The 144,179-nt window shown below is 39.5% G+C and overlaps 4 protein-coding genes and 1 pseudogene across 7 annotated transcripts; 2 read left to right on the top strand and 3 right to left on the bottom strand.

The window, feature by feature from the left end:
- Positions 1–20,011: 20,011 nt before the first annotated feature.
- Dctn6 (dynactin subunit 6) lies at positions 20,012–40,196 on the bottom strand. Of its 4 annotated transcripts, XM_074054693.1 has the most exons (9): positions 40,066–40,159; positions 35,183–35,290; positions 32,470–32,534; positions 29,692–29,737; positions 26,350–26,455; positions 24,989–25,077; positions 23,493–23,540; positions 22,300–22,442; positions 20,012–20,812 (listed from the first exon to the last, which is right to left on the bottom strand). In XM_074054693.1, exons 6-9 carry the CDS (start codon positions 25,026–25,028, stop codon positions 20,714–20,716), a joined length of 330 nt encoding a protein of 109 aa, XP_073910794.1. In that variant the 5' UTR covers positions 25,029–25,077; positions 26,350–26,455; positions 29,692–29,737; positions 32,470–32,534; positions 35,183–35,290; positions 40,066–40,159; the 3' UTR covers positions 20,012–20,713. The 4 variants fall into 4 exon arrangements, with proteins under 4 accessions (XP_073910794.1, XP_073910795.1, XP_020032510.1 ...); XM_074054694.1 differs by lacking the exon at positions 29,692–29,737; XM_020176921.2 differs by lacking the exon at positions 35,183–35,290 and having other exon boundaries at positions 40,066–40,138.
- Positions 40,197–43,139: 2,943 nt separating this feature from the next.
- Positions 43,140–54,777, top strand: Mboat4 (membrane bound ghrelin O-acyltransferase MBOAT4). Its single transcript, XM_020176923.2, has 3 exons — positions 43,140–47,328; positions 50,506–50,730; positions 53,689–54,777. The coding sequence occupies exons 1-3, from the start codon at positions 47,210–47,212 to the stop codon at positions 54,650–54,652; spliced, it is 1,308 nt and encodes a 435-aa protein (XP_020032512.1). The 5' UTR covers positions 43,140–47,209; the 3' UTR covers positions 54,653–54,777.
- Positions 54,778–63,648: 8,871 nt separating this feature from the next.
- On the bottom strand, positions 63,649–75,527 carry Leprotl1 (leptin receptor overlapping transcript like 1). Its single transcript, XM_020176922.2, has 4 exons — positions 75,371–75,527; positions 68,926–69,001; positions 66,703–66,889; positions 63,649–65,942 (listed from the first exon to the last, which is right to left on the bottom strand). The coding sequence occupies exons 1-4, from the start codon at positions 75,384–75,386 to the stop codon at positions 65,826–65,828; spliced, it is 396 nt and encodes a 131-aa protein (XP_020032511.1). The 5' UTR covers positions 75,387–75,527; the 3' UTR covers positions 63,649–65,825.
- Positions 75,528–79,669: 4,142 nt separating this feature from the next.
- On the top strand, positions 79,670–100,393 carry Saraf (store-operated calcium entry associated regulatory factor). Its single transcript, XM_020176916.2, has 6 exons — positions 79,670–79,916; positions 91,735–91,913; positions 95,653–96,067; positions 97,824–97,965; positions 98,617–98,771; positions 99,595–100,393. Exons 1-6 carry the CDS (start codon positions 79,814–79,816, stop codon positions 99,618–99,620), a joined length of 1,020 nt encoding a protein of 339 aa, XP_020032505.2. The 5' UTR covers positions 79,670–79,813; the 3' UTR covers positions 99,621–100,393.
- An 18,591-nt stretch (positions 100,394–118,984) lies between these two features.
- Positions 118,985–120,328, bottom strand: LOC109674356 (presenilin-associated rhomboid-like protein, mitochondrial pseudogene; annotated as a pseudogene).
- Between the last annotated feature and the right edge of the window lie 23,851 nt (positions 120,329–144,179).

A 144,179-nucleotide genomic window follows, 5' to 3' on the forward strand; every position in this document is an offset into this window, starting at 1 on the left:
CTGTATTACTCTCTATCCCCTAACAGTGTGTTGAAGAATACATGACCAAAGAGGAGCAGAGCAAACAGCGAAAGGAGATCTCTGCCCTTTCCTGTCATTGATCAGATGTTGATCATGGAAAATGTGGAACAGTTAGTATGAGAATTAAAAGAATCCCATAAACTTAGGGGAAGAATCATTGTTCTACAGCCATGGTCTAAGTTGTCACCAGAAATCTGTTCAACTACTGACAAGTAATCTCAAAGAACATACTTTTGCCAACTAAGCAACCAGCATTGTAACCAGAGTTCTAAGCCAGAGATCCAACTCTGAGGGTTCCACATGTCAGGTCTGGCCCCTTGCCCCAATATGCCAAAGAAGAGTGGAGCAGTAGTGAAAGGCAGAGAAAGGAGATGTACTAACGTAGCATGAGCACACTGCAGAAAGAGGCAAAGGAAGCCCTTCCATCCATCCAAAGGGTACAGACACAGCTTTGGGTTTCAACAGAGGAGGAATTAGGGTGGGGGGGGGAGGGGAGGTATGCATAATTATCAAACAGTCCCAGTCATGGGTGTGGTCCGGTGGTCAGAGGTGAGGCATCATTTCAGGATTGGTTGGGCGGGTCTGGTCAGGATAAGAAAGGCATTGTTGTCTAGGGGCTGTTTCAACTCTTGTCACAAGAGTTGATTGATACCACAAGATGTTAACAATCGGTCATATTCCTCCTGGATTCCAAGGTGGCTGCAGAGAGAACCTCTCAGAGCAAAGACAGGTACAAAATGGAGGCAAGGATGCCAAGCTTTTGTTTTGCAGTTAGTTCCCCTTTGGACAATTGCAGGCCCAAGTGAGGAGTCAGTCAGTGCTTTTCAGCAAAAGCAGTTTCTAAGTGCCTGTGATAGCATAAGCCTTTGCTTTGGAAGTTGGCCAAGATATGAACTTGCTTCAATAAAATCTAGCCTCCAAGTGCCAAGTCAATATCTCACTCAGGCAACCTCACTTCTACAAACAATGTCATCCTGCTTACTTCTCTGAAAGTCCATCCATCCATGAATTCCATACTTTTCAAATCTCATTATCTGTAGGAGAGCAGTCGCTCTGCTTGTGGAGACCATGAAGAGCACGCTAGTTCTCCCTTACTACAACAAGCAGTGAATTCACTCTCACTCCTTTACTTCAGATGCTGTGTGGTAATCTCTTTTGTGACAATTCTGATATAGAGTTTTTTTTGTATTGTGATAAAATTCTCACAATAAGCATCTTAGCCCATTTTGGGCACTGTAACACAATACCTCAGACTAGGTAACTCACAAACAATAGAAATTTATTTCTTCCAGTTCTAGAGGCTATGAAGTCCAAGTTAAGGCACCAGCAAATTCAATGTTTGCTGAGGGCTCCCTCTCTGCCCCTTGTATGATACAAAAGAGACACACATAGGCTCCCCCAGGCCCATTTGTAAGGACGCTAATCCCATTGATGAGGGTGGAGCATACCAAAGGCCTCACCTCAGGATGTTACTGCTTTGGGGATTAAGTTTCAACATGTGAGGGGGCACCCATTCAGATCATAGCACAAAATTCACTGCTTTGAACATGTCAGGATGTATGACTCAGTGATGTTTTAATATTTTCACAATGCTGTACCGCCATCACTTCTGTCTAATGGCAGAACATTTTCTCCACCCCAAAAGGAAGTCCAGCACCTTGCAATACCCTGTGTCCTTTATTCCCTGTCACTCACCAATGTACTTTCTGTCTCTATGGATTCGCCTTTTCTGAACAGCTCATATAAATGGAATCCTAGTGTACGCACCCTTTTTGCGTGTGGCTTCTTTCAGTTAGCATGATTTCAAGGTTCATCATGTCATCGCATTCATCACTACTTCATTTTTTTCTTGTGAAAGGTAAAAACAGCCCAGTGCTCATTAGTGGATAAATGGATTAAAAAGTACATGATATGTTCATGTAATGGAAGAAAGGTTGTCAGTTTTTTCCCATTTTGTATGTGGTTACTTGTGGATTTTTCATATATGGCCTTCATTATGTTGAGGAAAATGGTTTTTTCTGTTTTTGGTTTATTTGCAGTGCTGGGGATTGAACCCAGGGCCCCAGGCATGCTAGGTAAGCACTCTGCCACTGAAACACACTGTCAGCCATGGGAGTTGTTTTCTATCCTGGTTTATTGGGTAGTGTTATCATAAAGGGTGTTGTATTTTGCCAAATACCGATGATCATGTGGGTTTTTTTTCTCTTCATTGTACTAGTGTGGTATGTATTACACTGGTTGATTTTTTTTTTTTTGATGGTTGAAGCATGATTGGTTTTTGTATGTTGAACTATTCTTACATTCTTAGGATAAATCTCCATTGGTCATGATATATAATCCTTTTAATATGCTACTGAATTTGGTTTGCTGGTTTTTTATTGAGGAATTTTGAATAAATATTCATAAGCGATATTGGCACTTAGTTTTCTTAATAGTGTCTGTCTGGTTTTGGTGTCAGGATAATGTTGGCCTTAAGGAATGTGTTAGGAATGATTTCTTCATCTTGAACTCTTTGGAAGAATTTTATAAGGACTGTTGTTAATTTTTTTTTTTTTTTGTGGTACTGGGGTTTGAACTCAGGGCACACTTGATTAGCAGGTGCTCTACCACTTGAACTACTCCATCAGCCCTGTTTTTCTGTGATGGGTTTTTTCGAGACAGGGGCTCATGAACAATTTGCCTGGGCTGGAACCCAGTTCCAACTGTGATCCTTCTGATCTCTGCCTCCTGAGCTAGTATTACAGGGTGACCACCAGGGCCTGGTCTTTGTTAATTCTTTTTCTAAATTAAAATTCACCAGTAAAGCCATCTGGTTCTGGACTTTTCTTTGTAAGGAGGTTTTAAATTACTGATTAAATCCTCTTTGTTGTTATAACACTATTCAGATTTGCTATTTCTTAAGTCAAATTTGATAGACTGTGTGTTTCTTGGAATTTGTCCATTTCATTAAGATCATCCAATTTGTTGATATAAAATTATTTGTCCTAGTGGGCCACTGGTGGCTCACACCTATAATCCAGGTTTTCATTTACCTCAGTATATTTCCTAATTTCCCTTGTGATTTCTTCTTTGACCCATTTGATTTCATATATTTGTCAGATTTCTAGTTTTTATTCTGCTATTGATTTCTAGTTTCACACAACTGTGATTGGCAAAGATACTTCGAGTTTTCATACTTTTAAAATTTGTTAAAATTTGTGGCCTAATATGATCTACCCTGGAAAATGTTTCTGCTACTGCTGAGTAATGTCCTCTATACACCTGCTAGGTTTGGTTGATAGTATTATTCAAACCTTCTGTTTTCTCATGGACTTTCTGTTTGGTTGTTCTATTCACTGACGAATGTGGCTACTGAAGTCTCCAGTGATTATTTTAGAAATTTCTATATCTTCCTTCAGTTCTGTCAGTTTCCTTCATATATTTCGGGGCTTTGTTGTTAGGTATCTATACCTTTATAATTGTTATATCTTTTTGGTGCAATGAACTTTTTTTTGGTGGTACTCAAGTTTGAACTCAGGACTTTGTGCTTGCTAGGCTGATGGTCTACCACGTCAGCCACACCTCTAGGCCTGAACTTATTATTAATATACAACGGGGTTTTCCCCCACCTTGTAACCATTTCTAATTTAAAGTCCATTCTGGCTGATAATCATGTAACCATCTCAGCTCTCTCTTGATTACTAATATTTGCACAGCAGAATATCCTTGTCCATCTTTTTACTTTCAACCCTCTCTGTGTATTCTTTTAAATCTAAAATGAATCTCTTGCAGAAAGTATATAATAAACCTTTGTTTTGGGCATGAAAGTATGGAATTTATTAAAGCAAGTGAGAAGAAAAGAAACAGAGCTCTCACTGGGTGAATGGGGTCCAGATAGAAGGTTGCCAACATAAACCATTTTTAAAAATGTATTCTGCCACTGCCTGCCTTTTATTTGGAAAGCTTAATCCATTCACATCTAAAGTAATTACTGGTAAGGAAGGACTTACTTCTGCATTTAGATATTTGTTTCTTGTATGTCTTATACACTTTTTGTTCTTCTATCACTTCCTTTTTTATTTAGTTTTTTTTATTGTACCATTTCAATTACATTTTACTTTCCATATGTATATAAATATATAAAAAAGATTTATTTATGTATTTATTTATTGGCTACCTTGGGTCCTATAATTAACATTTTACAACCATCACTGGGCACAGTGATTCAGGACTCTAATCCAACACTCCAGAGACTGAAATGGAAGGATCATAAGTTCAAGGCCAGCCAGGTCCACATTGCAAGTTCCAGGCCAGCCTGGGCTACATGGTGAGACCTTGTCCCAAAAAGCAAACAACAAAAAGCAGACAAACAAAAATTTACAACAATCTAGAGTGCCAGCACTAACTGAATTTTAATAATATCCAAGCACTCTGCTTCTATACATCTGTATCCTTTTCCCTTCTATTGTTATTGCAATGGGTTACATCTTTATACATTGGGTGCCCATTATTATAGATTCAATTACAGTTTTATTCACTTATATTTTTAAATCATGTAGAAGAAAAGAGAAGCTACAAGCTGTCTGAAATACATTAATTTCTCCTTCAGTCTCAAAGGATGGTTTTGTCAAATTAGAATTCTCGACAGGCTTGACAAGACCTTAAACTGTCATTTATTGTCAAGCATTGGACGTTTTTAGTGCTGTAAAGTGGTAACTCTAGAATCCAGTTTCTCTTCCTCCCTGGCTATTGCTGAGTTTTGCTTGTTGAGGGTTTCTGCCATCTACTTGTTCAGTGGCTTTTCCAAATTATTTTTGCAAACTGTGTATTCATAGTTGTAAAGTCACTGAAGTTTCTGTCTGTGGTTGATGTTGTCAGCCAGTAATCTGACAAAGATTTCCTTAAATGTCTGGCTTTAAAATGGAAAAAAAAATGTTTTTCACTTTAAATTTTCTATAGATACCACCAGGGGAAGCCATTGTGGCCCAGGAAGGCTGAAGCCAAGGCAAGCAATTGCTGGATCCATCAGGGAATTTCCAGGTCAACCAAAATGCACAGTCCAAAATTTTGGCTAAGGTGCTTTCTGCCTGCCCTGGTACCAACCACTTTCTCCAATTATGTGGTCCTCCTATTCTCACAGGTGCAACAGTGCTGAGGAATGGAAGATGGTAGGTAGTTCGTGCACAGAACAAACAGGAGTCTCTAATAAAGATTGGCAGCCTCTCCATTAGTTGAGCACTCCCATGGTTTTAAGTGCTCATTGGACTCCACAGTTCTTATTCCCCCAGTGTTTATTCCCCCAGTATAATGGTTGTTTCTGTAGTGGGTCTGAGCCCTGGGGTTTCCTACTCTGCCATTGTGCATGAAGCCTCTCTTCTTTAACCTATTTGAGTTAATTTCTACATATCACACTTGGGCTTTTAGATTTATAAGTTCAAGATGATTTGGGCAAATATTCTTCCAGCAATTTTTTTCTGCTTTGATGATAACCAGCATAGCAATTTTTAATTTGCAGAAATATATTAATAAAGAAGGGTAAGGTGAACTGAGCTCATAACTGAGTACAAAGCCAGAACCCCAGTACGTTTTGATACACTTTTCAGAGTTGGAGTTAGTGTTAACAGACAATCCTCAGAAACCAAGTTCAGTACTATTTAGTCCATCCTTGAATCATCTTCATCTCCTAAATTTTAACACTTGACAATATCTTTATTGCCAAGTCCCAAAGTCACCATCATCTCCTGTCAAATACTGCTGCTTTACCTTATACACACACACACACACACACACACACACACACACACACACACACAAAGATATATATATATATATCCCCTCTTCAATTTACCACCTCTGCAATAGCTGCCAGTGTTGGACCAGAAAGTGGTTTCTGTATCAGCAAAGCAGGGCACCAAAACATTAAGGGAAATTTTTGGTATTTTCTATCAGAACACAAAATTTCTGCAAGTAATAAGCAACACAGCTCATATTTGCTTAAACAATGAAAAAATATATTATTACATCTATAAAAGTCCAGATATAGACTCTAAAGTTAGGCTCAGCCATGCCTTGAAGTGTCTACATTTTTTTTGTTTTATTTGCAGCCAGCAGCAAATAGCCTATTATCCTGGTTGGTGGGGGGAATCTCCTGCCCCAGCTATGAAATATGAGTTTTCCCCTTTGCTCATATTAGGAGTATTTAAGTTACATGTGCACCTGTGGACCAGGGAAAGGCCAAATCTCATTGGAATGGACGGATTAAGGTTAATCTGTGGATCAGGTGGCTAGTTGATCAAAATTGAGGGTTTATTAGGAACTAGGAAGTTGGGTGCTATGATCTGAATGTTTGTGGTCTCTCCCAAATTCATATGCTGAAATCCTGCCCCTGAAAGAGATGGTGTAGGAAATGCAGTCTTTAAGATGATTAGGTTCTGAGGATGGAGCCCTCATGAATGGGTGTAGTGCCTTTTTACAACAGGCCTAAGGACTTTGTTTGCCCCTCCCGCTATGTGAGGACACAGTGAGAAGGTGCTCTTACCAGACTACTTAATTTCTGGTGTCTTGGTCTTGGACTTCCAGTCTTCAGAACTGTGAACATTTTTTTTCTGATGTTTCTAAAGCATCAATTTATGGTATTTTATCATAGCAGGGTGGATGCTTGACTTTTTTTTTTGTGCAAAGCTGAAAGGAGTGTCCTATATTGCAGAAAGAGGAAGAAAACTTTAGTAAAAAATATCATTTACAGCATGAGTTTCCTCTCATATTTCAATATTCAAAACTCAAATACACTTGATTTTCTGTCATGAGGTATAGCAAAATTTAAAACTTTTTTTTGCAGTGCTGGGGATTGAACTAAGGGTGTTGTACATGTAGGCAAGCCTTCTACCACGGAGCCTTATTTCCAGCCAAAAATCTAGTAATTTATTTATAATTTAGTAAAGAGCTTTCCAATTTTTTTATTGCATTATGATAACGTTTAAATATAAAGAATGGCTTCTGGGAACCAGGTGTGGGTAATTCTTCTGATTACAAAGCTTATCAAACATAATGGCAAAGGTTCATTGGCCACAGGGAGAACCATAAGTCACAGTCTTCTCTTCTGCACTGCGTTAGTTACAATTGTGTCATTGTGTGATCAAATACTACAGAGCAGCTTTTTTTTTAGTGGTACTGGGGTTTGAACTCAGGGCTTTGCAATTGCCAGGCAGGCACTCTACCACTTGAGCGGTGCCCCCAGCCATTTTATGGCCAGGCCAGCCTAGACCACGATCCTCCTACTTATGCTTCCTGCATAGCTGGGATGACAAATGTGTGCCACCATACACAGCTTTTTACTGACTGAGATGGGGTCTTGCTAACCCCTCCTCCCCTTATCCACCTCGGGCTGGCCTCAAAAGATGATCCTTTTGATCTTGGCCTCCCGAGTAGCTAGGATTATGGACATGAGCAACTATACCCAGCAAAGAAACAATTTACCAGAGGAAGGATTTATTTTGGCTCATGGTTTCAGAGAGTTCAGTCTATGATCAATTGGATTCATTGCTTTGGGCCTGAGGCAAGGCTGACTATGATGGCAATGGGAGTGGGTGGAGGTGCAGACTATTTACCTAGTGGCAGACAGTAAGTAGAGAGACAGGAAGGGACTGGGGACAAGGTCTAACCTTCAAAGGCACGCCCCTTGTGACCTCCTTGCTCCAACTGAGTCCCACATCACAAAATTTCCCAAACTTCCCAACATAGTGCCACCAGCTGGGGACCAAGCACAACACAGGAGCCTGTGGGGAACATATCATATGCAAATCATAAAATTCTGCCCCTAGCCCCCAAAGGCTCATGCCATCTCATAATGCAAAATGAATTTAGTCTATTCCAGGAGTCTCAAAAGTCTTAACAGTTTCAACATTGCTCAAAAGTCTAAGACTGAGATTGGAAAGATCATGGTTGGAGGCCAGCTTGGGCAAATATTTTTGCAAGACCCTCATCTCCAAAATAACCAAAAATGGACTGGAGGTGTGGCTCAAGTGGTAGAGTGCCTGCTTTCCAAGTGCAAAGACCTGAGTTCAAACCTGATCCCACCGAAAAAAAAAAAAAAAAAAAGGTCTAAATCCAATGTAAGAGCTTTTTAAATCTGCGTTCTTGCCTTCAGCTCTACTCCAGATGATTTGGCTACTACCCTTGTGTTGTATAGTCTTTCTGAAGTGCAGATGTAACATGTTATTCCTATAAATGAAATCATTCATGGTCTTTTTACTTATTTGTGGTACTGGGGCTTGAACTCAGGGCCTACACTTTGAGCCATTCCACCATTCCTTTTTTGTGATAGGTTTTTTCGAGATAGGGTCTCACAAACTATTTGCCTGGGCTGGCTTAGAACCATGATCCTCCTGATCTCTGCCTCCTGAGTAGCCAGGATTACAAGTGTGAGCCACCAGTGCCTGGCTATTAAAAAAATAAAATAAAATAAGTATAAGTCCTAAGTCTCTACTGAGACTCAAGGTAATCTCTTAGCTGTGAGCCACTGCGAAATCAAAAAGAAAGTTACATATTCCCAATATAAAATGGCAAAGAGTAAACACTCCCATTTCAAAGGGCAAATGGGACGTAGAAAGGGGGGAATGGGACCAAAGCAATATCTAAACCCAGGCAATCCTATAGCTGCATGTCTAGCTGTAGTGTGAGCACCAACCAGCTTGGGGAGCCCCTCCCCTGTGGCCTTGTAGTTTGCAGCCCACATGGTTCTCTCTTGGGGTGGCTCTACTTGTTGCCGGTGACTTTCTTCAGTATGCATTCCACATTCCTGACATTTCCAACATCCTGGGTGTCTCTATTGCCACTTAGGCTTCACCCTCACAGCTTTTTGCATTGCTCTCAGGGGCTACCTGGAGGAATATGATCCTGTCAAAGACTACCTAGCCTCAAAGGCCTTCCTTTGAAATCTGGGTGGAAACCTCCATGACTCTGTAACTCTTGCATTCTGCATGCCCACAAAAACCAGCAGCACATGGATGATGTCAAGGTGTGCCACTAGCTTGAGCAGTAGCCAGGTTCCCATGGACCATGGCTGTGTGGTCTCTGAGTGCCTGGGTGGCTGGGCACTGTGAAACAAATCCTGGGGGAACAACTTTCTAGGCAGTCCCATGCTAACAGAGTGCCCAGTGACTCTCAAGGGAATGTCTTTCAGATGAGTTTACACATTCACACCCTTGAGCCTGCAATGGGTGGGGTCTGCCAATTCCTGAGATACCGTTGAGGCATCTTTCCTATTTTCCTGATGCAGTGTACTTGACTTCTTGGTTCAGCCTAAAGTTGCTTGGCTCCATGCACTTGGGCAGATTATCACGGTGATGGAAGCATGTGGCAGAGAGGCTTCTTTACCTCCCTGTGGACAGGAAACAGAGACGGGACAGAGAGGAACCCAGGACTTGATATAACTTCCAATGATGCCCTCAGTTTTCAGAACCTCCTCAAATAATGCCACCTTCTGGGAACCATGCATTCAACACGAGTCTGTGGGGACATTTCATATCAAAACTATTGACACACTCCAAGTATTTTAACAATGTATATCACACATCCACAACCCTGCCAACCAGTCTTGAGAGCTTGTTTGGAGGTTCTAGCAGGGAAGCGCAGCTACTTGTATCCCTTGACTGAAGAATGGTCCTCTACCGGGGATGGTCGTCCTCTTCAACCCAGCACGCAGCCTCGGGAGGGACGCACGTGGAGCGGTGAGGGAGGAAGGGGACACCCGCCTAGCCAGCCAGATCAGTCAAATCAACCCTGACGATCGATGAGGTGGCAGATGTTGCAGCCAGATCGCCCTCACATCCTGCTAGTCTTAAAAAGGGGACATATCTTAGGTAGTTACTTGAAACCACTGTGTCAGCTAATGGCCTAGACATAATAAATGTGATTATAAAATCTATTCTACTAAAATCAAGTACACACAGTTTGGAGATAAGGGACCATAAACTGTAATCTTCCTGAAAATGCAGCTATTCTTTTGAAAGTATCCACAAGTCACTGAGGAAACACTGTGGCCCAGGCAATTCATTGCTGTGTTCCTGTGTTTGACAGTTTCTGGAACTGCTCTGTAGAAACCCTGCTTCCCTATTCAGCCAGAATCTGTAGCTGGTCAGGTAAGGGAAAAGTCAGCTTTGTAAGACAGGAATTAAAAAATGATAACATATCTCATCAAAATTTTATTTTTATACTGGGTGCTGGTGCTTACACCTGTAATCCTAGGTATTTTTGGAGGTTGAGATCTAGAGGATCCAGGTTTGAGGCCAGCCCTGGCAAATAGTAGGAGGCCCTATCTTCAAAACAACCAGAGAAAAATGGATTGGAGGCAGTAGAGCACCTGCTTTGCAAGTGCAAAGCCCTGATTCAAACCCCAGTTCCACAAAAAAAAAAAAAAAAAAAAAGTGTTTTTTAGTTTAAGACATAAATAAGTCCATTCAATTCATCCATCATTCCTTTGACACGAGACTAAAACTTTTTGAGTGTGGGCTGCTGCCTGGAACTGCACATAAGACATCTATTAACATAGCAAGGAGCATTATCAATTTCAGTTTCACAGGGCGAGGACTCGAGACACTAGTGAAGCAAAAAAAGAGCTAAATTCTTGTATATTTTAGTATCCCCTCCTCCACCCAAATGTTCCTAGTTGCTTTGCCCACACCCAATTCCATAGCAGTAATAATTAAAAAAAAAAAATAGCATGTCTTTATCAGGTTTTTCCCAACCTACTTTCATAGAGATTACAACTCTCTTCACACTCATAATTTGTTTGATTTTGGTAAGGTTGAATTAAATTATGTAATTACAAAGTACAACTTGCATCAACAAGGTTGAGAACAAATACGATTAACTTTTGGAAAGTGTGTAACTCAGTTAGGGAGGGGTGTGCTTAACCTACCAGGGAGCAGCCAGCACGCTGGCTGGAACAGTGTGGGCCCCAAGCACCGCATTTACAGTGTTATTTTCCACAGACAGCAGAGACTGGTTCAAAAGTCTGAGCTACACAAGGAGCGAGGAAAAGCTGAGTTGGTTTTCCGAGTGGAAAATCTAAGCCTGGCCATAGTGGTGCACATGCACACGTGTAACTGCAGCACTTGAGAGGCTGAGGAAGGAGATTGAGGATTCAAGACTAGCTTGGTCTACAAAACTAAACTCTGTTTCAAAAACAAACAAGACTGAACAACGACCACCCAACAATTTTAAGAAGTGAAAAATCTAAATTCATTCAAACTCATATGAAAGTTAAGAAATGCTGAAACCCTTTGAAGAGGAATGTTGAAAGATTTGGCCAAACCATTCTTGGCTAGGTTTCTAGTGGGGTTAATGTCTCTCTGTGGGAGGCCAACATATTTGTGCCTCCCTTTGAATGTGTTTGGTGTCATAAGCCTTGTCTCAGATAATGCTCTAAAATATTTAAATATATCACCCTTTGGGGGAGGCAGTAAAGAAGCTGTTCCTAGTTTATGTTTGATAAAATATTAAAGCCTAAAGTGTCCTTAAAATGGGACAGACTACTAAGGGTAAGAAAAGCCTCTGAAAGCACCATCTGCAATCCATTTGAGAACTAGCCTGTCCACTGGTGCCCTCTTGTGACAAAGCAGCAAGTCTACAGTAGGAATTATAAAGCTTTAAGATCAAAGTATCTGAAAGAGATCCTCCCCACCTCCACATCCCCTCAGGGCCTCCCAGTTGCTAGGCAAGCACTCTATCACTTGAGGCACATCCCCAGTTCTTTCGCTTTTAGTTGGTTTTTCAGGTAGTGTCTCCCACTAACTGCCTAGGTGGTCCTTAGACCACTAACCTCCTACATTTGCCTCCCGAGTAGCTGGTATTACAGGCATGTACCATCACACACAGCTTGTTTTTGAGATAGAGTTTCACTAATATTTGCCAGACTGGCCTTTATTCTTTGTCATGCCAAGTCAAAAACTATTTTATCAGAAACTTGAATACTAAATTGACAGGCCTGAGAGGAAAACCACACAAACAAAATTCACGTGAAACAGATGTGTAAACCAGAGTTCCTCTAAATTTACTATGTCCAGAATGGAATTCTGATACCTTCATACAGAGTTTCTGAGTGATAATAACTTGAAAGCTATATTCATAATTGGAAAGTTCTCCAGCTAAGCTTGCAATTAGTGCCAAAAGTAAATGGCAAGTCTTGAGGTATGTTATTCCCAAGCCACAATGGATGTTGATAAACTGGTCCTACTTGAAACAGAGAGAACCTCTGGTCACTGAATCAGTCATATCTCCTGGATTTGGGACCTCCTTTCATGGATAACCCCAGATATTTATGTAGTATTTTGTGTCTTTAAAACTTGTTTTGAAAGCAGACGCTGGAGAAGGGGCCCCCTGCATTGCCTAGCTTGTTCGCTGGTGCTGTGGAGGGGAGTCATCTTGGGAGAGGTCTCACAGTCAGACTTTTTGGCCAGGGAGAGCAGAGGACCCTGCCTTTTTGTGTCTCCAAACTACAAAGGCCTCCCCACTCCACCAGCTAAGTGAGTGTGGAACCAGCAAACCGGCTGTGTCTTGGTCTCAGGTTCAGTGACAGAGGTCTACTTGGATGGGAAGTGCAAACCATGGGCCACACAGTGGAGGGAAACAGAGGGTGAAAACAGTGGATCTGCAGCCCAAACTTCAGTAAGCTGTGTGTGTGAACAGGAGTGGAGGTGCTAGGATAGAGAACTGCATGGCCAGGGCACACAGGATCAGAGCCCCGTGCCTCACTCATGTTAGAAATAAGACCCCTGAAGACCACTGGGGTCATAATTGAAGACATATAGAGAATTGTCTCAGTAAGGCAAAACTTACTTCTGTAGAAGGGTACGCAGGCACATGGGCACAGTACACACACACACAAACACACACACAGAGCAGACCATAGGCCTGCATTTTTATTCTTGCATGGTGGGGCCCTGCCCCTTTTATTCGGATTGGTCAAGTTCGGGTGCACAATCTGCTTGCAACTGGCTAACACTGCAGAATTGGGGGTGGGGTAGGGGTAATTTCTGCATGAAAACAGAGTCCAGTGAACAAGAACCTGGAAATGTAAGCAGCTAAGATGGTGGCACACTTTGACAGAAAAGACTGTTTTCCTCACTCAGCCAGTGCCAACTGCTTTGTACACTCTTAGAAGGTTGGAGAAATTGATGGAAAGCAGCCACTGCTTGGAGTTTCATGAGGTCAAACCTGCATAGGCAGAGAAGGCATTCAGGGCTGGGGTGGGGAGAAGGAGGGGTTGCTAGGGCTCAGCAAGTGGGAACAGTTTGAGGGTGGCTCCTGCATAAGAATTTAACCCAGCAGGGAAGACAGGATGGGCTCAGCCTGCAAACAGCCCTTTCTGGTCTAACTTGTTTGGACTTTATCATAGAGACAAACAGCTTGTTCCCCCTCCCTGAAAGTAAAATGAAAGTGAAGCCTAGGGATGGGGATCCATCTTCTTCACAGCAAGGAAGAAATACTGACTGGTGGTTTTGATTGTTCTTTCTCTGTACTTATTTTTGTTGTGTTCTCCCCTTCACTATTATTTTGTATACATTCACTTCACATGTTACCTGTCTTTCCTAGCTTGCTTCTTCTGTTTTTCCCTTTCCCCATTCCCCTTATTACTAATACTTTTAGCTTTAATCATTTTTTAAACTACTAGTTCATCCTATTAAGTATCCTAGTTCCTTTCTTTTCTTCTAACTTTATTGAGGCTTAGCTAATGTTTCCAATTTTTTCTATATTTAAGTATCTGGTTTGTTTCTCAATTGCTTTTATTATTACTGCTGTTTTCACTCCTCTGAGTGGTACTGGAGATGGTAACCTGAGAGAAGGCTGCCCATTAAGAAGACTCCCATAAAGGAAAAAAAACAAAAACCAAAAGCTGAGATATACATGCAGAAACACAAGAATTATGAAAAAGCAAGGCAAGATGACTCCCCCTAAAGCTCATAACTCCTCAATAACCAAATATGAAAATACTGAAATGGATGTAAATGCCAAATAATTCAAGTCTAGTTGTGAAAATGCTCAATGATCTCAAAGATGATTCAAAGGAACAGCTGAAGGAAGTCAATTCAAGACCTGAATGACAAAATCAGCAACAGGAATGAGAAATTCTAAGGCAATTAAGATTTTGAAAAACAAACAATAAAAAACCCCACCAAAGTTGGAAAGGAAAAACAGTAAATTAAATTAAAACGCAGTTGAAAGCATCACAGTAGACTAAATCAAGCAGAAGAAAAAATATCAGGAACTAAACACAAAGTCAAGGAAATTTTATATTTAGACAGCAATAAAGAAAAAGATAAAATAAATGAGCATGGCCACAACTTTCAAGAACTCTGGAACATAAGTGAGAGACCAAACCCAAGAATCCATGAGGTAGAAGAAACTAAGATACACACTAAAGGCAGAGCAAACCTATTGAATAAAAAAAATAGAAAAAAAAAATCCCCAAATCTAGGGAAAGATAAGGACATCCAAGCATAGGAAGCATTTAGAAACCCAAATACACATGACCAGAAAAGAACCTCTTCACGTCACATTACAGTTACAATGCCAAGACTACAGAACAAAGAAAGACTATTGAAAGCCGCAAGAGAAAAACCCCAACTTACAAAGGCAAACTCATCAAAATTACATCAGACCACTCAACAGAAACCTAAAAGCCAGGAAACTATGGAATGATATATTTCAAGCCTTGAGAGTAAATCGTGGCCAAACAAGATTACTAGATTCAGCAAAGTTAACCTTTAAAATCAATAGAGAAATAAAGACCTTCCAAGATAAGCACAAACTAAAGCAATTCATGACTACTAAGCCAGACTTGCAGAAGATATTTAAAAGGAATCCTACACACAGATGAGGAAGAAAGTTATAACATGAGAGCTCAGCAAAGAATAAATTTCATGACAGAAATAGATGAGAAAATGAGAATTACGAAAATAATCAAACACGTTCAACTCAGTAAACCAGCAAATTCCTAAGATAAATAAGGGAGAAAGAACAGATTGTACTCAAATCAATCAAAAAAAAAAAAAACTCAACAAAATTACAGGAATCAGCAAATACCTCTCAATAATAACCCTAAGTGTAAATAGTCTTAACTATCCAATTAGAAAATGCACACTAGCTAAGTGGATTAAAACAACAACAAAAAACTCCACCAAGATACAACTGTTTCTTGTTTGCAAGAAACATGCTGTACTGACAAAGACACACACACACTGAAAGTGAAAAGGAAGGAAAACAATATATCAACCAAGTGGAAGGTGAAAGCAAGCAGGAGTAGCTATGCTCATCTGACAACATATACTTCAAGCCAAAATTAGTCAGAAGGGATAAAGAAGGTCACTGCATATTAGTAGAGGGAACAATCCATCAAAAAGATATGATTGTAAATATATATGCAGCAAATGCTGGAACATTCAATTTCATTAAACAAACAATACTAGACATAAAGGGACAGATAGGTCCAGATAAAATAATAGTGGGTGACTTCAATACCTCACTGTCATGAACAGGTAGATCATCTAGACCCCACCCCCCCAAAAAAAATAACAAAGAAATTTCAGAGTTAAAATGTACCATAGGTCAAATGGACATAACACAATATTCTCTTCAAGAGCAGTCCATGTAACTTTCTTCAAAGTGGATCACATTCTAGTTCATAAAGCAAATCTTAACAAATTTTAAAAAACTGAAATAATTTCTTGCATTTTTAACAGATCACATACAATTAGAAGTCAATAAGAGAAACCACAGAACTATACAAACACATGGAGGTTGAAGTATACATTTCTGAATGATCAGTGGGTCACTGAAGAAATCAGGGAGGAAATGAAAAAATTCCTAGAATCAAATGAAAATGAAAACATAACTTGCCAGAACCTTTTGGATCCATACAGCAAAGGAAGCTGTAAGAGACAGTTGATACCTATGAGTGCCTACATTAAAAGAAAACCACAGGCCTGGTGGAGTGGCTCAAGTGATAGAATACTTGCCTTAGTAAGTATGAGGTCCTGAGTTCAAACTCTGTACTGCAAAAAAAAAAAAAAAAAAAAAAAAAAGAAAGCAAAGAAAAAAAATTGCACCCTGAGCTCTTAGGGACAAAAAAGGACCTAGCCAAACACTAAATTAATGTACAGAAAGAAATAACAAAGATCAGGGAAGAAATTAATGAAATGGAGACTAAAAGCACAATAAAAAGAACCAATTAACGAGTTGGTTTTTTGAAGAACCAGTCTTTCTCAAGATTGACAAGCCATTAGCCAAAACTAACCAAAAGAAAGACACAAAAGAGGGATATTATAACAGATACCAATGAAATCAGAATATCATTAGAGATTATTATAAAACTCATATTCCAATAAACTAGAAAATCTAGAAAAATGGAATGAATTTCTAGATATACATGAGCTACCAAAACTGAACCAAGATGATATAACCACTTAAACAGTTTCGTAATAAGTAATAAGATTGAAGCAGTTGCTGTCTCCCAAGAAAGAAAAGTGCAGGACTGGATGGAGTCACTGCTGAATTCTACTAGACCTTTTAAGAGGTAATGCCAATGCTCCTTGAGAAGGAAGACTACCAAACTCATTTTACCTTAACACCAAAAGTGGATAAGGATATGCAAAAAACAAACAAACGAAAAGCTATAGACCAAGTTCCTTGGTAAACACAGATGCAACAAATTTTTATAAAATACTAACAATCTGAATTCAACAATATATTAAAAAGATCATACACCATGATCAAGTTGGTTTTCTTCTAGGGATGTAAGGATGGTTCAACATATACAAATCAATAAATGTAATACAGCACATAAACAGAATCAGGGACAAAAATCACATGATCATCTCAACAGATGCCATACACCACAAACCTGTAGCCAACATTATGCCAAATCGGGAAAAACTGAAAGCATTTCTTTAAAAATCAGGGACAAGTGTGCCCACTCTTATTTAATATATATTTGAATTATCAGCCACAGTAATAAGGTAAGACAGAAATAAAAAAGGAGACAAAAATAGGAAAGGAAGAAGTCAAATTATCCCTATTTTCAGATAATAATGAACATGCTGAGAAAGAAATTAGGAAAACAATCTCATTCACCATAGCCTAAATAACCTAGGAATAAACCTAACCAAGGAGTTGAAAGACCTCCACAATGAAAACTATAAAACACTGAAGAAAGAAACTGAAGAAGGAATCAGAAGATGGAAAGACCTTCTATGTTCATGGATCAGAAGAATTAATGTGGTATAAAATGGTCATAGTACCAAAAGTGACCTGTAGAGTCAATGCAATCTCCATCATTTTAAATCCCCAAAATTCCAATGATATTCTTTACAGAAATAGAAAAAATAATCTTAATATTCATATGGAGGCACAAAGACCTCAAATAGCCAAAGCAATTTTGAGTAAAAAGAGGAATGTTGTAGATACCACAATACCTGATTTCAAATTATATTAGAGCCATATTAGCCGAAATAGCATGGCACTGGCACAAAAACAGAAAGGTAGACCAATGGAATAGAGGACCCAAAACCAAACACACAGCTACAGCTATCTGATTCTCAACAAAGGCTCCAAAAATGTATGTTGGAGAACAGGGAAACATATGTTAGGAAAACTGGATAATCATGTTGTAGTTGAAACTAGATCTCTGTCTCTTACCTTGTATAAAAATCAAATCAAAATCGATAAAAGACCAAAATAAAAGTAAGACCTGAAATTTGAGAACACTAGAGGAAAATCTAGGGAAAACATTTCAAAATATAGGCACAGACAATGGTTTTCTTAATAGAAATAAGAGCAAGAATGGACAAATGGGATTGTATCCAATTAAAAAGCTTCTGCATATCAAGGAAACAATTACCAGAGAGAAGAGACAGCCTACAGAACGGAAGAAAACTTCTGAGAAGGCATAAATATCTAGAATATACAAAGAACTAAAAAAAAATTAAACTCCAAGGCTGGTGGAGTGGCTTAAATGGTAGAGAACCTGCCTAACAAGCAGGAGACACTGAGTTCACAGCCCAGTACTACCAAAAACAAAAACAAAAAAAAAAAAAAAAAAAAAAAAACTCCAAAAGAACAGGAAATCTCAAGGAAAAAAAAAAAAAGAACAGGTAATCTAATCAATAAATGAGTAAATGAACTAGACAGTTCTCAAAAGTACAAATGGCCAATAAATACATGAAATGTTTAATAACTTTAATTAAGGAAATGCAAATCAAACCTACACTGAGATTCCATCTTGCCTCAGTCACAATGGCTATCATCCAGAATGCCAATGACAAATAATGAAGGTGAGAATGTGGCTAGGGAAAAGGAACCCTTATACACTGTTGGTAGGAATGTAAATTAGTGCAGCTACTATGGATATCAGTATGGAAATCAGTGCAGCTACCATGGATATCAATTTTTGTCATATTGATAGAACTACCAAATGATCCTGCTACACTGCTCCTGAGTATATACCTAAAGGAATCAAAGTCAGCAGATAACGGAGAGACCTGCACATCCATGTTTATTGCAGCACTATTCACAATGCAATCAGCATAGGTGCCTATCAAAACATGGGCAGGGCTCAGGGTGTAGCTCAAGTGGTGGGTGCCTGCTTAGCAAGCATGAGACACTCAGTTCAAATACCAGTATTGCAATAAAATAAAGTCATAATGAAACCCATTATTTTGTGTGACTAATACATGCTAATTTAAAAAGTTATGCGAAGAACTTCTTCAGTAGAAGACTGTGGTAGAGTTTAGAGTCCACTCCTAGCGTGTTCCTGGATTGGCAATGTAGCCTTGGCCAAAGCCCTTTAGCCCAAGGCCCTTTAGGTCATAATTTCAGAACTCAAATTAGAAAAACAAGTTTCTCAGCCCTAAAAATCCATGATGTTTTTATTTTTCCTAGTTTTTTTGTAGGTTATGTATCCTTTCTAGAAAAAGGATCCTGTATTTTTAATATTTGCACTTAACCATTTTAATAAAAGTTCTGTTTCATGGGGAAAAAACCCAAAACTTGTTTTGGTTAACTATTTCTATTCATATTTTCTTACCTCAAATAAGTTAAAATTCCTTCATATCCTACAGAGTACCTGAGAAATACAGGCTCTTCTCACTACATTTTTTTTTTTTTCTTCTTGCAGTGCTGGGGATCAAATCCATGGCCTCTTGCATACTAGGCAAGTGCCCTACTACTGAGCTACATCCCCAGCCCTATGTGCTGACTTGGTACGTTTAACTGTCTGAGAGCTTTTGTTACCAAGTCCTTAGAAGTTGTCTCACTGTTGCCCTCACATGCTAACTGAAGTGTTGAAAGGCCCTTTACATAGCACTCCAGAGCTTGTCCACAGAACATTTTAGAACCAACATAGAATTCAAAAACAGTTTTATAATTTCTGATTTTTCTTTTACTTAGAAAATCTCCATAATCCACAAAATTCTGAATTGATCTTCAAGAGTTGAAAAGTGAATAGCAGTTACCAAAAACAGGGTATTTGTGCAATTAGTCTCCTTTGTCAAAGCTCTATGTTCAGTCCACCATAGTACAGTACTCCAACCAAGTCATGAATATTCTTACAAAATCAAGTCATTCCAGTTTGTACCATCAGATTCAGAAATTTAAAAATCGTTTTCTCTGTTTATAATTAAAAATTCTGAGACAATATCTTAGCATTTTAGTATTTTGGTATTAATCTTATTACTTAGTATTTTAGTATTAATCAGTATCTATTGATTCAGAAGTTGAAAAGTATGTTTCATTAATTGTATATACTTGAATTATTAAAAAAAATTTGAGGTGCTAAAGGTCTGGCTCAGTGGTAGGTGTGTTTATCTTGTATAAAGTCTTGGGTTCAATCCTCAGCACCCATCCCCGCCCAAAACAGAATACAATAAAATCCTCGGTATCTTGCCAACATGCAGTGAGATAAAATTATCAAAAGCTTAATAATTAGTGACTGTAAAATTTCATAAACGTCCAAGAATTTCAAAATCTCTTAGTTTTATTGTCCTCAAAAACTCAGGAAGACACTCAACAAAAGGGTTATTTACTTGTCATTTTAGTCAGACATTTTTTGAACTGTTTTTCTCTGAAGACATCCTGATTACTTTCTCTGGAAAAAAACAGATATATATGTTCTCAAAAACAAGGTGAAATCTAAACTAATTCAATATCTGTAGAAATTTTAAATAGCTCCAAGTCTACAACAGGAAAAGGTAAACACATCAGCTTTAATACAACATAAAAATTAGTAATAAAAATTAAGACAGCTAAGCAAGCTTAATGTAAACAGCCAAACTGATTAAAGTATGCTCACTAAAAGTCCTGTCACCAGCAATTCATGTAATTTAGTGTAAGCCAGACTATAAATACATAATAATATGCCCTTTCTTATCACAGATAGTCTGCTGTATATCAAACTTGTGGCTAACCTTTTATATACAACACAAGAAAAACTGAAATTATAAATTATCAGGAACAGGAGCAAGGATACAGGATAATAACACATTTTATATAAATTACAAAGGACAGGAACAATAAAAATCCATTACTTTCTTCTTTAACTCAGTTTTGCAAAGTAAAGTCAACATGTATTATTTTTGCAAACTGCTAAAAACACACAACATGGTGGCCCTTTCAAAAGACTGCAGTCAAGATGAGATGTTATCTTGACATACTACAGTTCTTAGTTCTTAACTGGAGTTGAGCTTCCTTTCATTGTCTTCTTTAGGTGGTGGTAATTTGGCAAGATTTTCATTAAGAAATCAAGCTGTAGTGTCTGGGGCTGAAAAGACAAGATAATTAAGCCTGGCAGAAAGTGAAGTCAAGAATACCAGATAGAAATGAGTGTCATTAGGTCATAGAATTACAGATGATTTTCATTGACTTTATTTTTGCTCACCCTGCTTGCTTTTTTAACATTTATAATGAAAACTCATTAAGTCTGGCAATAAGGAAAAGCCAAACAATTTTATAAATAAAAACACACAGAAATAGGTTTTCAAACTTTCATCTGTAGATTTAGGCTTGGCTTCTAAAAAGTAAAAACAGAGTGCCAAATACAGAAAGTCACCTATATGGAATACTCAGAGGGACACTGCTGTCCACATGCCCTACAGAGCTGCATGCTCAAAAAACCCTCATCTGGTCTCTACTCTACGTGCCAGCATCGCCCAAACTTTCTGACCATAAACTCACTTGTGGTACTTGTGAAAAATACAGATTTTTAGGTCCCTGTCCTAGACACTGTGATTCAAGTCTGGGGAACCTGTTTTAAATGAAGATCTCTTTCAGTGGACTCTGAAACATAATGTTGCTTACATACCCACTAAAAAGTAAACCAGATATTCTTGCTCATTTAATTCTAAACTCCTTTCCCCAACGCCAGCTTTATTTCTCCCTCTTCAACCATTTTTGCTGTTATGCAGAAAGATAGTAAAAAAAGAAAATACTCGAGTTTCCCTTTTAGAGTCTATCGAAGTAATGCTTGATGATAATAATATTAATGCCAAACATTACAAAAACAATTACCCAGAAGGAATTGGAGTTTTAATTTCAGACAAAACATGGCCAAGAATCAAAGACAAAGTGGTAAATGTGTCGAAAGTATTTCGTTTGGGAGAGGGAAAGGAGGCTAAGGAAGTATCTGTTGAATGTGCAGAGCAATGAGGCTGAAAACTTCAGTCTAATTGTCTTATCTTTTTCATCTCCTACTCCAACACTGAATTCCAAATGTGTACTCTTTATTATTCTTGATTCAGGTTATTAGGAAGGGATAATTTCTGTAAGCCAAGAAAATATCCAAACACACTTGCTGATTTATAAGTTGTGTTTATCATCAAACTGTGTTATATTAGTAAACTAATAAGCAGACCCAAGTTAGAGGCCAAGTAAAAATTTGGTAGGGTCATTCCTTAGCCTTGAAGATTGATATTTTAGGAGTGAATAGTATGATTTGTAACTCATGGTAATAGCCAGGAACAGGAACAGGAACTCTGGATTTTCTTTTCTAAAGACTCAATGAATGAACTACAAATAAATCCAAGTTTTAGAAATGTTCTTCTGATATTTTAATTTATTCATTTGCCTTTTTTTTTTTCTGATACAGAGGATAAAACCCCAGGGCCTCATACATGCTAAGCTACCTCCCTCACCCCTAATCATTTGCTTTTTAAATAGTGAACTCGATCCCTACTAAGACAATTAGATGGTATTTTGGGACAGTTAGCAGCCAGCCTTAGTCAGAACTTTTTTAAAGAGAGGTTCTAGTACCTGTGGTCTTTCAGTCTGCACCCGACGAAGGCAGTCTGCACCATAGATCACTGTATTCTCAGGGATGACTTCAAAAGTATTTAGGTTGCAACAAGCCCCAATAATGCAACCACTCGTCAGTATTACATTCCTGCCTACATATGCTGCAGTGAAAACAGAAATAATTGTAACTTAAGACAGCACATAATTATAACACTTTTTATTTTTATAATACTTTTTTCCCTGTGGTTTAGGTAGAAAAACACAAATGAGCCTTAAAAAAAAAGTTAAAAGAAAATGCTTCAGTTCTGAGTTTGTGTAGGTAGTACAGAGGAAGCAATGCACTGTCAGCTGAAGTCAAAACAGAGCACCCTGCTAATTTGTTGTGTGGCCTTGGGCAAGTCACTGTAAAGGTTCTGAGCTAGAGTTTATCTATAAAATGGATACCCTACTTGACAACTTACATTAAGGATGAATGAGGTAATGAATGTGAAGCACTGAGCACAGGTGTGATACACAGTAAACACACAATAAATGGAAAATGCCAATGATGATAACAGTAATAACTGGTAATTCAAAGTAAAATAAAAATCATTAAGTAGATTAACAAAAAGCATAATTTTGTTATTTAAAAAACAACAACAAAAAGCATGTTCTTTTAGGCCAATCAGGACCAATACAGACAAACCAGTATTCTGAAGACATGTCATCTTCAGGTTCTTTTGTACAAGCTCATGGAGCTGGTTCACAGTAGTGCTGGTAACCTGATATAATGCCCTGCCTGGCCTCAGTTTTGGTAAGCAGATGATATTTGGATATTTGTTTCTGATTGGTTAAGGTAAAGTAGTCTTGAAATTAAAGAAAGCAAATACTGGAGAAACTGTAATTTAAAAAAAAAAATTATAGTAGTACTATCAACTAAAATGTCACTGATAGTAGTAGTTAGCAGAAAAATCTTTTTCAAACCTTACAATGGAACTTTACAGTTAATCCAACCCCAACTTAATTATTCACAGCTAAATTTTTAATTTAATGTATTTAACCACATTCTCAGATAACCACATAACTAGATTAGAATCTTTTGAGGCAAACAATTAGTCTGAGAAAGATTTTAGTCCACTTAGAAGCATAGTTTGTACTTAGGCTGTTTCCTAGGAGACAACAAAGAAAAAGAAGGTAATCACTTTGATGAGAAAACTCTGAATACAGCTTACCTTTTGATTCAATGACATTGTTATCTCCCATTTTCATGGCTTGGGAATCTGTAAGCCAGACTTAAGTAAATACTGTAAATATGACCACCCTATTTTCCCCAGAATACAATATTGTCCTTACACTGTACCAGGGCACGGAAGCACGGGAAGGGGTATGCAGTCTCATCTCTGTCAGAATTGTTTGTTCAGGGTAATTTGTAGTAAACTTTTTAATCCTTAAACATAAATATATCTAGCTATAAACAAATGACTCCTATGCTTTTTTAAAGAAATGGTATCTTATTCCCTGATTTTTTGAGTGTATTTTTACAAGTTCTTTTTTTTTTTTATTCATATGTTCATACATTGTTTGGGTCATTTCTCCCGCCTGCCCTCGCCCCCTCCGTCTTTCTCCCACCCCCCTTTTACAAGGTCTTAAAATCAAAATTATCATTCCCAATCACTTAAACATTGTTAACATTACATATGTTTTGTTGATCCTGTGAAAAGGTTTTAGTATCTTATTTAATTAAATTAATTAAATTTTCTTTTTTTTATTATATTCATATGTGCTTAATATCTTTTCAGAGTACAAAACTGAGCAAAAGAACTGGTAAAACCATGGGAGTCAAAATAAAACAAAGCACAAAGAATGAATTATTTCCATCCCTGTTCATAATTTTCATGAATGAGAAAATGATCCAGGAGTCAAACTAAGGAAGGCATGGTTCTTAAATCAGGACAGAAGCCAGAATTATAGATTCTGTCTCTTGCTGCCACTGCTACCTGTGAACAGCTGTAGTTCCAGCTAAAGGATTTTCAAAATGCTGAGCTAAAGCTGTGTGTGTGTGTGTTAGAAAATGGCATACAGTAGATGTTTTATTCTGTTGAGTTTTAACAGAACAAGAAGGATTTTCTTTTTCTTTTTTGTGGTGTTGGGGACCAAATATGCTAAGCATGTGCTCTACCACTAAGCTACAGCCTCAGCCCCAGAAAGGACGTTTTTAATACTTCAAATAAGTCTACTCAGAGTTCTAAGGCCTTGTATTAACAATGTAATCATGATATATATATTATAATTAGTTTGACTTTTTGTCTATGTGACCAACATAAACAATTTAAGGGAGGAAACACTTATTTCTGGCTCACTTTCAGAGGTCTCGGCACATGGTTGCTTGGGTGGAAGATCATGGCAGTAAAGCATGTGGAGAAGGAGCTTCTGCACTAGCAATACAGGGACTAGGGTAAGGTATAACTTCAAAGACACGTTCCCAGTGACCTATTTCCTCCAGCTAGGCCCCCACCTCCTCAAGTTTCCAGAATCTCCCAAAATAGTGCCACCAGCTGGGGACCAAACATTGAACACATGGACTTTTTCTGGAGGAAACTGCATATTGAAACCATAACATAGCATAAATATATTTGATAGACAAATTATGACAATTTCTATGGGGGGTGAGATTTAGGTGCCAAAGGACACCTGGCAATTAGCTAGGGTAGATTACTGTAAAGGATACAACAGCCAACTTCAAACACATTATTGGTGCCAATGATCATAGGTTTGGGATCTGGATCTTCAGTGTCAGGGGTGATATTATCCGGGTAACTACAGAGAGACAAATTATCAAAAGCCAGTAACACAATAAGCAATTATCTCCCGATTTTAGAATTTGGGTTAATTTTCTTACTTTTACCTGCATCAAGCTTAAAATACGTAACTATATCACTTATTTCTCCATTCAAGTGAATCATTTCTCCTCCATGCTGGAGAAAGCTAGATTCAGAAATGAACAGAACTACTGAACACGATGCAGAGGGCCTTCTCTAGCACAAGGTAAGAAAAAGATGCTGACTATACTTTTAGCCTGTTAAATTAGAACCAAAATCTGTCTAACTTGAAAGTTTTCCATCCTTAATAACCATTCAAGATTGTGAAATGCAAACAGATAACTCACATAAAATAATCATTTTACAGTATTAGGTAGTTAGCTGAAACATGTGGAAGATAACACGTTTGTGCTCCAAGAGGAAAAAAGTGTTTTATCTCTGACAGTTGAGTTGCTGCAGAATATTGCTGTTGTTAATTGACTTATAGTGAAGGTGCCAAATGTCTTTTTAAAGAGAAACTGCTTAATATAGTAAGAAACTCCCAAATCATAAGCAAGCATTCAGACACATCAGTCTTTTTATCACAGTCAAATATTTTCCTAAGTCTTTATACAAATTCCACATATTGTTGACATAAATTAGGTGTAAGTTTGACTTTCTTGCCAAAGTTTTATCTTGAAAGACTTACAAATGCTTATGAAAATTTCATGGCTATTACATTCTAGTTCACAAAGATCACATACGTGGTCTAATATTTTATTATCTTTTTATCTTTAAAGTTTAAAACTTACTTCTAGGACCTCAAATTTTTCAACTATAATTCTGGGTATTGCCTATGTAGAACATGTGAAAACATATTAAGAGTTAAGCTCCCATGTTTGGGCCTAAATAGTAACATTTCAACCAGAACTAAGAAATTCAACCAAAAAACTCTTTGGGGTGGTTGGCTAAGCACTTTGAGACTGGAAGTGCTTGTGTGCTGAAGGGATGGATGAGAAAGTGGTACATAAGTGGAAGATTATCAGACACAGAGCTATAGATTCCGGTCAGCAACCAATGAACTCCCACCTTGGACAAGTCATTCCACCCTTTGGTTTTTGGGTTCCTCATGCATGTACACATGAATAAATGAATTTAAAAAATCCTTAATGTTTCTCTAGCTCTAAAATAGTAGACCTTCCACATGTCAGTTGTAAAAGCTGACAGCTGAAACTGATGAGAACATTACCTGCGGTGCTTAGTTCAAAGTATCTGTAAGAGTCTTACTCACGCATTTATGATAAGGGCCTGCTCTTCTATTAGGTTACCTTCACCAATAATTATTGGTCCAGCCTCTGCAATAATTCGTGCTTTCGGGTGGATCACCGTCCTAGGTCCTGTTAAAAAATCATATGAGAAGAAATGAGTGGTGGAGGCTATTTTTCCAACAGGAGGCTGGGAGGTGACCAAGGTGGACGAGGCTATTGGGAGGAACATCTTCCAAGTATGTGCCAGGCACCAGGCTAGCTACATAGTTTACAAATGCTATCTTGCTGGCTGTTATCATCCGTAGTTCGTGCCAAACCTGGAGCCAAGATAAATGAAAAGGCACAGGCAGTAGAGCCAGACAGCTTACTCTCCATCTCAAGCAGGAACACCACAGGTAATGAAAGTACCAGACTTACATGGCTGTGGAAAGGATTAGATGAGATGATACTGGAGACAGACTATGTGGCACATAGTTGGCAATAAAAATTAATTCCCAAAAGAAGTATACCCAGAAAACCTGGCATACAAAGCTTATAGAAAAAATTCCCTTCTTTCTTTTTTCTCAGAAAGGCAAGGTGCTCTGCTTACAATGTGGTGCTTCCTTATGCTACTATTCCACAAGAGTCATCTTTTTACTACACAAGTAAGAGGAAATATGAGTGAACAGAAGTCAGAAAATGTGGGATACAATCTTAGCTTTGCTCCTTCTTCACTATCTGAGTATAAGCACACCTATTGCAAGGAGGCGAGCTTCTGTTGTTTGGCAGTCCAGGACGTGATGTTGACCAAAGTAGAAAAGGTAAAAGGGAGGCAGAAGGAGCCAAAGGTGAACACTGGGCTCCTCAGACACTGGTGTTTGGAAACATGAGGAGCAGGATGGTGGAGGCTCTGTACTGCTGAAGCAGAGACCCTGATTCTGGAGTACTAGCACACCTGCTCCCTGGCTTATTCTGCCCACAGGCCTAATGTTTTGGTGGGAGTGAAGTTTGAGAAAACACATCCTCTTAGCCTGGTATTAAGGCAATTTCTGTTTTCTTTTTTGCTGTTGTTGTTGGTTTTGTTTAGTTTTGTTTTTGATACTGGATAGACCAGGTCACCTCAAACTTGCAGTCCTCTTGTCTCAGCCTCCCTAGTGCTGGGATTAGCTAAGGTCGTATCTATTGGTAAGTAGTAACAAGCAGTAGCTGACTCTGAAAGTAAAGAAGGGTAGACAGAAGGATCAACAGAAGATGGGGAGGTGTTGGGAAGGTGACATTATCTATGAAATTCAGTATTCTTTTCTATAAATTGTTAATGCATTAAAAAATTAATCTGCTTGTGACAGGCAAAATGCAGCATTTCATGTCATGAATACATGCTAGGTTGGGGGGTGTAGCTCAGTGGTAGAGTATGTGCTTAGCATGTATAAGGGTCTGGGTTTGATCCCCCAGCACAAAAAGAAAGAAAGAAAAGAAACGAAAGAAAGAAAAACAAACATCTGCTATTTTTGCTTCTTTGAGCTTGTTATCTTAAAAACTGGGAATGGTTAACACTCATTAGCAAACATACTAAAATAAATAAGGTGTTCCTGGTGTCCAGAGAACTAGAGGAATTTCAGTGTAATTTATTCTTTTTCCTGACAACGAAGAGCTGGAGGGGATTGATAAGGTGGGTGGGGGGTCCCAAACAGAATGCACAGTTCAAAACCACAGTCTGCTAAGAAATAGCATGACAGTGGCCTTGAGATTTCTCGGCCACCTCTGGCTCCTTGAATCTTCATCTGCTAACATACAATTTCCAGGTAAATTTTCCTGTTCAGCATAGAAAATGGGTTAGCTGAGCTCCCTGGGAAACTTCTCAGTTTGAGAAGTTTCAAAACTACTGTTATTACTATTTTTAACATTAGTAAGTTATTCCATAGGTAAATGGCAAAGTCCTGATTACGAATCACAGCACAGTAGCAGTTTAGGTGAAACCTGTGATGTAGACACCACCTCCACCTGCTGGCAGCATTGCCAAACTACAAGCCCTGGTGTTCCTGGCTGAAAAAACTTGAAGAGGTGAAGCTGTGGATTTTGAGTGGTGAGGTGACAGCAAATAATTGGTGACGGGCAGAACTAACTTGAACAGTTCCCCCCTAGACCTCCTGTAGGTCTTTCTGGGGGCAGACTAGAGAGGTTCGTATACGCGTACTTCCTTACTCGTGAGGGCCGTTGTGACTTCAGTGAATGATGAGGACAGCTCAGCTTTGTTTCAGCATGGTTTTGTGCTAGAAGCTGGGCAGCAGACAGCTTGGCAGTTCAAGTGCTATTATTAGTGACAACATACTGAAATGTTGGCTCAGTCTGTTCCTGCGTGCCACGAGCACTTTTATCTAGAATGGGTCTGATTCAAACCAAGTTTAAGGGTCTTAAGGTTAAAATGCTTTAAAAATAAAAATCTGTCACCATGGAAAGCTGTGGTTTTTTTTTTCTTTTTTCTTTCTTCTTTCCCTTCTTTAAACTGTGTTGTGAACCTTCTTGGAACTGTTTCTGGTAGGGCAGTTGGTGTGTTTTCTTACCGAATGTGCTGAAACCCTATTTGGCTTATCTCCTTGTTTGGATAAATGTGTCTAGAGCTGGAGCTGCCTTCACTGGCAGATGAATTATTTTTCTAAATGGTTGGCTGGGTTTGAGGCAACACAGCCAGAAAGACATTCCTTGCATGACATTTTCATTTCCCTCATTTGGTAAAGGACACTTTTCCTGTCTACCTTTGCCACAAAAAGCAATCTCTGGGTACATTTTCATGTATAAATAAGTAATTCAAAAAGCCCCAGGTTCTCTATTTTGAAAATTAACCGGTTCCCTTGACCTGTAAACTGAAATACCTGTATGACTGCTTTATAGGCAACATTTCTCAAGTCAAAGGCACTGTTCTGCCTTGCTGAAAAAGACTGTCACAATAAAAGGGAGGCTTTCAATATGTAGCAAAACTCCACAGAGGAGAAAGAATTAAGTAGGACAAAATGCTTCCGGTATAAAGCTTTTCCACTGTGCAGAGCTCTGCCTTTACATCTTGATGTCCCAACTAAGCTATGGCCTAATTCCAGGAGTCTGACCCTCACCCTCTAATGGACTGACTACAGGACTGTGCTTGGGGTTACCTTCCTGAAATGTTCTTCAGCTCTCAAAATGAATTTATAGGAAATAATTCATGGCTTATAAATCACGACAGTCTAATTAAAAACCAGCTTGATGCAATGAAACATTAGTTACCCAAATCATAATTAACAAAGAGAGCTGTTAGTTTGGAGCAGCCTCTGGTGAGAGGGATAGGCTCCAACTGAACTACAAGTCAGAGGGCTAGGACAAGGACTAGACTTCCCAGCTTCTGAGGCAAATACCTGATTGTCCAGGAAGGCAATGGATTGTGTTTAAAGTTCTCTTAACCTGAAACATAGCAAAGGAAAAAATTACTTTCTTCCTGAAATATTTCAGAAAGGAATAATTTGTTCAACAAATGCATTACTGAACTCAGGGCTTCACATTTACCAGGCATTTGCTCTACCTCTTAAGCTACTCTACCAGCACAAGAATGGAGTCATTTGTAAAAGTACAAATGACTAGAGAAGAGAAAGTTATATGAAGCATCCCGAAAAATCTATCAATCAAAAAACTACCTCTGAGTTTACTACTACTTAACTCAAAGGAGTTTATTGAAATGTTCAAATCTCCAAATCCATAGCACGACAACAAAAAAAAAGATTTGAATCAATTATTCTGGTAGCCAAAAAAACCCCCAAAACCAATAAAAGCCCAAAAATAAAAAATGAGAGGTGGTGGGGAAAGTCATAATCAGATAACTTATCTCTACTCTGTGCTTTAACTTTATAACTCCCAGGAGGTTCTTAATCTGAGTGTTATTTCAGAAAAATCAATTAAAAGCAGCCAAAAGATTAGGGATATTTAATACCAAATATATGACAGAAATGATTATCTAAATACTAATTCTGGAAAATTCCCATAATTATATACACAACTAAAGAAATATGAGACTTGAGTGTAGAAAATAAAAGATAAGAAATGCGTAACAAAAATGAGAGAAGAACTACGGAAGACATAACATGGAGTAACCAAATCACTCCTCTGAATGTTTTCTTTAATTTTAAAAACTGATTTATTTCTAAAACAAATGTAACATGAGGCTAGGGGTAGAGTGCACGCTTAGCCCTAGGTCTGATCTCAAGCATCAAGAATTAAAAATTAACAGGGTGGAGACATGACCCAAACAATGTATGTATATGTGAATAAATGAACAAAAAATTTAAAAAAAAAATTAAAAATTAAAATAAAATTACATATATTTAAAAAACAAATATTAACTTGAATCCATTATGTGGTGTTAAATCACTATAGATTGTTTTTTTCTCTTTTTTAAAGTTCATTACCACGTCTTACACTATAATCCATCATTGAAAATCTGTGTTGGAATATCATTTTACATGGTAACATTAGGGCTGTACACTATGAGCTAGTGGTCAAGTACCAGATGTAAAGTAAACATAAACACTGTATTTTCTTACAGAATTTCACCTAGGGAAGATAGGAAGATAACAGGGATTTAGAAGAAGGCAAGGAGGACAATGCAGTGAAAATTAGAGGGAGGAACAGGAAAGTGGGTTCTGACTCCTGAAACCTCCAAGCCCAATCCTAGGCAACGACCTGCCAATCGCCAACAGTCATTTTTCTTTTCAGAATAAAGCATTTACTGTTCTAAAAAGCTTCTGTAAGTAATATGAGTCATTTCAAGTAACAGCCTCTCTCTCTCTCTCTCTCTCTTTACATTTCTGCCTACAGATACATCTATACTATCTATACAGTAGATATTGTGTTGTAATTGTTAAAGATGGGAAAGAAGTAGAAATGCAAGGAAAATTTTACATACTTAACTATGATTACATTATTTTAGTCTTACTTTCCTTCTAATTACAGAATACCTTGTGAGTTACTATGATGAAAGCCATAAAAACACTGTGGCAAAACGATGAGCAAAAATAATGTACGAGAGCATCTTGGGCACGTGGCTCTCATAATTTTGCCTCATAAAGTTTGCAAGTGGTTTTAAGTAACATTGAAGACAAAAAAGTTTACAGCACTGAAAAGAAATGGCCATTTTCTGAATTTCTAAATTCTGTCAATTCAAAATTATTAAATCAACCTGACAAGTTCTTAGCAAAGCTCCATAATATTGGCACAATCTTCACTGATTTTATAAGACATGATCCTTAAATGGTTTGGAGGCTTAGACTTATGACAGAAATTGCTACTATGAAGGAACAAGGCGTTATTTTCTCTGAATGCTCTACTCTGGTACACACAGGTAACGTGTAGCTGATGGTAGGCAGGCGCTCACACCAGTAAAGCTGGAAGGCCTCCACATTCAGGGAAAGCAGAGATAAAGCAATGGGTAGTAAAATGTGACTTGGGGGACTCAGTTGATGTAAGTTGCCACGTGCTGAAATGTTAGACTTGCTCTTTAGCAAGGCTGTACTGGTAAGATTTGACAGTGTTCAGAGGTAACACTTACTGAAAGTTTACTACTCACAATTTTCACATTATCTTGCAACACATCTAGGAGATAGGTACTCCTACTTTGCATATCACAGAAACTGCTAATTGCCATCCAATATCCCCTTCCTCTCTTTTTCCTTGTATAGAACCCTGAATTTATTAGGGGCAACAAAGTAGCCAGCTAAGATGGCATCTCCCATGTTCTCTTGCAGCTCAATGCCAGGAGATGGAGTCCTGGACTGGAGACAAACACAGAAGGATTGTGTGGAACTTTTAGGAAGGCTATTTAAAGGAATGTGACGGGCCAAGTCTCCAGGTTCACACTTCTGATGAACACTCAGCCCATGTAAGCTCCAAAAGTCAAGTCCTTTGTTATGCTCATTACTGAGTTCTTTATTATCCCGCTGCATTAGTATTTCAGAAAGAAGTTTAAACAGCCTCCACCATACCATATTCTTTTAGAAATATTAAATTATAGGACAAAATAAATTGGTTTTTTTCAATAAAATTAGGATGTCAGTGAAACAGACATAGAAGACATTATCTAAAGAAGCACTAAAATAGATTACAGGACACTGACTCTTGAGAAAATTAATAAACTGCTTTCTTACCTATAGTTACATCTCCTCTGATTTCACTTTCCACACATACAACTGCTCCAGGAGCAATCTTCACGCTGTAGGAGGAAAAAGATAACATTCATCATGGGTAAGATTAAAAATAATGTCATAGAAGCCATGCTGATACTGTAATTAAAAAGAAATCTAAAAAAACTGGTGAAAAAATGGAAAGTCAATTGCAAGAAGGTACAGTTTTAATATATATAATATATTAAATATATATTTAATATATATATATTTAATATATTATAAACTTCTCACATAGTATCCATCAGGCCAAAATCATATATGATGTACTATTAAAACACCTAATAGCTTTGGATCTTTTATTTGAATTTAATCAAATAGTAAAAAGCTAAAAGTGACCTAGATAGCTCTCAGTAGAGGACTGATTAACAAATTACAGTACACTATGCACTAATACACAAACATCAAAGAGTACCTCCTTACATAAAGATTTTGGAATGAATTAGGCATGGTGGCATACACTTGTAATCTCAGCACTGGAAAGGGGTAAGGGGAGGAAGACTGAGTTTGAGGTGAGCCCGGGCTATACACTGAGATCCAGTCTCAAAAAAACAAAAAAAGATTTTGGAATGATCTTCTAGCCATACTGTAAAAGTAGCAGAGTCAAAAAATGAGCAGTATGTAATGTGCCACTATTTTTGTACACTGGGAGAAAAAGAGGTTATGTTGAAACTAACAATCAAAAAGGTAATTGTACAGAAATTTAGAATTTGCAAATATTTTTTTTCTAACAATATGTATTATAAATCTGTCTACCAAGTAATATAAATTGTAGTACAAATTGCTCAAAATATTCTAACAATTTCCACATAACTTACTGGTGCTTTCTGATATTCTGCTATGATTCTTTATTTGACATAGCTATATCTAGCTAAATGGTGTCTGTAGCTGAACCACAAGCTGATAGAAGCTGAATCAAATGACTGCCTCAGTAAAGTGGTAGTTAGCTATTAGGTAATTTGTTTCCATTGGAAAAAAAATCTTGTTTGATTAAGAATAATTTTTCTATAAAATAATGATTTTTTTTGTCTTTATAATACTGTCTGGGTTTTTCACAATTTTTGTTTACAGTTGTTCATTGCTAATACTCTATGGAAACACATTAATTTTGTATATTGACCTTGTATCTTGCTAAAGCCATTCCCCTCCCCACCATGCTGGGAATCAAACCCAGGGCCTTGTCCTTGCTAGGCAAGTGCTCTACCATTGAGCTACACCTCTAGCCCATAAACCCACTTTTTTGTTAATTCTTTGAAATTTCCCACATCAACAATTATGTTATCTGATTTATTTTTCTACTGTTACTTGTATGCCTATTATTTCTTTTTCTTGACCTACTGCTCTGGCTTGTACTTCTAATATACTATTAAATAGGAGTTGTGACAGCCTCCTCTTTGTTTTGTTCCCAATGTTATAGGAAAGTGTTCTAGTAAAACCCTAAAAACTACCTTTTAAGCCATGAATTCTGCATTTTAAGTAAATTACTAAAATCTGGTAAGTGGAACAGTTAAGGTTTTCTTGATCAAAATGTTGTACTTAATATATAAATTTTCCAAAAATTGTTTTCTCGTTTTATACATATGTTCTGTAACCAGCAAGGACTGGAAATCTAGATTGCAATTATTTGTTCATATTGATTTACTTTTTCTAAAGTTATATGAAAAGTGCTTATTTTTAACTTATAGAAGATAATATAAAACTTTTGTTTTCTTGCAGTGCTGAGGATTGACCCTCTGGTCTTGCACATTTTTAAGACATTTTTGATTAAAAAAAACCTGCAACATTTATTTTTTTGAGACAGATTCATGACATTCTTTTAAATGTGTATTCCTTGATGATTACTTGAATATTTATTTGCAAGCTATTTCTGGAATGACAGATAAGAAACAAATATTTGCCTTCAGAGAGGCAATAGTGAAATACTGTTAATGACCTGTGACAGTCATAAAGTGGGGAGAGGGGAATGAAAATACAATCATCAACTTATAGGAATACTATATACTTCCTAACAAAGCAGTGTAAAACTACAGAAAGATACTACAATGCTCATGCTAAACTTCCATTTAAACATGGTGATTGCTTAAAACCTTGGATGGCCAGCCTCATTCATTAAATATTACCTATGGCTACATTAGTACTAAGAGGTGAGTAGCTGCAACAGAAATGGTGACAGACCCCTGTTCTACATGAACAGCTTATCTCCCTTTATAAAACTCCACTCCTCTAAAACTTTTTCTTCCAGTAAAGGAACAGGAGGGAAGCAACAGCAGATGGAAGACATCAACAGATTTCTAGAAGACCTAGCAAAAGGAAAAGGGGTATGGAGGGAAAGGGGTATGGAGGGAAAGGGGTGTGGAGGGTGGGGGTGGGGAGGAACAGAGGATGCCAGGGATAAATCAGGGCTGTTGGATACTAGGAACCTTCCTCATCACAGTGTACACAGCCAAACAACTGACGCTTCCCTGATGCAACCCCATCCTGAGCCGCTGTGCTCAAGATACCAGGCCCAGGGGCAGTTGGGGAAAGATGGGCAGAGCACACAGTGAGACCACTAGGACTCTACTTGTCCTGTGTGCCTCCTTGACCCTAACACAGAATTTCAGACAGCAGGGATAGGAGTTTTCTAGAGAAACTGTCAGACATTATGAACTCTTCAATGGAAAGGTTGGCTTCCTGCCTGTCTTGTCCTGCCCTGAGGCCTGATGCACATCCCCAGAGCTTCCAGGCTTTCAGTCTTCATTCTTGATTACGGACAGTGAGCCAGGTATTTGAGGAACACTTCCAACTAAGAAGAAAAAGACCAAAATAAGAGAAATACAGGGAAAAGTCTGAGGGAACAGACAATTCAAAAAAAAAAAAAAAAGGCAAGAGGGAGGGATGGTAGAGCATTTGCCTAACATGTGAAAGGCCATGGGCTGGATACCCAGAACCATAAAAGCACCTTATAAAGAACTCAGAGAAACGAGATTCAAACATGGCGGGAGTTAAGAAGAGGGTAACAGGACAGAGGCCTTCAGGAGGAAGATCACCAAAGGCAGGGTGGGAAGGACAGATTATCCAATGAGAACGTGGCACTTGACACATCTGTTGGGAGATGTGGAAATCATCAGCACACAGGAAAATAAGTAAATAGAAAAATGAAGCAATGATTTTTTTTTTTTTTGGAGTGGTACTGGGGTTTGCACTCAGGGTCTTGTACTTGCTAGGCAGGTGCTCTTCCACATGAACCATGTTTTTTCTCTGGTTATTTTTGAAATCAGGTCTCACTTTTTGCCCAGGTGGACCTGGACTGAAACCCTCCCAATCTCTGCCTCCCAAGTGGCTGGCATGACAGGAGCACACTACAGGAGCAGTTATTGGTTGAGATGGGGGGTCTCACGAACTTTTACGCCACAGCTGGCTTGAATTACCATCCTTCCAATTTCAGTCTCCCAGCTAGGTAGGATTACATGTGTGACTCACCAGTGCCTGCAGTATTTACATATATTTATGAACTAAAATTAAAAATGACTCCTTAAACTAAAAATTCAGATATAACTCTACTGTGGAGTAGGGTGTGTGTGTGTGTGTGTGTGTGTGTTTTGGAGAGGGAGTACTGATAAAAAATTGCTAACTCCTCAATAAGAAATCAATAGATTTCTTATCTGCATGAAATGATACATCAAGAAAAGCAGACTAAGGGCTGGACATGGCAGTACATACCTATAATCCCAGCTTTTGGGGAGGCAGGATCAGAAAGATCGTGGTTTGAGGCCAGTCTGGGCAAAAAATTAGCAAGATCCCATTTCAATCAATAAACCAGGAGTGGTAGTGTGTGCCTGTGGTCTCAGCTATGTGGGAAGCTGAAGGTAGGAGGATCATGATGAGGCCTGCCCAGGCAAAAACAGGAGACCCTACCCAAAAACAACTAAAGCAAAAAAGGGCAAGGAGGAGTGTGGCTTAAGTGGTAGAGCAACTTCCTACCAAGCACAAGTTCAAACCCCAGTAGCACAAAAAAAAAAAAGCAGAGTTTTTTTTGTTTTGTTTTGTTTTTTTAAGAAAAATAAGAGGCAAATAGTAAAAGAGCTGCAAGAGTTTGGAGAATCTGCTTCAAAGGTAGCAGAAATGTGGTGAAGGACAAACCAAGGGCTGCTGCTTTACAAATGAGCCTTTTATGAAGGATGTAACTGTGTGCATGTGTTACTTTGATAAAAAGTAGAACCAGGTTATTGTTTTTTTGTTTGTTTGAGACAGGGTCTCCCTTTGTAGCCCAGGTTGGCCTCTAACTCAATATCCTCCTGCTTCAGCTTCCCAAGTGCTGGGATTACAGGCATGTATATCACACCTGGTTACAGTTAGGTTCAAATAATAGAAAAGAGTAAATGTTTCTGCAACAGTGCTCATGGGAAAATATTAAAACATGATTATATTTATTTACAATAGCATATGCATACAAATAAGCAAAGTAAAAAATAAAAATGTCTTTCTTCCCAGGTTGAACATCACTGGATCGATGGAAAGATGGAAGACAAAAGGCAGACGGGGCTGAGAAGGAAAGCAGGGCCAGTCCATGAACATATTTGCACACCAGGACAAGGGATTTGAATCTGCACTTGTAGACAGGCTGTCAGTGAAGGATTCTCATTCTCAAGCCAAACTGAATGTAGATAACTGCACTCCTAAAATGAAGTGCTTGGTAGTAGTGGAAAGGCAGTGGGAGGGGAGGTTTAAGGAGGCAGTTGGCCTGATTCTGCAGAGATAATCTGGGGCTGAAAGACAGAGGTAGTGCAAAGAAGCTGCAGGTATTTGAGCTGCAGACTCAGCAACAAATACTACAACTAATAAAATCTGGCTTTTAGTGACCTAACCAATGTACAGGTAAGGCTATCCAGAATTGTCACAATGAATATATGCCAATAAAAATGACAAAAAAAAAATCTGGCTTTTAGGTAAAGTTGAAGGTGGGTAACTTCCATTCCCTATTATGGCCCAGTGGACCACAAAGTATGAGTCTGCCTTCTCCTTGGAGCAGGGGAAATAGGTTTGAATGGGGGGGAAGCATGGAATGAAATGAGGGAAATTGGTCAACCATCCTGCCCCTTTCCTGGGAAGTTGGAAGGCAGGTTCAAATCCCAGGCCAGGAAATCAGCTGCTCTAACTCATCTCCATTAGGGCCAGAAAACCTAGCAAAGGTGAGGAGACAGGGAGCAAGACCAGTGTCTAGGTTTCTGATATGAAAGACAGATGACATAATCTGAGAAACAGCCTATGGAAAGAGGGCAAATTTCAGAGGGAGACTTTATTTTGTTAAATGTTAGGTAAATTCAGTCAGAGGTATCTATGGAATATTCAGGGAATAAACTCAAAAAGCTACTAAAAATGCCCATATGTGACTCATGGGACAGGTCTAAATATATATCCCTAAGTCAGAAGGGTATAGATTTCTTTTTAACATCACTCCATCACTTATATGCCAAAATACCCCCAAATATTCTTCAATATAAATGCTCTAGTAAAAAGAGTATGCAACAGGGCTGGAGGAGTGGCTTAAGTGATAAAGCTGCCTAGCAAGCATAAGGCCCTGAGTTCAAACCCCAGTGCTGCCACAAAAAAAAAAAAAAAAAAAGAGTTTGTATCAAACAGAAAAAAATGAATAATCCCCCTGGCTCTATCTTCAAGAACTGGTTGGAAGATTAGACACAACTACATCTGTCACTGACTTTCTGCAAAGAATGAACTGATGAAATCCTACAGTTATCCTCCTGGGATACCACTGTCCCATCAAGATACCACTGTCCCATCAAGAGTCAATCTAGGGCTGGGATGTGGCTAGGTGGTACAGTGCTTGCCTAGCATGTGCAAGGCCCTGGGTTCAATCCCAGCACCAAAAAAGAAAAGACAAAAAAAAAAAAAAAAAAAAAAAGTCAATCTGTTCCCACCACAGAAAACATGAACCCTTCCTACCGAATTAGAGAAGAAAGAAAAATTTTAGCAAGGTGGAGCAGAATAACAAAGCAGAAAAACAACTCCTCCAACTCCCACACTCCCTTTTTTTGGTAGTGTTGGTGTTCAAGTTTCACTCTACCTCTTGAGCCACGCCTCCAGCCCTTTTTGCTCTGGTTATTTTGGAGATAAGGTCTCACTTTTTGCACAGGCCAGCCTGGACGATAACCTCTTTAAGCTTACCACTATTATTCGGATGACCGCCAACCCAGCTTCTTGCCATTGAGATACGGTCTTGCAAACTGTTTTGCCTGATCTCAGCCTCTCCCCCCACCCCACCCCAGCTTGAGAAGACATGTATGGCACCCATCCCTGCTACTGGTTAAAAAGGGGTCTTGTGAGCTCCCTGCCCAGGCTGACTTTGAACTGAGATCCTCCAAATCTCAAACTCCCACATAGCTAGGATTACAGGCATGTAAACCTGCACCTGGCTACAACCCTCTCATTTTATAGATAAGTGAACGGAAATGTTAAGACTAGAAATTTCTGTTAGCAAAGTTCATTCCTGGGGCATCACTGTCAGCCATCACTTTTCTGTTAGCAAAGTTCATTCCTTGGGCATCACTGTCAGCCATCTCTTTTCTGTTAGTTGAAAGTTGCCTGGAAACATTCTATTTTTCCTGCGATAACTGAATGATGCTCTCCGTTTGTAAATGCCATTTCTCTGATACTTGTAATTAAGGAGGGTTTGGTGTTAAAATATGAAATGTCATTAAGCTCTAATCCAATAAAACAGCCTATATAAAATGTCTCGTTTTAGGCCTTGCAAATTTCCATTCCCTCACACTTAGCTTGTCCCGGGCAACCGCGGGTAGGAGGGCGTCAAGTGCCCCCGTTCTGGGGAGCGATCGCAGGTAGTGTTTAGATCACAATCGGCGCTGTTCAGATTGGCAGGAAATGATTAAATTCACGACCAGACCAACTAAGCCGTGGACCCCACTGCACCGCGGAATGGAGGGGCGCAGTGGGAGAAGGCAGCTGAGGAAAGAGCGGAACCCCAAACCTAGCAAAAGAACAAGTCAAGAGCGCCTTCGCTGTATAATATTTATAGACTACAAGTTATCTGCTTACGTAGAAGAAAACCTAACATTTTAATTTATGGCGCTAGAAACAATGTCGCTTTTGTCAGGGTCAGCAGAGGATGCTCCACAGCGCTGCTTGGGGAGCAGTTTGGGGTCGGCGCGCATTTCTGCCATCACAGCGGTGTGCTTCCACCCACGGCCTGGCCCAGCGGTGCTCGGCACCGGAACACAAGTCAGGAGTCGGGAGAGCAGGAGCCGGCCAGGGTAGGACCCGGCGGCTACCGGGCGGCTCCGGCCCCTCGCGCCCGCCGGACGGCCCTCTGCGCACGCGCTACCACAAGAAGGCCGCACAATATCCGCCCCCGCCGACACCGCAGCCCTCCCCGCACCCACTCCGTCGCCTCCTCCCTCGGCAGACGCCCGGTCTGGGTTTTAGGTGCCATCAACCCGAGCACTCGGGAGGAGACGCCACCTCAGTCTCCACCAGTGACGACCAGAAACAGGTTCCACCACTGCAGAGAGATGAGAACAGGCTCTTAGCAAGCAGCAGACTCACCTCTTTTGAGTCTTCTCCGCCATCGTAAGGCCCCGGTCTCCAGTCCGAGCGGAGATCGACACCGCCGCCTGGGCGGAGCGATGATCTCTACACACCGCTGGGGAGCCTGGGAAGGTTGGGTGAAGGGCGGAGCCGCGGGGCCGAGCGCAGAGGGGCGGGGTCTGCGCTGCGGGGGCGGGGCTGGTGGGCGGGGCCCGAGGGGCGGGGCCTGGGAGGCTCGCGGTTCTCCTGTTGGCTCTGTGCTTGGGTTTGGCCAACCATTTGGGTCCGCGCTGCGTGACCACCGCCCATTTCAGTGTTGTCCATCAGCGGTTAGACTGGAATTTAAAACAGCCGTGTATTCCATCCGGCGTGCATCATTATAGCCTCATTTTACCCCCTGCCCTTTGATACTCCCCTTTGATTACACCCTGCAGTCTCCCTCCGACCTCACTGGATGCTCCTTTTCAGCCTCCTGGCTTTGCTTCCCGTGTTAGGATTCCTCCTACCAGGCCCCGGGCCATTTTCTCCTTGTGAGCGATCTCATCTTTCCCGTAGGTTATGTACTGCCCTTACCGGCTAACTTTCTCAAATTATACATCCAGTTTCACACCTGATATTCGATTGATTATTGACATCTCTATTTGCATGCCTCAAAGTCTTACCAAACTTAAAACGTCCAGAATGGGAGCTTTCAATGAACGCCCTTCCCCTCCCTCCAGCCGGTTGCTCCTTGACTACCATCTCAGTTCATCCACCTGTTCCAGCCAGACTCAGGAGTTTGTCATCCTTGGCACTCCTTACCCCTACCCATGGAATTCACCTTCGAGTTCTGCTATTCCAGCCTTTGGGCCTGGGCCTCATTCTGCCACTTTACACTGTTTACTCCACCATCTCTAACCACCTACCATGCCTCTCCCCTGTTGTCTGCTCCTTCCATCCTTGGCCTCTAGAATCATGGCCTCTACTCTCCCATCCAACCTCCATCCAAGTCATTCTCTTAATCATCCTTTGAGAACCAAATCCAGTTATTTTACTTCTCGTTTCTTAGAAAACTCAAACTACTTTCCATTGCCTATCTCTGGGCTAGCTCCAGCTCCTGCTACTTTTCTCTTCTAGAATTGTCTTTTGCTTCTGTGTTCAGTCACACCTTTCTCCAAGAAGCCAAACTGGCTCTCCATACCTAACTACTTCCACTTTCAGCCTCCACCCCACCCCAACATCTTCCAGCTCTTTAAGTCCCGGATGTCACATATACCACGTGCAACTGAATGAATAGAACCAGCAGGAGATACTATCACAAGGTTTATTGCAAGGAATTGGCTTCCATGATTGTTGGGATCTGGCTAGGTGAGTACAGAAGCTGTAGCTCAAGCTGGGGCTGTCCTGCAGAAAGAGAAGCTGCTGTCCACAGGTGATCTTTCTTCTTTGGGGTGGGGGGGAGGCCTCAGCTCTGCTGGTAGTCTTTCAACTGATTGAATCAGGCCCACCCAGATTATCTAGGAAAATCTCTCTTCTTTAAAGTTAACTGGTTATGGACTTTAACTACATCCATGAAATACCTTCCCAGCAGCACCTGGATTAGTGTTTTATTGAATGACTGGAGACAGTAGCCTCACCAAGTTAACACCAAAAAAGATGAAGCATCACATTCAAGAAAACCCTCCTTGATCATCTGTCTTAATCTGTTTTAGCTACTATAACAAAATACCTCAGGTTGGGTAATTTACAAGCAATAGAAATTTATTGCCCACAGTTCTAGAGGCTGGAAAGTTCAAGATCAAGGCAGCATAGATTCTGTGTCTGGCAAGGGCCTGTTCCTTATACATGGCACCTCTTGCTGCATCATCCTCACACAGGAATCCCTTAATACCGTCACCTGGGGAGGCGTGTTAGGTTTTAACACACAAAACATTCAGACTATAAAAAATAGGCTACCCTTGGTATTCTGATAATTTTTTCATTAAGATTAGGATAGTATTCATCAATAGCTGTACTTATTTTACTCTTTCCTCAAAGACAAGGTAGGACCTTGTGAGTTTTATTCCCAATTTTTACTTGACACCAACCAAAGTGTCTGGCACACACTGATCCTCCTCACAAAATTTTGCATACACATGAATTTAAAATATTCTTTTGTCCCAAGCATGTAAACACCTATACATTTTCAGCAGTGTCTATCTAAATTAATTTGGAAGGCTTCCACTATATGCTTACAAGAAGGACCATTCTATCAGCATTAGATACTATGAGCTTCTCAGGGCTCTATAAACTATTTTAAAATATATTGTTAGCTGACCTATAGTAATTGCATATATTTAAGGGATACCATGTGATAACTTCCTTTAATACATGTATACTATACATAATGATCAGATCAGGATAATTGGTATATCCACCACCTCAAACATTTCTTTGCGTTGGGAGCCTTTGAACTCCTTTCTACTATTTTGGAATATATGATTTGTTGTTGTCAACCATGGTTATCCCACTATGCTATTAGACATTATATTTTCTATATAACTGCACCCTTGTACCCACATCCTCTTGAGTCCCCTTTTCCACCCCTTCCCAACCTCTGGTAATCACCATTCTACTCTATACATGTTTGAGCTCAGCTTTTTTAGTTTCCAATTAAAGTGAGAATGTGTGGTATTTGTCGTTCTGTGCCTAACTTATTTTATGTAACATAATGTCCTCCAGTTCCATTCACGTTGCTACCAATGACAAGACCCATTCTTTTTCATAGCTAAATAATATTCCATCTTGTATATGTATCTTATTTTCTTTATCCATTCATCCATTGATGGACACCTAGGTTCATTCCATATCCTGACTATTGTGAATAGTGCTGCAGTAAACATGGGAGTGCAGATGTCTCTTTGACACACTGGGATAGCTGGATTCTAGGTATATATTTTTTTCTTTTATTCATATGTGCATATAATGTTTGGGCCATTTCTCCCCCCTTCCCCCCACCCCTCTTACCCCTGCCCCGCCCCCTCCCTCTCCCCGCCTCGCTATCAGGCAGAAACTATTTTGCCCTTATCTCTAATTTTGTTGGAGAGTATAAGCAATAATAGGACGGACCAAGGGTTTTTGCTAGTTGAGATAAGGATAGCTATACAGGGAGTTGACTTGCCTTGCTTTCCTGTACATATGTGTTACATTCTAAATTAATTCTTCTTGAACTAACCTTTTCTCTAGTTCCTGGTCCCCTTCTCCTATTGGCCTCAGTTGCTTTAAAGTATCTGCATTAGTTTCTCTGCATTGAGGGCAACAAATGCTGTCTAGTTTTTTGGGTGTTTTACTTATTCTCATACCTCCCTTGTGTGCTCTCGCTTTATCATGTGATCAAAGTCCAATCCTCTTGTTGTGTTTGCCCTTGATCTAATGTCCGCATATGAGGGAAAACATGATTTTTGGTCTTTTGGGCCAGGCTAACCTTGCTCAGAATGATGTTCTCCAGTTCATCCATTTATTCGTGAATTTTTTTTTTTTGAGGAAGCATTGTACTGTTTTCCATAGTGGCTATACTAATTTACATTCTCACTAATTGTCATTTGTTTTGCATTCTCACCAGCACTTGCTATTTTTTGTCTTTTCTTTTGAGACAAGGTCTTGCTATGTAGCCCAGGCTAGCTTTGAATTTGTGCTCCTCCTGCCTCAGCCTCCTGGGATTACATGCATGTACCCCCATGAGGCACTTTTAAAAAAAAATCTTTTTGATGATAGCCATTCTAACCAGGATGAAAGGACAAGATGACATCTCACTGTGTTTTTAATTTTTATTTTAATTTTTTTAGTGAGAGTGCAAAGGAGGTGCTCTACCACTTAAGCCACATCTCCAGTTCATTTTTGCTTATTTTGGAGATGGAGTCTTGCAAACTATTTGCTTAGGTTGGCCTCAAATTGTGATCCTCCCAATCTCTGTCTCCCAAGTAGCTAGGATTACAGGTGTGAGCCACCAGCACCCAACTGATTTGTATTTTCTTAATGATTAGTGATATTGAGCACTTTTTCATATACTTGTTGGGTGTTTATATATCATCTTTTGAAAACTGTCTAGTCAGGTATTTGCCCATTTTAAAAATCAGATTTTTGAGTTCCTTGTGTATTCTAGATATTAATCCTTTGTTGGATATGAATAGTATGCAAATATTATCTCCCATTCAGTAGGTTGTCTTTTCACTGTGTTGCTTGTTTCATTTTCTGTACAGAAAGTTTTTAGTTTAATGTAATCGCATTGTCAGTTTTTGCTTTTGTTGCCTGTGCTATTGGAAAGCAATTTCATTATTTGTATTATTAAAAAAACTACTGCTACTGATTTTGGGGGGTTGGGTGTGGGGTGCATACCTGTAATTTCAGTTACTCAGGACACAGAGATCAGGAGGATTACAGTTTGAGGCCAGCCTAGGAAAAAGGTTAGCAAGACACCATCTCAACTAAGAAGCCAGGTATGGTGGTATACATGTGTCATCCCGCTCCCTGGGAGGCACAGGTAGTAAGATCATGATCTAAGGCAGTCCCCAACAAAAAATGCAAGACCCTATCTAAAAACATAACTAAAGCAAAAAGCACTGGGGCGTGGCTTAAGTGGTAGAGTACCACTTAAGCCACAAGCATGAGGTGCAATTGCCTGTACCAAAAAAAAAAAAAAAAAAAAAACCAGAAAGAGAGAAGAAAAAAGAAAGAGTGGTAAAAGTGGACATCCTTGCCAAGAATCCTGGGCTGTAGTGTGCTATGTTGATAGGGTATCCCTGCACTAAGTTCAGCATCAATATGGTGGCCTCCCGGGAGTGGGGGACCACCAGGTTTCATAAGGAGGGTGAACCAGCCCAGGCTGGAAACAGAGCAGGTCAAAACTCTCGTGCTAATTAGTAGTGGGTCACACCTGTGAGTGACTCCACTCCAGCCTGGGGAACACAGCAAGACCACGTCTTTAAAAATGAAAGGAAGGAAGGAGGGAAGGAGGGTGAGAAGGAAGGAAGAAAGGAAAGAAGGAAGGAAGGGAGAGAGGAAGGAAGAAAGGAAAGAAGGAAGGGAGGAAGAAAGGAAAGAAGGAAGGGAGGAAGGAAGGAAGAAAGGAAAAAAGGAAGGGAGGAAGGAAGGAAGAAAGGAAAGAAGGAAGGAAGGGAGTGAGGGAAGGAGGGAAGAAACAAAAAAGTAAAAAGTGGACATCCTTGTCTTGTTCCCAATCTTAGAGGCAAAATTTTACCTTTTCCTCATTCAGTGTGATGTTGACTTTTGGTTTGTCACTTATAACCTGTATTGTATTGTGGTATGTTTCTCTTAAGCCTAATTTTTTGAGGGGTTTTATCACAAAGGAGTGTTGATTTTTATCAAATGATTTTTCTGTACCTATTGAGATGATCATATAGTTTTTGTTCCTCATTTTCTTGATATAAGGTATTATGTTTGCTGAGTTGTGTATGTTAACCACTTGATCATAGTGTATTATCTTTTTGATGTGTTGTTGGGTTCAGTTTACTAGTGCTTTGTTGAGAATTTTTGCATCTGTATGAAATTTTCTCCTCCTTCTCCTTGCTCTTGTTTGGTCTCAGTGTCAGCCAGCAATACTGACTGGGTAGAGTGAGTTTGGAAGGGCTCTCTTCATTCTCATATTCCCCGTGCTTAGCACAGCATCTGTTAAAATGGTGTACTCACCAGCTTTCTGTCAGCGTGACAAATACCTGACATAAGCAGTTTATAAGGAGGAAAGGCTGTTTAGCACCCAGTTTCAGAGGTTTTGTGAAGACCATGGCCCTGTTGCTTTGGGGCCTGTGTTGAGGCGGTACATCATAGCAGGAGTGTGTGGCAGAGGACACTGACTACCTAATGGTAATCAGGAAGCAAAGACAGCGGACAGGCTGGGGTCTGTTCCCTCAGTAACCTAATTTCCTCCTTCTGGGCCCCAGCTTTTGAAAGTTCGTGCACTTCCCAATAGAGCCACAGGCCACCAATCAAACCTTTAGCACGTAGGCCTTTGGGTGATACTTATTCAAACCATAGCAGATGGTAGTCCAGTAGTGCTTGTACGTTCATTATTCAGTCATTTACCGTCAAGCATATTCAACCATCCAGCGTGCTTCTTTCCAGCTTTACCTAATTTTCATAACAATTCTGTTGAGCAGGCATTATTATGTCTACTTTTAAGATGAAGGAATCTCAGAGAGGTAAAGTGACTTGCTCAAAGTTCCCCAGTCAATAAGAAGCTTTTGGGTTTGCTCTTCTGTGCAGGGCTGGCTATCATTAGGAAGTGATCCTTGCCCCCTGTGATGCTCCTGTAACATCCTCCATTTAACGCTGCTTCTTTTGCCTGTGCCTTTGGTGATGAAAGCCAGCTGGGACAGTCCTATAATGGACTCAGCAAATGGATCACCAAGGCCAAGAGATGGCCTCTCATGCTTGCCTTGCCTCTAGGAAGTCCCTTCTGCATTACTTGTCCCTCCTCCAAAGAATGCTCTTTAAATGTTTCCTCTCCACCCTTCTGCATCCTCAAAACCCTGTTAACTTTAACATATCCTCACTGAATACAAAGTAGCCTGCAACACTGCTCTGTGTGCTGGGGGAATAACAATAAACAAAATAAAACCCTTCCCTTGTAGAGCTCACATGGGCCTGCAAAAGGACAGAAAATAAACCAATCAAGAAATAAGTACAAAGGGGTGCTGACATGAAAAAAAATGGTTATGTAAAGAGATTGACAGGAATAGGGGGTCTTGATTTTTGCCTTAAGCCTCTGCCTCCCTTCTTCCTGCTCATGATCTTGTTCCCTTCCCTGGTCCAATTGTTTCTGTCCTCAACTGGAAAATGAGATTTTTCATTAACTTAGTGAAGAAAATATGACAGTGCGATGACTGGAAAGGCAAATAAAGTGCTACGTATCTGCAAACCACAACTTCTGGAAGCGATGTTTTTAGTACATATTATGAAGCAATGTAACACCGAAATGTGTTTTGGTTTCCATAGTACAGTTTCCTTTATCAGAAGGCCAATTTTTTTTATTCTGCTTATCTCCAGAGCTTTTGTTTGGTTTTTGCTCACTCGGGGTTTCCTACATCATATGAAAACTGTATAAAAAGATCAGAGAGAGCCCAGCTTCTGTTTCTCTTGCAGGAAGGCACCAGTGCAGGACTAGTAAGGATAGTGTCTTCTGTTCATAATGGATTGGTTTCGATTGTTCTTCATCCATCCTGTGTCACTTTATCAAGGGGCTGCTTTTCCATTTGCACTTCTGTTTAATTATCTCTGCATCATGGAGTCATTTTCCACTCGGGCCAGGTAGGCTGGATGGTTAACTTTGCTCTTACATCTAGTACTATTTTAATAGGGCAGAATGCAGAGCAGACTGCATGTGCAAAGATCATGTATTAATTACCTTATTCTTAGTTTACCATCCCTGCCAGTGATTCTGGTTGCTTGATAAGAAATATGCACAATGTAAAACTGACCTGGAAATTGACATCATGTCTGAAATAGACCCAAAAGTTTGATGGGTTCACATTAAGTCAGAAATGAATGAGCATAAACTGGGGAGAGATGGTTGGTGGAACAGTACAGGACATCTTCAAATGTATACATACCTCTGTACCAGTCATAGGTCCCAAATATTCTTGAGCAGTCCTGTTTTTATAGACTTTTACTATTTTCAATAAAACTAAATATTATGTAAATATTCATATGTTACATTTATAACAAAGCATGATTTTGAAAATGGCTTTGTATGATTTCTCAGAGAAATAAGTCAAAACCAATCTTGGTAGATAAGCTATGTCTCAACTTGGGTTATTGTCACTAGAGATTTGATAGCTTCATTATAATCCTTTTTTATATCAAATAATCTCAATACTTTAGAGACAGTCCCTATTTTTAAAAAGGTTTAGTGGAATGCCCTTTTGAAAAGTGAAAAACCCATTGCTCAAAGGTCACCTGCTAATAATTTTCTTATTTTGGAAACTAGGGTTAATATATAGTTTTCCTTTCTTTTTCTCTGTGTGTGTGTGTATTTTGCTTGTGAGTGAGCCCAGGGCCTTGAACGTGCTGGGTAAGCATTCTAGTGTTATTGGGTTTTCTGAAATAAAAATCTAGCTGTAGCTAGTAATCAGGATTGCTGAGTTTAACTGAACTATAGTGTGTCAGCCCATGTTCACAACTACTGCATGGCCCTTACCTTTGTTTCTGGAAGATGGGATGTGGGGACAGTTAGAAGTTTCTACTGAGAAAGAATCTCAAAACAGCAAAGCAAAATAAGCACAAATAAGTTGACCCCATGGAGTTACTGTAGGATTAAGGTTGCTCACTGTGAAGTCAGCCTGTGGAGTCCTCACTCCCTTGCTTACTGAGTGTCCTCATGTGTGTGAATAAACTCCCTGAGGTGTCCTGTCTTTATCTGTAAAATGGGAATAATAATAATGAGGTTCCTTTTTTTAGCAGTTTTGGGGTTGAATCCAGGTCTGTCTACTACTAAGCCATATCCTCAGCTCTCAAGAAGTGTTTTTTTGTTTTAAAGATAGGGTCTCACTATGTAGCCCAGGTTGAATTTGAATGCACCATGTAGGCCAGTCTGGCCTCAGACTCTCGATCCTTCTGTCCAGCCTTCTGAGTGCTGCTCATGGAGTTATCTTAAGGATTAAATGAACAAAAATACTTTTTTTTTTTTTTTTTGGTTTGAGCTCAGGGCCTGTGCTTGCTAGGCAGGTGCTGTACCACTTGAGCCACTCCCCCAGCCCTTTTAGCTTTACGTTGTTTTCGATGGGAGCTTGCACTTATTTCCAGGCTGGCCTTGGACCATAATCCTCCTGCCTCCATCTTTTGAGTAGCTGGGATTACAGATATGTGCCATCACTCCCAGCTAAGATAGTTCTTGTAAAGAATTATTAGCACAATGCCTAGACTGAAATGAAATGAAATTGAAAGCATTCAGTAAATTACACATCCTATACTGTATACATTTCAGTGTCTGCAAATTCCTAGGATACTTGCCTGACATCTAATTCTGCTACATAAGGAATAAGTCCCCTCCACTCCCTGCTTATTTTTTAATAGCAAGTAAAAGCTTAGACTACAGTGCCAATTGGGGTGCTCTGGGGAGGAGCCACTGTAAGTACAGGTTGGAAGAACAGCCCAGGAGTGGCAATAGAGCCTCTCCCAGTGAGGCACCTACTGGTGTCTCCAAGAAAGTAATTCTTGCTGATGAGTGCCCAGCAGTGTGCATGGAGCCATGATTCATCCCAGTGCTTCCTGGTTCTGAGTTGCCAGAGAAAATGTAGGCATCTTTCACTCACCTCCCCCAACCCTGACCAACCCCCTTTACACTTTTTCTTACCCTTTCATTGTACTTTATTAATTTGGCATATGTTTTTAAAACCTTGCATATAATGCAGAAGGAAGAACCAAGTTCACATAGTTTAACTCTCCCAGGCCTTGGGAGATCGTCTACTTGCTTCTGAGGGAGGTGTGGTGCACAAGCCACTTTTTTAGAACATTGGAAAAAAACAACTGGGCCTTTTCCTCTTTGGCTGCCTGAGGACAAACCACTATCTTGGAAGACTCAATAACCATTTAGCCCAGGGAGTTCATGACCAACGACCACTTCAGTGTCAATTAGTGGTCACAGGTGTAACCCTAAGAAGGCACTAGTACTAAAAGAAAGGTTTGGTGGAAAACTGGCCAAAATGTATACCAGATGTCATGTTTTTATTTGGATTCAGGCCCCATTTTGGTGGTGGCAAGGTAAGTGTCATGATTTTCAATTCCTTGGCTCACATAAAGAAAAATGAACCTGAACCTCAACTTTCAAGACACAGCCTGTTTGAGAAGAGAAAGACTTCAAGGAAACGCAGAAAGGAGCGTGAAAACAGAATGAAGAAAGTTGGGGGGACATTTAAAAAGACAAAACAGGACTAAAGATTCTTCAGCCACTTGATCTGCAGTGACTGTGGGATTTTTCCCAAGAGGACTAATAAACTGTCAAAATAAATGAAACAGTAAGTTCTGTGTTGTAAGGACTGGTAGTGAGGGTGAAGTGTAGATACAAAAGATTTTCTCACTGAGTTTTCAGACTGGTCAGAGAGGCACTGACCCTCCTTCCTCTCTGAAATGCTTCAAGGCTGTGCACACGCTGTGGAAAGGAGGCACTTGCTGTGGAGAGAGCTTGGCCAGCTCCTCCACACTTCTCAGACACACACGTCCCTACCGACAAGCCCTCCAGGACTGCTAGGGACAGTGGCGACATCCCATGGGTGGGAGCCACTCAATGGCTCCGAGAGAGAGGTTCCTAGGTGGATGTGGCTCTTTTTCTTGTGCTTCTTGCCTTCAGAAAATCAAGAGGAGGGCTGTGGTGTTCCTTTAGGAGTTATGTGGGCCTACCTCAACTACGTTCCCTGGGATCTCTTCTGAAGTGATTTAGTTGCCTCACTATTCTCAGTGAGTGCCACCATGTTGTCCCCTTTCTTTCAGGTACCTCTTTCTCCTGGCTGGAGGAGGTGCCCTGGCCTTGGCTGCCATGGGTTCCCTTGCTCTTCTTGTCTTCATCCCTGCTCTCTGCGCCGGGGTTCTGGTCTCCTCACTTGGGCCACAGGACGTCCACAGGTGCGCTTTCTTCTTTCAGATGAGCTGGCAGACGCTGTGTCACCTGAGTCTGCACTACACTGAGTACTATCTGCAAGAGCGCCCCTCTGTGAGGTAAGGCCACTCTGTGAAGTAAGGTCCCCTCCGTGAGGTAAGGTCCCCTCTGTGAGGTAAGGCCACTCTGGGAGGTAAGGTTCCCTCCGTGAGGTAAGGTCCCCTCCGCAAGGTAAGGTCCCTCTGTGAGGTAATGTCCACTCCGTGAGGTAAGGCCCCTTCGTGAGGTAAGGCCCCCCGGTGGCATTGAAAGAATGTGAGCACTGAGTTTGAACCCCAGTCTTTCCACATCTGAGCAGTGTACTCTTGAGCAAGTTGTTTAGCTTCTTTCATGTTCAATCTCTTTTCCTTTTTCTTTTTTTGATAGTACTGGCTTCGAACTTAAGGACTTATGCTTGCTAGACAGGTACTCTACCACTTGAGTCATTTCTCCAGTCCTTTTGCTTTATATATATATACATCTATCTATCTATATATCTTTATATATATATATATATATATATATATTTTTTTTTTTTTTTTTTTTTTTGCAGATAGGGTCTTGAGTTTTTGCCCAAACTGGCATTGAACTAAGATCCTCCTACCTCCCCCTTCCAAGTAGGTGGGATGACAGGTGTGTACCACCATGTCCGTTCAATCACTTTTTCTAGGGGAAAATATAAATGTATATGTATACATGATGGGTTAGCAATACCTAGCTTACAAATCTGAGAGTATTACGGATATGAATGTAAGTTCAATTCTATGACTACACATAGTCATGACATCCTTTTTATGGAGCATAGCATCTGGCACTTGGCTGTGACTGTCATTGTGCCTGGGAAGGAGGGTGAACCTGGAGTCCCACAGCCCACAGGTAAGGCCTTCCTGGAAGTGACAGCACAGTTTGCTGACCTCAGCACAGGAGGCTTAGACACACAGACAGCAGGTATAAATCACTGTGCATCCTTGCTGCCTTCCCATGACTGCAGCTGCTGCAGAAGAGTTTTATTTTACTTAGACTGTTTATTCAACTGTTTCCATCCTCCCCGCTTTCCCCCCAAGGAGGGTAGTCCCAATCTAGGAAAAATCCCAGAGCCAGGTACTGGGGACTCATAACTATAATCCTAGCTACCTAGAAGGCTGAGATTGGGAGGACTGTGATTCAGGGCCAGCCTGAGCAAATAGTCTGTGAGACCCCCATCTACAAAATAACCAGAGCAAAAGGAAGTGGAGGTGTGGCTCAAGTGGTAGAGCACCTGCTTTGCAAGCATGGAGCCCTGTGTTCAAACCTCAGCATCACCAAAAAAACAAAACAAAAAACTAGGAAAAAAACAAACAAGAACTTATTACAGCGTTGGTAAATATTTTTGTGAGTCAGCGAGATTGCCAAGAAACAAGTTTCTTGTGCTCTTGAGGCTCCCTCTGGTTATCAGCTGGCATGGGTCTGTGTCACTCAGAGTACAGAAGCTGTGATTGCTCTAGGTTGTCACCTCTCTGATTCATTCATTGGTTCACTTAATTTTCTATCCCTACTGCACTTTGAATCTGTTCCTGAAAATTAGTATAAGCTGGGTATGTTTGTGCACAGTACTCGGGGGGCTGAAGGAAGGAGGATCATGAGTTCTAGGTTAGCCTGGATTACACAGTGAGACTCTATCTCAAAAAATGAAGAACAAAACCAAAATTATTATTATGACAGTTTTCACCAAAGGCTTCAGACTTACTTCTGTGAGGGCAAGAGAAGATGGCAGGTGGGCAGGGCACAGGAAGTACTGCGTGGATGTGTGAACTGGGACTTGAGTAGTAACCAGGGACTGACAGGCCAGAAGGGCAAGTTGAACAGGATCTGGCTGGGTGGGAAGAAGGCCGAGCCACACCTGAAGTGAGAACGTGTGTTACTCTGCTACAGCCTCATGACAAAGCCCCACAGACGGTGTGGCTTCAACCACAGAACTTTATCTCATCACAGTTCTGGAGGCTGGAAGTCCAAGGTGAATTTGTGGACAGAATTGCTTTCTTCTGAGGACTCTCTCCTTGACTTGTAGATGGCTGCCTCCTCCCTGTGTCCTCACGTGTGTGTCTGTGTCCTAATCTCTTCTGCGAAGGACACCAGGCATATTGGATTAGGGCTTACCCTGTGGCCTCATTTTAATCCCCTCTAAAGGCCCTGTCTCCAAATACATTCACACTGAGGTATGAGGGGTTAGAAATCCAGCATATGAATTCAGCCCCTAAAAGAAGGTGAGTTAGCACGGGGTTGGTGGCATTTGGAGGCTACCTGCTTTCAGTGAGGATATGTCAAGTGATCGGATCTGATGTCCTGAAATCTTCAGTCATGGCTGCAGTTGGAGGCAGTGCTGTCTTCTCTCCGAGGGACAGCAATGCTGGTTATAGAAAGTGTCTCCTTAATAGTCCTGTGAGCAGGTCTTTGATGGTGAAGCAGTAAGAGTTTAGCTGATTGAAGAACAAAACTCAGATTATTAAGAACTCATCACACCCCCAGAACCAGTCTTCTGTGCAGATTATACAGTCACTCAGCATCTTGCAGTCAAGGCCTGGCTAGTATTTAAAATTGTCAGCTTCCTGTCATCGCTTCGCTACTGAGCTTTGTTTCTTTTATTTCTCACAGGTCTCTGGTCCTAATTAAAAAAATTTAAAGATACGTATTTTTGAGAAGGGTCTCACTGTGTATCGCAGGTTGATCTTGAAGTTGTGGTCGTCCTGCCTCAGCCTCTTAAGGATTGGGATTACGGTCATGTACCACCACACCTGGGACTGATCTGAATCCTTACAGGCCATTAGAAATACCAGACTCAGTATTTCCCTAAAATATTCCTTATCATTCTTTTATTTGCATCTCTGATAAATGATTAATGTCACCTTTTATCTGTGGATCCTGGAATGGTGTGTTGTTATGAATGAATCCAAGAGTCTTTGTGGGGCATGATTTGCTGTGGGGTCATGTGTGGCAGCCTGGAATAATAGGAGAGAGAGACTAAATAAAGAATGTTTTCACATTTAAAAAATCTCTTTCAGGTTCTACATCACTCTTTCTTCCCTCATGCTTTTGACCCAAAGGGTCACGTCCCTTTCACTGGACATTTGCGAGGGGAAAGTGGAGGTGGCATCAGGAAGCATCAGTAGCAGGAGTTCTTTGTCTGAGCATCTGCATAAGGCTCTGCCCTATTTTAGCTACTTGCTCTTTTTCCCTGCTCTCCTGGGAGGCCCCCTTTGTTCCTTCCAGAGATTTCAGGCATGTGTTCAAGGGTCCAGCCCTTTGGGTCGCAGGCAGTCTTTCTGGGCTTTGGCATGGAGGGTCCTTCAGATTCTTGGGCTGGAATGCTTCAAGGTGGCCCTGAGCAGGGTGGTGAGTGCAGGAGCAGGACTGGAAGGTTGCCGGCAACTTGAGTGCGTCTATGTCATGTGGTCCACTGCTGGACTCTTCAAGCTCACCTATTACTCCCACTGGATTCTGGACGACTCTCTCCTCCACGCAGCAGGCTTTGGGTCTGAGTTTGGTCAGAGCGCTGGTGAGGAAGGACACATCCCCGATGGGGACATTTGGACATTGGAGACAACTCACAGGATTTCCCTGTTCACAAGAAAGTGGAACCACAGCACAGCTCAATGGCTCAGGAGGCTCATCTTCCAGCCCAGCAGGGGCTGCCCATTGCTGCAGACCTTTGCCTTCTCTGCCTGGTGGCACGGGCTCCATCCGGGACAGGTCTTTGGTTTCCTTTGCTGGGCTGTGATGGTGGAAGCCGACTACGTGATTCACACTTTTGCCGGTGTATTTATCAGGTCTTGGCCAATGAGGCTGCTCTATAAAGCCCTCACCTGGGCCCACACTCAGCTCATCATTGCCTACATAGTGCTGGCCGTGGAGGGCAGGAGCCTCTCTTCTCTCTGGCTGCTGTGCGGTTCTTACAACAGTGTTTTCCCCATGGTGTATTGTGTTCTGCTTGTTCTGTTGGTGAAGACAAAGCACAAATGTAACTGACAGCTTTCCCTGTCATCTTGTCCACTCATGCACCTGTGAGTTTAGAAATTGCACCGATGATGTGTATGTTTGACTTCTCCATAATAAAAGTTTTTAGGTATTGGATACCTGCTGTTTGTCATAGAAATATGTGTGTCTCCTAGCAAGCTGTATGTTGCTGAGGATATAAAACAGAAAAAACACATGGCTTCTTCCCTTAAGGATTTACTTTTCTAGATGTGGAAGCCAAGTTTAAGGTAAAGCAATGTAAAAAAAACCCAAGGGAGCCAGGGGAGGGGCTCAGTGCTAGAGCAAGGCCCTGGGTTCAGTCTTCAGCATGACAATTAAAACAAAGCAGAAACACAGGTACTGTGCAGTACATGGAAAATGTTAAATTCATGAATATACAAATATTCAGTGTCTAGTTGGCCTACTTGATCCTCTAGCAATACTGTATTAGCTTTTCATCACTATAACAAAATAGCTGAGACAGGCTAACTTATGAAGAAAAGTATTATACAAGCATCTAAGCTTACTATATGTACTCAAATCGTTTTCATCCTGTTCAAAATGTAAAAGTACAAATAAGATTTTAATTTTTAAAGCCTGACAATAATAGTAATGAATAATGCTGATAGACCTGATAATACTGTTAGCATTTTTAGATCACCTGGAAAAGTTATAGGTCAGTGTGATAATTCATATTAAGGCAAACAAGCAAAGCCCAACCTTGGTACACAGAACTTCACCCAACAGACAGTGAGGGTCCTGAGTGACAGAAGTTGCAGGAATCCCTAGTATTCTTAACCAGAGTGGTTCTGTATCTCTTTTGCAATACTCAAAGCTCAGAGGAGACAAAGTGGACAGACTGGGGTTTCCCTGAGTTGAGAATAATCAAGGGAAACAGTCAATGTGGGTGTTGAAGGACTCTCAGAACATCACAAATGTCCTTAGTCTAACCCAGATTCAATGATTTTTTTAAAGATTAGAAAAATGCTCTGAGGATATACTAAAGTTGTAAAAAGATTTGTTAATGACTTTTACAATGCAATCTGGTTTGCAAATTGTCTGTCCATTGATGGCATGGATAATTTCTACTCCTCTGATGGGTTAAACAAGAGTGTCTACTTCCTTCCCTTTCTATTTGCCTCCTGTAGGGGATGTTTCATTTAGTCAGACAGTATAAAGAACAATGTGATTTCAGGAAAAAAGAGCCATAGAGCCAGGAGCTAGCTGTGCACAGAGGGGAACGTGAGATCCAAGATGGCGAAGAGTAGCAAGAAAGTGTCTTCTTCCAGTCCCATTTCTTTGGTTAGGACTCAACTGTCATTTTGCCCCCGTGGAAGCAATTTGTGGCTTTAGTGTCCTTGTCCTTCAGTTGCTGATTCTGTCACTCCCGAGAGCCCACCCACAGCTTCCCAAATTCCCTTTGCCACGTGATTGGCAGCACCTGCTTATTAACCTCTTGTTAATTTGTGCTGACTTTGCTTCCAGAACTGGATTTGTTGTTTCCTGTTTTCCTTCTCGTTTGAGGTCTCTCCTTTTTCTTCCCTCCCCTCCCCAGTGCCATGCTCTTGGACCTCTAAACTGTGAATAAATAAACCTTTTCTTTATTAATTTCCCAGCCAAAGGTATTTTGCTAGAACAACAGAAAATGGACTAAGGATAAATAATAATTATTAGTAATTATCCTGATTAAAATGCCAGCTCTAAGTACATTCAAGTCACTTCTAACAGAGTCTTCATTCCAGGTTTATAACATAACCAGATGGTGGGGGAAATTTGGTTCTCTAGTCTCACAGTTTAACACTGAGAGGTGAAAGGATAGTGATGGCATTCTACATGAACTTTTTCCAAATATCCAACTGCACTGATTTTCAAAGTATTTCAAAAGAAATGCTAATGCCTTTAGCATTTTCTTCTGAATCACAGCTGATTCTGATGTTGGCAAAGCCAGCTGTGGGGTTGGCCAGAGCCCTACTCCTAGAATTAGACAGTCTGGTCCAGTCCCATTCTATCATCAGTCAGCTGTGGGACCCTAGTAATTTCTTCTCGGGGCCAGAGTTTCCTAGTGTGCTAGATCAGAGGTGCATAAAATATCCTTTTATTTAATCTTAATTTTATGATTGTGTAAGTGCTTTGTGATTTTTCAATACACTAAACAGGAAAAAGTGAAGAAACCTGCCTTTGTTCATCTAGCAAGAATTCTACAGGAAGAAATGAAAGAGTGTCTGTTGAGCGCCCAAGGTTCTTATGAAGAACTGGCATTTTGCTGGACGCCAGTGGAATCCTAGCTACTCAGGAGGTCCCCAGTTCAATCCTAGCTACTCAGAGATCAGGAGGATCACAGTTCAAAGCCAGCCCAGGCAAACAGTTCACTAGGAGACCCTATCTCTAAAAAAAACCCATCATGAAAAAAGGGCTGGTTGAGTACTCAAGGTGAAGGCCCTAGTACCACCAAAAAAAAAGGCAAGATTAACAATAACTAATAAAAATGGAACATGTACAACAGTACATGTTCATAAAAGTTATGAAATGTGGCTTTACTCTCTAATGTATTTTCAGATGGTTGTTGACTTTGAGCAACTGACCTGTGGAGAGTGAAACCGTGGATGGGGAGTGGGGACTGCTTGTATGATGTAGGACAGATCTCCAAGATACCTATGCCCTATAGTCCTTTAAATTTCTTGAGTGGTGCTGGAGATTGAAATGGGGACCTTGTGCACTCTAGCAATGACACCCCCAGACCCCAGATTGCTTTTTATTTATTTTGTAGTCCCTGTGTCTAGGGTCAAAAAGTCTATGGAATGAATAAATGTCTATGAAGGACCATGCAGTGTTCTAGATGGGAATCACAGCATCATGGAAGATGTGTAATTGTGGGGATAGTTTTTCCCTACCTTGCTATGCTACCCAAGCACACGGAAGGTTCTGGGTTCACTGTTTCAGGACAAGGTGTCATAGAAAGAAAGTGCTGTGAAAAAAGGTTTATCCACATTAAGATGATACTAAGTGTCTGAGTCAAATGCATTGTGATTGGATGACAAGATGAAGTGCTTTCCCCAGGGCTGGGTCCAGGGGAAGCCTAATTGAATTTGGGAGCAAAAATGTTTTGTAACTTTAACTTCATAAACCTGATTTTGTACCTTGGTACGATACTCAGGGCCAGTGCTGATGGTTCCAATACTTACATAAACAAACATATAAACATGGTAATGCTTGTTCCTTTAGCTCTTTCTGTAGTTGTGAAGCCCTTGTTTTCTCCCTTTCTGCACGCCTGTACTATTTGAGGTTCCCTGCCTGGGTATTCACGTTCAGCTGAAATCCCAGAGACCGACCACCTGCAGCTCTGCTTGTGCAGCCAGACTAGAGGGTGCATTAGGGATGTAAGAGGTGTGGACAATCAGGGCACCTGGTGGTTGGCCTTCTGGACTGGATTCTCATCCACAGAAACCATGGTCTTCCCACTGTATACTGGGTGGGAAGGGGAGGTGGGGAGGCACACGTGCAGATGCGTGAGAGACCTGAGTCCACTGCTCCCACTGCTGTAAGTCGCCTCTCAAAGGACCCTCCTGGCCCTGGACTCCCTGTTGACAGTGATCAAGGCCTGGCTCCCACCTTTTTGTGGCTGAGTCCTCCTGTCGCAGCATTCCAAGCTGCACTTTGCCTTCAGTGTGATCCCTGTGTTTCATTTTCTCAGGGATTTCTTAGCTTTGGCTCCACCAATACTTCCCCTTTTACTTTGGTAATATAGTTCCTTGTTCTTTAAAAGCAAAACCAAACCAAAACCATCATTTCTAAGGTCTGGTGCAGGAGGGGACAGAGAGGATATGTGCAGTTGTTCTATTGGGACCATGTGTTACAGCATCCAGGCAGTGTTTACTATATAATCAACAAACCTTGGTTAACTTGAAGTATACGTCCAATGACTGGAACAAGATGGTTACAGCATTTCTAAGAGATTCTGTGTGGCTCACAGAGCCCTGTGTATACATATTCTATAAAGACTGCATTTTTTTTTCAGTGCTGGGTTTAAACCAAGGTCCTTGTGCTTTTTAGTTAAATACTCTACCACTATGCTACAACCCCAGTACAGAACAGTCCTGCCTGAGGGGGTTCACACCAGTGGGATGGGGAGAGTGAATACAGTGCAAATACTGTGTACACATGTATGCAAATGGAAAAATGATACCTGTCGAAACTGTTCAAGGAATGGGGGGGCAGAGAGAGGGATAAGGAGAATGATAGAGGGGGTGACTTCAAGTATGATATATTTGATACACTGTAAGAACGTTTGTAAATGCCACAATGTACCCCCACCCAGCACAACAACAAAAATGTATTTTAAAAGAGACATTATTTTTATGAGAAGAAACTGCTAAGCAGGACAGGGAATTGGCAAGAAATAGTGAACACCTATTTTTTTTTTCCAGTGCTGGGCCTCCAACTCAGGTCCTGTGCATGCTAGGGAAGGACTCTACTACTGAGCCATACTCCCAGTCCATATTAACTAATATTTAACTGCCACAGTCTCTGTGAGTCCTTTACATGTTACACTTAAAACTCCCAACCATCTTGTAAAGTAGGGAGTAAAATTATTCTCATTTTACAGATGTGCAAACAAGACAGACAGATTTAATATCTTGGCTAAGGTCACCGTGTTAGTATTTCATTGCTTTAACAAATTACTTGGAGATTATCGATTTAAAAGGAGGAAAGATATGTTTTTGCTCAGTTTCAGAGTCCACGGTCACTCAGCACTGTTGCGCTAGCAGCACAGAACATCAAGGTGGGAATGGATGGTGGGAGGTACTGTTCACCTCATGGCAGCCAGGGGACAGAAACGGAGAGAAAGGGGCTGGGGTCCCAATATCCCCTTTAAGGACATGCCCCCGCTGGCCTAACGCCCTCCCACTAGGTCCTACTTTTTTTTTGCAGTACTGGGGTCTGAACTCAGGGCTACACCTTGAGCTATTCCACTAGCCCTTTTCTGTGAAGGGTGTTTTTGAGAAAGGGTCTCTTGAACTATTATGCCCAGGTTGGCTTTGAACTTTGATCCTCCTGATCTCTGCCTCCTGAGTAGCTAGAATTACAGGCATGAGCCACTACTGCCTGGCAACTAGGCTCTATCTCTTAAAAGGTTTCACCTCCTTCAAATAGCACCATGGGTTGGGGACCAAGCCTTTACCACATAGGCCTTTGGGGGAAATTTCATATCCAAACTATAGTAGTCACGTGGCCAGTATAAGAGGTAGACATCCAAGTGGTCTCACTTCAGCGCCTACACTGTGAACCCTCCACTACAGTGAGAGAGTCTATGCCAACCTTCAAGGGAACTCATAAAATAGTGTTAAGGTTAGAGTGCAAGTCTCAATGGTATTTTGTTTGGTAAATATCTGCAACAAGGCAAATAGTGCATCTGTACGTTACAAATGGGTGTATGAACCTACAGTTTGGACAGTGGTCCAAAGCCTTATTTTTTCCAACTCTCCCTAACAATTTCACACCTGCAACCCTGCAATGGACAATCAAACATAGTTATCTGTGATTCTTTTCTTTTGCCCACGCAACTCATCAGATCTGCTTGGCTATTTGTTAAAAATAGAGGGTGAGTCTTACATTCCGGCATCTGGGATCCAGAGGCTGGAGTGTCAGAATCACCACTGCTGCTCCACCTGCCTCCTGAGGCCCAGGAAGCTGAAGAACCAACAGCAGGGTGCCACTCCAAGGGACACACATCTCCATGGCTCTGTGTCTCAACAGGAGGCTGGCCAAAGTAAAACAGGAAACTTCCCTGCTCTCACTTTTGCTTCTTAGCTCTTTTCTTTCTGTGACACTCCACACTTCTTCCTTGGCTTGGCTACGAACTGGCTTCCTTTGATAATTTTGGGGGTTCTCATCTCATCTCAGTAGCTGGCTAGATCAAAGAGAGAATACATGCTCCATTTTTTTTTTTCTGTACTACCTGGAATGCTGTGTGGCATATATAACTGCCACTGGCAACTTGCAAGTTTTCAAGGTGGAAAGATCGACCCAAACATGGAGTTTCAGCCAAATGAGCTCAGTGACATAAGCCAAGGTGAAACAGAAATGTGAATATCAAATCCTTTCTACCTACTTGGACATTTCTCAGTGTCTAGAAGGGTGTTTAGAACTTGAGCTCCAACATCAACTCTTCTCTTGACTTTCAGTTTAACCTTACAGATTTTAACAGTACTGGGATTTGAACTGAAGGCTTCACACTTGCTTAGCAAGCACTTTATCACTTAAGCCATGCCCCCAGTCCTTTAGGAGGCCTTCTAATATATTTTGAAACCACTGCTTTAAGCACTGGACTTGAAAATAATTACTAGTCCATTCATATTATAAATGACAAATATCAGTTCTAGTGTGAAGTATGATTCAAAATTATCTTTTTTAACCCCTAGAAAACTAATGCCCTTGTCTTCTTCAGTATTAAACTCGTAACTAGGTTTTAGAGCTGGTTCTTAAGTTTTAGTAGTTGATTTAGACTGTGAAAAAAAAATAATAAATCCACCTTAGTTTAATCCTAAGAAGCTATTTCAAACTGTGAACACTTTTAGAAACAATCCTCAAATCTTTAAGGAAACAGCTTTCATGAAAACATCTATTTTTGGGACACACACAAATCTAAACTATGTTTACTTATTATGCCAAAAATGGATCTGCCAAAAGAGATATTTCTAATACTAAATGTCAGATACACTATAGATCAAGATAATTTAATTATTAAATAGCAATGCTCTTAACATTTTTTTTTTCCTTATGCTTACTGCTTTTAGTTTTATTTTTTTGGCAGTACTGCGGTTTGAACTCAGTCTCAAATGTGCTAAGCAGGCACTTTACCACTTGAGCCATTCTGCCAGCCCTTTAACAGGTTTTTAAATATTTTATTCTACATAATGGTTTCTATGATTGTAAACTGTAGCAAAGCTTCTCGTATTAGCCACTGAACTGACTCCTGACTTAAAAAAACTTGATCCCTCCCATTACTATTGCCTTTAAATACAAACAAGAAAACAATTACAATTGAAAAAGTAATGTTTTATAGTCATGATCTCTTACTCAGGAAAGAGTTTTTGGATACTCCTCCTTCCCCAAACTTCCAAGTGGAATTTCTAAGTTTAATAATATCTGAATTGTTGTGACTAGTGTATGGTTCTAAACTCAAGAATTGGTTCAAATTATCTTCAAGAAACTGAAACCAAAACATAGTACAAAGTGTCCTGTAAAAATAAACTTTATCCCTGGACATTTTATAATTAAAAACAAGTGATATTTAAAAGGCAGAAATGAGATAAAGGCCTTTCAGTATCTTAAGCTCAGAGCACCTCCTACATTCAAGTGTAGGCAACTTAATTCTAAGGCTTCTGCTGTGTCCAGCACAGTAACATGGCCTTTTCTCTCCCAACCCTGAATTATCTGCTAGACAGTAAGAACGAGGTTTTAAGGAAGCCTTTGTAGCAGGAAGATTACTCATCACAAATCATTTTCATTTGTGTGAGAGGTGGGAGACACCCTTAAGTAAGTCTACTCATGGTGGTTGCATTGTGTACAAAAATGTTAGGAAACTGATTTAGTGAGCTTGATTACAATATTTCTCCTGACAGCTTTTCACTCTTTCTAATATACTGTAAAATTGAAAATTAGAGGGCTGGAGGTGTGGCTTGGGCAGTAGAGGGCAGGCAGGAAGTCCTGAGTTCAAACTCCAGTACTGCAAAAAAAAAAAAAAAAAAAAATGCAAGTTATGGGTTGCTAAGAACAATTGTTAAAAAAAAAAAGCCAACAAAAAACAAATTCTCAAAATATACAAGTCTGTGGCCACTTAAAAATAGGGGGAAGATAATTTTATTATTATAAAAACCACAAGGGTATGATCCATTTAATATTTTTGTCAAATGGTTAAACTAAAGCCAGTTAGTACTTAATGAATTAATCTTCAGTTATGTGGAATGTTTACAAGATATGTTTTCTTCCCCAGAATCCCATCAAATAGAAGACTGTATTAAAATAGAGTTCCTTATCTTCACTGAAAGGACAATGCAAGCTTATACTGAAGATACAGGAAATGAATTTCCCACCAGTTGTAGGTATCTCAAAGCTCCTAGGGCATAAGACATACATACTACTCAACAGTAATGGGAACTTGCTAAGCTTGATGGGCTGATTTAGTTACCTGAAATTTATGAATCTTGTCACATTCAATACAGATATTCTGGAGTTTACTTTAGAAATCTGAACTATTTTGGCAACACTTCCAAAATCTTATTAGGGCAACCACTAAGAACGTACAATTTTTTTTATTTTTTAATTTTCTTTTTGGCAGTATGGGGGCTTGAACTCAGGGCCTCATGGTTACCAGGCAGGTGCTGTACCACTTGAGTCACTCTACTGGCCCTAAACCTATGATTTAAATTTTGAATGTATAAACTGCTGGGGAGAGAAGCCAGGGCCTTCTATCCTAGCTCCATGCTAGGAAAGTGCTCTCCTATTAAACCGTATCTCTAGCTCCAAATTTAAAAAATACAGATTATAATTTGGGCAGTTTGGGATAAAACTAATGTTTGATAAGAGGACAGTACTTTTCCTGTTTACACTGTGCCACACAATTTTCCTTACCTTTGCAATATTCTTAAGAAGCAAAACACAAATGTAATAATTATGTAACAAAAATGCAGTCTAGAGGTTCTGAAAATTTAATGACCTTGGCTTAGGTCATTAGCAGTTTTCTTATGACAACAAAACGTTCTATGATTGTTTCTGTAGCTTAAGTGAAAATCCTACTTCCTCAGCTTACTAGTTCTTTTCACCATGGCTCAGGATCATAGGGCTTTCTTGTGATATTTGTGACTCTGCTTTCACTTTTACTTCCTCTTGTTGAACATGATAACTAATGTCACAGTTGCTTTATATTACATTGTTAAAGTGGTTAATGCACTTTAGGAGTTGAAGTGGGAAGTATATTTTCATTCCAAAAACACTCACAAACTAAAATGGGTATTTAAAGTCTTTATTGTTTCATCATCAAAAGTTTTTCTTTCTTTCTAGAGAAGAATGGCAATGTTGTCAGTGCATATTCTATGGAAAATTCATATGTCAAGTAACTAGCCTAGAAACCAGAGATAGCACTGCCAAGCTAGTGTGCAAGGTCAAAGTCACACTGCTGCCAATACATTAGTATACAGAAAGAATATGCAGCTATTAGAAAGTCTATGGCCAAGTAAGTAAAACTGTAGCAATGTACTGCACTGACATTTAAGAGGAACAGAAAATGAAGGACCAGAAAATGCACTTCCTGGAAAAAAAAAAATCCAGTAGATCACAGGTACAGAATTCCAACTGTATCTCCAACTAACTAAATTTATGTGTACTTGTACCTTCCCAGCAAGCCATTTCAGCCTAAAGTATAAATGACTACATGTGGATATTTCATACTGCTTCCCATTTCACAGCCCAAAATAACAAAATCTGGAACAGGCAAAAAAAAAACAAAAAAACCAAAAAAAAAACCCACAACAAAAAACTGTAGCTTTAGGCATCATTAATAAAAAGCTGAACAAATCTCAAATTTGCTATTTTTTTTAAGAAATAAACTTTATAAAACAAAAAAAGAATGTCATGATTTTAGTTTTGAACGAAAGCAAGGTAATTTTTATGCAAGTATGCTGAATAAACATACAAATATCCTTAACAAAATATTGTCAGATCAACTCAGACATTTTCACAATCAGTTCCTGAAAAAGGTACTAATAATCATGATATGTAAATGACCACTGCAATTTGATCATGTCTGGTCACTGGAACTGTTTTGGTCAGGTCTGTACACTAAGCTGCTATGCAGCTGGATTTGGCTGCTATGCATTAATTCATAGATAAATACCTTTTATAAGGAAATAGCAAATCTATCATGATGAAATCAAACCCAAACAATTCAGAGGTATGCAGAAAACTTGCCTTAAATATTTTAAAATTACATATAACCTTAGAATAAGAATTACTCTTAACAGATCTAAATCTTAAGTTGTTAAAGCATGAATTATCTGCCAGACTAACAGGTCACTTGTTAATTACTGTCAATGTCTTGTTGGGGAGGGGCACTCTTAATGGATGGCATAGCAATTATTTTCCAGGTGAGTCAAACATCTCTAAGTATTATTAAACTATATTCGATAAGTTCTTTTACTTAATATATACAATGTATAAAATAAGTTAAAAGGGGAGCAGAGGAAGATTTTTCTGGTGTATATGACGCAAACGTACAACTCATCGATGAGTTTCCTCATTGGTACTTCCATGTACGTCCATTTTCCCCAAGGTAACATGAAAGGCCAGTAGAAGATCAAATTTTTCACTTATAAATAGAAACAGCATCCAAACAATGGAATTTCAACGTTATTTCTGCCATGCTGCAACTCACTCTACACTGTAATACACATAAATAAAAACTGTTTCTCAAAAAACTGTTTTTACATCCTTACCTTAAAGTTCAACATAAACTCTAACAATTGGGAAGAAAAGCACTCTTTTGTAGCAATCCCATAAATTAATTTTCAAGTCAAAAGACACCTGTTGACTAGTAAAACCAGCAACCCTTCTGGAGGGTATGGACATTAATGCTTGGCCCCTCTGAGGTATAAATGCAGCTATATTTGCACTGAGTAGATAATCTATAATACGCCATTAGTCTGCAAGTCTGCATAAAACTGGGAGTGACGTCATCCTGACTGATTGAAAACTTATCTTTATAATAATGGAAGTTAACTAATTTTAGGAGAAAATACGTATTTTAGCCCAGTAATACAGCTAGCAGAATTCTGAATTCCTAAACCAATGCAAATGGTTATTACATTTTAAAATGTTTAATACTGAATATTAAGAAAAAAATTGAACAGAAAAAAACACATAAATATTTTAGATTCAGCAGGACACCACAAAAAGCATACTATAGATAAGTGTGAAATCAGTCAAGCTTTTCCAAAAGAGAAAATCCTTTTAATCCTTCAGCATGTCTCTGTGAAAATAGTATGCGTACAACAAAAGTGAGAAGGGAGCACCTAGAATACCCCCCAGAGGCTTGCTGCACCACTTGGCATTACTGCCCCATCTCCTGTGTGCATGGACGGCCAGCGGACAAGAAGTCCATGTGTCAATAGTTCAGTAACCTCCTTTCTTTTCACCATTGCTGCCAGCTGAAGTCATCATTGCTTCCGAAGACCAAGAAAAAGCCTAGTATAGTTGCAAAGATGACTGAGTTTCCTGTGAGAACAAGTGCACAAGCTCCCCACTTAATCTATGGAAATAAGATAAAAACAGTCAGCAGACATGAAAACCAAAAGGGAAATGGAAAGCAAATGGCCATTCTGGCTGTGCACGCCCATCGTGATCTAAAGCAAATGTGGCTCATGAGAATGGTACTGAACTCTTACTGGGCCTCTTACACTGCTGTTTTACTTACCTTTGGTTGCTTTAAAAAGACCGAACATTATGGGAGATGCAGTTATTCAAAAACAAACTTAACTTCTGGGCTATTATGACACAGCACAGCATTCTACACTTACTGTTTATAAAGAAATCTGCTCTCTTTCTTAGCGAATCTAAAAGTCTACCTAAAGAAGAGATACGACATAAAGTACCAGAGATGAAAACAGGCTGTGTACACTCTTAAAAGGGAGGGACTGCCTCCTTCACACTGAAGGGTGGCCAGTCTTTGCCTTCCTCTCTATCTGCAGAGACAGGCGTGAATCTGGGTTACTAAGTCTGCGAGGAAGAACTGACTATACATAGCCTCACTCATTTTCTTCTTTCATACTTCTTTCTCATGTGGAGAACACATCTCCCAGCTCCATGCTCTAAGTTTTACAAGGCAGCTAGGTATTGGCAAGGCAACTGTTACTGACATCTAAGCAATGCTCTCCAACAATATTGTCATCTCTATCTTCTAAATCCTGATGGCTCTCATCACTTTTTCATCCCAGTAACAAAACTTTTCTTAAGAAAAAATTTAGTACAGTTGAATATAAAATCATTCACAGAAAAATACATTCACTTACCAGCTGTGCTCTGGCAAATACAATAGGGAGTCCAAAAGCCGAGACAACAATGCCTGTTGTGAGAAATATGGCAAGTTCCTTACAAGCATTACTCATAGCATCTGTATCATCCACTAATCTTCTTGCTATGCAGTATGGAATAGGTGAAAGGATGTAAAAAAACAGAACAAAGAGGGGCCGGTATTGGCTAGAAAAAGAAAAATAAGTTAATGAACTTTTTGGTATACATGTCATTTTCCTACAAATAAAATTTTTTTAATGGACCAAATGAATACTACAAAATACCAAACATCGCAGTTGAGAAACAAGCTAGATATAAGCTTAATGAAATGAGAAACAGTTACATTATCCCTACAATCATGACACAATACTAAAGTTTTCTAATATTAAAAGAAAATGCTTTATAAACTGTAACAGTTAGCAACAAGGTCCCAAATTCAATTTTTTAAAAATTCTAGCACATAAAGAAGATATGGAAAATGGGAATATTAATACAATAACTTCGAAAGTTCAAGATTCATGCTTTTTAAAAACTGATCTTCACATGTTTAAAAAAAAAAAAGATTCATGCCTTTGACACCCTTTTATGACAAAGCTAAAACATCCCCAAGCTCCCCATAAGTCACTAGGAACTCATAAAATACTGAAATCAAAATACAGAAAACTGCAAGAAATATTGCAAAATAGATGGCTTTTATTCTATTGATTAGTTAGCTGTATTGCAGCAATGTCATTTCCTGGTTTTGGTAACTTCAACTATGTAAGAATGTCACGACTGGGGGAAGCTATGTGAAGGGCATAGGGAACCTCTTTGTACTATTTTTGCAACTTCTTGCCAGTCTATTTCAAACTGAAAAGTTAAAAAAAGAAATAGATATTCTTTAAAAATGACGTAGAATAAATTTTCATAGTGGAGATTTGTTTGTACTTGGGGAGCTTATGATAAGTAAATATCTATGTCCTAAAGTCTTTTCCTGAACTTTTAAGAGAATAAAAAGTTAAAAGTGGAATATATGCTTAAGAAAAAAATAAAACAATTCAACAGTACTGAAAGTGCAAACTAAAGGCTCCCCAAGTCTCCACTGCTTTCTTTCCCACCCTCCTACAGCTTCTTGGGCACCCTTCCCATAATCCTATGTAGAAAAAAAATCTTTAATAAAAAGGGGAATGGGTAAAGAAAGGTAAAGAAACAAAAGAAAAATTTTTAAAAAAGGGTACACAGGTCATTGTGCTTTTTTTTCCATTTAACAAAGTATTATGACCATGGTTACACAATAGCATTTATAGTTCTTCCTCATTCCTTAGAGCTTCCCAGTATTTTTATTGAGAGCTATGCCACAATTTAGCCATTTCTTGTCATGGATATTTAATGAGGTCATCAGGTTTCTTTTTATGTTATCCCTAAATAAGGCTTCCATGAACATTTATACTTTCCCTGAACTTTATATACCTTTGTGAACATCTGCAAGTGGATGTGTACAAGCAAGTCTAAGAATTGGAAGGCTAGTTCAAAGAACTAGAAGATACAAAAGCAAACTGCTCTCCAAGAAAACTGTACCTATATGTACTACCTACCCACCTGCCCCAACATAACACGTACCAGCTCTGTTCAGCCCACATCTTTTATCTCTGCCACTGGACTTCATTTAATATTGAGTGAAATTGATATATTTTCATGTATTTCTAAGCAATGTGTAGCTCTCTTTTTATGTTTGTTGTTCATTTTTTCTATTGAGTTGTCTTTTTCATACTAATATATCTTATCTTAATTTGAAAACGTTCTTTCTAAGCCTGTATCATACACCTGTAATCTCCCTAGCTGAGGTGGGAGAATCTAAAATTTAAGGCCACCCTGAGCAAGACTGTCTCCAAAAACAAAAAAATCCTTTCCTTCCTAAGGAAAATAATTGTCTACATCACAATTTTAAGTTAATTCTGCTTATGGCATTTTTTGTAAAAAACGATGCTTTGAGTTTTCTATTATTACCAATTGGTGTTTAAAACCAAGCAGTGGGTTTGAGCTACTGTGTTGCTATCTTCCATTCAGACTTGACAGCAGTCAAAGAACAAGGAGTAGCCAAAAATCTTTTTGCACCTTAGTGTTGCAATATCTTACAAATAATGTTTTAGTAATGACTGTAAAAAACGTTTGTGTATTTTTAAAGCTTTAAAAGTGGAAAAAAATTATCCTTTAGCACTCAAACAGACAAAACTTTCACGTACTTGTATATTGGAAGGGCACATCCAAGCATCAAAAACATGAGCCCAATTGCTCCTCCAAAGGACAAACTAATCAGAGCTGCAAAACAAAAAGTTCAACAGATACATCAATTAGTTAAACTAGGTTAATGTTATTTTGTTAATATCATCTATAATCCCAGAATTAAAACAAGCCCCCTAAACCTAAATGTATTAAAAGTGAGTTAGATGTCCTCAAAAGTGTCAGCTATGTGGGCTCAGAATATGTCTTCTATAACCTCTTCAGGGCAAAATAAAGTGATTCAAGTTTAGCATCACCCCTAGTCTGAAAATCAAACCCGAAATGCTCCAGAATTTGAAACATTGAGAACACAGACACTGACAAGATGCCAGTGAATACTCCACACCATGAAAGTTTGTTTTATGTACAAAATTGTTAAAAACATGTAAAACTACCTTCATGTAGTTTTACACATGTAGGAGATGTGTATGAGAATAAATCTTTGTGTTTAAACTTGGTTTCTATCCCTAAAACATCTCACTATGTATAGCAAATATTCCAAAACACACACACACACACACACACACACACACACACACACACACACAAAATCACCCAAATCTGAAACATTTCTTTCTGGTCCCAAGCATTTCCTATAAGGGACACTCAACCCACACTGATCTTCAGAGCTCTGACCTATTACTAGCCCAATCCATTTCAAAATTGCTGGTTGCATTTCTAATGACTATCTAATGTGAACAGTGGTTCACTGGCTCAATACCCCACCAGGCACTACTATTATATTTATTCCACAGATCACCAGTTTTAAAAACGCAGTATGTGCAGAAACCCGTCATCTTAAGTTCACTGAACTTTAGAAACCTTATCCTATGGGAAAACCTTTCCAATCAGCTCCAGCTTCTTCACACACCCCCTCAATACCCATAAAGCTGGCAGAGCCAGCTGCAGTGGTGTGCACCTGTAGTCCCAGCTACTCTGGAGCCTGAGTCAAGAAAAACACTTGAGCCCAACAGATTGAGACCCACCCTGGGTCAGCAAAACCCCATTTCAAAACAACCTCCCCTCCTGACAGGCACCAGTAGCTCACAATTGTAATCTTAGCTACTTGGGAAGCTGAGATTGGGAGTATCACAGTTTGAGGCCAGGTGGGGCAAACAGAGAGCTCCCATGTGTAAAATAACCAGAACAAAATGGACTGGAGGCGTGGCTCAAGTGAGAAGCTCTGAGTTCAAACCTCAGTCCTACCAGAAAGAAAAACCAAACCAAACCAACCAACCAACCAAAAAACTTGAGAAAAAAAAATACAATGATATATGTATCAATTACTGTTGTTTATCTTTAACTAGTTCACAAAGCTATAGTGGAGTCTCCTCCCTGAATTTCCTAGATTAGAAAATTTGTAGGATAATGGGTATAATTCTTCTACAGTATCACTATCTTACAAGATAGGTACATTCTACAGGTGACAGTTTTTAAACACACACGCGTGCGCGCGCGCGCGCGCGCACACACACACACACCCCTCTGCCAGCATATTTTAAGGCATATTCACGTGTCAGTGAGTAGAAACTACTTTCTGAGTAGGTATAGTTAATCAATGACCTAGATTAAGCAATTTATTGTGAGTACTACATAATCTGTATTTCTCAGCTACTTTGGCTAGGAGAGTAACTACTTTTTTAATGGTATGATTGATTAACCTTAACACAAAGTGAAAATTTAAAAAATATGTAGGAGGTCTACATATTACTAAGACAAAATCGGACACATTCAAACCAAAATTAACAGTGAAGGGGTTAAATGCTGCCAATTACAACTAATACACATTTCAGAATGAAAATGGTCATCCTCAAGACACTCACTGACATGGTAGTTTGGCACATGGGGTTTTTTGGCTGGATTACTGACAGAGGTCATGTCAACTCTGAACACACATTTACATAGTTCGTAATGACAGTATATTTTCAGCAATAGAAAAATAAAAAGATGAGAAAATACTCATTTTATTTTATAGCAGATGAAGCACTTCCAAGGGAATGCAACATCAACTTTCCCATTTCCTTTCCTTAATTCAAAACAGGTCTAGCCTACCTTCCTGATTCATGTCATGTGGTCGATACCCCTTCATCTCCATACTTCGGTGACTCTAGCCCTCTTTCCTTTCCTGGAAACCAATGGGCTCCCTCACCCACAGGGCCTCTGCATGGGTTTGTCCCTTCTACCTCACACAGCTTCTCTCATTCATTCAGGGAAGACTGAAGCCAAATCCGCAACAGGTGCTGGGGATATGGCAGCAATGGCACTGGCCTCTTTGTTCAAGAGCTTGTGTTCTTGCCCGGCGCCTGACTTTCTTTAAGGGAAACAGTGAAACTTTCCCAAACCTCCTGACTACACTAATCCCCCATTACATTTATTTATTTTATTCATTCATGCAGCAAACATCTACTGAACATTAACTGGATGCTACACAATGCTCTTGCTACTGAAAACAGAGGATTAAAAAAAAATCAAAGGTTTTTCTGTCAGGGTGATTACATTATAGAGAGAATAAAATATTTTTTTTTAAAGATGGGAAAAAGAAAATCAGACAGCGTGAGGGATGGGAATGCCTGGAAAGACATCTCTGCTGAGGTGATGCGTGAGTGGATGTATGAAATGAGGAAGTAAACCCTGTCGCTCTCTGGAGCAGCAGTCCGCCATGGCCCTCATTACATATACAGTTCTGGCTCAGTTATCACAGCTGCAATTTCATGTTGATTTGTATCTGCCTTCTATTCCTAACTGTTGTTTATGAGAGCAGTGAGCAGTTCTTCTGTTGTTGCCCACACCCAAGTCCCAGCTCTTAACACTCAGTAACAAGTATTTGTAGAATGAATGCAGTGCCAAACTGAGAATCAGGAGGCACAAGGTCTTAGTCCCCAAGCCACTAACCAGTTGTTCTGTCTTCTATAAAACGACAGGGACTATATGGAAAGGCAAATAATTCTCTGAATGCTAAAGACATTCTGAGCTGGGAGCCAGTGACTCACACGTGTAATCCTAGCTATTCAGGAGGATCCTGGTTCGAAGCCAGCCCAGGCAAACAGTTCTTGAAACCCTATCTCAAAAAAACCCTTCACAAAAAAAAAAGGACTGGTGAAGTGGCTTAAGTACCACAAAAGAAAAAAAAATAAAATAAAATACAGACATTCTGAAAAAGTAAAAAAACAAAAAACAAAAACCTCTTCTTTTTGAAATATGGTTGCCAAATAGCTGAGTTCACTACTACAAATACTATACAGTAACAATTCATTTCTTCAGAAGTAATTTATCTAGAATATAACCTGGACTCCAGGAGGAAGCAAAGATCACTACAAAGTGACAAAATGGATGACACAAAACCCATACACTAAAGCTAACTTTCTTTTTATACAGACCTTCATGCCGGGGTTTGAACTCAGGGCCTTATGCTTGCTAGGCAAGTGCTCTTCGCTCTTACCGTTTGAGCCATACCCATATCCTTTTTGTTCTTTTTCAGATAGGGTCTTCCACTTTTGTCCTTGCGGGTGGCCTTGGAGTCAATCTTCCTACCTCTGTCTTCCCCAGAGGTGGGATTACAGATGTTCACCACCACACTGGGCCCAGATCCTTAAGCTCTTATTCAGAGGTTATTGACTCATTTTTGTGACATTGGTGGATGTGAGTTTGAATACAGTAAAACAATTTTAAGAATCATTTAGAGCCAGGTTGCTAGTGCATGCATATGATCATTTATGTATTTCTTTCAATAGATAATTCATGGATACAGAATTATTGTTACTGTTTTGTTAACTTTGATTATCTTGTTTCCCACACTGAAAAAATGAGTGAGCACCAGGAGAAAGTTGCACAAAAGCAAGAACTGCCTCTGAGAGGAGAAAGAACAAATTTTAAATCAGGCAGAAAAATTTCAAAAAAGCATGTTAGCAGTAATTTTGACAAGAGGCAAATAGCCTTAGGACTCTGATGGTCTCCGAGGGTAGTTCTGCTCTCTGACAAAGAATAATCGTTTATACACTTAATCAAAAACACAGTCTAAATCCTTTGAGAATACTCTTAAAAGCTGAGCATGATAGTTCACACTTGTAATCCCAGCACTCAGGAGGCTGAGGCAGGAGGATGGCAAATTCAAGGCCAGTTCGGGTTACACAGCCAGACCCTGTCTTAAAAAACAATGTTAATGAAGGCTGGGATGTAGCTGAGTGGCAGAGCACTTGCCTAGCATGTGTGAGGCCCTGGGTTCAATCCCCAGCACCAAAAATCAATCAATCAATCAAAGAACAAAAGAGAGACAAAGTGCAGGTATCAAAAGACATTTTTTAAAAACATAAATTAAGTCAGGCTCACACCTGTAATCCTACCTATTTGGGAGGCAGAGATCAGGAGGATTGTGGCTTGAAGCCAGCTCAAGCACACAGTTCTCAAGATCCTATCTCAAAAATACCCAACACAGAAAAGGGCTAGTGGAGTGGCTCAAGTGGTAGAACATCTGCCTAGCAAGTGTGAGGCCCTGAGTCCAAACCTCAGTGCCATAACAAACAAACAAACAAAAAACCACACACAAATTAAGATTGTTTTATTATAAATGCTGGGAATATTAATAAGAGAAGAAAATTATTAATGCATTTATTTATACCTTAGGATCCAATTCCTTTCAAATGCTACCATATAATGAAAAAGTAAGAGCCTTGGAATTGTTTGGGAGATCAAGATACCCAGGAAAAATACTTCTATTCGTTCAATACTATTGAGTGTAAATGATGTTCAAAGACAATTTATTGTGCTATCTCATCTCCTAGTCATACTAAATAAAAGTCTATGAGATTAAATACATTGCTCAAAAGTGTTCTCAAAATTTACAAAGTTTCCTCAGTCTTATGAAATCAGCAAGTAGGCTGATTTGTCTTAAATGACACATCAATAAGGTAAAAATTTATACAGTAAATGAGTGATACAATATTTGGAAGACAAAACTTACATGAGTCTGGTTTCTACTCCCAAAGCCTCCAGGATAGGGATGGAACAACTCAATTATCTAGCAAAGTTCTCTAGAGACAAGGTACTGGGTCTGTGATTACAAAGAGATTGGAGCAGAAGGGCCAGTTTCCCTGGCCTGGGAGGTACCAGAAAATACAGTGTATCACGAAGTAACATGTAAATGGCTCCAGCAATATGTAATGGTCTCTAATTACAACAACAACTTTTTAATATAAAGCTGATAGGTCAACAGGAGAACATACTGATAAACAGTCATAACCCCACTGAAACCAAAAATGAAAGTACAGTTCTATCTGAGACACATTCACCTGATAAATATTTATTCAGATTTGGAGAAAGAAATTGCAAAGCTATTTTCTTGAGCGATTCCCTTCTTTAATGACACTGAAAAAATGAGGAAGAGCAGGGAAACTAGCCACGTCCTACGAACTGCAGCATTTCACAGTAATTTCCTTTCACATGAGAACTTAAAAGCTGTGTACTACAGATCCAAAAGGGATTTAAAAATATCCTAGTGGCTCAAACGTCAAGGTTTTATATGGGAAATGAAATGTTTTCAGACAATGAAAATAAAGCACAGGGGGAAAAGTGTGACTGAGAAAGAGGCTCAACTAAAATCCTTAAAACACACAGAAAACCAATTACTACCCAAATTGTTCACTTCCACAAAGCAGCAGGTGAAGACACCAATGATAATTCGTTTTACGCAGTAAACAAAACTTTGCTCCTAATCACACTGAACACTTGGAACGAATGCACATTCCCTCTTTCTAAAGAAAATATACGACAAACAAGGCATCTTTTTTTAAATTAAAACTTTTACATCTACAAAAGGCTCCATGTGCAACAGCGGAGAAAGGAAGCAGCAGCCCTCGAGGTCACCTGAGGGGTGCGTGGGGATGGAGCCCGGCGTCCGGGAAGACGCGGGTCGGCAGGTTCGGGGAGAACCGATCCCGGAAGACCGCACTCGTGCCTTTAAGGGGGTAAATGCTCCGATTTTCCAAGGCTGGCGTCCCTGGAGATCCCGCCCCCTCAAAACCACACTGCCCGCCCGCACCCCTCTCTTCCTCTCGGATGCAAACTCCTCAAAATGTGCCTGACGGCCCAGATCGCCACCGACTCCCCAGACCGCGCCAGACACTGGGATTCCGCGCTGGGGGTGACGGGTGGGAGCCGCGCTGCAGACAGCAGAAAGTGGGGGGCTGCGGCGGGAACGCGCTCCGCCACCCCTCCCCAGAGCGCCGCGCCCACCTCCGCTCCGCCGCCGGGGCCGCCAGGGCGAGGGCGGGGGTCGCGGTCGCCCCGCCCGGCGCAGGGTCCCCGCGCGCGGCCGGCCCGGAACGGAGGCGGCCAAGTGCGGGCCGCGTGGGACCCCAGCCCACCCTTCCCGGGCGGCCACCAGCCCTCCGGCGTCCCGCGCCCCAGGCCCACCTTTGATGCCCGCCATGGCGGTGACGTCGCTCCTGGCTCCACGACCCAGGCAGGCGCCGGCGGCCGGGAGACCGAGGACGCGCGACCACGGCCAGACAACACCCGGAAGTGCGCGTCGCAGCACTTCCGCCGGCGGCTCGCGCTCGCGCGGGGGCGCGGGGAGCGCGCGAGCTCGGGCCGAGGGCGGACCCCTTCTTCTCTCCGCTCCTCCGGGGGTCGGCCGAGGCTTCCCGACCCCGCCCCTACCGAGGCTTGGGGACGCGCTGGCGTCACCGAGTGCTCCCGAGGGGGGCGGGCGGAAGCTCTCTGCCCGAGGCTGCAGCCCTCGTCCGCGAGAAGGGAGCGCGAGTGGCCGCCATCCTTTGAAGAAGGATGTCTTTTGGGGGTCGTGTTAATGTGCTTTAAAGCGCACCCGTTTCTCCCCCCACCCCGCAGCCTTGTTATAAGGGGGAAGGAGGGCTCCTGGGTGGCGGCGCTCGGCTCCTCGGTTTCCTACGCAGAGCCAGGGTTATGGTGAGGACCGACCTTCAGAGATGGGAGCAGCAAGGGGAGACTTAATACAAATGCAGTCCCGTGAGCGTCTGCGAGCGTCACTCTCTTATGGGTAGTGATAGGGCTAAGAAAAAAATGGAGAAGCTGTGGCCCAATGCACTTATTTAGCCATCGTACAAATACTATTGGACGATGTGTTGAGAAACGGGTAGGCCAGTGAGTAAAACCAGATGCAGTTTGTGCCCTCAAGTAGCTTGCAGACTAGAGGAAGACAAAAAGTGTGAAAACGTAACAATGTTAGTTGCTAGTAATGCGGTTCCAAATATGCCACTCCAAAATATGCCACCTTGGTGTAAAGATTATTTTGAGCTGAAGGCAAAGAAGCTGCAGATACAGGATGAAATCTCTCTTCTCCCTTTTTCAGTACAAAAGCAGAGCGTGTTTCCCTTTATAATTCTACATGTTTAAGAAGAAAATTTGCATTTCCCTGATATTGAAGGGAAGGCTTGTCACCGTAAGCAGGATCAGTTGGAGTGTGCAGAAACAACTAAACTCTTATTTTCCATTAGCTTGCCCCAACTATTTATCTTAGCACGATTTATTGTCTCTAGAAGTCCAAGCCCCTTTCTTTTGTCTAGTCACTTTCCCACAACATATCACCCTTTGTTAAAATGATATATGCTCTTGAAACAGGAGTTCTTGGCCAGAGGCCCAACTCCAAGGGTTCTACAATGGCAGCTCCAGCCACTCCCACCAATATGCCAAATAGACAAATAGTGGTTAAGAGCAGAGAAAAATTATTCACTCGGCATGAGCATGCTACAGGAGGAGGCAGAGGGTACAGGCATGAGTTTTAGGTTTAAATAAAGAATTGAGGCAGGGGGTGAGAGGACTGACTAATTATTAAACGGTCCTGGTCACAGGTGTGGTCATCATCTCAGGATTGGTCAGGCTCTGTCTTGTTACAATAAGAAAGTCATTGTTGCCTGTCAGGGGTTAGCTTCCACTCCTGTTACAAGGTATTTATCCATCAGTCTTGTTCCTTCTGAATTACAAGGTGACTGCAGGAGAGAATGGCGCAAAGGACAGAGATACAGAATGGGGATAGAGATGCTAAGCTTTTGCCCAGCTTTAAGTTCCCCTCTGGACGTGTGTGTGTGTGTGTGTGTGTGTGTGTGTGTGTGTGTGCGCGCACTGAGTGTGGCAACAAATGCAAGGAGTTTGGTGTGTTGGACAGAAGACAGGGCAATTAGATTGCTCAGGGTTTGCGTGGGGTCCTGCCTAGAGAGTTCTGGTTTTTAGCTTTGAGCTATGAGAATCTTTTGAAATGTTTTTAAAGGAGGCATGTGGAGGTGGCATGAGATTGGAATTTTCTAAATCTTTTCAGTCACTATACTTAGATAAACTAACATAAAAGACAGTTGAATGAATGTTTAGAACTCTCATTTCCAACATGCATCAAAAAGATACTGGGGAGCTTAAGGCATTGTCTACCCTGCTTCCCTCCACCATTTCCAGGATTGAATTACACTTTTTTTTTTTTTAAAGACCAGATAACCTTTCTTTCTTGGGGGGAAGGGGGAGGTTTGAACTCTAGGCCTCACAGGAGCTAGGCAGGTGCTCTGTCACTTGAGCCATTTCACCAGCTCAGATCATTAGTGCCTCAAATAAATCTATAGGTGACTTGTGGGAGAGATTATTTTTTCTATTTAAGTTAGGTCAAAAAGTTCTAGCATCTCTGTCCTATATTATGGAAAAAATGTTTCTGCTTAAGAATTGTGTGAGCAAAAACACAAAGCACGCTTGAATGAGTGCCTGGAAATGTGTGCTGATTGGGCAGAATCTGAACTGCCAGCTCCCTCCCTAAAGTATAGCACCCTTCTCCACTGCCATCTTGAACAGAGGGGCCTAATGGGTCATTGGGTCAGGAAGGTTCTACCCTCAATAATGGATTAATGCCCATTATAAGCAGGCTTAAGGCTACAATTTTGGCTTCTCCTGCTCTTTGTCATGTGTTCACCATGTTGTATTGCAGCAAGAAGGCCCTCACCAGATCTGGGCCCTTGATTGTGGACTTCCCATTCTTCAGAACTGGAACAAAGAAGTCACTGTTCTTTATGAATTACCCAGTCTGTGGTATTGTTACGACAAGACAAAACTAAGAGAGCAGTATTTCTGGAAAGCAAATGATTCCATCCCACATGTCACACCATCTGTTCTGATTTGCTCCATGGTATTCCATCTTTGAAAGCAGGCATGGTTGAGAGAACGTGACTAATCACAGTTTCTCACCACTGACACTGATTGGTGGTGAAAAGTGATAGTTTCACAACTCAAGGTTCATAGCTTGGCCTTGTTTTGTTGTTTTTATTTTTTCGGTTGTACTGGGGTTAGTGTGCTTGCTAGGAAAGCCCTCTGCCACTTGAGCTATGTACCCATTCCCATGATCTTTTATTTACACTCCCCACTGACTTCCCCTCATCTCATATTATTTTTTCCTCTTATTGAAGCAAATTCCAAACATAATTTCATCTTTAAGGGAGGGAGTCCTTTAAAGTCACTAGAACTATTGATTTGTAGTTGGTCAGAAGCTTAGGTCATAATTGGGACTTGGCAACATGTGTCAGAAGTGGGGAACAGTCTTGTGGGAGTTGATATTGTCCCAATAGATGGTGTCAGAATTGAAGTGACTTAAGAGAACATCCTTTGCTGTGTAGAAAAATACCTCCATGACACAGCTGGTGACAGAAATCCTGTATTGAGAGTAGAAAGGAAAAAAAAAAACTAAAAATACTTTGTTAGTATTAGCCTTTTGCAGCTTCCTATCATTTAGATCTCAGCTCCACTCTGGGCTTCTCAGAGGATCTTTCCTGGCTATCATATTTATTATAGCACTACCCAGCATATCTGTTTTCTTTTTTCCATTTTTTAATTTTTGTACAATCTGATGTTTTCTTCTTCAAATCATTATTTAAGCTGGTAATTTTTTGTTGACTCTTTCTCCCAGTCTCTACTGTATTGCCCTGTTGTTTTTTCATCAATACACTTATCACTAATTCTTTTGTTGTTTAATTTGTATGCTGGTACTTCAATGTCAGCTTCTTCAATATGGGGACTTTGTATCCTCAATGCCTGAAACAATGTCTGTGTATATCAGGCGTTCAATACATTTCTTTTTGTATGTGTGGCGTTTTGTGGCTCAGAGTCTCACACTTGCTAGGCAGGTGCTCTACTCTTGAGCCACTGCATCTGTCCTGTTTTGTGTTGGGTATTTTCAAGGTAAGAGTCTCCGGAACTAGGGCTGGCTTGGAACTGTGGTCGTGCTGATATCTGCCTCGCCTGAAGCTAGGATTAGGTTGAATGAATGCAATAAACCCAGGGCTGAATCTTTGCTGCGTTTAGCAAATTACTAGAACACCAATCATGTGCCAGGTGTTTACTAGGTGCTGAACACAAAGTTGAATAGAGGACTGAAGCTTCCTTCGGAAATGGTATTGAGGTTTTGGAAATACATACATGAATGGACTACACTTCTTGGATTTCTCGTCGCAGTGATTTATAGCCCTAAAACCACAGCACCTTCGCGCAGAACTTTCCCAGCCATTAGAGCCCGGACAAAACAGCGCTGCAGCCAGATCCTGACCCCAGCCGCAGGTGTGGCAGGAACTGAGTCTCGGCTCCGCCCACACAGCCAGTCCCGCCCCAGGCCCCGCCCCTATCCGCGCGGAGCCCCAGGGGCGGGGCCGGAAGCAGCCACTCACAGCGCCCTACGTGCCTCAGCGATAGTGACGTAGGACTGGCGCACGGACTTTCGTTGCTGCCGAGGCTCTGCAGTCAGAATATCCCTTCGCCACCTGATTCCGTCGCTGCTGCGCAGCCGCGCGCGAAGTTCCGCAGCCCGACGCGGGCCCGAGACCGCCCGGCAGCCGCTCGCCATCTTCACCCGGCGCCATGGCCGCGGCTGGCGGGCCGGAAGCCGTGTGGCGGTGCCCGCTCCTCGATCTGCTTTTGCTTCTGCTGGTTGCGGGCCCTACCCTGTGCTGGAACGACCCTGGTGAGTGCTGTCGTGTTTTCCGGCCCCTCGCTAGCCCTTTCCAGCCGCCCTACGCCGGCGCCCGGAGACTCCGCGGCGACCGTTTTCCTCTGCGCCTCATTTGTTCCCTGCCAGGCTCCTTTGCTCTTCCGAGTGGAGACGGTTGGGAGTGGGCGGGGTGGTTCAGTTGTCCCTTTTTGTCACCTCCTTCTCCTGGGCTACAGCCCCGGTCCCTGAGTGAGCCTGGCTGGCTCCACACTCACCTGCGCCTTGTTTTGTTGACATGGCTGGCTGATGCCACCGTCGCCTGCTGTTGTCATGGCCGCCTGTTGCTATGGTTTGTAGTTGTCATGCCACCTGCAGTCTCTGGGTCACAATTAGTGGAACGGGCCGCGAGCCTGGGAGGTTGGTGGCTGGAATCATAGGCCTCACCGCCTTTGTGATCGGCACTCGGCCAAGTCCACTGCGTTACGCCAGCTTTCCCCATTGTTTTTCACGTACACAGGGATTTACAAAATATTTCCTCTTAATTTTTTAATTTTATTGTTTTTACATTTACTCACATGTGTGTACGTTGTTTGGGTCACCTGCCTTCCTCAGGTATTCCTAGAAAGTTGTATAAAAATGAGAGACGATCAGAATTATAACTTAAACCTCAGTCAGTTCGTTAAAAAAACGAAGTTTACACATTAAGTGTTAGGGGAACTATCGAAACAACCACATTTAAATGAATGGCAAACCACTTCCTGGTGTCTCAGTCCACCTACGCCATAAAACTATTGTTCTGGAACAAAAAGTAAGTATTTTGCATAGTAAACTCAGTTGGTTTCTACTTTAGGGTTACTTTGAAGAACTGTTTATGAAGGTATCCTATTTGGATGTCACTAAGTCTTGATAAGACTATTTTTTATTTTTTGATGGTACTGAGGCTTGAACTCAAGGCCTTAATGCTTGCTAGGCAGGTGCTCTACCACTTGAGCCACTTCTCTAGCTCCTTTTTGTGATGGATTGTTTTTGAAATAGGGTCACAAACTAATTGCCCTGGCTGGCTGAACGTTGATTCTCTTGATCTCTGCCTCCTGAGTAGCTAGGATTACAGGTGAACCACTGGCTCCCAGCTCTAGTTTTTTGTTTACTTATTTTTTTTTTTAAGCTAATACAGTACAGTAGTATGTCTGGCAAAAAATCGCATCTTTCTAAGGAGATTACCTAAGAATTTTCAGATTCTTTTCATCAAGTGTAGTCATATATTTAGTTAACATTCTCAGTGTTGAGAATGTAACTGTAAACAAGAGTCTAAAACTCAAGGAGTTTACATCTATTGAGGCAAAGTAGACAGTAGACAAGTAAATAGCATACCTTATGGGGAAAAGTGGTATGGACAATGAACTTGTGCAAACATGAGTGGGAACTTTAAAAGATAAACATTGTTCAGAGAAGAAGTCACAGTTAAGATGACATTTGATCAGAAACCTGAAGGGAAAGGAGGAGTCAGTGACTTAAGTTTTTACAGGCTTATATGAACTGCTATTTGAAAAATATTTGAGGGGTTGGATTCTTTTGTCATCTGTTTTGAGGTGGAGCTGATGTGATACTCTGATTGATTCAGTGTAGGGGTGAGGGGAGAGAAGACAAGGATGACTCCAAGGTGTCCGGCTTGAGCAACTAGAAGTGCGGAATTACCATTTCCTGACATTCGGGAGGATTGGATTTAGGGGCATTTGGTTTCCTTTATTTTTGGTTTGAGACCTGCAAGGGATTTCTGTTTGTGAGTTGAGTTCAGGGAACTCTGTGTGTCCCTTGACTGATGTAACTAGTAAGGGGAAAAGGGATGGGTATGAGATGAGCTGAACTTTTGTTCTTAGATCCTAAGGCTCTCTAGAGAAGATTCTGTGGGGTTGTGGTAATGATACCCGTGTGTAAATAGTTCTTAATGTATTTTCTACTTGATCACCTGCTAGCCATCAGGTATTCTGCCAGGTAATTTTAGCTAATTATATCTAAGTTTCACAACAACTTTTGAGATCGGTATTATCATCTTAATTTTACTGGAGAGGAGACATTCAGTGCCTTGGCCAGTCACATAGTAAGTTGGTGATGCCAGTTTGTTTTTTTTTGTTTGTTTGTTTGTTTTTGGCAGCATTGGCATTTGAACTCAGGGCCTCATGCTTGCAAGGTAGGTGCTCTACCGCTTGAGCCACTCCATCAGCCTGGTGATGTTAATCAGTGTTCTTTGCATTATTCCAACACTGTTACTAAATTCAAGTTATTACTACTCCTATTATTTAGTTTATTAATATAGTCTGACTTTGTAAACCATGGAACATTTTCATTGTTTTAGTTTTTTATGTATTATGAAGAGGTAGTTTGGGTTTAATACAACCCATTTTATTTTAATTCTTGGAACTTTTAGAACTTTAGCTCATGTGGAATTAAGTGTTTATTCTCATACTGTAGGAGGAGTTTCTTCTAGTTGCCTGTTCAGCTACGTTAGTGCCACTTGTTAAAGCAGGCATTTTCCCACTCAATTTAAAAGCCCACTTTGTATTATATTGAATTTTAATATATATCTGGGTTTATTTCTAGACTTTCTTTTCTCTCACACTTCCCTGATCTGTTTCTGTTCTAATTTCATACTATTTTGATGGTGGTAATTTTATAGTAATTCATTAAAAAAAAAAAACACGTATTTGTTGACATTAACCTTTCCAAAAGACCTCTAACATAATTTCTTTACAGTTGGCTTTCTGGTTGCAAGTACATCACATTTATTTAGGCTTATACATCTGTATATGTATATATATGTATGTATTTTATATGAATTTTTAATTGATTCAAGTTTATTTCTTTGTATTTTGTGTATCTTATTGAATAGGCTTTCTATTTTTCTTTCTAACTGGACATTACAAGCATAGAAAAAGCTGTTGACTTTGATAATTGACAACATATCCAGCTGTTTTGTCTCTTATTTATTTCAATAGGATTGTGTTTTGGGATATTCTCTTGGATTCATAGGCCCAGAAACTCTATAAACAAAATGTTATCTTGAGCTGGTAGAGTGGCTCAAGTGGTAGAGTGCCTATGTAGCAAGTGTGAGGCCCTGAGTTCAAGTTCCAGTACTGTCAAAAAAAAATTACCTTTTCTATTTTGTACCAGATGTGACAGACACCATTACATGATTACTCAAAGCTATTCTGGCCCTTGTTTACTTCTATTGTTTATTTCCATGTAAATACTAGAAGCAATATGTGTGTTTTAGTAGAATCTCTTTTGGAGTGGGTGGTCTGGGGGTTGAATTCAGGGCCTCCCTTTGCTTGGCAGGTGCTCTTCCATTTGAGCCACTCTGCCAACTCAGTAGAATCTCTTTTATTTTGGTGGTATGGGGGTTTGAACTCAGGGCTTCCATGCTTGCTGGACAGATGTTCTATCACTTGAGCCATGCCTTTAGACCCCAGTGGGATCTCTTGAAGCTAGTCATTCTCGTCACTGTACTGGAGGACTTCTGGGAAAGATATTTTAAGCATTGATGGTAAGCCATCAGTCTTACCTTTTTTCCTTTCAACTTTTAAATATTTTAATGTAAAATATTTGAATTCTTCAGTATTTACCTTTTTTTTTTAAGGGACCTTTTTCTCATGGTGAAAATAACATTGCATCTGACAAAATTAATCTTGATTTCTTAATATCAACTAACTATGCATTTCATGTTCAGATAACACAGTTGTTACTAAGATGTCATTATGGCTAGTTTCTTCAACCAGAACCCAGTCCAGTACCATGCATTGCATCTGGTTATATTGATCCTTAAGTCTTTAAAATCATGGGCAGTTCTGTTTTCCATACTACTAATTTGCAGAAGAGATTGAGCCAGTTGCCCTACTTTCTCATGGCATCATTTTAGCTTGTCACCCCCCACCCCCTTAAACTTTTAGTGAACTGTATGTTAACTCCAAAGTTTGACTAGATTCAGAGTAAATGTTTTTGCGGGTACATGATAGGAGATGTATTAGCAGTTTGTTCCATTGTTAATGTGCCAAGATTGACCACTGTATTAAAGTGGCCTTATCTTTTCCTTGTAAAGTTATAGTTTTCTCATTTCTGATTAGAAGGCAAGCTGCATAATACTTGGCATCATACCAATATCTAATCACCTAACGGCTTTACCACTAATTATTCCTTGTCCGAGTCAGTCTATTTTAAGGTTATAAATTGAAAATGATGAGTTTTCTAACTATCACTTCCTTTTTTCTTTTTAATTTTTTTTTTTTAAAGTAGCAGTACAGTTTATTAGAAGAGGAACAGTGGGGAGAAAAGAGAGAGAAGCATTTCTTGTTACCCATGCAGGAAATGGGAGCAAAGACTCCTAACTATCATTTCTTATACATTTATTAACTAGCATTCTTTCATAAGGTTCAGGTTTTCCTTATTAGCTGAAACTATTTCTTATTATATTATTATGGAAAGTCAGGATAAATGTTTGTTTTTTAATTATCAGTTTTCAAAACAAAGAAGTAATTAGTAGCCACTTCAAGTAGATATGACTAGTGAATTTTTGTCATTCACTCAGAGTATCATTATAAATACTTAGATTTTTGTAGATTTCAGCATAGTTTGACCATCTAGTCATTTATTTTTTAAATAGTGTGACTTATAAATGAAAAGTGTTTCAGAAGTTGAGAAGTTTATTCAACTGAATAAACAAAAGCGGAATGCTCAGCTTTTATTTTCTTCAGGTTTGATGTCTTGTGCTTTAATTTATATAAAGATAAGTCAAATTTTGTCTGAAAACATTTGCTTGTTAAAACTATATTAATACTGTAATAAACTATATAAAAAAACTAACGAGAAAAATGCGCATTTATAGAACTGCTTGACAGGCCAGATTCCTGTACAGGAAATTGCCAAGCTTGCCCTCATTCATCTGTGAGGCAGAGAACGGTTCGTGTTTAGACATACACATTCTTCTGCTTATCAGTAGATGGTTAGCCTACTGTCATCATATCTGGAATCAGATGAGCTTCCTTAGCTTCTTCCTTTTTTCATATCTTGGTGAAGCAGTGTTGTGTATCTCAGAAGAAATCTGTTCTCAAAGATAAACTCCTTGGGGACTAACTGGTTCACCAACCCATGTCCCCTTGAAATGTAACCATCTGACCTTCTGATCCTGGCTTCCAAGAGTCTGTCAACTAGCCATTTTCCTTGCTGGTTAATCTTGATCATCAAGATTAATTTTTTTTTTTTTTTTTTTTTGGTGGAGCTGGGGTTTGAACTCAAAGCTTCACACTTGTAAAGTAGGCACTCTACCATTTGAGCACACCTTCACTTTATTTTTTTTTTTAGGTTCCCTGATTTGCAATCAGGGCTTTGTGTTTGCTAGGCAGGTTTTCTACCACTTGAGCCATACCCCCACCTCTTATTTTGCTTTGGTTATTTTAAAAATAGGGTCTTGTGCTTTTTGCTCAGAGTTGGCTTCCCTCTATAATCCTACCTTACGCCTCTCTCATAGCTGGGATTACAGATGTGTACCACTATCCTCTGCTGGAGACAGGGTCTTGCTATATATACTAGGTTGGCCTCAAACTTGTGATCCCCTGTTCATGCTTCAGTCTTTGGAATATTGAGATTAGAGGCCTATATCCCTATGCCCGGCTAGGGATTGGGTTTTGTACATGCTGTGAGAAAAGATCTAACTGCTCTTGCCCATGGATAGTCTGTATTCCTGATAATATTTGCTCAGCAATTTGTTCTTTTCTGGCAGTATTGGGGTTTGAACTCAGGGCCTCATGGTAGACAGGTGCTCTACCATTTGAGTCACTCCACTGGCCCTAATTTGTTCTTTTTTTATCTGAATCAAAATGCCGCTACAGTTAGATTAAAAATTTTCATGTACCCATGGTTCTGGTTCAGAATTCTTGGTTCACTTCCATGGTAAGTCTTTCTAATTCTGAGGCAATATTACACTGTTTACATTGCTAGAGATTTACCTGTATTTTGATACCTGTACCCACATGGTTTTATTGTTTCCTCCAAAGACTCCTTAGCAGTTTTTCTATTTATTCTTGCACTTAAGTTTTAGAATCAATTTGTTAGGGTTCAAAGAAGTACTGTTGGTATTTTGATGGGAATTTCATTGATAGTGTAGATTAATTTGAAGAAAATTGGCAGTTTACTATGTGATATTCCTATTTGTGTATATAGTACAATTTTCCACTTACTCATTTTACATTTTATCCCCAAGTTTATAGTTTTTTATGTAAATTTTATGCTCGAAGTTCTACTTTATGCAGAACCATTTTTGGTCTCATTAGTTTTTCTGCTTTTTAAAATTCAAATTCTTCTGTTATTTTGACTTTTTTCTCCTTATTTATTTCCTTCTTTCCTTCCTTCTCTTCTTCTGTCTGCCCCAAGGCTTTGTGCACGCCAAGGGCACTCTCTACTACTTAGCTACACTCTAGCTCTACTTTTTTCCTATGAATACCTAGATAATTTATGGCCAGCTTAAAAACAGTAAAACCATCTATATTGTAAATATTTCTTTGTGCCCCATAGATTTTCTTTTTATTGTTTTTACATTTATTCATTGTTTGGGCTACCTCTCCCTCTACCACCCCCTTCCCTCCTTCCCCCGCTTCCAGGCAGAACCTGTTCTGCCCTCTTGTTCTCCAGTTTTGTTGAAGAGAAAAACATAAGAGATAATAAGAAAGATGTAGCGTTTTTGCTAGTTTGAGATAAAGATAGCTATACAGAGAGATTCCTAATGTTGCTTCCATGTACATATGTGTTAAAACCCACATTGGTTCATCTCTATCAGACCTCTTCACTACTTCCTGGTCACCTTCCCGTAGTGGCCTCTGCCAGTTTAAGATTACTTTATTTGCTTGCCTAGAGTGGGCACATTCAAGTTTTAGGTTTCCTTCCCTTTCCCTTTCCTCTCGTATATATTCTCTCCTTAGTGTATGACCCATGTCCAATAATTACTGCATTTGTTTTAGGGCAGTAATCCACATATGAGGGAGAACATGGGATTTTTGGCCTTCTGAGCCTGGCTAACTTTGGTTAAGATGATGTTCTCTAGCTCCATCCATTTACTTGAGAATGACAAAATTTCATTCTTTTTTGTGGCTGAGTAAAATTCCATTGTGTATAAATACCACATTTTCTTAATCTATTCGTTGATAGTGTGTGCCCCATAGATTTTGATTAAAAAAACCCACGTTTTATACTAAAACCTGATGTTTATAAGAATATTTCAATTGGACTGAATTGCCTTGAAACTTTGAAGCTTAAATACCTTCAGTTAGGATTTGAGTTCCCCATTTATCACAAGCCCTACCACTTCCTGCGTATTCCACTCAGCCAGCTGTAGCCCATGACCTCTTATGTAACTTAAATGACATTACTTTTTTCTTTTTGTGGTCCTGGGGATTGAGGCCTTGCTCATGCTTGACAAGCATTTTATCATTGAGCTACATCCCTAGTACCTCTAGTGTATTGTAAACATTTGTCTGGCACTTGAACATTTGTACATGCAAGCCCAATTCTAATTGTTTTGATATTCATCTGATGCAAAAGCTATGAATTTTTTTTTTGATGGGTCTGTGGTTTGAACTCAGGGCTTCATGGTTGCAAAGCAGGTGCTCTACCACTTGAACCAAACCTCCAGTGCATTTTTCTCTGGTTATTTTGGAGATGGGAGTCTCTTGGACTATTTGCCTGGGCTGGCCTCTAACCATGATCCTCCCAACATCAGCCTCCCAGGTAGCTAGGATTATAGGCTTGAACCATTGGCTCCTGGCTCCCATTAAATTCTTTAAAGTTTTTTTTTTTATTGTGTTACTTTGTATACTTTATATTTCTTGCTTTATATTTTCCTTTTTTTTTTTCCTTTGGTGGAACTGGGGTTTGAACTCAGGACCTCATGCTTGCTAGGCAGCTGCTTTACCACTGCTGCCAGCCCTCTTGCTTTATGTTTTGATGAGAGAATGTGCCTTACAAATCCTAGCCTATAAATCTTTTAATGGAAAAATGTGGCCTCAAACTTAGTGGAATTTATTAAGTTCTCTTTAGGTAAAGTATAAATGAGATATATGTCTGCTAACATTAAAGAATGTATGATTAAGTAGAAATGTATGAATAGTGATTTTCACTGTGTGCTTCAGTCTTTATGAAAAACCAGTAAGAATCTGAACAATCTTGTATTTTTATTTGCTTGGTTGAACAAGATAATGGATGAAGAAAGGTACTTATTAGGCTGTTCATTTTGGTTATCTCAGAAGTGTGGAATTGGAGGAAAGGTGGGTTTCACTTTTTAAAAGGAAAAGGTATTTTAAATTTTAAAAAATTGTAAAACAAAGATGAATATGTAAAACATATATGTATAGTTTAGAAATAAATAAGGAAGTGAATATCAGTATCTCCATTCAGTTAAGATGAAGCATTCTGCATGTTCCTTTTTAAGTACATCTCCTCAGAATAGCTACTATTCTAACTTTTACATGAGTAGTTTCTTCACTCATCTTTAGTTTTTCATGTATGCAGTAAAGCTATTCAAGTTTCCTACAAGTGTAAAGAAAGGCTGTGCCTCCAGATGTCCTGAGATTTTAGTTCTTTCTGAGGGAGTCACTGGGAAAAGTTACGTGTGACATCGAGCTCCCAGTAGTTAGGGCATCTGGCTCTAGCAGTTCTGTTACTGAACATTTGACAGAACTGGGACCAGTAGAGGAGTAGATTGCTCTATAATCTTCCTTTCTAAGCTTACCATGGTCTATTTTTCTCAGAAATATGTTAAAGTAAGAATGCTTCTATAGAATGACATGAGTGCCACTAGCTTATCCTAGGTGTAGCACGATGTGGAGAGAAGGAGAGGAAATTCATCTACTCAAGATCAAATCAAGGCAAATACAGGTAAAAGTGAAGTCATGTTCACATGGATGTTCTGCCAGACACACAGAAACGCAGGTGTAGTAGCAGCAGGAGTCTTAGTACAGGCTGCCCTTTTAGGTCTGTTGAGTACTTGCTGCCTTCCTGTCCATGGGTGCCATCCAGGGACCTTCATTCATCATTCTCCTTGGAACTCTTTTTGATCTTTTGTGTAAGACTTTTTCTTTACTCCTCTCAGTTTCATTTCTTTCTGAGTTTGTTTTTTTATAGTGAATATCTTCAAGTATCTATGAAAATGAATATTTTGGTAAGGTAACTATTTTGGAAGATTTCACATTCCTGAAAGTGTAGTTATACTACCTGTCCTGCCTGAGTGACAACTTAAAATTTTATCCATACTTTTTCCTTAGAATTTTTGAAGACATGTTTTATTTCTTTTTTTTTCAATCCTGTTGAGATAGTATCTGAAGCTTTTCTAATTTTTTTTTCCTCCCATACTGGGATTTGACCTCAGGGCCTGACCCCTGCTAAGCAGGCACTCTACCACCTGAGCCACTCCACCAGCCCTTTTTGTGGTGGGTTGTTTTGAGATAGGGTCTCACGAACTATTTGTGTGGGACTGGCTTCTAGCCACATTCCTCCTGACCTCTGCCTTCTGAGGAGCTAGAATTACAGGCGTGAGCCACTGGCACCCAGCACTAATTCTTTATCTTTTGTATGACCTGTTTTTTCTTTTTTTCTCTATTTTTTGGTGGGCCTGGGTTTTGAACTCAGGGCTTTATGCTTGTAAAGTAGACCCTCTACCACCTGAGCCATGCCTCCAGTTCATTTTTCTCTGGTTATTTTGGAGATGGGATCTCAGGAACTATTTGCTGGGCTGGCCTTGAACCACGATCCTTCAGATCTAAGCCTTTCAAGTAGCTAGGATGACAGGTATGAGCACCAGCACCAGGCTCCTGTTCACTTTTATTCATTATTCATGTGTTTCTTTCTGTTCCTTAGATTGGATTGTCTCAACTGATCTATCTTCAAACTGATCTGCCATTGTACCTCTAAAGAACTTTTCATTCAGTTATTTTAATTTTCAATTTCATATTATCTATGTGTTTCTTTTCTTTCTTTTTTTTTTTTTTAACAAACCTAAGTGGTTAAAATAAATTATGCAGCACCCTGAATGCTTTCCTGCTTGGATACTCTGTCAGGTATACTAGGTCTTCACTTTTGGGTTCTGCCTTCCAGTGAAGCCCTACAGCCAAGTTCTTTGCAGCTGTGTGACAGGAATGGGGCTTCTCAGGTAGCTTTAACTCTGCTGTGTGTACTTCAGGAACCTCCAATCCAGAGCTTCCATTTCCTGTTCTCAGGGGTTCTGTTAATATACCTCATGTTGATTCTTAGTCCCTGTGTCCATGTCTCCTCATCCCCCTCCATGTTTGACTTTCACTTAGGTTGTCACCTAGCACTAGTTCATTTGCTTTTCCTTCCAAAATTCTGTTGCCATCATCTCTTGTGTTTTATCTGACCTCATTTGTTTGCATGAAGACCGTTTATTTTTTGAACGTTAGTGGAATTTGGGAAGTGGGCAGCAAATTCTGATAATTCAACAGGTTTGAATATAGGAAATTAGGTGTGAACAAAATGGTAAAAATTGAAGCCTGGTAAATCTGCAGCTGTGAAAGATAGATTAAGCATATCAAGCCTCTTGACACCTACGAGGTTACCTGGAGGATAACAGGACACTGCCCATTTGAAAACCCATGCCTGAGCTTCCTAGCAGGACACAGCACAGTCTAAGTTTAAGTTCTGCTCTCCACACCTTGCTTGAATCTCTCAGGCTGCCAGGACTGAAATCCCTTTCAGCAACTACCTCTGTGAAAGGCTTTGGGATTCTTTCAGCTTTGCACACCAGTTTGAGGGTGAAATATAGCTGTTGAATGAGCCAGACCACAGTATCTTCATCCATATCCAAGAATGAGGAATAGGAGCACTCTTTCTTTGTTTTCCAATAACACTTTGAAAATTATTTTTCTACATGAATATCGAGGCATAACTTCACTTTTGACTTTTTATTTTTTAAATAAGATAAATGGTTGATGCTATTTTTAATTTGCAAAATAGTTAAAATGTTTTTAATTTTTAAAGTTGTGAAATATTTAAAATATTTAAATACATAAAAGTTCACAATGAGCACCTATGACCACCCAGTTTTAAAAATCTTTCTATTTTACTGCATTTGCATCCTCCTGTCCCTGTTAGAGACATTAGGTGTCCAGCTAGTGTCTTCGCTTCCCCTTTCCCTAGGGATACTCAGCCGGATTTGGTGTTTCATTATTTCTGCACGTTTTCATATTACTTATGTACATATATTAACATTAACAGTATATAGTAATGTTTACATTTTTAAGGTTTATATAAAGCTATCATACTATATTCTGTAATACAGTATGTAATGTAATAAAAACTTCCATTTTTGCTTAAAATGTTTTTACCATTTAATTTGATACGTGAATTTTAGTTTCCTCATTTTAACTGCTATAGAATATAAAGTATTCCACTATAATAATAGATTAAAGTTTATTATTCTGTTTACCTGTTGGTGGACATTTAAACCACTAAATGTACTTTAGGAACATGCTTGTATATTTTTTGCCATTTTAATTAAATGATACTATTACACAACCATATAGCATTTTACATTGTTGAACTCTTTGTTCTTCTGATTCAGAAAAAATTATGTATGCTTTGTAATAAAGAAACATCCAGCTTAAGATGAAGAGAGGTCTTAAAGGTATTACTATCTGAATTTTATGTAAAAGGCCTGAATGTTGATAGGATGGCTTTGAGAAATGGAGTAATCCTTGCTCTCTTAGTCGTTCTCAAAAGGCAAGAAAGACAGTGAATCTTTCTGTTTCTGTTTGACAAGATATTTACTCTGTGTTCATCTGTGCTCTTACTGTTTCAGACAGAATGTTGTTACGGGATGTAAAAGCTCTTACCCTCCACTATGACCGATATACCACCTCCCGGAGGCTGGATCCAATCCCACAGTTGAAATGTGTTGGAGGCACTGCTGGTTGTGATTCTTATATTCCCAAAGTCATACAATGTCAGAACAAAGGCTGGGATGGTTATGATGTACAGGTAACATTCACTATATTGATGACATTTTTTTTTTTCTCAGTAACGGAGTTTGAACTCAACGCCTTGTGCTTGCTAGGCCAATGTTCTATCATTTGAGCCATACCCTTAGTCCTTGATGGCAGTTTAAGTGAAATGTTTACTCAAGAAACTGTTTATTGGGACATTAATATTTTGGAGAAGCATATACAGAAAATTTCAGGACAATGTAAATGTATAAACACATCAGTTACTTTTCTCCTAGGAGAAACATTCTTCAAAATAAATTGGTTTTAAAGGCCAGAAATAAATATTCTTTTTTAAAAATTTTATTCATATGTGCATACAATGTTTGGGTCATTTCTCCCCTGAAATAAATATTCTTTGTAAGTTTTATAATGTATCTTCCTTCTAAGGCTATCAAATTTTAAAAACTTTTTATATACTTGAGCATCTCTTCTGGTTGTTATTTTCCTGTCATTCCTCAAAGAACACCAACTCCCTTAAAGTTAAAATGATCAGGAGTCAGAGATTATAAATAGTGGGTGTACATGTGCCTCTATTGTACAAACATTTGATTTTACAATTGTTTTAGTACTGAGGGTGATTTTTTGTGAATAGAAGCATCTTTGTGGGCTTTATTTACTTATTGCTTTCGGGATGCTGGCATTTTGTATATAGGGCAGAGCATCTTCTTGAAATCTAAGACTTAACTGTGATTTAGAGATGGAATATATTTTATTAAAGGAATTGAGTTTAAATGACTGTGCATTCTTGTTTTGTAATCTCTACTTTTAGAAAGGACTTAAGATGCCTGGTCATGAGGCAAGAATCTTGTGTGGATGATTTCCCCCTCTGTTAGAATGATGTTTTTGTTTAATAAAAACCTTATATGGCCTGTGCAGCTGAGATAGAGTTCATGTTTTCTGGGTCATATTTATTTCACAGCATTTTTTTCAGTATTGTTAAATTGAATCATAGAATCTCCAAGTTAAAGCAGACATCTCACTTCCATTTTACTTCTAACTTACTTTTACAGTTTTGATGGAAAAAAGATAATAATGGTAATATCATTCCTTAAATATATATTAGATATGTTATGTACAAAATAAATGGGATAGAATCACGAGACTTCTTAGTAGAAGAGATAAAATAACTCAAATTACATATACATACAATAAAGTGTTGTAAAGTTGTATCCGATTGGGGAAGACTTAGAGTGGAAGAGGCGTGTATGCTATCAGGAAAGATCTAATATTTTTAGAGAGGAGAGAGAAGGGAATAGCACAAACAAGTATAGAGTGTATCATACATTGTCTTATGTGTAGTAGCAGCAGTTTAAATTTAAATAGAGTGCTTGGAAGCCACTTTTAGAATGTACTATTAAGGAAAGAACAGTTAATGTGAAATACAAATACAGACTTAACATGTTTTATTTATTTACATGAAACTTATAATCTTCCAAATAAAATTATTAAAAAATGGTACAGTAACAATCACAACAATAAGAAAAAATTGCACATTACCAAATAAAAAAAATTTGGGGGCTTCAAAAGAACCATTAAGAAAGTAAAAAAATTGGACGCCAATGGCTCGTGCCTATAAACTTAGCTACTTGGGAAGCTGAGATTGGAAGGACAATAGTTCAAGGCCAGCCCAGGCAAAAAAGTTTAGGAGGTCCCTGCGTTGTAAGCTTGAAATCCTGAGTTCAAACCCCAACATTCCAAAAAAAAAAAAGTAAAGTAAAAAGACAGCCCACAGAATGGAGGAAGCTTTGCAAATCATATCTGATAAGGAACTTGAATCTAGAATATATAAAGAACTATTACAATTCAGTAAGCAAATTAAAAATGGGCAAAACATCTGAATAGTCACAAAGGCCCATGTATTGTATGATTTCATTTATATGAAATAGGGAAATATGTTCAGATAGAAAGTAATTTGGTAGAGAAGGTTGGGGGCGGGGAGAAATGGGCAATGATTGCTGGGGGGAGGTTGAGATTTCTCTTGGGGTAGTGAGAATATTTTAAAATGGACATTTTAAGTTGGTCATACAACTAGAGAAGCGTACTAAAAACCGTTGATGTGTGTAAATTGCTGTTATAAAAATAGCAAATCTAAATTTTGAGAAGGGAAGTTTAATATGTACAAAAACCTGACAGGCAGTAGAACCAATTAATTCTACTTAAGCTTATATATTTAAATATTGTTAAAGAAGCATGTTTTATCTATTCACCAAAACATAAAGAATTTAAGCTAAACCTGAGTTTATTATTATTTGGTGGTGTTGAAAATCAAACCCAAGGCCTTGTATATGTTCAGCGTACACTGTACCACTGAGCCCAGCTCCCAGTCCCCTTTCTCCCAGTTTTTGAGATCATCTTGCTATGTTGCCCAGGCTAGTGTAGAACTCACTAGGTAACCCCTGCTGGTCTTGAACTTGTGGTCCTCTTCAGCTCCCTGAGTGCTGGCATTGCAGGTGTTTACCACCATACCTAGCTCCCTTTTTATTTTTTGTGATACTGGGGGTTGAACTAGGGCTTTGCCCTTACTTGTAAGCAAGATACACGCCAAGTCCTCCCCATCCCACACCTTTGATGGGTCTGGGGTTTGAACTCAGGGCTTTGTGCTTTCAAAGCAGGCACTCACAAAGCAGGAGCTGTAACTCTTGAGCCATGCCTCCAGTTCATTTTGCTCTGTTATTTTGGGCGTAGGGTCTTTTGAACTATTTTCCCAGGCCGGCCTCAAACTGTGATCCTACCCATCTCAGCCTGCCAAGTAGCTGGAATTACAGGCATGAGCTACCAGCGTCCAGCCGCCGTATTTTTTTAAGGTGGAAATTTTTGAGGCTATTGTGATAATTTTTGCCCTTTTGTTAATATGTTGAAAAACAAAACGAAACACCTGAGAGGACTATGTAGATTGGACCCTGTAAAATTAGTTCATGGTTTACTAAAATTTGTCAGAAAATTTTGTTTCTCAGATGGTGATAAAATATATCTGATGGTATATGTAGTTGCCAGATGTTTATATATGATGCTGATTTTTGAACCTTAACATCTTTTAAAAAATTCTGTGTTTTTAAAGAAAACATCTTGAACAGCTGGCAAAAAGTTGACATTTTGAAAATTTGCTTAAAGTTTTTAATTGTGGAATACCTAATAGGTCCAAAAGAATATATAATCTGAGTGCTGGGCATGGTTACCACATCTATAATCCCAGCTACTTGGGAGGTAGAGATAGGAGGATCAAGCCCAGTTCAAGCAAAAAGTTAGCAAGATATTATCTCAAAGAATAAGCTTAATGTGGTGGTGGATTCCTGTAATTCCAGTTACACAAGTGTAGGTAGAGGATTGTGATCCGAGGTTGGCCTGGGCAAAGACCTTCTCTGAGAAATAACCATAGCAAAAAGGGCTGGGAGCATGGCTCAAGTGATAGAGTGCTTACCTAGCAAGTACAAGGCCCTGTGTTCAAACCCCAGAACCATATATATACATATGTATATATATGGAATAAAGAACAATAATAAAATAAACACTCATGTACTCACCCCCCCAGCTTAAGAGGTAGAAAAGTAATGTCAGCATTACCTTTGAATCTCCCAGTTTGCCTTCCCCCAACACATAAGTACTTATTTTCTTGAATTTTGTTGATCATTCTCTTGCTTCATTTTGCAGTTTTATGACAGGTGTATAGCCCAAGTAATATATGTTAAATAAAAAACCCTCTGGTTCTTATAACCTGTTTCTGTTTTTTTCCACAGTGGGAATGTAAGACTGATTTAGATGTTGCATACAAATTTGGAAAAACTGTGGTGAGTTGTGAAGGCTATGAGTCCTCTGAAGACCAGTATGTACTAAGAGGTTCCTGTGGCTTGGAGTATAACTTAGATTATACAGAACTTGGCCTGAAGAAATTGAAAGAATCTGGAAAACAACCTGGCTCCTCTTTCTCAGATTATTATTATAAGTTATACTCTGCAGATTCCTGTGGCCTTGGTGGATTGATTACCATCGGGGTGCTACTTACGATTGCCTTTGTAATTTATAAGTTGTTCCTCAGTGATGGTCAGTATTCTCCTCCACCATATTCAGAGTATCCTCCGTATTCCCAGCGTTACCAGAGGTTCAGCAGCTCATCAGGCCCTGCTCCCCCAGGCTTCAAGTCTGAGTTCACAGGTAGGTTTTCTCCTCAATAGCTGTAAAAAGGGTGCATGTGAGGTAGTGAGTCTGTGCTTGTTTCTGAAACAGAGAACGATTGCACTGGGAAACTGGGAAAGTAGATTCGTCTTCTTATTTTATTTTTTACTTTGAATTCTTTTACCTTTCTTGTTCTGCTTTTCTGTAAGAGTAAGTTGTAATTACTATTTTAAAGTAAATTAAATTGTAAATCATCTGCATCAGGAGAATTTGATCAGATTTGGTAACAAGCATTTGCTTTGACTCCGTATCTCACACTATACACAAAGATTAACTCATTAAGTACTGTAGATCTCAGCATAAAAAGTTAAACAACTTACCAGAATAAAACATAGAATATTTGCCATGACTGTAGTTTAGGCAAATTAAGAACGTCTATTCACCAAAAGAGACTATTAAACTGGGCCCTGGTGGCTCGTGCTTGTAATCCTAGCTGCTCAGGACTCAGAGATCAGGAGGATCACAGTTCAAAGCCAGCGTCTCGAACAAATAGTTCCCAAGATCCTATCTTGAAAAAAACCTATCCCAAAACAGGGCTAGCACATGTTTAGCAAGCATGAGGCCCTGAGTTCAAACCCCAGTACTGCCAAAACCAAAAAAGAATATCAGCAATTGGCAAAGATAAAAGAGTGACTGGAACGTTCATACTTTGCTGCTAATTGAAATCTTAAGGTACTTTGGAAAACTCCATGTCTACTAAACAGATGCCTACCTACCCTATGAGTAGATTTCTTTCCCTAGCTATTTACCTGAAAGAAGAGAAGGTATGCAAAGAAACATGTACAAGAATGTTCCTAACAGTTTTACTCATAACAGCCAAAAATGGAATTATGAATACTACACAAATAGAAAAACTGGAAACTTGTTGATAAGTGTATCAGTAGGGTTGACTCTTGTAAGCATATTGCTGTGCCAGATACGAGAGTGTGTACTGTACAATGCTGTTTATAAAAAGTTCAGGAATGGACAGATGGTTAGAAAAGTCAGAGTAATGCTACCTCATATATTGGTGAGTTTGTTGGGGATTGTCAGTGAGCCTTCTAGGGGTGCTAAAATGGTTTATTAATGTGTGTGGTGGTTTCATGCATACATACATACAAATTATGCATACATACAAATTATTGTGCCATACATGTAAGATTAGCGTGCTTTCCTATGTGTATGTGATACATCAATTTTTAAAAAGTTCCTCTGAGCAAAAGTTGGGGTTTTTTGGGTCCTTTAAAGAGCTGATTGTCCAAGTGAAGCAAATACCTGGCTGCCTTCCTCCATTAGAGACTCAGGTACAGGTCTTATCTGGAGCTCTTAGAGATGCTCACAGTGCAGAAAGGAAGGAACTCTGAAAAGTGGGATCATTTCCTAGGAACTGATCTTGAATAGGGGAGATGTAATCTTACATAGGAAAACCCTTGCCCTGAGACCCAGAATATAGCCCTTCTCCTCATCTGTGGTAAATGTGTTTCTGGGTAATAAACTAATATTTCACAAATGTCCTTTTTGAATACAACTTGTTCATAAGTTGAGGCCTAAGTATTATTAATAAATAGTACTGGGTTGGTGGCGTGGGTCAAGTGGTAGAGTGCCTGCCTAGCAAGTACAAGGTCCTGAGTTCAAACCCCAGTATCTCAGGGGGAAAAAAGTACTATACAGGTGGAATAATTGAAATACCATGTTAGCTTTTGTCAGTTATGTTTAAGTAGGGATACTTAATCTAATGAATCATTTTTATTTTAAGGACCACAGAATACTGGCTACGGTGCAACTTCTGGTTTTGGGAGTGCTTTTGCAGGACAACAAGGATCTGAAAATTCAGGTCCAGGGTTCTGGACTGGCCTGGGAACAGGAGGAATACTAGGATATCTGTTTGGCAGCAATAGGTAGGTCTTGAATTGATTACATTTGCCCTCTGTTCAGCTTTTCCTTCCAGGCTTCTCTATTTTGCTTATAGTTTGACTGCATTTGGTTTTGTAAGGAAAATGAATCATGGTGACATTACTGTATTAAATCTGATTCTGTGAGGACAGGGAAGGCACACTATGTGCTGTCAGTATTGTTTACATCATTTTCCTTTGTTGTGTTCCTTCCTGTGTTAGCCTTACAGATATGATATAGGAAAAAGACTGCTTAATCGATATCTGAGGAAATGAGAAGGCAGAAAAGCACAGAACATTGGGGAAAGGAACAGTTAGCAGTGTGCTTTGGTAGGAGAATGATAGAAGCAAACCTTGGAAAGAGCTTGGGGCCAGATTTTGGAATGTGTTGAATATTAATGGTGCTTTGATTTTCACTTTATTTCAGCGTGAATTCAGAAAGAAAACATGTACTTTGTCTCACTTCCTTCTCCCTTAGCAATGACTAATAGTAATGGTAAAAATATAAAATAATTTATTTCATGTTAATCCTGAGGTGCCAGAACATTTAGGACACAATACTTTATAAAGATGCTTTTTTTCTAATGGTTTAGGAGAAGGAAGGTAATTAAAAATTATCACAAGAAAGATGCCTAACCCACTTTTATGTCTTTAAAGAGCAGCAACACCTTTTTCAGACTCATGGTACTACCCATCTTATCCTCCTTCGTACTCCAGCACATGGAATAGTCGTGCTTACTCACCACTTCGTGGCAGCTCAGGGTGCTATTCAGCATGTTCAAACCCAGATACAAAAACCAGAACAGCATCAGGTAAGAGCAAAATGTAGATATTCCTGTTACGCAGTAGGAAAGTAGAGCAATAATACTACATGGTATGTACAGGAAAGTATAGAAAAACTGATATTACCTACTAAAATTGAACCTAAGCATATCTAGGACCCAGCACTTGTACTTTCACATCAAGGGGGATTGCTGGTTCCAGGACATCCCAGGGATCTAAAAATCTGTGGATGTTCAAGTTCTTTATATAAAAATGGCATAGTCTTTACATATAACCTAGTAATTCTATAACTTTAACTTTGAATTATCTCCAGATTACTTACCATGCCTGGCATGGTTGTAATAACTACTGTTTAGGGAATAATGACAAGAAAAATGTCTGTAAGTGTTTAGTACAGGTGCAGTTTTTTCCCCCAAATACTTTCAAACCACAATTGGTTGAATCCATGGATGTGGAGAGCTAACGGTATACATCAGCAGAAATACATGTACTTGTACATTGACAGATAAGCACAAGAATGTTTACGTCATCCCTAGTACGTGGTGTGTGAGTGATGGGTGGGTGATGTCTTAGTAACACTGACATTGAAAGTCCTTGTCTCTCCACCCCCACTTCTGTTTACCACATAAGTTGTGAAAGGTTGTGGGGCCCAGCTTATGTTTAGTTGGTCTCTGCCTTTCTGGCTTAGACTTTAGTATTGGCTGTCACAGGTTAACCCACCACAGAGGTACATCTTTGGTTTCCTGACTAAAAGTTATCCATATCAAGTGTGTCGAGCTTATTAGGTTTGATGACTGGGAAGGTGCTTAATGTATTTTGAAAGCTAATACAGATTTTACTTTTTCATTCTAGGATATGGTGGTACTAGAAGACGATAAAGTAGAAAGTTGAAGTCAAACACTGGACATAAAATTTTTGATTTCTCATAACATTCTCTTTAAAAAAAAGTGCTATCTGCTAACAACTGGGGAAAGGGAATATCCAAAAGTTCTGTGATGTTTTGTCCTGTACAAATTGTATTAACTTGTGACTAAGAGTTGAAATGCAACAAAATGTTTATGTATTACATGTTAGTGTAATATGTGCATGTGTATTGAGGTTTTTGTAAGCGATGATTGCTGTGGAATGCTGAAAGTGTGTTGTTTATTTATGAAACATGTGATGCCATCGGAGGAATTAAGAATGAAGGCGTTATACCAATAGAAGCTGAGTACAGAAAATTTTGAGCTTAGGCAATGAGTCTTTACCTCACAGAAATACTATTCTGTTTGGCATTGTGCTATTTGGTGTTGCTGTTCTTGAGACATTTAAGCCAAGCGTTGGACACTAACAGTGCTAATTCGCGGGTTCTAGGGTTCCAGTCAGTCCTGTGCTCCAGAGCTTTGCATCCCCCTCCGGCGGTGAGCCTTACCTTTTATGGGAAAAGGTGTAAAATAAGCATCTGCACGGTTGTTGCGAATGTTGTTTGCTGACAGAAATGCTTGAAACCTCCATGTTTCTTCACTTCCCAAGAGGGAAAGTTCAAATGCCTCAACAAAGGTCTTTTAATAGCAAAAGCATGCAGTGCTCTGTGGAATTTCAAATGTTGTCATAGTCTGTTTCAGTCTTACAATAACACGACAATAAATAAAAACAAGAGGTGTTATTCTCATTCTTTCTGTTAGTCTCTGCTGGCATGAATTATTGTGATTTTTTAAAAAACTCTTTCGCCCAGAGGGACGGAGTTCACGAAGAAGTTGTTTCCCTGAATAAGAATCTCATATGGTAGTCATAGGTGAGGTACCAGTCATTGGAACTGTCTTCAAAAAGTAACTTAGGGATGATCTGGAAGCCTCTGTTAAAAACTGCATTTAAAAATAACTGCATCTCCATATCCAGTTCTTCCAACCCATCACAGACCACCTGCATTGTAATCTGAGAGCTTCCTTTTACATTTTAGGAACCGATTTAAAACAAAATCCTTGTTGAGACCTTAAAATGTAACTTAGTGGGTAGTTGTCAAAGGTATTGTGAACAGAATCCTTTATCAGTAAAACTCATAGAAATTTTAATTTGTTTCACAGAAATGTGCTTTTTTTCCCCACTTTTGGTGCCCTTACCACATTTCTCCTTAGTAGAACGATATGGGAAAAAAGAGACTTCAGTTTGTTTCCTTTTTCTGTGTTTGTTTACTGTTTTTGGTTTTAGTTTATTATTTACTACAGGAGTTGATAGTCTTGAATCAAGTGTGCTTTCCTTGCAGAGTTAAGTTAAAAAAAAATGTGTTAACTGAAAGCTTCTGTAGATTGGGCCCATGAAAGTGATCTGCATATTATATTTGATGGTCTCAAAATGGCTAGGCTAGCTTGTATTTCTGGACATACTATTGTAGGTCATTTGGGATCTTAAAAAATGAGTAAATATAAAGAGAGTGGACTGAATTGGTGACTTCTGACTGCTGGGGAGCTCTTGGGGTATACTTTTAGAGGACTCTTGGAGGGAAGGGAAGGAAAGAGGCAGGGGGCTCATTTTATCTGTTGCAGATAACATATCTGTTTTCTGCTATGCTTCTTTAGCATTTATGGAATGATTCTGAGAATCAGCACCTAAGACTTTTAAGAGGATAAAATACAGTACAGCTAAGTCTCATTAATTCCCAAATAAGGATTGCTGCCAGTGGACACTGGGGTACCTCAGTGGGAACTTGGTGTCCCTGGTTAGAAAGACATAAAAAGGAGAACGAAGAGGTGAAAGGGAACTGAACACAAGCTTTGTAGTTTGATTTGCATGGGAGTTAAGTAGGATCTTTTGGGTACTAGGATGAGGTTGCTGGTATTACATCCAGTTAGGGATATTCCTATTATTTCAAGCAGGCTTCTGTCTAAAACTTCTTATCTACTGCATTTTGAGACCTATCCTTCAAGACTGGCTTAGGTTTACCTATTGTCCTTCAGCAACGTGCCATTCACACCATGGTGTTTAGTATACCACATTATAGGTTTCTTTTTTATCATGTTCTTAAACTTTATTTTTTTAATTGTCTTTTTTATTATCATGTTCTTATACTGGGGGTGCATTGTGACATTTACAAAAGTTTTTTCTTTTTTTTTTTTTTTTTTTTGCAGAACCGGGCATTGAACTCAGGGCCTACACCTTGAGCCACTCCACCAGCCCTTTTATTTGTGATGGAGTTTTTGAAATAGAGTCTCATGGAACTATTTGCCCAGGCTGTCTGCCTCCTGAATAGCAAGGATTACAGGCCTGAGCCATTGGTGTCTAGCATAGAAGTTCTTATATCATAGCTGAATTCATCCCTCCATCATTCTTTATCTCCTCTCCCCCATTCCTGGAATAGTTTCCTCCCTCCCTCCCTCCTCCCATCTTTTAATTTATCCCTTCTTACCTCCCTTTCTTGTTCTCATCTTTATTTTATTTTTTTTGGTGGTGTTGGGGCTTGAATTCAGAGCCTCATGTTTGCTAGGTAGGTGCTCTACCACGTAAGCCACTCCACCAGTCCATTTTTTTTGTGTGCTGAGCATTTTCGAAATAGGGTCTTGTGAACTATTTGCCCAGACTGGCTTCAAACCACACTCTGCCTTCTGAGTAGCTAGCGGTACAGGCATAGCTACGAGTGCCTGGCTTTTATTTTGAAAGATATTCTCTCTCTTTAAAAAAATTTTTTTTTTTTTTTTTTTGTGGTACTGGGGCTTGAACTCAGGGCTTTCACCTTGAGTCACTCCACCAGCCCTGTTTTTGTGAAGGTTGTTTTGAGATAGGGCATTGTGAACTATTTGCCTGGGCTTGCTTTGAACCGTGATCCTCCTGATCTCTGCTTCCTAAGTAGCTAGGATTACAGGTGTGAGCCATCGGCACCCAGCTTTCTCTTTTCTATCAGTGTATATTAATTGTACAAGGAGGTTTTGTCATGATATTTCCATATGTGAATGTAATGTACTTTGATCAAATTCACCCCTCTATTTCTTTCCCTTCTGCCCCTTTATTGAACAGTTTTTAATGGGTTTCGTTATTGTTTTTGTCATACATACAAATGAATTACTTCAATCATATTAACTCCTTCCATCCTCTTTTTCACCCTCCCATTGGTTCACACCCCCAAACAGTGTGGGTGTGCAGTCCTCATCCCCCTTCCCAGTTTTACACTGATGGTGTTCTTTGTTTTTTAAAAGGTTGAAATAATCACATATGAGAATGTGTGACACTTGTCTTTCTCAGTCTGGCTTGTTTCACTTAATGTGATGATTCCTAATCTGTTTTCTGTTTTCCTGATAACAGCATAATGTCACTCTTCTTTATGACAGTAATACTCGATTGTATCCGTAGATACCACATTTTCTTTATCCATACATCAGTTGATGTACATGTAGGCTGATTCTGTATCAGGGAGGAGGGGATGGCACAGCAGGGAGATAAAACTTAATGAATCTGAACTTGAGGAAGGTCACATAGCACTGAGGGTGAAGTAGCCCATAGAGATGCATGCAACCATATATGGGTTAAACTTTGCTTCTTGCTTTTGTAACCTGCTTGCAAGGGTATATAAGGCAAGACCCCTTTGTTCTCGGCTCAGCCTTTGGATGGGAATCTGTGGAGCTGCTGCCAGCACGCTAAAGAATATTGCTTCCTCAGAAGCCTTTGTGTCCTGTTTCCCTGCTTGAATATCCTGCAACAATTCCATAGTTTGGTTGTTGTGAATAGTGCTGCTATAAACATGGGAATGCAGGTACGTATTCCTTCAGATATATGCTTAGGGCCAAGACTGCTGAAAACCAAACCAGAGTCTCATGGAGCATGTGGTTGTGTTACAGTGTAAACTGAATTCTCAACCTTGCTGAGTGTCTTCTGTTGAAGGGATAGCATTGATTAGAAGAGGACTGGATCCTGAAAAATGGAAGGAGGGTATTTAAGATCTCAGTCAGGGAAATTGAACTCCTGCTGTGTTTCTTGCCAGTATAAGCAGCCTTACCTCTAAGGTGAATCCTTCTTTGCCTGAAGGCCCTAAAATTTCTCCAGAGGTGTTCCCTTCAAGGAACTGTTGATTCTCTAAGGATTCAACTTTGCCACAGAGTTTTGCATCTAGACTTGTAACAAGAAGCCAAGTTCCAGGAGACATCAAAGAGTGAGGCACAAATTATGATCCACAAGAGCATTCACTGCACACCAGAAGATGGCTCCATGATTTTTCGAATCCATATAGACAAATCTGGGGAATACATGTGGCAATGGATTTTTAGGGTATAGGAGAGGAGAGTGGATATCGTGTAATGCCCCCCACCTTGAGAGTCCAGAGGACACAGCTTTCACCATGGTTGAGAAATAGTCTTGGATCACATAATGACACCTCAGTGAATGATGGACCATATTTATCATGCTGGTCCCATAATACTGTAATGGAGTTGAAAATGATTGATATCGCAGCTGTTGTAGTGTCAGAGCACAATGTCTGTGGAGTTAACTGTGTTGCCAGTTGTATAAAAGTATGGCATATACAATTATGTGCAGAACATAATCCTTGATAATAAATGGCCGTGTTACTGGCTTATGTATTGCATATTTACTATAATTTTATCATTGGCTTAGAGTACATGCAATCACATGTAAGAAATTTACTGTAAAACAGTGTGCCATGTCACTCCAACAGCAGCCTCTTATGTTTTGTTTAACTCTTGATTGCCACATTTTCTTTTGTGCTTAATTTAATCTCATGTTTTGTGCATCACGGCTCTAGGAGCAGTAGGCTATGCCATCTGTGTATATATGTACACCCCTCCCCCCACATGGTCTCGGTGTATAATAGACAGTCTTGGTTTGTGTAAGTACACTCGATGATGTTCACACAATAAAATTAATAACACAATTCTTATAACACATCCCTGTCATTCAGTGACATATGACTATATATTTGTTAGGGGACACCCACAAATTTGGTAGGGATCCAAATCTATAAACGTTGTAGTTAAGAAGCTACAGTGGGAACCTCTACTCTGAAAGGATCCCTAGATGCAGTGGAGTTAATGTGACCCGAGGGTAGCAGGGTCTAATTGTTGACAGTCCCAAGGACAACAACATAGTGTGATTACTGTCATGAATAGCAGGGTCAAAGCATTTAGAAGTGTGTGATGGAAACTCGTGCACCTAGAAAAGAGATCCACCTACTAAATTCTTACTTCATTTGTGGAAGTGAGAGAATTGTAGGTTGTGTAAATAGAAGTATAACTTAAGTCACCAAAACAGAGTCATAGCTTGTGAGTCATTTCCCAGATTTGAGCCAGTTTTCCAGACCCAGACTCCCTCTGTTAGACTTTATGTTGCTGTGTCAAATACTTCAGAGAAACTGTAAGGAGTAAGCATTTGTTTTGACTCACAGTTTCACTCCATGGTTAGCTTGTTCTATTGCCTTAGGTCTGAGGTGAGGCAGAATATCATGGCAGAGAGGTTGGGATGGAGCACAGCTGCTCACCACATGGCAGCCAGGGAGCAAGAGGATGGAGGAAGAGGCCAGGGACAGTATATATCCTTTGCAGGGCATGAACCCAGTTACCTGCTTCCTCCAACTAGACCTCACTTCCTAAAGTTTCCACCACCTTCAGATAGTCCATTAAGCCATAGATCTATTAACAGATTAATTCATTGATGAGGTCAGGGCTCTCATGATCTAATTACTTCCCTAAAAGCCCCACTCTGAACACTGCTGCACTGGGAACCAGTTCTGTAACACATGAAACTTTTGAGGCCTGCTTCATCTCCATAACACTCTTGTGCTGCCAAAATTTTATATTTAACTTTCTCCCAGTCTTTCCCCAAGAAATGTGTGGCTATTTCCTAGGATGACTATGCATTGAGGAAAAGGTTTTTAGATGTTTTGGGAATTGCTGGACATTATGAACTGACATGAATTCTGGGACACCTGAAACATCAGTGTGGTCTATTAGTAAAATCAGAAGCTTGTGGGAGGTTGTGTGACCAATGGAGTTTTAGCTCAGAGCCATCTCACAGCAAGATTCCCAAGTGCCCCCTGTGATGATTTCCCTAGGTCTGGAATTCATAATTAACACAGACATACTCAGAAACTGAGAGAGTCCCCATGCAAATTCCCAGACCTGTGGAATGAGGACTGTTATGGTAGGAAAAGCCAAGTGGAAGTAACTAGAACAACCTCTGCCTAGGAGAACTGCCTTAGCTTCCAGCAAGGGCTATGAGATGGGTACTATTAGAGGGGCTGAGGGGCAATGGGGACTTGGAGGGAAGATAGCTAAATTTTAAAGATGATGGCCTCTAGGGATAGAATTGGAGTGACAAATGGGGTGAAATGAACAAGGAAAACACCTAACTCCCATATCTCAGGATGTGATCTTACTTAGAAATAGGGGCATTGCAAATGAAATTAACATGAGGTTTTACTGGAGTAGAAGAATCTCTGATGACTCGTGTTAGCTTTCTCGGGGCTGACAGAATGCCTGACATAAAGTAGGAAAGATTTATTTTGGTTCATGGTTTCAGAGGTGTGAGTCCATCATTGTGGGGAGGGCATGGTGGAGCACAGAAGCTCGCATGGGAGCAAGGAAAAAGAATACAGAAAGGGGGCTGGGGCAGGTTACAGCCCTTGACAGCCCCCAGTGACCTACTTCCTCCTCTAGGCCCCACCTCCTTTTCACCTTTAATGCCGTCATATGAATCCATCAAGGAATTAACCCATTGGTTGGGTCAGAGTCCTCAGGATCGAATTGTCTCACTGACACCCTCAGAGGTGTGTGATAATTTCCTAAGCATTTCTTAACCCAGTCAAGATTAACCAGGACTCCTATCATTATAAAATGAGGGGAATTTGGGGACAGATGTACAGGCAGAGACAAGAGCATCATGCAAAGATTGGGGTTAGGGTGCTTATGGCACCCTAAGACTATCAGCAAAAACTGTCAGCGAAACCACAAAGAGCTAGGAGACAGGCTTGCAACAGGTCCTTCTGCAATCCCTTCAGAGGGAGTGTGGCCCTGCTGATATCTTGAGCTCAGACTTAGAGCCTCCAGAACTGTGAGACAATACATTCTTGTTAAGAAAAAAACCTAAATGCAACACCACATTTCTAGAAGGATTCTGGTAAGTGCTACCATCAAGGAATTAAAGGATGAAGGGCTGGTAGTTCCCATCATATCCTCCCTCGCTCACCTATTTGGCCTGTACAGAGAGTGCATGGATCTTCCAGGATAGTAGTGGATTGTTGTAAACTTAATCAGGTGCTGACTTCAGTTGCAGCTGCCATTTCCAGATGTGGTTTCATTGCTTGACTACATTAACACACCTGGTACCTAATATCCAGTAGTTGCTCTGGCAAATGCTTTTCCTCCATACCTGTTAGTACAGACCCCCAGAGGTGGTTTGCTTTTAGCTGAAAGGCCAGCAATCTACCTTCACTGTTTTCAACCCTCCAACGTTTGTCAAGATTTAGTCTGTAACAATTTGTGATCATCTTTCCACAGGACATCACGCTGGTCCATGATACTGATGATATTAAGATGATTGGACTTGGTAAGCAAGAAGTAGCAACTTCTCTAGATGTATTGGCAAAGATATTTGTGTGCAAGAGGGCAAGAAACAAATCTGACAAAATTCAGGGGCCTTCCACCTTAGTGGAATTTCTGGGGTTGCAGTGGTATGGACCATGCTGAAATATCTCTTCTAAGGAGGGTATGTTCTCACGTCTGGTTTCTTCGACAATCCCCTCACCCACCAAAAGGCACAATGTTAGGTAAGCTTTTGGAATTTGAAGGCAACCCATTCCTTCTGTGTGTGCTGCTCTGGCCCACTTACTGACTGATCAAAAGCTGCTGGTTTTGACTGGTCCAGAACAACAGAGGCTTTGTAACAGGTAACTGTACAAAAGTAAGGCCTCTTACTATTCTGTCCATCACTCTTTCCAGTTCCTATTCTCCTTTTTTCTTGTTTAATTTTGGTCTCTCTTACTTGATCCTTATAAGGAGAGGAATTTTTTTTTTCTGTTTTGTCATGGCAGTATCTCTTGTGTTTGGAATAGCAAATAGGGTGGGGTCCCAGCAAGAAATAGATTACACCCTCAAAAAAGGATAATTTGAAAGTTTACTACAGGGACTGTTTTCAAGGGTGTGGACAAACATAGAGAAACATCAAAGGCCCGTGTGCTAGCAGAGGGCAAGGAGCAACAGTGCTGTTCCACTGTAGGCTTGAAGGACCATTGGGTCAGTCTCCTTCGTCATGATCCAGAGGGAGAAACCACAGTTTCCTGGATAATTAGGATGAATTATCCTGGCCAAATATGATGATTCCTTCCTTTGTTCAGTAGCATGAAGAACCCAAATTAGCTACATGACAGTGTCACGGTTCCAGTTCACTGTGACAAGTGGTTCTACCAGGAAGCATTTCTTCCTTGGGCACTAGAACTTCCAAATCTGCTATATTAGTACTGTCTTCTGTGCCCTCTTAGATTTTCTCAATTGTTTCCTTCTTTCCCTTGTTTGGTGTCACACTTACACAAAGTCACTCCTCCAGTGTGAGATTTGAATAAAACATCATATTGCAAGGTGTGGGTTTTGGCTTCCCAAGTGACTGCCAGGAGCACAGAAGTTGTTCAGCAAGGGTTGAGGGAGGCTGAGGGGTGAAACTCAATAGTAGAGCACTTCCCTAGCATGCACAAGACACAACATGCGCGTGCGCGCGTGCACACACACACACACACACACACACACACACACACTGAGTAGTTAGTTAATAATGAGTAATGACTAATGAGAACTAAATTGTACCTTCAGGAATTACTGCAGAGTACATCTTCTGACAACTCTTCTAGAGAAAGCCTGTGTTAGGAGTGTGTATACTAGGGAGCTGCTGTGTCTCCAGCTCATTGGGAAGCAATCGCCAGGGCTGTAACACATTGTACTGGCATTGCATCACCTGTTTACTTCTCTCTCTCTTTCTTACCCCGTGTCTCTGGACCTGTTCCTGTCCAAGTGCCAGAAATTTAATCTTTGTTTGGGTCTCTACAGGCCTTGTTCTAAGATGGCTGTGAAAGGTGGGCAGGATGGAATTTTGGAATTGGATTGGTCACTCAATCAGGGTACCGTAAACAGTTATATTTCCATAAGTCTTTCTTGGTGGCATAGCAGCCCCTTTCCTCTTGCTGAAGGGGATAAGCTTCCCCTAGCCTGTGGTGGTCCCACCTGAAGTTGATTCCTTGCAAGATAATATTTGTTGTCAAGATTGGGCCCTGCCACATCTCTTGCCTCCAGGCCAATAAGTAGATTCAGATATTAACCTTGACAGGGAAACAGTCTCTGCCATGGGAGGACATAGGCTACACAACGAAGGAATCATGGCACCTAGGAAATAGGTGTAGCAGCAGGGAGAAACCATATATGGGAGGGAGTTCACTTGGAAGTTGTTGGACTGTGGGAGGGTGAGATACAATGGAAAGAGGAAGTTTCACTAACATTTCACCTGTGACCTGGGGTTCAGTATTCTGCCCGAGACATGACATTACTGGTTCTGATACTCTGCGGAGATGTCTTCCCGAAGTTGGATGTGATGATACCTACAGGAAAAGAAGTGGAGGTACCAACATTTCTCTGGTATAGTGTGGAGTAAAGGATTAGAAGACTCAGGGAGGTGGGAGTGTTTAGGACTGATTTATGAGACCAAATAACCCAACATTTGACTTCCCTTGGAAGTCACGGCATCTCCCTCCAGTGAGGTGGGTAAGATGATGTACTGGTGAGACTGATTGGAGTTTTTAAAGCTCAATGATGCTTGTTCTCTGTAGGCAAAGGTCAGATAGTAGGAGATGCTCTTCTAGTATTGACAGAGATGTTGGGTTTCTGAAATGGCAGGTTTCAGCTCTTCATCATTAGAGACAAAGTGATGTGGTTCCATATTGGGCTGCAAGGCAGGAGTGGCCTGGTTTACAGCTGGACCTGCATGCTGTGCTGGTGCCACCTAGAACAGTGAAGAGAAGTTCCCTCAGGGGGTGAAATTTTGAGCTATGTATATGATATGAAGCTCAAGTTTGGCTGGGGACTTGGGAAAACAAGATTGGAAAACTGGTGAATGAGATCTGGGGAAGAAGGTGGATGGATCTTTCTGAACAGACTAAAAATGTGATTTGTACATGCATGTGTGGCAACCAAGTAGTGGAGACTTACAAGATGACATTGTTCAGCCATTTTTCAACAAGCCTCATTCCAGCTCAGCTGCTTCATACACAGCATGGATCATGTGGTAGAGAAGAAGGCTCTGCACAGATTCTGTCGCAGGGACTTCATGCACCCGAACTGATCAGGCCACAGCTCCCACCCAGGGTTTCTGGTACCATTTCTTGGGGAAGCAGCCAGTTACTTAGTGGTGTGTTGATGGCATTGGAAAGGGCGGGGTTTGTTGCCACTGGAATAGCACTTACTCTGGGTGCAAGGCAGAGTTTGGATTTGCCTTTCAAAAGGCTCCTTGTAATAAGCAGGTGTTACTTATTGAATGTTGCAGTACTCCTCATTGCATTGTTACTAAGAAACTCACTGTGCATAAAATGCAACAGTGGAATTACGTCCACATCGTTTATAGGGGCCATTGTCCTCTCTTGGACACAGAAGCAGTGGATCTTCATGGTTTTGTCAGCTCTATGATGACTTAGGAAGATGTCTTTTTATAGTTTCCTTGAGTGATAGAATCAGTCCAAATTGTCCTAGTCCTCAACTATTTGAAAGTGCTGTTCTCCTACTCTAGATATTTGAAGATAGATCTGTTTTTCACCCAAGTTAAAAATCCATTTTAACTTGGGTGGATTTAAAAATCCACTCATTTCTTGCTTCACCTACCTTTTAGATCTCTCGACATCTGGTCATCCTGGGTTTGGTACTACTTTTATTTTTATTTTTTTAAATCAGCAGCACCATCTTTCTGGTTTCCTTTTTAGAGGAGAAAAGACACAATTCCCTCTTTACTTTAAAATATTCAAAATTATGACTATTTGACAAGTTAAATTATGTAGTTGTTACATTTAAGTTAAATTAAATAGCTACATTATTTGCAACTGCATAGTTTAATGATTTTAAATTATTATCATAAGTAAAACATAAAAGCTATATATATAAGTTCTTTGCAGACTGAGGATTCGGGCTTATTTGTAGATCAACAGTTTAGAAGTATATAAAATGAAAAGAAAAATTCAATATCTGCCCACTCTCTCCCATCTTTCCTCTCATCTCCTCAGTGTGACCTCTCTATCTAGAAATAATCTCTATTAATAGAGTTTTTGGTGGTGGTTCTAGAAATAATATATGATATCTAGATTTTCTTTCACAACAAATGGATCTTTACTTTTTAACAGCTGCATAGTATTCCACCATATGGACATAGAATAACTCAATCTGCCCATCCTTTATGCCCATGGTAAGCATATTTACCATGTTTTCAAATTTTCTCCTATTTTCAATAAAGCAATAATGAACATCAAAAGATATCCTTCGCACACACATTCATGTTGTGGCCACTCCAAACATTGGAGTCAGACCATTGCAGCTTAGATCTTGAATATGTGTGTGTTTCAATTTATACAATGTATTTCTAGAGTGAAAAGATCCATGTTTAAATGTGGCACCCAGACTGTACTGAGGATGTGGCTGCCTGAGAATCTACCTTTGAAACCTGGTTGCTCATCTTTCTGTATGGTGGGCAAGGTAAGTTACTCTGAAGCAGATCTTTGTCTCGGGAACTTTCCTCATCACTATTTTAAGTAACTAACTGTAGGGCAGGTAGGTATCCATTGCTCTTGAGGAAGTATACAACAGGGCTTTTTAAGACAGCTTGATGAATGCTGCTGCTTTTAATATGTAGAGGGAAAAGTTTGCTTAAAAGTAAGCAAATTTTCTTGGAAACCAAGGTGCATCTCTTGTGGGGTTCCTTGTGAACAGTGCCTCTTGGATGATGAAAAACAGCCTTTACTGAAGGGCGTGGGAAGGATGAGTTTAGACTGAGGATTCTGGCTTATTGGCAGACTTTAGGTGGTTGTGGGGGAATGCTGGTTCTGGGCTAGTGCGTGGCTGTGTCTGGAACTAAAGTTTTTCAGGTCTCAGAGCAGGGCATGTTGACTGTGCTCTGGAAGAATGACTGCGCATGCGGGTCCAAACCAGAGGACTTCCAGAAGGAGGACACTGGTGTGGCCTACACAGTAATCTAGACCAAAAGTAACAGTGGAAAGACATCTGGCTGGGAAAGACCAGCTTTTATAATTGTTGCAGCAACAATGGTAACTGAAAGTTGTCTGATGGGGATCAGGTCTTCTTTTGCTTTCCGGGAGGAATTTAATATGCTCTAGGAATTATACTGCTAGCTCATCTAAAATATTGGGATTCTGGCTTACTTTAATTAGGTAAAAGGAGAGCTATAACCACGTTTATATCCCAAAATGATTAACTAAATTACACTGGTTGTACCAGTACTGACTTCCATGCATCTGTTATTTCCGTGATGTGGGTGAACACTTTATTATTGCATCCATTGGGCAGCTACATCTCTCCACTAATTCGTGTTGAGCTTATGAGTTAAAAGTCACCATTTCATAGGAACTGCCATCAGGAAGTTTGCCACCATCTTCCATTTGTGCAACTGGCAAAAACCAAAAACCAAACCAATCAAACAAAAGCACCAAGTTCAGGAATTCAGTTATATACCCACTAAACCTCAACATGTTACTTGTAGCCTATCTTTTGTGGGAGACAAGAAAAATTTGTGCTGTTGCTATCACTACTAATAACTAATTCTGTTTTTGTTTCAGTTGGCTCTATAGGTTAAACCCACAGCCTCGTGCATACTCAGTACATGCTCTATCCCCGAATACTATCAGTTCTTAACCTACAATAATCATAATACCTTATAATCATAATACCAAGCAACTTGGTTTCAGGAAATTACTTTCTTGGAAATTATGGATAACCTTGAAGAGCTATGCCAGGTGTTATCTTTGCTGATACAGAATTGCTTATGGTATCTCCCAATCAAAAGTTACTGTAAAGCAACTTGTCATGACACAAAGAGAATCTCAAGTTTGAAAATGTGTATATTCAGCAATGTGGGTTGTCACTTTCTAGTTTTCTCTTAGTTCATTTTCTCTTTTAGCACTAGAGGGCAATAATGCTCCACTCTACAAAGTAGAATTAACATGTTGGCCAATGAAATTTTTTTTACTTTTAATATTTGGCATGTTGCTTATGCTGTTGTAGACATTTCCCCAAGACTGATAACATAATATAAGGGATTTCACCTAGAGTTACTCTTTATGCAAAATTCTTTGACATTAAAATCAATGTGGTCTGCTGGTTTCACATTTTTCAGTCAAATAGGACTTGACTTTTTCCTAAATACTAAGATATATCCAGATTCTGATGCCATGTCATCTCTTCTGCTGTTGCCACTTGGGGTCAAATCACCATCATCTGTTATGTCAGTGAGCTCCACTCTGGCAGCTTGTATGAGTTAGGATAGGTCAGATTATGCTGCAGCAACAAACAATCCCTTAATCTCTCTAGCTTGGTCAACAGGTAGTTCACACTAAGAGTCTAACATGGGTAGCAGGGGCTCCTGTTCATCGTAGCTATTCTAGGATTCTGCCTGATCAAAGCTTCCTTTGGACATGTTCTTCCTCAACAGCTGCAGCCATGGGAAGAGCCGATGGGGAACCATATACTGTTCTTAAAGCTTCTGCTTAAATATCATTTCTGCTTAAGTATCACTTCTGCTTAAATATCATTTCTCATTGGCCAAAGCAAGTCCCATGGCTATACCAGTGGGGAAATATGATCCTGGCATGAGCCTAGATTTGTCAAACATCACTAATGAAACCAAATACCTCCTTAAAAACTCCAACTCTTGAGGCTGGTGGAATGGCTCAAGTGGTAGGGCTCCTGCCTAGCAAGTGTGAGGTCCTGAGTTCAAGCCCTAGCACTACCAAAGCAACAAAAAAACTAAGAATTTCAGCTATTTCTGCCAGATGGTTTTGTATTTTTTTTACTCATTGCATTTTTTTCTTATAATACTTATTATCTTCTAGCATTATATAATTTGCCTTATTGTTATTTGTACTACCTCTTCCTGGAATATAAGATCCACAGGGGCAGAGGTTTTGTCTATGTTTTGTTTAGTTTTTGTTCTGTATTGTTCTATATCTACATTTCTCAGAACAATGCTTGTCTCACAATAGGCATTCAATAACTGTATATTCAATAACTGTATATATTACATGAATGAATAACCAATTGTTCACACATCATTTTCTTCTTACACAATAGCTCACCATATACTCTGTCTAGGGAGAAAGCGATGATATGAATTAGAGAATTTACTTTCTGTGATTATTCAAAACCACAGTATTTAGGAAGGTATTTCTAAGTAGGGCATCTTACTGATATAATAATTTCCAGGCAGCCCTAAAGCATCATGACAATAAAAAGATTGATAGTATTGTTTATTGTATTGTTTTACAAATGGAATCATAAACATAATAGTAAACATAATAGTAAATCATTTATTTTAAATATGAGCTGTTATGGTTTCTGCAGAGGCAGATGGCTCCCCATCTCCACCCAAAGTTTGGTTTGGATGTTGATACTATAACAGGTACCTTTAGAAGCTGTTTTTCTACTGAAAAAGACTGATTCATTTGGGCCTGAAAATTTCCAAAGGATAAAAGCTTGGCTTCTTTGTCTCTCCTGCAATCACTTTGCAACCACCTTAGGACAGGACTGATGAATAAACATTCTGTGACAAGAGACAAAGCTCCTTCTTTCCAGGTAACCATGACTGCTTGTCCCCAGCCTCAATTTTTCCTCTGTTTAAGCCTAAAGCACAAATCTGTACCCTAGAAGAAGGGCTGAAACACTTTGCCTCTTCCTGTGACATGCCAATTAGTGAATCTTTCTTGGCCTTTACCACTTTATTTGGCATATTGGGGTGAGTGACTGGACCTGTCATGTGGAACCCCTGGAGTTGGACTTGTAACACTAGTTACATGACTAGTGATGTCATACAGAAACAAGAGGGTATGAAAAACGGTATTACTTATTTAACTGAGATCTTGGGGCAGAAAAGGGCAGGCTTCTCAAGTAGGTCCAAAATAGCTTGCGAGGGACAGGAAAGAGGTAGTGGTGAGATTTAAAAACTACCAGCAGTCAAACACCCAAAAATGGAGTGTGACTTCCCCTTGCATGTGGATTATTGCTGTTAACTCAGTATTTCTTCATTTGGTGTTCTCGAGCTAGTTGCAATGATTTCTTAACAGACTTCATGGAAAGGAAAGGACCTACTGTCACTTTCTGTAAAAGAAGTACCAGCACAGGTGAGCAATGAAGACAGTTCTCAGGTGGCTTCCTCTTTACATGATTCTGGGATATTGCCATTACAATTCTACCTTCCAGAAATCTCAATGTGAAACTTCATAAATAAATTGTTCTAGCTTCTTATTCAGCCTCACCCTGTGACCTGGGCAAAAAAGAAAGAATGATTTCAGAGAAGTTATAGAAACTTCTTTTTCTTAAGGAGAAAGAGTATGAAGTGTGTGTGTTTGCAAATTAAGATCAGAATCCAATAGAACAAATGGTAAAACAGTAAATGATCAGTTTTCCTTGAATTGATGAACCCGTGCACGTGTATACTCGGGTACAATATCCGTCTTGCGTGCACTAGACTCACCATTGGCAGCTTTATTTTTTATCAAGTCTTGGTGGGTAAAGTAGATGTCAGAATGGATGGAAATGTATACAGAGCTTTATTTTTCTATTTATGATTAATGGAAACTGCAGGGAATACAGCCCAGTGGCTAATACCCATACAGTTGGACAAGTCTGTCTTTAAATCTAGCCTTTGCCAGTCTGTGACTTTAAGCAACTTACTTAACCTCTTTATACTTCAGTTTTTACACCTGTGAAATGAGAGTCTTAAATGTTTTGAGAGTTAGTGATTGGGAGAAAATATATATGCTGATACATGTCACCAGAGTGCTTGACACAAAGATCTCACCAATTTTAGCTATTACAATTATTGTTATGTACTTTTACATTTTAAAGAATTCAGTTCACTTCCAGAAACCTCTGAGGGCCTATGCATTGTTTTGAATCATAGGAAATTTCCATGTTTGTAGGTTAAAGCTCATCAGAAGTCAGGAGCAATGTTATCCCTATAATCCCTACACTCGGGAGGCAGAAGGATCTGGACACTTTGTCCCACCCTCACTGTCTTCAATCAGACTGCAGTTCTGTGAGGTTCAATTTGATACTTGCTTCACAGTATGAATTTCTACCTTGAAGTTGTCAAGAGAAAAAAAATCAGAAGGATGAGATTTTTTTGTTTTGACTTAGGAAAGATGTTTACAATATATTGCTAAGTGAAAAACAGATAACAATATATACATATGCGTTCACTTTAATAAAAATACATTTAGCAAAGTAAAAAGGACAAATGATAGTTATCAAAATATTGACATTAGTTATTTCAACATTGAAGGCTGATTGCTGATTTTGCTTAACCACCCTCTGCCTTTTTTCCTATGTGCATTTTCTGTAATAAAGATTATTTTTGAAAGTGGTGGAGGTGAGGGAGTTCTCAGTCTCAGAATAGCCCGCTCATGTTCCCGAAGGCTCCTCTGACAAAAAAGTGAATGTTTCTGCTTAGCCTGTTTCTGGGCAATTGTTTTAGTTGAGTGTCCTTCAAATATGACATTCATTCAAACTCCTTTATTTATTTATTTATTTTTGTGGTACTGGTGATCAAACCCAGTGCCTCACTCAGACTAGGCAAGTGCTCTACCACTTGAGCCACATCCCCAGCCCCTGCCTTTCCTGGACTGACCTCAAATTAGTGGTCCTCCTGCTTCCACCTCCCAAGTAGCTGGGATTTAAGTGTTTGCCACTACACCTGGCTTACTCAAACTTCCTTCTAATCAAACTATACAATAGACATTTTTGTTAGCAAAATTAAAAAAAAAACCCATCAGGTTAATTATCACCAAAAAGAATATGAGAAAATGCAAACTCTCACTTTAAAATGCATACTTTTAGTAGTATGGAGTGCATACTACTAAGTCCTACAAAGTTGCATTATCCCTAGGTTATTGCCAAGATCAAGGCAGCATATTAGAAGGTGGTCACTTTATTTCATACCATTCAGAACACTCACTCTGTTCTCCAGTTTGTGCAAAAGGTCTGTCCAGTGTTTCTTGGTTTTCACAATAGAATAGGAAACCTGACATTTCAGTCAAGCTATAAAATTCCTTGTCTGGAAGATGACACTGTGATATTTGAAGATATAGTTTGAAAGAAATCAAATACCAAATGAAAGGGGCACTATTTTAAGAGTGCTAAAACTACATTAAAAAATGAATTCCAAACATTCATAATAATTAAAAAACAAATCTAGTATTAAGAAAGAAGAATGAGATTTTAATAATAGAAATACAGATGATAGACAGAAAGGTTCCCAGGTGTTGATTATATGTCATTTGAATTCCCCATTGGCTGAATGAAGTTGAATTTCTTCAACTTAATTGTAATTCAGTTACTCAATTTTGACAGCCTAATTTAGATAAATTTTTTACCAGAAAGTTGTGGAAAAGTTACACACTTCAGTATATCGGATGGACCCATGTATTTGAAACAAAAACATCCATGATGGAAGTGACTGTTAAGAGGGGAGCCAGTCACCTTGTTAGTTAGCATGAAGCTTTTAGCTTGCCAAGGAACCTCATTAATGAGTTAGTATGGTGGCCTACGGAGTGATTAGGAGAAAGCATTGAGAGAGGGTTTGCATACCTCTCGATCTGATCTTCTTGTTAACACTGGAGAACTGATTAATAACCGTGAAGAAAATAGAGGTCCTGCTGGGTGGCCCACAGGGAGCAATACCTAATTAGAGGAAACATCCGTTGCCAAGCCTAGAGCTGCTGCTAGAGAGCTGATGAATAACCTCTGACATCGGAGTTGGAATTTAGCCCAATTCCTGTCACTTTCTCCTGTAACTTGACAGTGTGATTCACTGATGAGAAAAGTGGATCTTTGGCAGTAAGCCCTCCCACGCCCAAGCCTCTCAAATACCATCTGACTCCTTCTGAATTCACCCCTCTTTTAGAGATCAGTGATTAGGTAATCTCTCTGATCTAGTTTTTATGATTAAGGCAAATTAGAAAATTAGGGACAATTAAACTGGTTATGGTAGAGGTTGAGATGTGCCCTGTCAAAGTACAATCTCTTTGAGACTGCCTCCCCCAGCTTCTTGACTGGGCAGAATTTAGTTCCTGTTCCTTCCCTGGAATTGAAGCGTGGCTGATTTAAATGACAATAGGGAGTTTTCCAAGCCCATCAGAACTTTTTGATGACAAGGGATCATACCTCCCTCTTAAATTCTTCCTTAAAACATTATATGACAAATGCCTGATAACTTCTGTAATAAAGATGAGGGAAAAACCAGGTCGCCCATAATCACTTAGAGGTACCAAGTACCAAGTAACACAGTAACAAGGCCCTGAGTGGAAGGGACATTCAATTCAGAGCAGATGTGGAGGAATTTGACTCTCGTGAAGGAAAGGTATTTCTTCTGTGGAGCAAAAGGGAACAAAGGACATAGTTGCCACAGTGGTGACATGGTGGCTGAAGTATGGAGGCTGACTTGGCTCTTGATGGGCTTTGTGTTCTCCATGAAGTGTGAGAGATGGTCAGCAACTGAGGGGGAGGAAAGGAGGGAGTGGAGAGGAGTGACATGACAATGGAGAGGTGCTTAGGAGAGGAGATTTAGGAAGATTTCTGGGTATGGTTGAGTGCACATTTGTGATTGGTTACTATTAACTTGATGGGATCTAACTGGCTCCCTAACTGGGTGTTTTTCTGCAGTAATAATTGAGGTTTCAGGCTCAGGCACTGAGAGTGTAGGTAGATATTGGATCTTGGAGCCATTAGTCCTCATTTCACACCAGATTTTCACTAGAGGACTCTCCTGCTCTTCAAATGAGTTGATGACCATAAATAATATACCATATACCAAAAAGAGCACCTCCAAGATATCTGCAGGATGAAAAATTTTCTATCCCAGAATCATTGCCACTATATCCATGGCAATAATGGCTTTGAGGGCATTCCTTGCTGTGAAGGTAAACTGTGGGAGGAAGATGATGGTGGACCTTCCTTTTCAGGATCTTAATGCAGACTGCAGTTAACGATAATTGTGCCCAAAACACTGATGACAGTCCTCATCTTCCTGTGGCAATGTCACAAACGTAACTGGCATAGTTGGATATGACACCTGCAGATAGGTACACTGCCATGTGCTGCTTGTGCCCCAGATGCTTACTATGCTGGAGGGAAAGCTCCAGAGAACATACATACTTGCTCTGTGAAATAAGAAGAAATGACTGACTACTGGCCAAAGCAGTGGAGAGCAAAGGACCTTTGAGTCTGGATTAGATGTGAACTATCTCATCACTGCTTGCTGTAGAGAAGGTCAGGATCCAGGAATGTTTGCAGGTATGTTACTTGTCGTAGTCTGTCGGCCATCACTTAGGTAAGTCCACCCTTGCCAATCACCTTTCTGAGGTCTCCTTTTTGTGTTCTTATCCAACTGGTCAGCTTTTATACCATCAAAATAACTCTAGACCCTGGATTTCAGAGATTCATATTGCCAAACAACAGCTGACCCAAATGCACAGCCGGTAAAGCCAACAGTTTAAAAAAAAAAATTCAGCCAGGTACCAATGGCTCATGCCTATAATCCTAGATACTTGGGAGGCAGACGCCAGCAGGATTGAAGTTGGAAGTCAGCCTGGGCAAATAGCTCATGAGACCCCATCTTGAAAATACTCAACACAAAAGAGTGCTGGCGGAGTGGCTCAAGTGGTAGAGTGCTTGCTAGGCAAGTGTGAGTTCAAACCCAGAACCACAGAAAAACGGTTTCAACAAGAGTCCTTACAATGTAAGGAGAAGGATAAAAGACTGCCTTTTCTGTAGGTAGAATCAAAGCACTTTTCTTGTGTGCTTTACCACTTGGCTCAGAACAGTGATCTTGGAGATTCGACCTTCCTGGGTGCTTTTCTGAGTTCACATTCTTGCTGAAAAAAGAAGTTAAACCCCAGCCACAAAAATACTTCCTAGGTGAAGGAAGGAGAATTCAACATGCTGTAAGGCCTATGATTTGTTCTTTTTATTAGCTCATTTAATCTCAATAACTTTCTGAGGCAGGAATTATTATTATCCCCATTTTTTTTAAACCTAGAAAACTGAGACACAAGTTTTTTTGCCCTCATGCATATACCTGGGGGAGCTTGTTATCAGATCCAACCTATGGACTGGTCATGACTTGAGTTAAAAATCCTGTGGTGTGCGCGTGCACGCGTGCACACACACACACACACACACACTGTAAAAACTGAGGAAAAAGTCACATAACAGAAATTCAACATTTTAGCCATTTTAAAGTGTGTCAGTTCAGTGGTTTTTAGTAAATTCATAGGGTAGTGCAGCCATCACCACCATCTAATTCTAGAACGTTTTCAACACTCCAGAAACATGCCTCATACCTCTAAACACTCACTCCCCATTACACCTTCCACCAGCCCCTGGTGACCACTAATGGCTTTCTCTCTTTGGAATTCACAATTTTGGACATTTTATACAAATGTAACCATACAATGCATGGCTTTTCATGTCTTTAATTTGTTTTATAACTTTCATCCAGTTGTAGCATATATCAGCATTTTATAACTTTTCCTTTGTGTGTGTGTGTGGTGCTGGGAATTGAACCTAGGACCTAATGAATGCTAGGCCAGCACTCTACCACTGAGCTACACCTCCAGCCCAGTACTATATCTTTTTATGGATAAATAATAGTCCCTTGTATGGGTATACCACTTTTGCTTATCCATTTATCAGTTAATGGATATTTGGGTTATTTCTGCATTTGGCAATTATAAATAATGCTGCTGTGAAAATTTGTGTATACTTTTTATCTGAACATATGTTTGCAGTTCTGTAAGGTATATACCTGGTAGTGGAAGTGCTGAGTCATATGGTAATTCTACGTTTAACCTTTTGAGGAACTGCCAGACTTTTCCACAGAGGCTGTGCCATTGTATATTCCCACCAGCAAAGAATGGAGACTCCATTGTCATGTCCTGACCAAATTTGTGATTTTTCACTTTTACATTACAGTCATTCTTGTGAGTGGAAAGTGATATCTCTGTGTGGTTTTGATTTATATGTCCTTAATTTAATATCCTTATTGGCCATTTGTATGTTTTCTTTGGAGAAATATTTATTTAAGCCCCTGTCTCTTTTTTTGAGTTATAAGAATTCTTTATGTATTGTGGATACTAGATCTTTATCAGATGTACAATTTGCAAATGTTTTCTATTATGTAGGTTGCCTTTTCACTTTTTTGATAGTTTTCTGTGATGCACAGAAGCTGGCAATTTTGACGAAGTCCAATTTGCCAACTTTTTCTTTTGTTGCTTATGCTTCTTGTCATTTAAGCCGAGGGCTAGAGGTGAGGCTCAAGCAGTAGAGTGCCTGCTTTGCAAGCGTAAAGCCCTGAGTTCAAATCCAGGTCCATCCAAAAAAAGAGAAAGAAAGAAACCATTGCTTAAGGTGAGGTCCTGAAGACACATTTTTTTTTTTCTAAAAATTTTATAGTTTTGGTTCTTTATTTAGGTCTCAATCAATTTGATTTAACTTTTGTATATGGTATGAGATAAGGGTTCAATTTCATCCTTTTGCATGTGAATATCTAGTTTTCTTAATTCTGCTTGTTGAACAGATGATTCTTTCCCTATTAAATGGTTTTGGCATCTTTATTGAAAACCAATTGACCTCAGAATTGAGAATTCTATTACAATGATGTGTAAGTCTGTTTTTGTGAAGCACCATACTGTCTTCATTACTGTAGCTTTGTAGAAAATTTTGAAATTGGGAAATGTGTGTTCTACTTTTTTCTTTTTTTTTTCAAGAATGCTTTGGCTATGTCTGGATTAACAATGACATATGAATTTTAGAATCAATTGGCGTTTGACAGGGATTGCATTGAATTCTGTTCATCAATTTGGGCAGTATTGCTATCTTAACAATATTAAGGTTTCCAATATATGATGCTGCATTTTTCCTATTAATTTAGGTCTTTAAAAATTTTAGCAATGTTTCCTAGTTTTTGATGTATAAGATTTTTCCTTTGTGGCTGAACTTATTCCTAGGTACCTTATTACCTGGAATACCATTTTAAATGGAATTGTCTTCTTAATTTCCTTTCAGACTGTCTATTGCTACTATATAGAAATACAACTGAGTTTCATGTGTTCATCTTGTACCCTGCCATGTTTCTGAACTCGCTTATTAGTTCAAATAGGGTTTTTGGGTGCATTCTTTAGGGTTTTCTATGTATAAGATCATGCATCTCCAACTAGAGATAGTTTTCTTCTTCTTTTCCACTTTTGACAATGTTGAGAAATGGTGAGAATGAACATTCTTTAACTTTTTTTATTGTTGTGCTGGGGCTACATTGTGACATTTACGAAAGTACTTACAATATATCAAATATAACATACTTGAATTTACTCCCTCCATCATTCTCCTTTATTCTCCCTCCCTGCATTCCCAGAATGGTTTCAACATTTTCATACATGTGTACACAGTATTTGCACCATATTCACCCTCCTACACCCTTTCCTGACATCCTTCCCCCTTCCACTGGACCTGTTTTGCCCTCCTGTTCTCTGATTTTGTAAAAGAAAAAAAGTTACATTTTTGTTTGCTTAAGATAGCTATGCAGGGAGTTTGCTTGTGACATTTCGATGTATATATGTATTATAACCAGAATTGGTTCATTTCCTGTATTTTTCTCCTTTCTTCCGTAGTCCCCCTTCTTATGGTAATTTCAACAAGTTTAAAAATTCTACATTCATTCTTGTATAGAGAGTACATCAACCACACTACCTTCTTAACTTCCTTCTTTTACCCTCCCTCTTTCATAGGTGACCTCCTCTTAGTGTGACCTATTTTTCATAATATTGCTTTATTTGTATTAGGTTACAGAAAACATGTGGCTTTGATTTTCTGAACCTGGCTAACTTCACTTACGGTGATGTTCTCCAGTTCCATCCATTTACCTGCAAACAACAAAATTTCATTCTTCTTTATGGCTGAATAAAATTCCATTGTGTATAAATAGCACATTTTCTTAATCCATTCATCAGTAGTGAGGCATCTTGGCTGTTTCCATAGCTTAGCTATTGTGAATAGTGCCGCAATAAACATGGGTGTGCAAGCATCTGTATTGTAACCTTCCTTCAGGTATCTCCCCAGGAGTGGTATTGCAGGATCAAATGGCAGTTCTATTTGTAGTATTTTGAGGAGCCTCCATACTGTTTTCCATAGTGGTTGTACTAATTTACATTCTCACAAGCAGTGTATGAGGGTTCCTTTTTCTCTGCATCCTTGCCAACATTTGTTGTTGTTTGTGTTCTTGATGATAGCAATTCTAAAAGGAGTGAGGTGGAATCTTAACATGGTTTTGATTTGCATTTCCTTTATGGCCGGGGATGGTAAGCATTTTTTCATGTGTTTTTAGCCATTTGAACTTCTTCCTTTGAAAAAGCTCTATTCAGTTCTTTTGCCCACTTCTTTATTGGGTCATTGATTTTTTAGGACTTTTGTTTTTTGAGCTTCCTGTATAGAGAATGGACATTCTTGTCTTCTTTCTGATTTCAAGAAAAGCTTTATTCTTCATTGTTCAGTGTGATGTTAGCTGTGGGTTTTTCAGAGATACTTTTTGTCAGTTTGAAGAAGTTCCCTTTGGTGCTTGTTTACTGAGTGTTTCTTTCCATATAAGAGTGTTGGATTTGTCAAATGCTTTTTCTGCATCAATTGAGATAATTATCTTTGCCCGCCCCCACCCTGCCTTTGTTCTATTAGTGTGTCAAATTACATTGATTGATTTTCATATGTTGACTCACCCTTGCATGCCTGGGATAAATCCAACTTGGTCATGGTGTGTAATCCTTTTAGTATGCTGCTGGATTTGATTTGGTGGTATTTTGTTGAAGACTTTTGCATTAATCTTCTGAGAGATTGTGCTGCAGTTTTCTTTCCTTGTATACAAGTGTCTTTTTGTTCGGCTGTGGCATCAGGATGTTTCTAGTACCACATGAAGAGTTAAAATAGTTCTTTCCTTTCCTATTCTTTGGAAGAGTTTGAGAACAACTATTATTCATTCTCTTTTAAACTTTTGGTGGCATTCCACAGTGAAGCCATTTGGCCCTCAAATTTTTTGTTGGAAGTTTAAAAATCTCTGACTCAATCTCTTTACCTGCTATGGGTTTACGTAGATTTTCTGTTTTTTTCTTGACTTCCTTTTGATAGTTTGTGCACTTCTAGGTTATCTAATTTGATGACATCATTACTTGTAGTGCCCGCTTATAATACTTTCATTTCTGTGAAGTCAGTAGTAATGTCCCCACTTTCACTCCTGATTTTTGTCAATTTTATTTATCTTTTCAAGAAAATAAATTTTGCTATCATTCTTTTTATTGTTTTTCTATATTTTGTTTATCTTTGCTCTAATTTTTATTATTTTCTTTCTTTGGCTCTTTATCTAGTTTCTTGAGATAGATTATGTAATCAGTTTGAAATTTTTGTTTTTTTTAATGTGAGTGTTTATAGCTATACATTTTCTTTAATTTCTGCATTCATTGTGTCCTGAAAGGTTTAGTATGCTCATTTCATTCATCTCAGAGTATTTTCCAATTCTTGTTCAGAAGTGTTTAATTTTCACCTATTTGTTAATTTTTCAGATTTCCTCTTTTATTAATTTTTATCTTCATCCTATGTGGTTGTATGACTTAGGTTTTGAAAAATTAATTGACAATTTATTTGTGGTATCCATATTTTATCCTGCAGATGTTTCAAGCACATTTAAGAAGAATTCTGGGTGTGAGCAGGGAGAGTTTTATAGAGTTTGCTGGATGTAGTTGGTTCACAGTGCTGCTCAAGTTTTCTATTTCCTTGCTGACCTTCTTTCTTGTTATTCTATCCACTGCTGAAAGTGAAGAATTGAATCTTGCAATAGTTATAATTCTGCCTGTTTTGTGTCATACATTTCGGGTCTGTGCTTTTAGATGTATACATATTTGTAATTGTTATAACTTCTTCATTCTCATTTTATCATTACACAATACCCATTTTTGTCTCTTGTAACAAGTTTTGTCTTAAAGTTCATTTTGTTTGGTATTAGCATAACCGTAAGTGTTCTTTTGCTTGAAATATCTATTTGCATTCTTTTACTTTCAACATATTTGTTGAATTTAAATGAGCCTTTGAATTTAAAATGAGTCTCTGTAGATAGCATATAGTAGGATCTTTTTTTTTTTTTTTTGTGGTACCGGGATTTAAACTCAGGGCCTCATGCTTGCTAGGCAGGCACTCTACCACTTGAGCTACTCTGCCAGCTGGGTCTTAGTTTTTAAAGATTTAAAAACCCATTATGGCCAAGTGTTGGTGGCTCACACCTATAATCTTAGCTACTTGGGAGGCAGAGATTGGGAGGATCGCTGTTTGAGGCCATCCTGGGCAAATAGTTTCCAAGACCTCATTTCCTAAATAACCAGAACAAGATGGACTGGAGGGTGACTCACGCAATAGAGCACCTGCTTTAAAGTGCCAAGCCCTGAGTTCAAAACCCAGTATTGCAAAAAAAAAAAAAAAATCCATTCTGCTAAACTCTGCTGTTTAATCAGAGTTTAATCCTTTTAAATTTAATGCAATTATTGAGAGACTTTGCTTTTGATTTATGTCACATCTGCTTTGTTCCTTCATTTTTCATTCCATTATTTCCTTCTTTTGTGTCTAGTAGATACTTCCTAGTACCATTTTGATTTCCTTCTCATTTCTTATTTTTGCTAGTATATATTAATTGTACAAAATAATGGATTTCATTATGACATTTTTATACATGTATATAATGTACTTTGATCATATTTGCCTCCTCATTACTTCCCTTATCTCTCCTCCCCATCTCCCTCTTGTCTCCTTTCTTTTTGTAAATAGTCCCCATCTACTTCTCTCTCTCTTTCTCTCTCTCTCTGTGTCTAGCTTCTGCACATAAGAAAACAGAACACAGGTGACAATTATCTTTCTGAGCTGTGGCTTATTTCACTTAACATGATAACTTCCAGTTTCATCTATTTTCTTTGTCCATTTATCCATTTTTGGGCACCTAGGCAGATTCAGTAACTTAGCCATTGTGATTAGAGCTGCTATAAACATGGGTGTGCAGGTGTCTCTATTGTATGGTGTCTTTAATTCCATTAGGGTATATACTTGGGAGTGGTATAGCAGGATTGTATGGCAGTTCTATTTTAGGTTTTTAATTTTTTTTTTCTGGTATGAGGTTTGAACTCAGGGCCTTGCACTTGCCAGTCAGGTGTTCTACCACTAGAGCCATGCATCCAGCCCTTTTTGCTCTTAGGTTATTTTTCAGATAGAGTCTGGGATTTGCCTAGGATAGCCTCTGACTATAATCCTTCTACCTATGTCTCCTGAGTAGCAGGGATTTCAGATATGCACGACCACATCTGGCTTGTTTGTTTATGTGAGGTTTGACTAACTTTTTGCCCGGGCTGGCCTGAAATTTTGATCCTCCTGATCTCTGATCCTTCCAATCTCCACTCCTAAGTAGCTGGGATTATGGACATAGGTCACCTCATCTGGCCTATTTTTAGATTTTTGAGGAACCTTCATGCTCATTTCCATAGTGACTGGACTAATTTACATTCCCACTAGCAGTGCATTAGGGGTTCCATTTCCCCTTATATCCTTGTCAGAATTTGTTGTTTGTTTTCCTGATGGTAGCCATTTTGACTGGGGTAGATGGAATCTCACTGTGTTTTGATTTACATTTCCTCACGGCTAAAGATGTCAGATGTTTCTCCATGTGCTTATTGACCATTTATACTTTTTTGACAACTGCCCAGTTCATTTGCCCTTTTAATGATTGGATCATTTGTTCTTTTGGAATTTAGTTTTTTGAGATCTTTATGTGTTCTAGATATTAATCCTTTGTCAGATGAGTAGCTGGCAAAGATTTTTCTCCCATTCTGTAGGCTCTTTCACTTTAGTAATTGCTTCCTTTGCTGTGAAGAAACATTTTATTTGGTGCAATCCCATTGTCAATTCTGGCTCTTATTTCCTGAGCTATTGGAGTCCTATTCAAAAAGCTGTGGCCTATGACTGTCTCTTCAAGTATTTGCCCATAGTTTCAAAGTTTCAGGTCTTACATTAAGGTCTTTGATCCATTTGAGCTGATTTTTGTACAAGGTGAGTGGTAGGGGTCGAGTTTCAGTCTTCTGCATGTGCATGCCCAGCTTTCCCAGCACCAGTTGTTAAAGAGGCCATCGTTTCTCCAATGTAAGTGCCTGGCACCTTTTAATTTTATTATGTATTTATTTATTTACTTGAACACTATTCCTAATCTTTTTTTTTGAATTGTTTTATTATTCATATGTGCGTACAAGGCTTGGGTCATTTCTCCCCCCTGCCCCCACCCCCTCCCTTACCACCCACTCCGCCCCCTCCCTCTCCCTCCCTCCCCTCAATACCCAGCAGAAACTATTTTGCCCTTATCTCTAATTTTGTTGTAGAGAGAGTATAAGCAATAATAGGAAGGAACAAGTGTTTTTGCTGGTTGAGATAAGGATAGCTGTACAGGGCATTGACTCACATTGATTTCCTGTGCGTGGGTGTTACCTTCTAGGTTAATTCTTTTTGATCTAACCTTTTCTCTAGTACCTGTTCCCCTTTTCCTATTGGCCTCAGTTGCTTTAAGGTATCTGCTTTAGTTTCTCTGCATTAAGGGCAACAAATGCTAGCTAATTTTTTAGGTGTCTTACCTATCCTCACCCCTCCCTTGTGTGCTCTCGCTTTTATCATGTGCTCAAAGTCCAATCCCCTTGTTGTGTTTGCTTTGATCTAATGTCCACATATGAGGGAGAACATACAATTTTTGGTCTTTTGTGCCAGGCTAACCTCACTCAGAATGATGTTCTCCAATTCCATCCATTTACCAGCGAATGATAACATTTCGTTCTTCATGGCTGCATAAAATTCCATTGTGTATAGATACCACATTTTCTTAATCCATTCGTCAGTGCTGGGGCATCTTGGCTGTTTCCATAACTTGGCTATTGTGAATAGTGCCGCAATAAACATGGGTGTGCAGAAGCTTCTGGAGTAACCTGTGTCACAGTCTTTTGGGTATATACCCAAGAGTGGTATTGCAGGATGAAATGGTAGATCGATGTCCAGCTTTTTAAGTAGCCTCCAAATTTTTTTCCAGAGTGGTTGTACTAGTTTACATTCCCACCAACAGTGTAAGAGGGTTCCTTTTTCCCTGCATCCTCGCCAACACCTGTTGTTGGTGGTGTTGCTGATGATGGCTATTCTAACGGGTGAGGTGGAATCTTAGTGTGGTTTTAATTTGCATTTCCTTTATTGCTAGGGATGGTGGGCATTTTTTCATCTGTTTTTTGGCCATTTGAATTTCTTCTTTTGAGAAAGTTCTGTTTAGTTCACTTGCCCATTTCTTTATTGGTTCATTAGTTTTCGGAGAATTTAGTTTTTTAAGTTCCCTGTATATTCTGGTTATCAGTCCTTTGATGTATAGTTGGCAAATATTTTCTCCCACTCTGTGGGTGTTCTCTTCAGTTTAGAGACCATTTCTTTTGATGAACAGAAGCTTTTTAGTTTTATGAGGTCCCATTTATCTATGCTATCTCTTAGTTGCTGTGCTGCTGGGGTTTCATTGAGAAAGTTCTTACCTATACCTACTAACTCCAGAGTATTTCCTAATCTTTCCTGTATCAACTTTAGAGTTTGTGGTCTGATATTAAGATCCTTGATCCATTTTGAGTTAATCTTGGTATACGGTGATATACATGGATCTAGTTTTAGTTTTTTGCAGACTGCTAACCAGTTTTCCCAGCAGTTTTTGTTGAAGAGGCTGCTATTTCTCCATCATATATTTTTAGCTCCTTTGTCAAAGATAAGTTGGTTATAGTTGTGTGGCTTCATATCTGGGTCCTCTATTCTGTTCCACTGGTCTTCATGTCTGTTTTTGTGCCAGTACCATGCTGTTTTTATTGTTATTGCTTTGTAATAGTTTGAAGTCAGTTATTGTGATACCTCCTGCATTGTTCTTTTGACTGAGTGTTGCCTTGGCTATTCGTGGCCTCTTGTGTTTCCATATAAATTTAACAGTAGATTTTTCAATCTCTTTAATGAATGTCATTGGAATTTTGATGGGAATTGCATTAAACATGTAGATTATTTTTGGGACTATTGACATTTTTACTATGTTGATTCTACCAATCCATGAGCATGGGAGATCTCTCCACTTTCTATAGTCTTCCTCAATCTCTTTCTTCAGAAGTGTATAGTTTTCCTTGTAGAGGTCGTTCACATCTTTTGTTAGGTTTACACCTAGGTATTTGATTTTGTTTGAGGCTATTGTAAATGGAATTGTTTTCATACATTCTTTTTCAGTTTGCTCATTGTTGGTGTATAGAAATGCTAATGAATTTTCTATGTTGATTTTATATCCTGCTACCTTGCTGTAGCTACTGATGATGTCTAGAAGCTTCTGAGTAGAGTTTTTTGGGTCTTTAAGGTATAGGATCATGTCATCTGCAAATAGGGATATTTTGACAGTTTCTTTACCTATTTGTATTCCTTTTATTCCTTCTTCTTGCCTAATTGCTCTGGCTAGGAATTCCAGTACTATGTTGAATAGGAGTGGAGATAGTGGGCATCCTTGTCTGGTTCCTGATTTTAGAGGAAATGGTTTCAGTTTTTCTCCGTTAAGTATACTGCTGGCTGTAGATTTGTCATATATAGCTTTTATAATGTTGAGGTACTTTCCTTCTATTCCTAGTTTTCTTAGAGCTTTTATCATGAAATGATGTTGGATCTTATCCAAGGCTTTTTCTGCATCTATTGAGATGATCAAGTGGTTTTTGTCTTTGCTTCTGTTAAGGTGGTTTATTATATTTATTGATTTTCGTATGTTGAACCACCCCTGCATCCCTGGGATGAAGCCTACCTGGTCGTGGTGAATAATCTTTTTGATGTGTTGTTGAATTTGGTTCGCCATTATTTTGTTGAGGATTTTTGCATCAATGTTCATTAAGGAGATTGGCCTATAGTTCTCCTTTTTGGAGGTGTCTTTGCCTGGTTTTGGAATAAGTGTAATATTGGCTTCATAAAATGTGTTTGGCAGTTTTCCTTCCCTTTCTATTTCGTGGAACAGTTTAAGGAGGGTTGGTGTCAATTCTTCTTTAAAGGTCTGATAGAATTCAGCAGAGAATCCATCAGGTCCTGAACTTTTCTTTTTGTGGAGACTCTTGATTGCTGGTTCAATTTCATTTTGTGTTATAGATCTATTCAGGTGATTAATTTCCTCTTGGTTCAGTGTTGGATGCTCATATGTATCTGGAAATCTGTCCATTTCTTTAAGATTTACAAATTTATTTGAATATAGGTTCTTGAAGTAGTCTCTGATGATTTCCTGGACTTCCATGGTGTTTGTTGTTATCACCCCTTTTGCATTTCTGATTCTACTAATTTGGGCTTTTTCTCTCCTCATTTTAGCCAGGTTTGCCAGGGGTCTATCGATCTTGTTTATTTTTTCAAAGAACCAACTTTTTGTTTCATTAATTCTTTGTATGTTTTTTTTGGTTTCTATTTCGTTGATTTCAGCTCTTATTTTTATTATTTCTCTCGTATTTGTTTTGGGATTTGCTTGTTCTTGTTTTTCTAGGAGTTTGAGATGTATCATTAGGTCATTGATTTGGGATCTTTGTCTGTTTAATATATGCACTCATGGCTATAAACTTTCCTCTCAGGACTGCTTTTGCTGTGTCCCATAGGTTCTGGTAGGTTGTGTTTTCATTTTCATTGATTTCCAGGAACCTTTTAATTTCCTCTTTTATTTCATCGATGATCCATTCTTCATTAAGTAATGAGTTATTTAGTTTCCAGCTGTTTGCATGTTTTTTGTCTTTACTTTTGTTGTTGAGTTCTACTTTTACTGCATTGTGATCAGATAGTATGCACGGTATAATTTCTATTTTCTTATATTTGCTGAGACTTGCTTTGTGCCCTAGGATATGATCTATTTTGGAGAAGGTTCCATGGGCTGCTGAGAAGAATGTATATTGTGTAGAGGTTGGATGAAATGTTCTGTAGACATCAACTAGGTCCATTTGATCTATTGCATATTTTAGATCTTGGATTTCTTTATTGATTGTTTGTTTGGATGACCTATCTATTGATGATAATGGGGTGTTAAAGTCTCCCACAACCACTGTGTTGGCGTTTATATATGCTTTTAGGTCTTTCAGGGTATGTTTGATGAAATTGGGTGTATTGACATTGGGTGCCTACAGGTTGATAGTTATTATTTCCTTTTGGTTTATTTCCCCTTTTATTAGTATGGAATGTCCTTCTTTATCTTGTTTGATCAATGTAGGCTTGAAGTCTACTTTGTCAGTGATTAAGTATTGCTACTCCTGCCTGTTTTCGGGGGCCATTAGCTTGGTAAATTTTCTTCCAGCCTTTCATCCTAAGCCTATGCTTATTTCTGTCAGTGAGATGGGTCTCCTGTAAGCAACAAATTGTTGGATCTTCCTTTTTAATCCATTTCGTCAAGCGGTGCGTTTTGATGGGTGAATGAAGTCCGTTAACATTAAGTGTTAGTACTGATAGGTATGTGGTGATTCCTGTCATTTAGCTGTCTTAGTTGTTTGAAGGTTTGATTATGTGTACTTAAGTTGAGGTTACTCTCTATTTTCTTGCTTTTTCTTTTCCTGTAGTTTGGTTTTTCCTGTCCTTTCATGGTTATGTTGGGTTTCACTTTCTGTGTGCAGAATCCCTTGAAGAATCTTTTGTAGTGGTGGCTTTGTGGTCACATACTGTTTTAGTTTCTGCTTATCATGGAAGACTTTTATTGCTCCATCTATTTTGAATGATAGTTTTGCTGGGTAGAGTATCCTGGGGTTGAAGTTATTTTCATTCAGTGGTCTGGTACCTTTTTAAAGAATTAGATGGCCGTGACCCTGTGGGTTTATTTCTGGGTTCTCATCTCTCTTCCATTGGTCTACACTTTTCTTTTTGTGCCAGTACCATGGTGTCTTTTTCACTATGGCTGTATAGTATAATTTCTTTTTTTGTGGCAGTACTGGGGTTTTAAATTCAGGGCCTTGTGCTTGGGAGGCAAGTCTACCACTTGACCTATAGCTCAGAAGTTTTATTTGAAATCAGGTATTGTAATATCTGTAGTATTCTGGTTTTTGGGGTCTTTTCTGTCTCCATATGAATTTTAGGACTTAAAAAAAAAGTTCTGTGAAGCATGTCATTGGAATTTTAGTGAGGATTACAATGAATCTGCAGATCACTTTTGGTAATCTGGCCATTCTTAACACATTAATTCTGCCAATCATGAACATAGGAGGTCTTTTTCCATCTTCTAGTATCTTCTTCAATTTCCTTCTTCAGTGCCTTATGGTCTTCATTATAGAGGTCTTTCATGTTACTGGTTAGGTTTATTCCAAGGTATTTTACATATTTTTGAGGCTATTGTGAATGGGATTATTTTCCTGATTTCTTTCTGAGTGTTGGAATATAGAAATACTGTTGATTTTTGTATGTTGATTTTGTTTCCTGCTACTTAAATGAAAATGTTTATCAGACTAAGATTTTGATGCACTTTTTAGGGCCTTTTAGACATAAGATCATCTCTACTGCAACAGTGATAATTTGACCTTTTCCTTTCCTATTTGAAATCCCCTCTTCTTTTTTTTGGTGGTAATGGGGTTTGAATTCAAGGCCACTTGATGTACACCTTCAGCTGTTTTTGCTTTAGGTTATTTTTTTCAGATAGGGTCTCATGCTTTTTGCCCAGGCCAGTTTTGGACTATGATCTTCCTCCTGACAGGTAGCTGGGATTACAGACTTATACAAGCATACCCATCTTGTTTGTCTTGCTAAATTGTTGCCTGGGTTGTTTTTGAACTGCAGGCCTCCCTATCTCCACCTCCTCAGTAGCTGAGATTATAAGTATGAGCCACTATGCCCAGCTCCTGTTTAAATCCCTTTCATTTTTTCTCTTGCTAATGCTCTAGCAAAGATTTCAAGCAGTATATTGATTAAAAGTAGAGATAGTAGACATTCTGGTCTCATTCCTGACTTCAGAGGAAACGACTCCAGTGTTTCCCCATTTAGTATAATGTTGGCTAGAGGTTTATCATAGGTAGCCTTATTATCTTGAGGTATGTTTCTTCTAGTCCTAGTGTTTTCAGGATAATGAAGATATGGTGAATTTTTTCAAAGGCTTTTTCTGTGTCTACATAGAAAATCATGTGATTTTTGTGTTTTTTTTAGTTTCTGTGTCATATTGTGTATATTGATTTGCATATGTTGAATCATCTTTGCATCCCTGGAAAGAAACCATCTTGATTATGTTGTATGATCTTTGTAGTGTGTTGTTGAATTTGTTTTTTTCTTTTTTTTTTCTTTTATTATTCATATGTGCATACAAGGCTTGGGTCATTTCTCCCCCCTGCCCCCACCCCCTCCCTTACCACCCACTCCGCCCCCTCCCTCTCCCCTCCACCTCTGTGTTGTTGAATTTGGTTTGCAAGTATTTTATAGAGAATTTTTGTGTCTATACTTACCAAAGAAATTGGCCTATAATTTTCTTTGCTGTGTGTCCTCATCTAGTTTTTGTATTATGACAATATTGGCTTCATAGAATGAGTTTGGAATGGTTTCTTCTCTTTATATTTAATGGAATAATTTGAGGAGTATTGGTGTTAGTTCTCTGGTAGAATTCAGCAGTGAACCCATCTGATCTTCACCTTTTCTTCGTTAGGACACTATTACTACTTCAATCTCATTGTTAGTTATGGATCTTTTTAAGTGGTTTATGTCTTCTTGGTTCAATTTTGGTAGGTCACACATGTCTAGAAATTTATCCATTTCTTCTACATTTCCTAGTTTATTGGAATATAAGTTTCTGAAATAGTTCCTAATGAGCATCTGAATTTCATTAGTATTTGTTTTGATAGTCTCTTTTTCCCCCTCTAATTTTATTAATTTGTGTCTTTTTATTTTTTTTGGTTAGCCTGACTAAAAGTTTGTCAATATTATTTATCTTTTCAAAGAACCAACTATTTTTTTTCATTGATTCTTTGTATCATCCTTTCAGACTCCACTTCATTAATTTCTGCCCTGTCTTTATTACTTCTTTTTATTTATTGCATTTGGGTTTGGCTTGTTCTTGTTTTTCTAAGAGATAGAAGTGCATCATTAGCTTATGTATTTGAGATCTATCTGATTTTTAAAATTTTATGGTTATAAACTTTCCTCTTAGCACTGCCTTTTCTGTGTTCCAAAGATTCTGATAACTTGTGTTTTCATTTTCAACTAATTCTAGGTGTTTTCTGATTCCCCTCTTTTTGTATATTTCCTGATGTGTATCTTGCTGTTGATTTGTAGTTTTATTCCATTTGTGGTCTGATACAATATAGGAAATTACTGTACTTTTCTTGTATTCGTGAAGACTTGCTTTATGTCCTAAAATGTGGTCTACTTTGGAGAAAGTCCCATGAGCTGCTGAGAAGAATGTATATCCTGTGGCTATTCTGGAATATTCTGTAGCTGTCTGTTGCATGTATTTGATGTATTGTGTCATTTAATTCTTTTTTTCTTTTTCTTTTTTTTGGCAGTACTAGGGCTTGAACTCAGGGCTTTGTGTTTGCTAGGCAGGTACTCTACTGCTTGAGCCATGCCTCTAGCCCTTTTGCCCTGATTATTCTTAAGATTAGGTCTCACTTTTTTGCTCAGGGTGGCCTGGACTGTGATCTCCCAATTTTGTTTCCTGCTGTCACTGGGATGACAGGTGCATGCCATTACACCCAGTATTTTTCCTTCAAAATGGGGATTTAATGACCTTTTTTCCCCAGACTGCTGCTATGGAACCACAATTCTTCAAATCTTCACCTCCCAAGAAGCTAGGACTACAGAATGTCACTTAATTCTGAAGTTTCTTTGTTGATTGTTTTGTCTGGGTTGCCTATCTATTGACAAGAGTGAGTTATTGCAGTCACACATTGTTATTGTGTTTGGGTCTATCTGTGCTTTTATATTCAGTAGTGTGTGTTTTATGAACTTGGATGTTCAGTATATGTTTATCCTCATGACAGATTATTCTTGTTTTTAATATGAAGTGACTGTCTTTGTCTCTTCTGACTAATTTTGTTTTGAAATTTGTTTTGTCAAATATGAATATAGCTACTCCTGCTTGCTTTTGGGTTCCATTTGTTTGGGATGTCTTTTTCCATCCTTCACATTAGCCTCAGTTTGTCTTTGCTAGAATGGTATATTTCTTTTAGGCAACAAATAGTTGGGTCTTTTACTGCTCACCAGTCAATGTCTTTAGATCATAGATGAGAACATTAATACTCAGAATTATTATTGAAAGGTAGGTGTTAATTCCTGTCATTTTGTTGTGTTTGTAGTATTTGATTCTTTCCTAGTTTTCCTTTGTTTATTTACTCATCTAGGGAAATTTATTCTCTGCATGATTCCTCTTGTCTGTGTAAGATTTCCTTAAGTAACTTTTGCAGTTCTTGCTTGGTGGTCATATTTAGTTTCGGTTTATCATTGAAAGATCTTTTTTTTTTTTTGCAGTACTGGGATTTGAACTCAAGATGACAGGCAGTCCACCACTTGAGCCACTCCACTAGCACTTTTTTGTGTTGGGTATTTTTGAGTTAGCGTTTTTCATACTGTTTGCCTAGGCTGGCTTTAAATCATGATTCACCTGATCTCTGCCTCCTGAGTAACTAGAATTACAGGCATGAGCCACCAATGCCTGGCTATTTCCCCTTTAATTACGAAGGATGACTTTGCTGGATACAATAAGCTAGGTTGACAGTTATTTTCTCTTAGGCTTAGAAATACATCGTTCCATGCCCTCCCTGCTTTTAGAGTTTCTGTTGCAAGATCTGCTGTTATTCTGAAGGGTTTGCTTTAATTTGTGATTTGGCACTTTTCTCCTGCAACTTTAAATATTCCTTTCTTGCTCCATATACTTAATGTTTTAACTATAATTCTTGTGTCCCACATGAGCTTGTCCTAGAAACCTAACTGAGAGTGATGGGAGATGTAGAAAAAGACAACAGACAAGCAGACCAAACATGTATAAATCTGGGGCCAGGTAGGCTGGGTGCTCAGATGGAGATATGCCAACCTTTTCCACCTCCAGCAAGTTTATAATATATAGTGGCAAAATGAGGTGCAGAGGCAATTCTCTGGGAAGGGAGATTTCCCAGATTCTCGGGAACAGGAGGAACCGCTTCTCTCTGAATGTACACATTGTAGGAAAAACAGCTGTACTGCATCTTGCCCACTTCTGCAGCTGAAGTTTATTGGGCGTATCTATGCTTTCTCCCTTCTGCGGTTTGGGGCTGTGCCAAACTCAAGCCCACAGTTTATTTGATACATTTGTGCTTATGTACTCCACTTTCTACAATAATAAGATGTGGAGAGATTCTTTTCTGATCTTGTCTGCTTGGTGTTCTAAAAAGCCTTGTACCTGGATGCCCATCTCCTCGCCAAGATTTGGGAATTTTCTGCTGTTATTTAATTGAATATGTTTCCTGTGTTATTAGCTTACACTTCTTCTATGCACATGATTTGTAGTTTGGTCTTTTAATGATATCCCAGAAATCTTGCATGTTCCCTCTGTACTTTCTTATTTTTCCCTATTTTTGTCTGACTGTTCTAATTCATTTACCTTGCCTTTAAGTCCTGCTATTCTGTCAATTTGATCCAGTCTACTGATGAGGATTTCAACTGAGTTTATTTGACTTATTGAGCTTTCCATTTCCAGGATTTCAATTTAATTTTCTCAATTTTTATTGAATTGTTTCTTCATATCCTATATTGTCTTCCTTCATTCATTCATTTGTTTATATTCTCTTGGAATTGATTCAGGTGTTTTAATTTTATTGATCATTTCTGTAACCATTCTTTTGAGTCACTTGTCTGAGATTTCATCCACTTCACTATTATTTAAGTCTACTATTGCAGAATTGTTGACGTTTGGAAGAGACATGTTGCCTCATTTTCTCATATTTCTTGTGCTTTTGCCTTGGGATTTCTGCATTTGAGGCCAAGTCATTGGTTGGAGGTTTCAGTTGAGGTATTCTTAGTGTTGACAGGACCGGGTACTGACAGGGTTGATGTGCAGTTTCTCACCACTGCACTGGAGGTTCAGTTCAGTAGCCAAACATTTGCCCACATGCTTAGGGCACTGGGCTCTATCCCCAGCACCACTCAGAAGGAAGAAAACTATTGGGAGGATCTTGTTTTTAGTGTGTGGATTGGTTGGTATATTTTGTACTCAGGGCGGAGCAAGTGAAGTTTTAGCTGTTAGCTTCAGTGCTATTTTCAATTTAGAACATTCCCTTCTTTGTGTACTGGAATTTGCTGTTGGCTGCAGGGAGTTTTATAGACTGTTGGGCCAGGGAGTCTCCTATCCACTCCATGGGCCCCTTACCTTGTGCCTTCAGGGTCAGCAAGTGTCCAAGCCTAGTGGTGTTCCTTGAATGCATCAGAGAGAAGGGAAAGCAAAAATAGAGAACAGAGTTTGGGACTGGAGGAGAGCTAAGGAACTCAGGCATTCCGTCTGTTTGTCTTACTCAACATTTTCACACCCTGAAATTCCTGTAGTCTGTGGGACCTCGGCTTAGACCTCTCAGTACCATCTAGTAACAGTCCTCATGCACGTGGGGGAGAGAGGTTCAAGCACTCCTCCAGACACAGGCCCAGATCTCTATTATAGCAGTGATCCTCAGGCGATGGGACTCCTCCTTGGAGAGGGTGCGGCCACCAACCACCTCCAGGCCATTTTGCTCTGGTTATTTTGGACATGGGGGTCTCATGAACTATTTGCCAGAGTTGGCTTCAAACTGTGATCTTCCCATATCAACCTCCCAAATAGCTAGGATTACAGGCTTGAGCTACTGGCACCCGACAAGATCTTTTTGGTTTTTTAAATGTAGGTACACATAACTATAAACTCTTGTCTTAGAACTGCTTTTGCTGTGTCTTAAAGGTTCTAGTAACTTGTGATTTCATTTTCATTTGGTTTTAGGAATTCTTAAATTTCCCTTCTAATTTTTTTAATGACCCACTGACCATTCAAAAATGTGTTTTTCAATCTCCATGTATTTATATAGTTTCTGTAGTTTATTTTGCTGTTGATTTTATTCAAGATTAAATGAATTATTTTAATTTTTGTAATTGTGAAGATGTGTTTCATGGCCTAAAATGTTATCTGTTTTGGAAAAAATTTCATTGGCTGCTGAGAAAAATGTGTGTTCCACAGCTATTGAATGAAATACTCTGTAGATGTCTACCAAATCCATTTGATCTATAGTGCAGTTTAACTCTCAAGATTTTTGTTTGCTGTCTGTATGGATGAACTATCTGTTGATGAAAGCATGGTGTTGAATGAAGTCACTTAATATTATTGCATCTGGACCTATTTTTCCCTTTATGTTTTGTGAAACTGTGTGCAGTTTCATACATACGTATTTACAATAGTAGGTCTTTTTTTTTTTTGGTGATGACTTGGGGCTTGAACTCAAGGCCTCATGCTTGCTAGGCAGGTGCTCTACCACTTGAGCCACGCAGTTTAGTTAAGTCTTCTTGATGGAATGTTCCCTTTATTAATATGTGTGACCTTCTTGATGTTTTTTGACTAATTTTGAAGTCTGCTTTGTCAGATCTGAGTATAACAATTCCCTGTTGCTTTTGGGCTCTGTCTTTTGGAATATTATTTTCTATCTTTTGACTTTCAGTCAGTTTATGTCTTTACCTTTGAGGTGAATTTCTTAAAGACTGAAAACAGTTATATCTTATTTTATAATCCATTCTACCACCCTTCATCTTTTAATTGGAGAATTAAGACCATTTAATAGTGTAATTATTGAGAACTATGCGCTAATTTCTCCCTTCTTTATGTCAGAGGTTTGCTGATTTATCGAGTTAATAACATTTTATTTTTTCTTAATTCTCATTTATTTATGAATTCTTCTGTTGAGATTTATACTTACCCAAGCTCTTATGCTTCTGTATATTGTTCTTCCTCTTCTCTGTGTATATCCCTTTAAGTATTTTGGGAAATGTTGGCTTAGTGGTCATGAATTGCTTTAGTTCATAATTGTTATTGGATGTATTTATTTCTCTTTTGGTTTTAAAGGGATTACTTTCCCAGATATAGTAATCTTGGTAGATAGTTATTTTGTTTAAGTAAAGGCAATAAATACATAAGTTCACACTCTCCTGTCTTTCAGGGTTTCTACTAAGAGCTCTACTGTTATTCTGATAGGTTTCCTTTGTAAGTACCTTGGCACTTCTCTTCTACAGCTTTCATTATTCTAAGCATTTCATATATAATGTGGTGTGGAGAGGTTCTTTTCTGGTCAAATGTTTCTTATACATGGATGTCCATTTCTTTCCCTTGATTTAGGACATTTTCTGCTATAGTTTCATTGAATAGGTTTCCTCTGCTTTTGGTCTATATCTCAGCTCCCTTTTCTACACCATGTGGTTATAGTTTTGGTCTCTTGTGTCTCAGAGTTTGTGGTTGTTGTAGTCATGATTTCTTTTACTCTCTTTATTGCTATCTGAATATAATAATTCCTCAAACTTGTCTTGATCCCTGATGTTATTTCTTCTGCATGATGTCATCCATTGGTGATGGTTTTTTATTGATTTTTACTTGATTTATTGAGATTTTCATTTTCAAGATTTCTGCTTTGTATTTTTCAGAATCTCTCTTTGCTGAATTTCCTCCAAGTTGTTGAATTTCTCATCTGAGTTGTGAATTGACTTGTTTACTTCATTTATCTATTTATTTGAATTCCCTTAGAGGTCATTGGTCATTTTAAAAGTAGACATTTGAATTCTTTGTCTAGCATATCTTCCATTTCGGTTATCTTTGGATTCATTTATTGAAGAGTTATGAGCGTTTGGAGTAAGTTGACTTATTGTTCATATTTTTGTGTTTCTGTGTTGATCTGTGCATCTGTTGGTGTGGTTATCTTTTCCAGTTTGATATGAAAAGGTTGCTCATAAGTGAGCAGCCTTTTCTTGAGGGCTCAATCTCCAATCCCACTAAGAGAGGAGAAAACCGGCTGTCGTAAGAACAACAACATGAAAATAAACCAGATGTAGAACTACAATAAAAGTCAGTGAAAACCAGTAGTTCATTACCAATAACCACAGACAAGAAAGTGGAAAAAACAATATAGAATAAATTATGAGCTAAAAATTAATAAAGGTAAAAGGAATAATAAAAACAGCATGAAATGTAGGACAGAGTCAGGGAAAGGGAAGAAAGAAAGAAGAAGCAAGTTTAAAGAAAAGAATAGAAAAAGAAAAGGCAAAGAATGTGAGGAAGAGGAAGGAAAAGAAGAGACAAAAAAATCCAATTACAAAATAAAGAAAAGATACATTAGTGCAATTAAGATAAGAAGAGGAATAAAAAATAAAACCTAAAAAATTAACAAAATAAAATACAAACATACTAAAAATATAGTAAAAAGGAAACAAAAAGCAGTGGAGAAGCTTCTTTCCAGTTTCTCTGATACGGGAATCCAGTCTGGTGTAGGAAGGCAGGGGGGTCACTGCCATCTATTACAGCTTCTCTTTGTTCACCTGTGCAAGTTGGTGCTGCATGCAGACTGAGGGTTGGCTAGTCAATGGCCTGTTGTCAGTGTCAAGGTGGCATTCACCCTGAAGCTTCCCTTCTTTGCATACTGGGAGCTATTGCTGGCCCCCACAAGCTTTGCTGCCTTATGCCAGGCAGGCTCCCATTTGCTCCAGAGGCCCTCTGGTTTGTGCACCCAGAGGCAACAAACGTCCAAGCAAGGGGTGTCTCTTGAATACGTCAGAGGATGGAGGAAGCGAACAGAACACTGAGTTCTGCACTAGAGGGGGAGATGTGAGGGAGCCCAGCATTGCCTATGAGCCTCAGTGCTTTCAGACCCTGCCTTGTAGGAAGGAGGAGGCTGGGAAAATGGAGCCAGGCTCACAGATCACAGCCCCACTTGGCAGTACACCATGAGATGCAGGGAGGCAGCTCCAGATGGTGGCAGTTTCTGCAGTGATCCACAGGCCATGGCACTTGCTCTTTGAAGAAGAAGGTGGGGACACCACTATGGATCCTTCTCGGCTGGAGCTTTCTGCTGCTTAAACTTCTCAACAGGTCCATGTCTGGCCCCTCCCTCCCTCCAGGACTGCCCTCTTCCCATCCAGACACTGTGGCAGTGTGTTCCCAGTCTCCCTGTCTTGTGATTGTTCCTTGTTTTCAGGTTCTCAGAGGAGTGCAGTCTCAATGTGGCACCTGGCTATGGCACTCTGAGAGGTGGGGAGTGAAGTAGTGGGTCTCTTTTCCAATATGAGCTTGCCACACAGCAGGAGTCACTGTCACATCAAATTGCTGCAATGAATTTAAGGCTTGCAAGAGCTGCTGGTCCCACCTGGCTACGACTGCCTGTTGTCACCAAGGGCTGCCTGGCTTACCTTGTGGTTGAGGCTTCCCATTCTCCTCCCTGCAGATAGCAGGGGGTGGAGCTGCACACTGTTCCCTGCATTGCCTTGCTGTTTCTCAGCCTTTCAAGCGGCTCTCCTTTGTGACCCACTCTTTTCACTCATGGAGTTGCACAAAGGAAACTTCTAAGCTGCCATCTTTCCCCAGAAGCCTCCCTTCTCATTTCTTTCACTATATATTTTTTAGTTATTTTCTTAGTGGTTGCCCTGGGATTAAATTAATTTACTAATTACAATTGCTTTTTTGATTTTGGTTTTTGAGACAGGGTGTTGCTATATAGCCCAGGCTGACCTTGAACTTGCAATTCTCCTGTCTCCATCTTTGGACTGCTGGGATTACAGCTGTGAACCATCAGACCCAGTCTTAACTACAATGAATTTCTAACAATAAAATTCCAATTACTGTCATCTTATTTTCAGTACACAAACTTTTTGCTCTCACAAAACTCTGTTCCTTTATGGTCTTATTGCTACAAAGTATATCTTCATACATTATGAGCACATCCATGTAGAATTATAGACACTGTTTTGTGCAGTTTTCTTTTAAAATCATATAGATTAAAAAAAGAGAAGTAAAAGACCTTAAATAAATTAATAGTGATATTTGATTTACTTTGATATTTGCCTATATTGTTTCATTTTCTGAGTTTTTTTTTTTTCCTTTTTTGTGGTACTGGGGTTTGAACTCAGGGCCTCCCATTTGTTAGGCAGGCACTCTACCACTTGAGCCATGCTCCTAGACCTTTTTTGCTATTGTTATTTTTCAGGTGGGGTCTTGCATTTTGCCAGGGCCAGCCTGAACAAGGATTCTCCTATTTATTCCTCCCTGTAACTGGGATTACAGAAGTATACCACCATGCCCAATTTATTGGTTGAAATGGGGTCTTGCTGATCTTTTACCCAGGCTGGCTCAACCCATTATCCTCCTGATCCCCTCTTCCTGAGCAGCAGGGATTAGAGCTGTGAGCCACTGCACCTGGCTACTAAGACTTTTTTTGTGGGTGTGAATTTGAATTGCTACCTTTGTTATTTCATTTTAGCCTGAAGGACTCTATCTAGCATTTCTTTTAGGTCAAGTGTACTAGCAATGAACTCTCTCATTTTTCATTTATCTGGGACTGTCTTAATTTCTTCTTTAATTTGAAGGGTAGTTTGCCAGAGGGAAAATTTTTGGCTGGCAGTTTTTACCTCTTCATTTTTTGATATGTCCTCCCACTGCCTCCTGACTTCCAAGGATTGCCCTGAGATGTATGCTGTTAAGATCACAGGATCTTCTGCCCCACAAGTTGCTTCTGTTCTGCTGCTTTTATGATTCACTCTGTCTTTTTTTTTTTTTTTGGTGGTACTGGGATTTGAATTCAGGGCTTTGGGCTTGTTCAGCAAGTACTCTGTCACTTGAGCCACAGCCTGTCCCTAGCTATTTTTCAGATAGGGTTTTCTGCTTTTTGCCCAGGTCTGACCTGGCAAACATAGTCCTCCTATGTAGCTGGGATTACAGATATGTACCACCATGCCTGATTTGTTTGTTGAGATGAGGTTTTGTAACTTTTTGCCTGGGCTAACCTTGCATTGTGGTCCTCCTGATATTTGCCTCCTGGGTATCTGGGATTACAGGTGTGTGCCACCATACCTGGCTACTCTTTGTCTTTTAGCAGTTGATTTTACTATGTCTCCCTATAGATCGCTTTGGTTTTATCCAACTTAGAGTTTGTTGAGTTTCTTGGACATGTACACTCATGACCTTTTGAAAAATTTTTCAAATTTGGAGAATTACTGACCAGTATTTTTTTTCTGCCCCTTTCTCTTTTCTCCTTATGGGACTCCCCTATTACACTTATGGTGTCCCCCAGTCTCCTAGGCTTCATTTACCTTTCTTCTCTTTCCTTCTTTCTGTTGTCCAGTCTGGTCAGTCTCAACTCACTGGTATTTTTTTTTTCTTGCCTGCCAAATCTTTTTTTTTTAATTTAGAATTTATTTATTTATTTTACATTTACTTACATGTGTATACATTGTTTGTGACACCTCCCCTCCTTGCTTCCTGATAGAACCTGTTCCTCCCTCTTGTTCTCCAGTTTTGTTGAAGAGAAAACATAGGAGATAATAAGAAAGACATAGCATTTTTGCTAGTTGAGATAACGATAGCTATGCAGAGAGATTCCTAGCATTGCTTCCATGCACATGTGTATTACAACCCGAATTGGTTCATCTCTACCTGACCTCTTCACTACTTCCCAGTCACCTTCCCATAGTGGCCTCTGTCAGTTTAAGATTGCTATATTAGCTCCTCTACAGTGGGCACATCAGACACTTTCAAATTTTAGGTTTCCTTTCCTTTCCTTATTCCTCTTGTATGTGTTCTCCCCTTAGTGTGTGACCCACGTCCAATAATATTATTGCATTTGTTTTAGGTTTATAATCTGCATATGAGGGAGAACATGTGATTTTTGGCCTTCTGAGCCTGGCTAACTTCGCTTAAGATGATGTTCTTCAGTTCCCTCCATTTACTTGAAAATGAGAAGATTTCATTCTTCTTCATGGCTGCATAAAATTCCATTGTTTATAAATACCACATTTTCTTAATCTATTCATCAGTAGTGGGGCATCTTGGCTGCTTCCATAACTTGGCTATTGTGAATAGTGCTGCAATAAACATGGGTGTGCAGATGCCTCTGGAGTAACCTGTATCACAGTCTTTTGGGTATATCCCCAGGAGTGGGATTGCTGGATCAT

The sequence above is a fragment of the Castor canadensis genome, chromosome 14 (genome assembly GCF_047511655.1).
Source record: "Castor canadensis chromosome 14, mCasCan1.hap1v2, whole genome shotgun sequence".
Taxonomy (NCBI): Eukaryota; Metazoa; Chordata; class Mammalia; order Rodentia; family Castoridae; genus Castor; species Castor canadensis.

What these genes read in the sequence shown, in the direction of transcription:
- Dctn6 (XM_020176920.2), bottom strand. Translation starts at nt 40,088, where the DNA reads ATGGCGGAGAAGACTCAAAAGAG. An exon ending in CAGGCCCTTATCATAAATGC is followed by an intron (nt 25,078 to 26,349) that starts GTGAGTAAGACT and finishes GTCTCTCTGTAG; the next exon opens with TTACCCGGATAATATCACCC. An exon ending in TGCAGACTGAAAGACCACAG is followed by an intron (nt 20,813 to 22,299) that starts GTACTAGAACCT and finishes TTGTCTTTTCAG; the next exon opens with CCCCAGACACTACAGCTTGA.
- Mboat4 (XM_020176923.2), top strand. Translation starts at nt 47,210, where the DNA reads ATGGATTGGTTTCGATTGTTCTTCATCCATCCTGTGTCACTTTATCAA. An exon ending in TCATTTTCCACTCGGGCCAG is followed by an intron (nt 47,329 to 50,505) that starts GTAGGCTGGATG and finishes CCTTTCTTTCAG; the next exon opens with GTACCTCTTTCTCCTGGCTG. An exon ending in CAAGAGCGCCCCTCTGTGAG is followed by an intron (nt 50,731 to 53,688) that starts GTAAGGCCACTC and finishes AATCTCTTTCAG; the next exon opens with GTTCTACATCACTCTTTCTT.
- Leprotl1 (XM_020176922.2), bottom strand. An exon ending in TGTGCCCTTCCAATATACAA is followed by an intron (nt 66,890 to 68,925) that starts GTACGTGAAAGT and finishes TTCTTTTTCTAG; the next exon opens with CCAATACCGGCCCCTCTTTG. An exon ending in TATTTGCCAGAGCACAGCTG is followed by an intron (nt 65,943 to 66,702) that starts GTAAGTGAATGT and finishes TTATTTCCATAG; the next exon opens with ATTAAGTGGGGAGCTTGTGC.
- Saraf (XM_020176916.2), top strand. Translation starts at nt 79,814, where the DNA reads ATGGCCGCGGCTGGCGGGCCGGAAGCCGTGTGGCGGTGCCCGCTCCTC. An exon ending in CCTGTGCTGGAACGACCCTG is followed by an intron (nt 79,917 to 91,734) that starts GTGAGTGCTGTC and finishes TTACTGTTTCAG; the next exon opens with ACAGAATGTTGTTACGGGAT. An exon ending in GGGATGGTTATGATGTACAG is followed by an intron (nt 91,914 to 95,652) that starts GTAACATTCACT and finishes TTTTTTCCACAG; the next exon opens with TGGGAATGTAAGACTGATTT.